Source organism: Heptranchias perlo, chromosome 14 (genome assembly GCF_035084215.1).
Source record: "Heptranchias perlo isolate sHepPer1 chromosome 14, sHepPer1.hap1, whole genome shotgun sequence".
Taxonomy (NCBI): domain Eukaryota; kingdom Metazoa; phylum Chordata; class Chondrichthyes; order Hexanchiformes; family Hexanchidae; genus Heptranchias; species Heptranchias perlo.
In genome coordinates, this window is record NC_090338.1 from 4,947,093 (window position 1) to 5,091,271 (window position 144,179).

Below are 144,179 nucleotides of genomic sequence, written 5' to 3' on the forward strand. Positions count from 1 at the left end.
TGTCAGTATTTACAGGGGGTCCCTGGGAGTGTGTCAGTATTTACAGGGGGTCCCCGGGAGTGTGTCAGTATTTACAGGGGGTCCCTGGGAGTGTGTCAGTATTTACAGGGGGTCCCCGGGAGTGTGTCAGTATTTACAGGGGTTCCCTGGGAGTGTGTCAGTATTTACAGGGGGTCTCGGGGAGTATGTCTGTATTCATAGGGGGTCCCTGGGAGTGTGTCAGTATTTACAGGGGGTCTCGTGGAGTGTGTCAGTATTTACAGGGGGTCCCCGGAAGTGTGTCAGTATTTACAGGGGGTCCCCGGGAGTGTGTCAGTATTTACAGGGGGTCCCTGGGAGTGTGTCAGTATTTCCAGGGGGTCCCTGGGAGTGTGACAGTATTTACAGGGGGTGCCCGGGAGTGTGTCAGTATTTACAGGGGGTCCCTGGGAGTGTGTCAGTATTAACAGGGGGTCCCTGGGAGTGTGTGTCAGTATTTACAGGGGGTCCCTAGGAGTGTATCAGTATTCACAGGGGGTCCTTGGGAATGCGTCAGTATTTACAGTGGGTCCCCAGCGGAGTGTGTCAGTATTTACAGGGGGTCCCTGGGAATGCGTCAGTATTTACAGTGGGTCCCCAGCGGAGTGTGTCAGTATTTACAGGGGGTACCTGGGAGTGTGTCAGTATTTACAGGGGGTCTCGGGGAGTGTGTCAGTATTCATAGGGGGTCCCTGGGAGTGTGTCAGTATTTACAGGGGGTCTCGGGGAGTGTGTCAGTATTTACAGGGGGTCCCCGGAAGTGTGTCAGTATTTACAGGGGGTCCCTGGGAGTGTGTCAGTATTTGCAGGGGGTCCCCGGGAGTGTGTCAGTATTTGCAGGGGGTCCCCGGGAGTGTGTCAGTATTTACAGGGGGTCCCCGGGAGTGTGTCAGTATTTACAGGGGGTCCCCTGGAGTGTGTCAGTATTTACAGGGGGTCCCTGGGAGTGTGTCAGTATTTACAGGGGGTCCCCGGGAGTGTGTCAGTATTTACAGGGGGTCCCCGGGAGTGTGTCAGTATTTACAGGGGGTCCCTGGGAGTGTGTCAGTATTTACAGGGGGTCCCCGGGAGTGTGTCAGTATTTACAGGGGTTCCCTGGGAGTGTGTCAGTATTTACAGGGGGTCCCCGGGAGTGTGTCAGTATTTACAGGGGGTCCCCGGGAGTGTGTCAGTATTTGCAGGGCGTCCCTGGGAGTGTGTCAGTATTCACAGGGGGTCCTTCGGAGTGTGTCATTATTTATAGGCGGTCCCCTGGAGAGTGTCAGTATTTACAGGGGGTCCCCGGGAGTGTGTGAGTATTTACAGGGGGTCCCTGGGAGTGTGTCAGTATTTACAGGGGGTCTCGGGGAGTATGTCTGTATTCATAGGGGGTCCTGGGAGTGTGTCAGTATTTACAGGGGGTCCCCGGGAGTGTGTCAGTATTTACAGGGGGTCCCTGGGAGTGTGTCAGTATTTACAGGGGGTCCCTGGGAGTGTGTCAGTATTTACAGGGGGTCCCCGGGAGTGTGTCAGTCTTTACAGGGGGTCCCCGGGAGTGTGTCAGTATTTACAGGGGGTCCCTGGGAGTGTGTCAGTATTTACAGGGGGTCCCCGGAAGTGTGTCAGTCTTTACAGGGGGTCCCCAGGAGTGTGTCAGTATTTACAGGGGGTCCCCGGGAGTGTGTCAGTATTTACAGGGGGTCCCTTGGAGTATGTCAGTATTTACAGGGGGTCCCTGGGAGTGTGTCAGTATTTACAGGGGGTCCCCGGGAGTGTGTCAGTATTTACAGGGGGTCCCTGGGAGTGTCAGTATTTACAGGGGGTCCCCGGGAGTGTGTCAGTATTTACAGGGGGTCCCTGGGAGTGTGTCAGTATTTACAGGGGGTCCCCGGGAGTGTGACAGTATTTACAAGGGGTTCCCGGGAGTGTGTCAGTATTTACAGGGGGTCCCTGGGAGTGTGTCAGTATTTACAGGGGGTCCCCGGGAGTGTGACAGTATTTACAGGGGGTCCCTGGGAGTGTGTCAGTATTTGCAGGGGGTCCCTGGGAGTGTGTCAGTATTTACAGGGGGTCCCCGGGAGTGTGACAGTATTTACAGGGGGTCCCTGGGAGTGTGTCAGTATTTACAGGGGGTCCCTGGGAGTGTGTCAGTATTTACAGTGGGTCCCCGGGAGTGTGTCAGTATTTACAGGGGGTCCCTGGGAGTGTGTCAGTATTTACAGTGGGTCCCCGGGAGTGTGTCAGTATTTACAGGGGGTCCCCGGCAGTGTGTCAGTATTTACAGGGGGTCCCCGGGAGTGTGTCAGTATTTACAGGGGGTTCCCGGGAGTGTGTCAGTATTTACAGGGGGTCCCTGGGAGTGTGTCAGTATTTACAGGGGGTCCCCGGGAGTGTGACAGTATTTACAGGGGGTCCCTGGGAGTGTGTCAGTATTTACAGGGGGTCCCTGGGAGTGTGTCAGTATTTACAGGGGGTCCCCGGGAGTGTGACAGTATTTACAGGGGGTCCCTGGGAGTGTGTCAGTATTTACAGGGGGTCCCTGGGAGTGTGTCAGTATTTACAGGGGGTCCCTGGGAGTGTGTCAGTATTTACAGGGGGTCCCCGGGAGTGTGTCAGTATTTACAGGGGGTCCCTGGGAGTGTGTCAGTATTTACAGGGGGTCCCCGGGAGTGTGTCAGTATTTACAGGGGTTCCCTGGGAGTGTGTCAGTATTTACAGGGGGTCTCGGGGAGTATGTCTGTATTCATAGGGGGTCCCTGGGAGTGTGTCAGTATTTACAGGGGGTCTCGTGGAGTGTGTCAGTATTTACAGGGGGTCCCCGGAAGTGTGTCAGTATTTACAGGGGGTCCCCGGGAGTGTGTCAGTATTTACAGGGGGTCCCTGGGAGTGTGTCAGTATTTCCAGGGGGTCCCTGGGAATGCGTCAGTATTTACAGGGGGTCTCGGGGAGTGTGTCAGTATTCATAGGGGGTCCCTGGGAGTGTGTCAGTATTTACAGGGGGTCTCGGGGAGTGTGTCAGTATTTACAGGGGGTCCCCGGAAGTGTGTCAGTATTTACAGGGGGTCCCTGGGAGTGTGTCAGTATTTGCAGGGGGTCCCCGGGAGTGTGTCAGTATTTGCAGGGGGTCCCCGGGAGTGTGTCAGTATTTACAGGGGGTCCCCGGGAGTGTGTCAGTATTTACAGGGGGTCCCCTGGAGTGTGTCAGTATTTACAGGGGGTCCCTGGGAGTGTGTCAGTATTTACAGGGGGTCCCCGGGAGTGTGTCAGTATTTACAGGGGGTCCCCGGGAGTGTGTCAGTATTTACAGGGGGTCCCTGGGAGTGTGTCAGTATTTACAGGGGGTCCCCGGGAGTGTGTCAGTATTTACAGGGGTTCCCTGGGAGTGTGTCAGTATTTACAGGGGGTCCCCGGGAGTGTGTCAGTATTTACAGGGGGTCCCCGGGAGTGTGTCAGTATTTACAGGGGGTCCCTGGGAGTGTGTCAGTATTTACAGGGGTTCCCTGGGAGTGTGTCAGTATTTGCAGGGCGTCCCTGGGAGTGTGTCAGTATTCACAGGGGGTCCTTCGGAGTGTGTCATTATTTATAGGCGGTCCCCTGGAAAGTGTCAGTATTTACAGGGGGTCCCCGGGAGTGTGTGAGTATTTACAGGGGGTCCCTGGGAGTGTGTCAGTATTTACAGGGGGTCTCGGGGAGTATGTCTGTATTCATAGGGGGTCCCTGGGAGTGTGTCAGTATTTACAGGGGGTCCCCGGGAGTGTGTCAGTATTTACAGGGGGTCCCTGGGAGTGTGTCAGTATTTACAGGGGGTCCCTGGGAGTGTGTCAGTATTTACAGGGGGTCCCCGGGAGTGTGTCAGTCTTTACAGGGGGTCCCCGGGAGTGTGTCAGTATTTACAGGGGGTCCCTGGGAGTGTGTCAGTATTTACATGGGGTCCCCGGAAGTGTGTCAGTCTTTACAGGGGGTCGCCGGGAGTGTGTCAGTATTAACAGGGGGTCCCCGGGAGTGTGTCAGTATTTACAGGGGGTCCCTTGGAGTGTGTCAGTATTTACAGGGGGTCCCTGGGAGTGTGTCAGTATTTACAGGGGGTCCCCGGGAGTGTGTGAGTATTTACAGGGGGTCCCTGGGAGTGTCAGTATTTACAGGGGGTCCCCGGGAGTGTGTCAATATTTACAGGGGGTCCCTGGGAGTGTGTCAGTATTTCCAGGGGGTCCCCGGGCGTGTGTCAGTATTTCCAGGGGGACCCGGGAGTGTGTCAGTATTTTGCAGGGCGTCCCCAGGGGAGTGTGTCAGTATTTGCAGGGGGTCCCTGGGAGTGTGTCAGTATTTACAGGGCGTCCCCAGGGGAGTGTGTCAGTATTTACAGGGCGTCCCCAGGGGAGTGTGTCAGTATTTGCAGGGGGTCCCTGTGAGTGTGTCAGTATTTGCAGGGGGTCCCCGGGAGTGTGTCAGTATTTGCAGGGGGTCCCTGGGAGTGTGTGTCAGTATTTACAGGGGGTCCCTGGGAGTGTCAGTATTTGCCGGGCGTCCCCGGGAGTGTGTCAGTATTTCCAGGGGGTCCTTGGGAGTGTGTCAGTATTTACAGGGGGTCCCTGGTAGTGTGTCAGTATTTACAGGGGGTCCCCGGGAGTGTGTCAGTATTTGCAGGGGGTCCCTGGGAGTGTGTCAGTATTTACAGGGGGTCCCTGGGAGTGTGTCAGTATTTACAGGGGGTCCTTGGGAGTGTGTCAGTATTTACAGGGGGTCCCCGGGAGTGTGTCAGTATTTACTGGGGGTCCCCGGGAGTGTGTCAGTATTTACAGGGGGTCCCTGGGAGTGTGTCAGTATTTCCAGGGGGTCCCTGGGAGTGTCAGTATTTACAGGGGGTCCCCGGGAGTGTGTCAGTATTTACAGGGGGTCCCTGGGAGTGTGTCAGTATTTACAGGGGGTCCCCGGGAGTGTGACAGTATTTACAGGGGGTTCCCGGGAGTGTGTCAGTATTTACAGGGGGTCCCTGGGAGTGTGTCAGTATTTACAGGGGGTCCCTGGGAGTGTGTCAGTATTTACAGGGGGTCCCCGGGAGTGTGACAGTATTTACAGGGGGCTCCCGGGAGTGTGTCAGTATTTACAGGGGGTCCCTGGGAGTGTGTCAGTATTTACAGGGGGTCCCCGGGAGTGTGACAGTATTTACAGGGGGTCCCTGGGAGTGTGTCAGTATTTACAGGGGGTCCCCGGGAGTGTGACAGTATTTACAGGGGGTCCCTGGGAGTGTGTCAGTATTTACAGGGGGTCCCTGGGAGTGTGTCAGTATTTACAGTGGGTCCCCGGGAGTGTGTCAGTATTTACAGGGGGTCCCTGGGAGTGTGTCAGTATTTACAGGGGGTCCCCGGGAGTGTGTCAGTATTTACAGGGGGTCCCCGGGAGTGTGTCAGTATTTACAGGGGGTTCCCGGGAGTGTGTCAGTATTTACAGGGGGTCCCTGGGAGTGTGTCAGTATTTACAGGGGGTCCCCGGGAGTGTGACAGTATTTACAGGGGGTCCCTGGGAGTGTGTCAGTATTTACAGGGGGTCCCTGGGAGTGTGTCAGTATTTACAGGGGGTCCCCGGGAGTGTGACAGTATTTACAGGGGGTCCCTGGGAGTGTGTCAGTATTTACAGGGGGTCCCTGGGAGTGTGTCAGTATTTACAGGGGGTCCCCGGGAGTGTGTCAGTATTTACAGGGGGTCCCTGGGAGTGTGTCAGTATTTACAGGGGGTCCCCGGGAGTGTGTCAGTATTTACAGGGGTTCCCTGGGAGTGTGTCAGTATTTACAGGGGGTCTCGGGGAGTATGTCTGTATTCATAGGGGGTCCCTGGGAGTGTGTCAGTATTTACAGGGGGTCTCGTGGAGTGTGTCAGTATTTACAGGGGGTCCCCGGAAGTGTGTCAGTATTTACAGGGGGTCCCCGGGAGTGTGTCAGTATTTACAGGGGGTCCCTGGGAGTGTGTCAGTATTTCCAGGGGGTCCCTGGGAGTGTGTCAGTATTTACAGGGGGTGCCCGGGAGTGTGTCAGTATTTACAGGGGGTCCCTGGGAGTGTGTCAGTATTAACAGGGGGTCCCTGGGAGTGTGTGTCAGTATTTACAGGGGGTCCCTAGGAGTGTATCAGTATTCACAGGGGGTCCTTGGGAATGCGTCAGTATTTACAGTGGGTCCCCAGCGGAGTGTGTCAGTATTTACAGGGGGTCCCTAGGAATGCGTCAGTATTTACAGTGGGTCCCCAGCGGAGTGTGTCAGTATTTACAGGGGATACCTGGGAGTGTGTCAGTATTTACAGGGGGTCTCGGGGAGTGTGTCAGTATTCATAGGGGGTCCCTGGAAGTGTGTCAGTATTTACAGGGGGTCTCGGGGAGTGTGTCAGTATTTACAGGGGGTCCCCGGAAGTGTGTCAGTATTTACAGGGGGTCCCTGGGAGTGTGTCAGTATTTGCAGGGGGTCCCCGGGAGTGTGTCAGTATTTGCAGGGGGTCCCCGGGAGTGTGTCAGTATTTACAGGGGGTACCCGGGAGTGTGTCAGTATTTACAGGGGGTCCCCTGGAGTGTGTCAGTATTTACAGGGGGTCCCTGGGAGTGTGTCAGTATTTACAGGGGGTCCCCGGGAGTGTGTCAGTATTTGCAGGGGGTCCCTGTGAGTGTGTCAGTATTTACAGGGGGTCCCTGGGAGTGTGTCAGTATTTACAGGGGGTCCCCGGGAGTGTGTCAGTATTTACAGGGGTTCCCTGGGAGTGTGTCAGTATTTACAGGGGGTCCCCGGGAGTGTGTCAGTATTTACAGGGGGTCCCCGGGAGTGTGTCAGTATTTGCAGGGCGTCCCTGGGAGTGTGTCAGTATTCACAGGGGGTCCTTCGGAGTGTGTCATTATTTATAGGCAGTCCCCTGGAGCGTGTCAGTATTTACAGGGGGTCCCCGGGAGTGTGTGAGTATTTACAGGGGGTCCCTGGGAGTGTGTCAGTATTTACAGGGGGTCTCGGGGAGTATGTCTGTATTCATAGGGGGTCCCTGGGAGTGTGTCAGTATTTACAGGGGGTCCCCGGGAGTCTGTCAGTATTTACAGGGGGTCCCTGGGAGTGTGTCAGTATTTACAGGGGGTCCCTGGGAGTGTGTCAGTATTTACAGGGGGTCCCCGGGAGTGTGTCAGTCTTTACAGGGGGTCCCCGGGAGTGTGTCAGTATTTACAGGGGGTCCCTGGGAGTGTGTCAGTATTTACAGGGGGTCCCCGGAAGTGTGTCAGTCTTTACAGGGGGTCCCCGGGAGTGTGTCAGTATTTACAGGGGGTCCCCGGGAGTGTGTCAGTATTTACAGGGGGTCCCTTGGAGTGTGTCAGTATTTACAGGGGGTCCCTGGGAGTGTGTCAGTATTTACAGGGGGTCCCCGGGAGTGTGTCAGTATTTACAGGGGGTCCCTGGGAGTGTCAGTATTTACAGGGGGTCCCCGGGAGTGTGTCAATATTTACAGGGGGTCCCTGGGAGTGTGTCAGTATTTCCAGGGGGTCCCCGGGCGTGTGTCAGTATTTCCAGGGGGACCCGGGAGTGTGTCAGTATTTTGCAGGGCGTCCCCAGGGGAGTGTGTCAGTATTTGCAGGGGGTCCCTGGGAGTGTGTCAGTATTTACAGGGCGTCCCCAGGGGAGTGTGTCAGTATTTACAGGGCGTCCCCAGGGGAGTGTGTCAGTATTTGCAGGGGGTCCCTGTGAGTGTGTCAGTATTTGCAGGGGGTCCCCGGGAGTGTGTCAGTATTTGCAGGGGGTCCCTGGGAGTGTGTGTCAGTATTTACAGGGGGTCCCTGGGAGTGTCAGTATTTGCCGGGCGTCCCCGGGAGTGTGTCAGTATTTCCAGGGGGTCCTTGGGAGTGTGTCAGTATTTACAGGGGGTCCCTGGTAGTGTGTCAGTATTTACAGGGGGTCCCCGGGAGTGTGTCAGTATTTGCAGGGGGTCCCTGGGAGTGTGTGTCAGTATTTACAGGGGGTCCCTGGGAGTGTGTCAGTATTTCCAGGGGGTCCTTGGGAGAGTGAAAGTATTTGCAGGGGGTTCCGGGAGTGTGTCAGTATTTCCAGCGGGTCCCCGGGAGTGTGTCAGTATTTACAGGGGGTCCCTGGGAGTGTGTCAGTATTTACAGGGGGTCCCCGGGGTGTGTCAATATTTACAGGGGGTCCCTGGGAGTGTGTCAGTATTTACAGGGGGTCCCCGGGAGTGTGTCAGTATTTACAGGGGGTCCCTGGGAGTGTGTCAGTATTTACAGGGGGACCCGTGTGTGTGTCAGTATTTACAGGGGGTCCCTGGGAGTGTGTCAGTATTTACAGGGGGTCCCCGGGGTGTGTCAATATTTACAGGGGGTCCCTGGGAGTGTGTCAGTATTTACAGGGGGTCCCCGGGAGTGTGTCACTATTTACAGGGGGTCCCTGGGAGTTTGTCAGTATTTACAGGGGGACCCGGGTGTGTGTCATTATTTACAGGGGGTCCCTTGGAGTGTGTCAGTATTTACAGGGGGTCCCCGGGAGTGTCCCCGGGAGTGTCAGTATTTGCAGGGCGTCCCCGGGAGTGTGTGTCAGTATTTACAGGGGGTCCCTGGGAGTGTCAGTATTTGCAGGGCGTCCCCGGGAGTGTGTGTCAGTATTTACAGGGGGTCCCTGGGATTGTCAGTATTTACAGGGGGTTCCCGGGAGTGTGTCAGTATTTCCAGGGGGTCCCCGGGCGTGTGTCAGTATTTCCAGGGGGACCCGGGAGTGTGTCAGTATTTTGCAGGGCGTCCCCAGGGGAGTGTGTCAGTATTTGCAGGGGGTCCCCGGGAGTGTGTCAGTATTTACAGGGCGTCCCCAGGGGAGTGTGTCAGTATTTACACGGGGTCCCCGGGAGTGTGTCAGTTTTTACAGGGGTTCCCTTGGAGTGTGTCAGTATTTACAGGGGGTCCCTGGGAGTGTGTCAGTATTTACAGGGGGTCCCTGGGAGTGTGTCAGTATTTACAGGGGGTCCCCGGGGTGTGTCAATATTTACAGGGGGTCCCTGGTAGTGTGTCAGTATTTACAGGGGGTCCCCGGGAGTGTGTCAGTATTTACAGGGGGTCCCTTGGAGTGTGTCAGTATTTACAGGGGGACCCGGGTGTGTGTCAGTATTTACAGGGGGTCCCTTGGAGTGTGTCAGTATTTACAGGGGGTCCCTGGGAGTGTGTCAGTATTTACAGGGGGTCCCCGGGGTGTGTCAATATTTACAGGGGGTCCCTGGGAGTGTGTCAGTATTTACAGGGGGTCCCCGGGAGTGTGTCAGTATTTACAGGGGGTCCCTGGGAGTGTGTCAGTATTTACAGGGGGACCCGGGTGTGTGTCAGTATTTACAGGGGGTCCCTTGGAGTGTGTCAGTATTTACAGGGGGTCCCCGGGAGTGTGTCAGTATTTCCAGGGGGTCCCCGGGAGTGTCAGTATTTGCAGGGCGTCCCCGGGAGTGTCAGTATTTGCTGGGCGTCCCCGGGAGTGTGTGTCAGTATTTACAGGGGGTCCCTGGGATTGTCAGTATTTACAGGGGGTTCCCGGGCGTGTGTCAGTATTTCCAGGGGGTCCCGGGAGTGTGTCAGTATTTACAGGGGGTTCCCGGGAGTGTGTCAGTATTTACAGGGGGTCCCTGGGAGTGTCAGTATTTGCAGGGCGTCCCCGGGAGTGTGTGTCAGTATTTACAGGGTTTCCCTGGGATTGTCAGTATTTACAGGGGGTTCCCGGGCGTGTGTCAGTATTTCCAGGGGGTCCCGGGAGTGTGTCAGTATTTACAGGGGGTTCCCGGGAGTGTGTCAGTATTTCCAGGGGGTCCCCGGGCGTGTGTCAGTATTTCCAGGGGGACCCGGGAGTGTGTCAGTATTTTGCAGGGCGTCCCCAGGGGAGTGTGTCAGTATTTGCAGGGGGTCCCCGGGAGTGTGTCAGTATTTACAGGGCGTCCCCAGGGGAGTGTGTCAGTATTTACAGGGCGTCCCCAGGGGAGTGTGTCAGTATTTACAGGGGGTCCCCGGGAGTGTGTCAGTATTTGCAGGGGGTCCCTGGGAGTGTGTCAGTATTTGCAGGGGGTCCCCGGGAGTGTGTCAGTATTTACAGGGCGTCCCCAGGGGAGTGTGTCAGTATTTACAGGGCGTCCCCAGGGGAGTGTGTCAGTATTTACAGGGGGTCCCCGGGAGTGTGTCAGTATTTGCAGGGGGTCCCTGGGAGTGTGTCAGTATTTACAGGGGGTCCCCGGGAGTGTGTCAGTATTTACAGGGCGTCCCCAGGGGAGTGTGTCAGTATTTACAGGGGGTCCCCGGGAGTGTGTCAGTATTTGCAGGGGGTCCCTGGGAGTGTGTCAGTATTTGCAGGGGGTCCCCGGGAGTGTGTCAGTATTTGCAGGGGGTCCCTGGGAGTGTCAGTATTTGCCGGGCATCCCCGGGAGTGTGTCAGTATTTCCAGGGGGTCCTTGGGAGTGTGTCAGTATTTACAGGGGGTCCTTGGGAGAGTGTGTCAGTATTTACAGGGGGTCCCCAGGAGTGTGTCAGTATTCACAGGGGGTCCCCGGGAGTGTGTCAGTATTCACAGGGGGTCCCCGGGAGTGTGTCAGTATTTACAGGGGGTCCTCGGGAGTGTGTCAGTATTTACAGGGGGTCCCCGGGAGTGTGTCAGTATTCACAGGGGGTCCCCAGGGGAGTGTGTCAGTATTTACATTGGGTCCCCGGGAGTGTGTCAGTATTTACAGGGGGTCCCCGGGACTGTGTCAGTGTATACAGGGGGTCCTTGGGAGTGTGTCAGTAATTACAGGGGGTCCTCGCGAGTGTGTCAGTAATTACAGGGGGTCCTCGGGAGTGTGTCAGTAATTACAGGGGGTCCTCGCGAGTGTGTCAGTAATTACAGGGGGTCCTCGCGAGTGTGTCAGTAATTACAGGGGTTCCTCGGGAGTGTGTCAGTATTTACAGGGGGTCCCTGGGAGTGTGTCAGTATTTACAGGGGGTCTCGGGGAGTATGTCTGTATTCATAGGGGGTCCCTGGGAGTGTGTCAGTATTTACAGGGGGTCTCGGGGAGTGTGTCAGTATTTACAGGGGGTCCCCGGAAGTGTGTCAGTCTTTACAGGGGGTCCCCGGGTGTGTGTCAGTATTTACAGGGGGTCCCCGGGAGTGTGTCAGTATTTACAGGGGGTCCCTGGGAGTGTGTCAGTATTTACAGGGGGTCCCTGGGAGTGTGTCAGTATTTACAGGGGGTCCCCGGGAGTGTGTCAGTCTTTACAGGGGGTCCCCGGGAGTGTGTCAGTATTTACAGGGGGTCCCTGGGAGTGTGTCATTATTTACAGGGGGTCCCCGGAAGTGTGTCAGTCTTTACAGGGGGTCCCCGGGAGTGTGTCAGTATTTACAGGGGGTCCCCGGGAGTGTGTCAGTATTTACAGGGGGTCCCTTGGAGTGTGTCAGTATTTACAGGGGGTCCCTGGGAGTGTGTCAGTATTTACAGGGGGTCCCCGGGAGTGTGTGAGTATTTACAGGGGGTCCTTGGGAGTGTGTCAGTATTTACAGGGGGTCTCGGGGAGTATGTTTGTATTCATAGGAGGTCCCTGGGAGTGTGTCAGTATTTACAGGGGGTCTCGGGGAGTGTGTCAGTATTTACAGGGGGTCCCCGGAAGTGTGTCAGTCTTTACAGGGGGTCCCCGGGAGTGTGTCAGTATTTACAGGGTGTCCCCGTGAGTGTGTCAGTATTTACAGGGGGTCCCTGGGAGTGTGTCAGTATTTCCAGTGGGTCCCTGGGAGTTTGTCAGTATTTACAGGGGGTCCCCGGGAGTGTGTCAGTATTTACAGGGGATCCCTTGGAGTGTGTCAGTATTTACAGGGGGTCCCTGGGAGTGTGTCAGTATTTACAGGGGGTCCCCGGGAGTGTGTCAGTATTTACAGGGGGTCCCTGGGAGTGTGTCAGTATTTACAGGGGGTCCCCGGGAGTGTGTCAGTATTTACAGAAGGTCCCCGGTAGTGTGTCAATATTTACAGGGGTCCCCGGGAGTGTGTCAGTATTTCCAGGGGGTCCTTGGGAGAGTGAAAGTATTTGCAGGGGGTTCCGGGAATGTGTCAGTATTTCCAGGGGGTCCCCGGGAGTGGGTCAGTATTGACAGGGGGTCCCTGGGGTGTGTCAATATTTACAGGGGGTCCCTGGAGTGTCAGTATTTACAGGGGGTTCCCGGGAGTGTGTCAGTATTTACAGGGGGTCCCCGGGAGTGTGTCAGTATTTTGCAGGGCGTCCCCAGGGGAGTGTGTCAGTATTTGCAGGGGGTCCCTGGGAGTGTGTCAGTATTTACAGGGCGTCCCCAGGGGAGTGTGTCAGTATTTACAGGGCGTCCCCAGGGGAGTGTGTCAGTATTTGCAGGGGGTCCCTGTGAGTGTGTCAGTGTTTGCAGGGGGTCCCCGGGAGTGTGTCAGTATTTGCAGGGGGTCCCTGGGAGTGTGTGTCAGTATTTCCAGGGGGTCCTTGGGAGTGTGTCAGTATTTACAGGGGGTCCTTGGGAGAGTGTGTCAGTATTTACAGGGAGTCCCCGGGAGTGTGTCAGTATTTGCAGGGGGTCCCTGGGAGTGTGTCAATATTTACAGGGGGTCCCCGGGAGTGTGTCAGTATTTGCAGGGGGTCCCTGGGAGTGTGTCAGTATTTACAGGGGGTCCCTGGGAGTGTGTCAGTATTTACAGGGGGTCCCTGGGAGTGTGTCAGTATTTACAGGGGGTCCCTGGGAGTGTGTCAGTATTTACAGGGGGTCCCTGGGAGTGTGTCAGTATTTACAGGGGGTCCCTGGGAGTGTGTCAGTATTTACAGGGGGTCCCTGGGAGTGTGTCAGTATTTACAGGGGGTCCCGGGGAGTGTGTCAGTATTTACAGGGGGTCCCCGGGAGTGTGTCAGTATTTACAGGGGGTCCCTGGGAGTGTGTCAGTATTTACAGGGGGTCCCCGGGAGTGTGTCAGTATTTACAGGGGGTCCCTGGGAGTGTGTCAGTATTTACAGGGGGTCCCCGGGGTGTGTCAATATTTACAGGGGGTCCCTGGGAGTGTGTCAGTATTTACAGGGGGTCCCCGGGAGTGTGTCAGTATTTACAGGGGGTCCCTGGGAGTGTGTCAGTATTTACAGGGGGACCCGGGTGTGTGTCAGTATTTACAGGGGGTCCCTTGGAGTGTGTCAGTATTTACAGGGGGTCCCCGGGAGTGTGTCAGTATTTCCAGGGGGTCCCCGGGAGTGTCAGTATTTGCAGGGCGTCCCCGGGAGTGTGTGTCAGTATTTACAGGGGGACCCGGGAGTGTGTCAGTATTTCCAGGGGGTCCCCGGGAGTGTCAGTATTTGCAGGGCGTCCCCGGGAGTGTGTCAGTATTTGCAGGGCGTCCCCGGGAGTGTGTGTCAGTATTTACAGGGGGTCCCTGGGATTGTCAGTATTTACAGGGGGTTCCCGGGAGTGTGTCAGTATTTCCAGGGGGTCCCCGGGCGTGTGTCAGTATTTCCAGGGGGACCCGGGAGTGTGTCAGTATTTTGCAGGGCGTCCCCAGGGGAGTGTGTCAGTATTTGCAGGGGGTCCCCGGGAGTGTGTCAGTATTTACAGGGCGTCCCCAGGGGAGTGTGTCAGTATTTGCAGGGGGTCCCTGGGAGTGTGTCAGTATTTGCAGGGGGTCCCCGGGAGTGTGTCAGTATTCACAGGGGGTCCCCGGGAGTGTGTCAGTATTCACAGGGGGTTCCCGGGAGTGTGTCAGTATTTACATGGGGTCCCCGGGAGTGTGTCAGTAATTACAGGGGGTCCTCGCGAGTGTGTCAGTAATTACAGGGCGTCCTCGGGAGTGTGTCAGTAATTACAGGGGGTCCTTGGGAGTGTGTCAGTATTTACAGGGGGTCCTTGGGAGTGTGTCATTATTTACAGGGGGTCCCCTGGACTGTGTCAGTATTTACAGGGGGTCCCCGGGGGAGTGTGTCGGTATTTACAGGGTTCCCTGGGAATTTGTCAGTATTTACAGGGGGTCTCCGGGGGAGTGTGTCGGTATTTACAGGGCGTCCCCGGGGGAGTGTGTCGGTATTTACAGGGGGTCCCTGGGAATTTGTCAGTATTTACAGGGGGTCCCCGGGGGAGTGTGTCGGTATTTACAGGGGGTCCCTGGGAATTTGTCAGTATTTACAGGAGGTCCCTGGGAGTGAGTCAGTATTTACAGGGGGTCCTTCGGAGTGTGTCAGTATTTACAGGGGGTCCCCAGGAGTGTTTTATTATTTACAGGGGGTCCCTGGGAGTGCGTTAATAGTTACAGGGATCTCTGGGTGTGTGTTAATATTTTCAGGGGGTCTCTGAGAGAATGTTAATATTCACAGGGGTCTCCGGGAGTGTGTTAATATTTACAGGGGGTCTCTGGGAATGTGTTAATAATTACAGGGCGGTCTCTGGGAATGTGTTAATAATTATAGGGGATTTCTGGGAGTATGTTAATATTGACAGGGCGTCTCCGGGAGTGTGTTAATATTGACAGGGGGTCTCCGGGAGTGTGTTAATATTTACAGGGGGTCTCCGGGAGTGTGTTAATATTTACAGGGGGTCTCCGGGAGTGTGTTAATATTTACAGGGGGTCTCTGGGAGTGTGTTAATATTTACAGGGTGTCTCTGGGAGTGTGTTAATATTTACAGGGGGTCTCTGTCGGTGTGTTAATAATTACAGGGGGTCTCTGGGAGTGTTTTAATATTTACAGGGGTCTCTGGGAGTGTGTTAATATTTATATCTGGTCTCTGGGAGTATGTTAATATTTTCAGGGGTCTCCGGGGGTGTGTTAATATTTACAGGGGTCTTCGGGAGTGTGTTAATATTTACAGGGGTCTCCGGGAGTATGTTAATATTAGCAGGGGGTCTCCGGGAGTATGTTAATAATGACAGGGGGTCTCCGGGAGTGTGTTAATATTTACAGGGGTCTCAGGGAGTGTGTTAATAATTACAGGGGTTCTCTGGGAATGTGTTCATATATACTGGGGGTCCCCGGGAGTACGTTAATAATTACAGAGGGTCTCTGGGAGTATGTTAATATTAGCAGGGGGTCTCTGGGAGTGTGTTAATATTGACAGGGGGTCTCTGAGAGTATGTTAATATTTACAGGGGTCTCCGGGAGTGTGTTAATAATTACAGGGCTCTCTGGGAATGTGTTAATAATTACAGGGGGTCTCTGGGAGTGTGTTAATATTTACAGGGGGTCTCCGGGAGTGTGTTAATATTTACAGTGGGTCTCCAGGAGTGTGTTAATAATTACAGGGGGTCTCCGGGAGTGTGTTAATATTTACAGGGGGTCTCCGGGAGTATGTTAATATTTACAGGGGGTCTCCGGGAGTGTGTTAATATTTACAGGGGTCTCCGGGAGTATGTTAATATTTACAGGGGGTCTCCGGGACTATGTTAATATTTACAGGGGGTCTCCGGGAGTGTGTTAATAATTACAGGGGGTCTCCGGGAGTGTGTTAATATTTACAGGGGGTCTCCGGGAGTGTGTTAATAATTACAGGGGGTCTCCGGGAGTATGTTAATAATTACAGGGGGTCTCCGGGAGTGTGTTAATAATTACAGGGGGCCTCCGGGAGTATGTTAATAATTACAGGGGGTCTCCGGGAGTGTGTTAATATTTACAGGGGGTCTCCGGGAGTGTGTTAATAATTACAGGGGGTCTCCGGGAGTGTGTTAATAATTACAGGGGGTCTCCGGGAGTATGTTAATAATTACAGGGGGTCTCCGGGAGTATGTTAATAATTACAGGGGGTCTCCGGGAGTGTGTTAATAACTACAGGGGGTCTCTGGGAGTGTGTTAATAATTACAGGGGGTCTCTGGGAGTATGTTAATAATTACAGGGGGTCTCTGGGAGTATGTTAATAATTACAGGGGGTCTCAGGGAGTGTGTTAATAATTACAGGGGGTCTCCGGGAGTATGTTAATAATTACAGGGGGTCTCCGGGAGTATGTTAATAATTACAGGGGGTCTCAGGGAGTGTGTTAATAATTACAGGGGGTCTCCGGGAGTATGTTAATATTTACAGGGGGTCTCCGGGAGTGTGTTAATAATTACAGGGGGTCTCAGGGAGTGTGTTAATAATTACAGGGGGTCTCCGGGAGTGTGTTAATAATTACAGGGGGTCTTTGGGAGTATGTTAATATTTACAGGGGGTCTCTGGGAGTATGTTAATATTTACAGGGGGTCTCCGGGAGTGTGTTAATAATTACAGGGGGTCTCCGGGAGTATGTTAATAATTACAGGGGGTCTCCGGGAGTATGTTAATAATTACAGGGGGTCTCAGGGAGTGTGTTAATAATTACAGGGGGTCTCCGGGAGTATGTTAATATTTACAGGGGGTCTCCGGGAGTGTGTTAATAATTACAGGGGGTCTCAGGGAGTGTGTTAATAATTACAGGGGGTCTCCGGGAGTGTGTTAATAATTACAGGGGGTCTTTGGGAGTATGTTAATATTTACAGGGGGTCTCTGGGAGTATGTTAATATTTACAGGGGGTCTCCGGGAGTGTGTTAATAATTACAAGGCCCCCCCACCACACACACACAGTCAGAAAAGTTTGAAAACACCCGATTGAGAATAACTGTTTGAAAAGTAACGTTTGACAGCTGATGTCCCGGTGCTCTGAGCAGAATCCCGATCGACTAACTGCACCTCCAGCTCCGTGTGGAGTTGATTAGAAATGAAATGGTCTCCTTTGAACGTGAACTGCTCAGTGTCGTATTGGCCCAGCCAATGTTCCCATGGACCCAGCACACTCAGAACTATTTATATTTGTTGACTGTCCCGACACTGGATGCTTTCCCACGGTATCTTGTTGTTCTCTCCTGTATTTCTACAGAGGACAACAGGGCCAACTTTGAGCGAGGCCTCTCTCCTCCCACCCTCGCGCGCCCCCTCGTGCCGTCCCTCTGCGCGCCCCCCCTTCCCCATTACCCTCCCCCCAGAGTTCAGTCTTGCCTCAACACTCACACAGAGACTGTTGCGAGTGTAGAATTATTCCAGAATTTCCATCCCTGATCCGTTTTATTCCCGTCCTTTTAAAAAGTACTTGGATAAGTTTGACAACTACAGCAATAACTTGCATTTATATAGCGCCTTCAACGTAGTAAAACGTCCCAAGGTGCTTCACGGGAGCGATTATCGGACAATAAATTTGACACCGAGCCACATAAGGAGATATTAGGACAATTAGGGCAAAAGCTTGGTCAAAGAGGCAGATTTTAAGGAGAGTCTTAAAGGAGGAGAGAGAGGCGGAGAGGTTGAGGGAGGGAATTCCAGAGCTTAGGACCCAGGCAGCTGAAGGCACGGCCGCCAATGGTGGAGCGATTAAAATCGGGGATGCGCAAGAGGCCAGAATTGGAGGAGCGCAGAGATCTCGGAGGGTTGTAGGGCTGGAGGAGGTTACAGAGATAGGGAGGGGGGGCGAGGCCATGGAGGGATTTGAAAACAAGGATGAGAATTTTTTAATTTGAGGCGTTCCCGGACCGAGGGCCAATGTAGGTCAGCGAGCACAGGGGGTGATGGGTGAACGGGACTCGGTGCGAGTTAGGATACGTTACAGGAGAAATATAAAGGAAGGCCATTTGGCCCATCTAGAAAGAATCGTCACCTGTCCCTCTCCCATCGGACCATGTTTTAGATGAATGAACAAGTGTAGAATTGTTGCTCTTTCTCCTCCGTTCTCATCCTCCTTCTCATTCTCAGCCCGGCCCGATCAGGATCCAGAACTTCCAGAGGCAAAAAAAAAATCATCGACTCGTAGAATTTTACAGCACAGAAAGAGGCCATTCAGCCCATCGTACTGGCGCCCTCTCTCTGAAAGCTTCTCACCTTAGTCCCACTCCCCTGCCCTTTCCCCATTCAGCCCATCGCCCTGTCTCTGAAAGAGCTCTCCTCTCAAGTCCCATTCCTCTTTTTATTATAGAATGATACAGCACAGAAGGTGGCCATTCGGCCCATTGTGCCTTTGCTGGCTCTTTGAAAGAGATTTCCAATGAGTCTCACTCTCCCCTGCTCTGGCCCTATGCTCCACATATTCATCCAATGTGGGTGGAAAAGTACATTTTAAGACAATTTAATATTTGCAACAACCTCAGTTGAGGATTGTCTGTGTATAAAAGGGCGCAGCGATACCTGGTGCCTCGTACATGGCTGTCTTTGTGAGCCAGTCGGGGAGAATTGTTTGCTGAACTTCCCCAGCTCTGAGCCAGGCCCTGAAAACTGTTTTACAGAACAAAATTTACTTGGAACTTTCAACAAAACCACATCATTTCCTTTGTGACCAGCAGTATTCTTAAAATAACCAAACATATGTGCCCTTACAGCACAAAGAGAGAGAAACACAATAAAAACAACCGAGATTTTGGCCATTTCATCTACAAATCCCTGAGCGTCAATTTTTAAAATTTGTTCTGGGGATGTGGGCGTCGCTGGCGAGGCCGGCATTTACCGCCCACCCCCCGAGTTGCCCTGAGAAGGTGGTGGTGAGCCGTCTCCTTCTTGAACCGCCGGTAGTGGGTTTGATACGACTGAGGGGCTGACCGGGCCACTTCAGAGTCAACCACATTGGTGTGGGATTCAGAGGTAAAAGGATGAGATGCCCGCAGTTTGTCTGAGGCAAAGGTTCTCGGGAGAGTTAATCGTACCCTTGCCTTGCCTTGTACCTTGTCACCCTCCAGGACACAGTGATCACTCAATCCCGTTCGTCCTGAAACTGAAGATTTTGACAGCGGGGGGAGCTGTTGCAATAGTTCGGCAGAAATCCGAGAGCCACCTCCTCGTTTCCCCCTCTCGATGCCATGAGGCATCGCTGGCAAGGCCGGCATTTATTGCCCATCCCCGAGAAGGTGGTGGTGGGCCTTCTTCTTGAACCACCGGTAGCGGGTTTGATACGACTGAGGGGCTCACCAGGCCACTTCAGAGGGCAGATAAGAGTCAACCACGTCGGTGTGGGGACTGGAGTCACCTATAGGCCCGGGCCGGGTAAGGACGGCAGGTTTCCTTCCCGAAAAGGGCATTAGTGAAACCAGTTGGGTTTTTACGACAATCTGACAGCTTCACGGTCACTTTTACTGAGACCAGATTTTTATTTCTAGATCTTCTCAAACAGAATTCAAATTCTCAAACTGCCCGCAGTGGGATTTGAACTCTCCGGATTATTAGTCCAATAATATAAACATGACACCACCGTACTCTCTCCAGAGCCGCACTGTCACACTGTTCAAGGTGACGTCTTGGTGACAGCTTTTCCTGCTTATCAGTCAGAACATTTCAGGTTCAATCCCCCCTCCAGGAATTGGACTTTCAGGAGCAGTTTATACAATTTAGCACTCAACACTGAGATTATACAAAAGCACAAGAAAAGGACATTGATCTCCCTCCTCCCACAGCCCGTGTACACTCTCCCCTATCATGGACTCTACCCACCCATTTAATCTCCTCCCAATGCCCATGTACACTCTCCCCTATCATGGACTCTCCCCACCCATTTAATCTCCTGATGGAATGTTCTGTAAAATCATTCCCTGATATTCAACGGTAATCAAACAAATCTTTGAAATATTCATCCATCCATCCTCACATCTTTCCTGTTCAACCCTGGCCCATTGCCCATCCCTCCCTCCCCCACAGAAAATGTTGAGGATTCATTGTTTCCTGTGGAGTATTTGATTATCCCAGGCTGTCCCTATAACCTTCAACCCCTATTCCCAAACAGATTTCTGTGTAGCTCCTTTTTGAAGGAGCTCAGTGGTCCAGCCTCAATTAGGGTTGCCAACCCTCCAGGATTGTCCTGGAGTCTCCAGGAGTTAAAGATTAATCTCCTGGACGCTGCTGTGAGCAAAAACCCGGGAGAAAAATTATTAAAATAACATTATGTGCTTTTCTCATTTTCTTTCAACAATTTGAAGCGGCACAGGCATGATGGGCCGAATGGCCTCCTTCTCTGCCGTAAGGTTTTATGAATTTTGTGTGTTGGTTCTAAAAAAAGGGGGAAAAGGCTGTTTGATTGACAGTCAAGAATTATCCAATTGGATAACGAAGAATCTGTTCACTTTCCGATTGGCCGCGGGAAGGCAGTGAGTGGGAGGATGGGTGTGTTGGGCGACCAATGGCGTGAGTGTGGGGCGGGGCGGGGGGGCGGGGCGGTTGGAGGCGGGTGGTCATGTGATGAAACCTCCAGGAATTCGGCCAACCAGAGCTGGCGACCCTATTTTCAATGGGTCGCCAGCTCTGGTTGGCCGAGAAGCAACGTCAACCAATTGAGAACTGGTTCTACCTGCTCTGGGGTTGCCAACTCTGGTTGGCCGAATTTCTGGAGGTTTCATCAGGTGACCTCCCTTCTCCCACTGCCCCTCAAACAGCCCTTCTCTCCCACCCCCATCTCCAATATTTTTACAACCAATAAACAAAAGTGTTCAAAGGAAATGACAAAAGAACCACTCTATGAATTTTTTCCCGGGTTTTTGTTGGCAGCAGCGTCCAGGAGATTAATCTTTAATTCCTGGAGACTCCAGGGCAATCCTGGAGAGTTGGCAACCCCTAATCTGCTCTTATATTAAAATTATTCTTGGTATTGATAGGAACCCAACAGTAAAAACACAACAGGACCAAGTGTTGTAAGGGATGTCCAATTCTTTTAAGCCCAATATTGCCCAATTAAGACAAGCCCATGGTTGTTCCATTTGGCTTGGATCTTTGTGTCAGAGGTCACCGGGATGAAGGTCATTCTGCCATATCTGCCTTAACTTTGTAACCAATTGTAAAGAGAGTGTTCTGAGTGATTTATTAATTCATTGCCTCTCGTCACATTAACGCTAAACTTACATTTGAGCCTTAATTGTCCCTCTCATCGAGTCATTTTATTAAAGTGGAATTTAACAAGTGAAGTGAACACAGGAAGTGATTTCGAGGCAGCCACCTTGCTTGGGGTTAAGGCCCAGATCAGGAATGGTCTCTACCTGCTCGACTCAGCTGAGGCTTTGCTCTTTCAGTTTGTTGTCAGGGTTGTAAGATTGGGGATGCAGGTAGAAAGAAAAAATGTGCATTGAAGCACAGAGGCAAACGCGCACAGCAAGATCCCAAACCCGCGACAGCACCCCCCAAACCCGCGACCTCTACCACCTAGAAGGACAAGGGCAGCAGGTACATGGGAACAACACCACCTGCACGTTCCCCTCCAAGTCACACACCATCCCGACTTGGAAATATATCGCCGTTCCTTCATTGTCGCTGGGTCAAAATCCTGGAACTCCCTTCCTAACAGCACTGTGGGAGAACCTTCACCACACGGACTGCAGCGGTTCAAGAAGGCGGCTCACCACCACCTTCTCAAGGGCACTTAGGGATGGGCAATAAATGCCGGCCTTGCCAGCGACGCCCACATCCCGTGAACGAATAAAAAAAAAAAATCCCACAAACAGCAAATGTGACGAGTAGCCAGATAATTCAGTTTTTGCTGGTGTTTCTTGAGGGGTGAATTTTGGCCGGGATACCAGGAAAATTGTCTCGCTTGAATGGTACTGTGGCACCCAAACAGGCCCTGGTTCATCGTCACACCTGCAATACGGCACCTCCAAAAAAAAAGAAGGGACTCCCATCTAAACAGCGCCTTTCGAGACCTCAGGACGTCCCAAAGCACGTCATAGCCAATGAAGTACTTTTGAAGTGTAGTCAGTGTTGTAATGTTGGGAAACGCGGCAGCCAGTTTGCGCACAGCAAGATCCCACAAACAGCAATGTGATAATGACCAGATCATCTGTTTTTTTAGTGATGCTGGTTGAGGGATAAATATTGGCCCCAGGACACCGAGGAGAACTCCCCCCTGCTCTTCTTCGAAATAGTGGCCGTGGAATCTTTTATGTTCACCTGAGACGGCAGACGGGGCCTCGGTTTAACGTCCAAAAGACTTTGCTGTAAAGTATCGAGATACAGAACAATTCAGGATCAAAATCCTGGGCTGCTGAACAGCTGCAATCATAGAATCTTACAGCACAGAAGGAGGCTGCTCAGAACACGTTAAGTGTGGATGCTGAGCGAGGACAGGATTGGTTGCAATGCACCCCATGGTGAAATAGCTTTCTGTCTAGGTTTGCACATGGAGCTCAGTCACTTGGGTAAATACCAGAGGGCAACACATTGTGCAATGGACCCAGCGAGAGGCAGCGGGAGGGTGGGGATGGGGGGAGCCTGTAATCAAACCTGACAATACAAGTGTGAGGTGGTGCATTTTGGTAGGAATAAGGGAACAGGAGGAGGCCATTCAGCCCCTCGTGCCTGCGCCGCCATTTGATAAGATCATGGCTGATCTGTGATCTAGCTCCATATACCTGCCTTTGGCCCATATCCCTTAATACGTTTGGTTGCCAAAAAGCTATCTATCTCAGATTTAAATTTAGCAATTGAGCTAGTATCAATTGCCGTTTGCGGAAGAGAGTTCCAAACTTCTACCACCCTTTGTGTGTAGAAATGTTTTCTAATCTCACTCCTGAAAGGTCTGGCTCTAATTTTTAGACTGTGCCCCCTACTCCTAAAATCCCCAACCAGCGGAAATAATTTCTCTCTATCCACCCTATCTGTTCCCCTTAATATCTTATAAACTTTGATCAGATCACCCCTTAACCTTCGAAACTCCAAAGAATACAACCCCAATTTGTGTAATCTCTCCTCGTAACTTAACCCTTGAAGTCCGGGTATCATTCTAGTAAACCTACGCTGCACTCCCTCCAAGGCCAATATGTCCTTCCGAAGGTGCGGTGCCCAGAACTGCTCACAGTACTCCAGGTGCGGTCTAACCAGGGTTTTGTATAGCTGCAGCATAACTTCTGCCCCCTTGTACTCTAGTCCTCTAGATATACAGGCCAGCATTCCATTAGCCTTCTTGATTATTTTCTGCACCTGTTCATGATACTTCAATGATCTATGTACCTGAACCCCTAAGTCCCTTTGGACATCCACAGTTTTAACTTTTTACCATTTAGAAAGTACCCTGTTCTATCCTTTGTTGATCCAAAGTGGATGACCTCACATTTGTCTACATTGAATTCCATTTGCCACAGTTTTGCCCATTCACCTAATCTATCAATATCCCTTTGTAATTCTATGTTTTCATCTACACTGCTTACAATGCCACCAATCTTTGTGTCATCGGCAAACTTAGTTATGAGACTTTCTACGCCTTCATCTAAGTCGTTAATAAATATTGTGAATAATTGAGGCCCCAAGACAGGAAGAATAAGGAGGCCACACACTGCTTGGATAATAAGAGTCTAAATGGGGTAGAGGAGCAAAGGGATCTGGGGGAACAGATACACAAATCACTAAAAGTAGCGACACAGGTTAATAAGGCCATAAAAAAAGCAAACAAAGCACTGGGGTCATTTCTAGAGGGATAGAATTGAAAAGCAGAGAAGTTATGCTAAACTTGCACAGAACCTTGGTTAGACCACACTTGGAGTATTGTGAACAGTTCTGGTCTCCATATTATAGAAAGGATATAGAGGCACTGGAGAAGGTGCAAAAAAGATTTACAAGGATGATACCAGAACAGAGAGGTTATACCTATCAGGAAAGATTGAACAGGCTTTAGAAAAGAGAAGGCTGAGGTGTGACCTGATAGAGGTGTTTAAGATAATGAAAGGGTTTGATTGGGTAAACATAGAGGGGGAGGTGCAGGGAGTCCAAAACTAGGGGCCATAAATATAAAATAGTCACTAATAAATCCAATAAGGAATTCAGGAGAAACTTCTTTACCCAGAGAGTGGTGAGAATGTGGAACTCACTCCCACAAGGAGTGGTTGAGGTGAATAGTGTAGATACATTTAAGGGGAAGCTGGATAAACACATGAGGGAGAAAGGAATAGAAGGATATGCTGATAGGGTGAGATGAAGTAGGGAGGGAGGAGGCTCGTGTGGAGCATAAACACTGGCATGGACCTGTTGGGCCGAATGGCCTGTTTCTGTGCTGTACATTCTATGCAACATTGAACACACTGTAGCATTTTCGTTTAAGGGGATGAGTAGTAGTTGTGGGGGAGGGGTGACGTCCAGCAGGCAGGGAGGCGGTCGTAGGCCCCATCGTCCATTTTCCCATCCCTTCAGCCCACTGTCCTGCTCCATTTTGGACGGGATAGCGAAGTAAAATTCAGCCCACTGTTTAACCTGGGAACAAATCACTGATTCGCTGCCTGTATCCATCCATATTATAATTAAAGCCTCTCGTACCTGCACACTTCCTGTACACATTACCCTTTACTTCATGTGGTGACAGTTTGGAGGAACAGCTTTATCTCAACTTTTATAATGGGAGGTTCCTATGTCAACATTTATCACTGCTCGCTCCCCACGCTACTAGTTCATTCTCCCCAACTTCCCAACACCCTCTATCCTTCCCCCCATTCCCAATACTCCCAGCCCTACTCCCCCACTCCCATCCCCCCCCCAATCCAGCCCTACTCTCCCACATCCGACACCTCTCCCCCACTCCCACTCCTCTCCCCCCTCTCATCCCATCTCCCCCACTCCCATCCCCTCTCCCCACTCCCATCCTCCCCATCCCCTCTCCCCACTCCCATCCCCCCTCCCCACTCCCATCCCTCTCCCCACTCCCATCCCCCCCATCCCTCTCCCCACTCCCATCCCTCTCCCCACTCCCATCCCCCCTCCCCACTCCCATCCCCCCTCCCCACTCCCATCCCTCTCCCCACTCCCATCCCCCCCATCCCTCTCCCCACTCCCATCCCCTCTCCCCACTCCCATCCTCCCCATCCCCTCTCCCCACTCCCATCCCCTCTCCCCACTCCCATCCTCCCCATCCCCTCTCCCCACTCCCATCCCTCTCCCCACACCCATCCCCCCCATCCCTCTCCCCACTCCCATCCCCTCTCCCCACTCCCATCCTCCCCATCCCCTCTCCCCACTCCCATCCCCTCTCCCCACTCCCATCCCCCCTCCCATCCCCTCTCTCCACTCCCATCCCCCACTCCAATCCCTTTTGCCCCAACCCCTGGCCCCTCTCCTCCACTCCTGGCCCCTCTCCCGGCCCCTCTTCCCCACCCCCGGCCCCTCTCCTCCACTCCTGGCCCCTCTCCCGGCCCCTCTTCCCCACCCCCGGCCCCTCTCCTCCACTCCTGGCCCCTCTCCCACGGCCCCTCTCCCAGCGGGAGGCTGTAATGACAATGTGACAAGTTGATATTATCACTTTCTATTATGAATGTGGACGTGATGTGAACTATAACGGAATTACAAAAATAAGGAGAGAATGTATGACTTTCTAATGAGGACTGAATTATGTGAGCACCTGGTCCAATTATTCCTGATCCCATCAAGTCCACTTCACCTAAAAACCCCCCGTGTGTAAAACCACGGACCATTTGGTCTTTTTAAGTCATCACACGGATAGTTGGATAATAACAGGGGCTGTGAATCTTTGGAATTCTCTTCCCCAGAGGGCTGTGGACGCTCAGTCGTTGAGTATATTCAAGACTGAGATCGATAGATTTTTGGACTCTAGGGGAATCAAGGGATATGGGGATCGGGCGGGAAAGTGGAGTTGAGGTCGAAGATCAGCCACGATCTGATTGAATGGCGGAGCAGTCTCGAGGGGCCGAATGGCCGACTCCTGCTCCTATTCCTCATGTTCTTATAATTGGGCAAAGTTAATGTGCGATTTTTCTGGATTGCCAATCAGGTCAATCATCAATAAATAATAATAATTGCCGGTCAGACTCACACAAGTAAAATATCAAACAAAGTTAATTAATTGAAAGAATTTCCTCCCTCCTCCCCCGAAGGTGCTGACTGATGCTGTGCAATAGTCTGTCGGTATTGGACAACCCTTCACCATGTCTAGTTGGTCTAGTGTGAGGCCACGCGGTGAGTGTCGGCACAAGTGGGCTATTCCACCATGTTGGAGCAACACAGCTCTGTCCAATCAGGTCTCCAGCACAAGTGCACTTCCCCTGGAGATCGACAAGAAGACGGATCCCAGGATAATTTTTCTCCCCCCCCCTGCAACTCTCCAGGAACAATCAACAACAACTTGCATTTATATAGCGCCTTAAACGTAGTGAAACGTCCCAAAGTGCTTCACAGGAGCGATTATCAAACAAAAATTGACACCGAGCAACATGAGGAGATATCAGGACAGGCGACCAAAAGCTTGGTCAAAGAGGCATGTTTTAAGGAGCGTCTTAAAGGAGGAGAGAGAGGTAGAGAAGGGGAGAGCTTTTTAGGGAGGGAATTTCAAAGCTAAGGGCCTAGGCAGCTGAAGGCACGGCCGCCAATGGTGGAGCGATCGGGGATGTCCAAGAGGCCAGAATTGGAGGATCTCAGAGATCTCGGAGGGTTGTAGGACTGGAGGAGGTTACAGAGATAGGGAGGGACCGAGGCTGTGGAGGGATTTGAAAACAAGGATGCCAATTTAAAAATGGAGGCGTTGCCAGACCGGGAGCCACTGTCGGTCAGCGAGCGCAGGGGGTGATGGGTGAACGGGACTTGGTGCGAGTTAGGATACGGAGCAGCAGAGTTTTGGATCTGCTCAAGTTTACGGAGGGTGGAAGATGGGAGGCCGGGCAGGAGAGCATTGGAAAAGACAAGAGTGGACGTAACAAAGGCAAGCAGTCGTAGCCAGAAGCCGGTTTTTGGTTGAGATCAGCTAATCCAACGCACAAGACGTGGGGTGAAAGGTGATACTGTGGGAGAAGTGAGTTAGGGGTTAGTTAACGCGTCAAGTTATTTTGTTAACCTCTCTCTGCCTGTTTTATTTTTGTTGCAACAAAAGTGTCGGTAACCAGAGGTCACAGATTTAAGGTGATCGGTAAAAGAGCCAGAGGGGGACATGGGGAAATGTTTTTTTTAAACTCAGCGAGTTGTTCTGATCTGGAATGCGCTGCCTGAAAGGGCGGTGGAAGCAGATTCAATAATAATTTTCAAAAGGGAATTGGATAAATACTTGAAGGGAAAAAGTTTGCAGGGCTATGGAGAAAGAGCAGGGGGAGTGGGACTAATTGGAGAGCTCTTTCAAAGAGCCGGCACAGGCACGATGGGCCGAATGGCCTCCTCCTGTGCTGTACCCACTATGATACGATCATACTTCAGCTGCTGACAAGCTGGGGCACAGAGAGAATTTCTCCCCTCCTTAACCTTTGTGACTCTGTTTGAAGTTCTCAGTCTCTAATCTCTCTGGGAGAGGGAGGGAAAAAAAAAAGACTTCTTTCAATGCAAATTTGTGAAGCTGTTAAAGAGAGAGAGAAAACGAGAGAGATATGACGTCAGGGTGTGTTTTCAGTAAGAGATGGTTAATGAGAAACCGTGTGTGTGTGTGTGTGTGTGTGTGTGTATCGGGGAGGAGCGTCAGGGGCTGCCTGAAACCAACAGAACTAAAACCCCCGCCCTCTGCAGACAAGTGGAGAGTCAGCATGCCCGAGACTCGGACTAGGGCAACATGTACGTTAGTTACCTGTTGGATACAGAAGCCAGCATGTATCCCAATCCCGTGCGGCACGCTGGCCTGAACCTAAACCCGCAGAACTTTGCGCCCCCGCCTCCTCAGTACCCCGACTACGCTGGCTACCACCACCATCACCACCACCACCATGTGCCCCCAATCAACTCTGACCTTCACCACGCCCAGCCTGCCAGCTCCTGGACCTCTGCCTACGCCCCGGGCCGGGAGGACTGGCACGGCTACGGACCGGGTACCGGGGCCGGAGCTCCCACCGGCACCGCCTCCCCGGGGCAGCTGCCCTTCGCCCCCTCCGACTTTGTGCAGCCCCAGGGCGCTGGCCTGCTGCTCCCTTCCATGAACAGCATGGTGCCCCAGCTCTCCCCCACCTCCCCCAGGCGGAACCCCTTTGACTGGATGAGGCGGAACCTTCAGGCAAACCCTCAAGGTAAGAAGGGGATTTCGGAGCAGGTTTGGGTGGGGGGTTGGTTGCGGAGGGGGTGTTGGGGGGGCGGGGGTGTGAGGGGGCGGAGGGGGAAAGGATCTCCCGTGTTTTGGGGGTTTTTTTTTTGTTTGTACGGTTTCTGTAGGACGGACCTTTTTTTTGCTTCAGGCAAACCAACACCTGGGACACTAAGGGTGTCCAACAGAGCATCCACCCAGATCTTTAATGCGACGTCTGCCCGAGCTACAAACTGATTGTCTAATTTATGTCTGATTTATGCTCCTGTGAAGAACCTTGGAACGTTTTTACTAACGCGAAAAGGCGCACTATGAATGCAAGTTTGATGTTGTTGTCGTTCTGTGCCCTGTGCTGATTGTGTTGTACAAGTTACAATGGCTGACAATAGGGTATCGAACACAGCAGGGGGAGTTGGGGGAGAGACCGAGGACACCGTCCACGAGGGGGTTTCAGGAGGGTTTCTGAGGGTGGGAGGTAGAGCTAACCAGGCAAAGCGTTTTAGCACAGGAACCACAGAGGGTGGGGGGTTTAATGGAAGGGAGGAGGAAGGAGGCTTTGTAGATCAGAGTCGGTCGAGTTGCGTGCGTGAGCTGGAGGAGGTTAGGATGGGATGAGGCCGTGAAGGGTTTTGAAAATGGTGATCTTAACATGGAGTGACTGGGGGAGGGGAAGGCAGTGTACGTTGAGGAGGACTGGTGTGAGAGACTTCGGACTGCTTTGAAAATGGACCACGGGGCTCTCTCTCTCCATTCCTTACCAGCAGCTCCAAATACCTCGTCTAACACAACCTTTCTCCCTGTGCAGAAATTGAGACTCCTCACACACTTTCCTACTCAAGCTCAGTCTCATCCCCACAAACCCAAAACTGTGCGACTCCTCACCTCCCTCAGTCGCCCCCTCCATTTCCAACAACCGAGAGGCCGCTAAAGCCCGAACTCCGTCTCACCTAACCCCTGCCTTTTGATTTATCTCACCCTCTCTCCTACTTTTCATAAACCTTGCTGTCCTTCACTGTGGACCTTGAACCTTCTCAAGGCAAAAAACAAAAAAAAAACAAAACCCTCAAAATGAAATAAAACCATAAAAGCTGTTCTCCAGGAGCTTTACTCATCCTGCGGGTAATTGGGTCTGTTTCGGGGATGGGCTGGAGAGTGGAGTCTAATGTCAGCTGAACGGTAGAAAGGGGACAGAGCGCGCTCTTTAATTAGCCACTTGCGTAAGGCCTTAAGATATTAGATCGGTTAACAGGACAGTGAGGGTAGAGGGCGACTGGGTGACGGTGTAAAACAGGCTACAGTGAACTGATAGCCCGTTCTACATCTCTCTCCGATAAAAACAGGGGAGAGATATAAGAACGGACTGCCAACCGAACAAAGTCAAAATCTACCCTCACTGAGTTTCAGGTAGAATGGGAATCAAAGGATTTATGGACTTTATAACTTTGCCAGAAGTGCAAGGGGAAAAACACCAGAAAGTCTGAGGGAATCCAGGCCCATTGATTGTGAATTTATTATAAATTGTCTTAAATTAATCTGCAGCCAGTGTTGTCATCAAACACAAACCAAAGTGCCCCCTCTTTAGAGGGAGCACAACTAATAAAGAGCCAAACCATAACAAAAACAAGGAAACTTATAAAATGGAACATTAATGTTACACCGCAGTGTGCTGTGCGCCTTGCCCCAGCCCCTGAGGTACCCATCAGTCGCGGAAGGCCTCCAGCGTACTGGCAGACACCGTGTGCTCCTTCTCCAGGGACACCCGGGTATGGACAAGGCCGTGGAAGAGAGGCGGGCAGCCATGACCTCCACCCACCCCCCCACCCCCCAGACCTCGGCCAAACCTGGACCTGTGGATGGAGGAATCCAGTGAGCGATTGGTATCCAGGGGTAGAATTACATAGAATTTTACAGCACAGAAACAGGCCATTTGGCCCAACTGGTCTGTGCCGGTGTTTATGCTCCACACGAGCCTCCTCCCTCCCTACTTCATCTCACCCTATCACCATATCCTTCTATTCCTTTCTCCCTCGTGTGTTTATCCAGCTTCCCCTTAAATGTATCTACACTATTCACCTCAACCACTCCTTGTGGCAGCGAGTTCCACATTCTCACCACTCTCTGGGTAAAGAAGTTTCTCCTGAATTCCCTATTGGGTTTATTAGTGACTATTTTATATTTATAGCCCCTAGTTTGGGAACTTAATATATTGTTGCCCTCCATTCCCTCGCTGCTCAAATCATTGGACCTGTTGCCGTGATTCTGCAGGGAAATGGGACTGGCGTAGGCAGCTTCAGTTGAAGAGCTAGTATCAACCTGGGCTCGATGGGCCGAATGGCCTCCTTCGGATCTGTACGTTTCTACATTCTGTGAAATCTATTTTAATGACGCGTTGCAAAATTAAAAAAAAAAAATCAAAAAAATACCAAAGAAGAGATTGTAGATCTGATTGATGGGTTTCAAAATTCTCATCCTCTGTTTTCAAATCCCTCCATGGCCTCGCCCCTCCCTATCTCTGTAACCTCCTCCAGCCCTACAACCCTCCGAGATCTCTGCACTCCTCCAATTCTGGCCTCTTGTGCGTCCCCCACTTCCTTCGCTGCACCGTTGGCGGCCGTGCCTTCAGCTCTCTGGGCCCTAAGCTCTGGAATTCCCTCCCTAAACCTCTCCGTCTCTCTCCCTCTCCTTGCTTTAAGACGTTCCTTAAAACCTACCCCTTTGACCAAGCTTTTGGTCACCTGTCCTAATATCTCCTTAAGTGGCTCGGTGTCAAATTTTGTCTGATAATCGCTCCTGTGAGGCGCCTTGGGCCGTTTTATTGAGTTAAAGGCGCTATATAAATGCAAGTTGTCGTTGTCTGGGTAGAAATGTATTGGTGCAATACAGGCGGTCCCAGGAGTCACACTAACTTCCTGGATTATAAAACACTCAGTATTATAATACGTGAACTCCACTGGGGTTTGAGTCGGTCACACTGCGGATGTCAGTTACTGCCCGCGACCCGGCGCAATTCACGGGAACTGACACTATCGGGGGGTGTAACTGACCTCCGACGACAGTGAGAAACGGCCACCAGCGAATCGGGTATTCACTAAATGGGGCGCGGCGTGAAACCGGCTGCTGATTCGCTCTCGCTGCTCCTCGCTCCTCTCGTCCAAGGCCGATTTCACCCCCATCCCATCCCCCCCCATCCCCCCCGATTTCACCCCCATCCCATCCCCCCCCATCCCCCCCGATTTCACCCCCATCCCATCCCCCCCATCCCCCCCGATTTCACCCCCATCCCATCCCCCCCATCCCCCCCGATTTCACCCCCATCCCATCCCCCCCCATCCCCCCCGATTTCACCCCCATCCCATCCCCCCCATCCCCCCCGATTTCACCCCCATCCCATCCCCCCCCCATCCCCTGATTTCACCCCCATCCCATCCCCCCCCATCCCCTGATTTCACCCCCATCCCATCCCCCCCATCCCCCCCGATTTCACCCCCATCCCATCCCCCCCCATCCCCCAAGAAATGCAACGAAAGCAGCGGGTACAAAGCAGGCCTTGGGGCGTTGGCTGGGCTGCCTGCTCGCAATGGAAATTAACGTGCAGGAGCGGGGTTTTTTTTCCCCCTGATTTGGGGGATATGTAAACGTCCCTGACTCCGAACCTGCTCGTTTATTTTTTTTTTTAAAAATCACCTGTGCGGACAGTGCACCACAAGTTAATCTTTTGTAAGGACTGGGACTTGGAAATTCAGACAGAGGTCAGACTGCGCCTGTGACAGGTGTGGCTCAGAGCTCGATTCCACACAGTTCGGTGCAGTTTAATATTTCCTCGGTAAATTAAAGAAAGGATTTCCTTGTGCTTCGATAAAAAAGTCCTAAATTAAAATTGCGCAAATCAGTAGCACAAACAGCAGCGAGTTCGAGGGGAGTCTGGTGATTGTGCTGCGTGCCTCGTCCTGAGTGCAATAAAATGGTCTGGTGATTGAAACTCCCACATAGAAATCAAGGTGGCCTCAGGACCGTCGTGCGTTTAGAAAGAAAAGCTCACACTGTCATCGTTACTTATCATGTTCTCTGATCTCAAAGTCTCAAAGCACCTCTCTCATAAAACAAACTGCCTGCAAATATAGTTCTCCCAAGGCCTGTACACAGGAAGATCCCACAAACAGCCATAAACAAACATTTTAAATTTGTTTTCGGTGGCTTTGGCCGAGAGGGGAATGTTTAGCCGGGGAACGGTAAAAAAAGAAGCAAAAGATAAATTCCAATTGAATGCCTGAGAGATGCCTGTTTATTTCATTCATGCGCTAGAATCCTGTACAGACCGATAACCAAGTATCAGGCTGTGGGAATCCGCTTTATGGTCTCTGCTGTTTCCGTATGTCTTTTGTACACAGATTGCCTCGTCTCAGCAACGATCTGTCACACTGTCAACATAATTTTCTTAGTGAGGCCCCTTCTCAAAGCCTCATAAAACACCACGGAAAATCCGCGAGGCTCCTTAATCTTATTTCTAGAATTTAAAGCACCCCACGCTCGCCCTGCGTTTTGGAACAGGCTCTGCAGATACCGTTCTTTTGACGAGCTCTTCGCCCAGTGAGGCCGCACACCTTTAACCTGCCAGCCCACGATTTATAATAGGCATCACCCCCTGCATTCTTAACCCACTGTTTTACAACTACTTGCATTTATATAAATGGTGAGAGACTAGTAAATGTTGGTGTCCAGAGAGATTTGGATGTCCTCGTACAAGAAACACAAAAAGTTAGTATGCAGGTACAGCAGGCAATTCGGAAGGCAAATGGTATGTTGGCCTTTATTGCAAGGGGGTTGGAGTACAAGAGTAAGGAAGTCTTACTACAGTTGTACAGGGCTCTGGTGAGACCTCATCCGGTGTACTGTATACAGTTTTGATCTCCTTATCTAAGGCAGAATATATTTGCTTTAGAGGCGGTGCAACGAAGGTTCACGAGATTAATTCCTGGGATGAGAGGGTTGTCCTATGAGGAGAGATTGAGTAGAATGGGCCTGTCCTCTCTGGAGTTTAGAAGAATGAGAGGTGATCTCATTGAAACAGATAAGATTCTGTGGGGGCTTGACAGGGTAGATGCTGAGAGGTTGTTTCCCCTGGCTGGAGAGTCTAGAACTAGGGGGCATAGTCTCAGGATAAGGGGTCGGCCTTTTAAGACTGAGATGAGAAGGAATTTCTTCACTCAGAGGGTTGTGAACCTTTGGAATTCTCTACCTCAGAGGGCTGTGGATGCTGAGTCATTGAGTATATTCAGTGCTGAGATAGATTTTTGGACTCTAGGGGAATCAAGGGATATGGGAATCAGGCGGGAAAGTGGAGTTGAGGTCGAAGATCAGCCATGATCTTATTGAATGGCGGAGCAGTCTCGAGGGGCCGAATGGCCTACTCCTGCTCCTATTTCTTATGTTTATTGCACCTTTAACATAGTAAAATGTCACAAGGCGCTTCACAGGAACGATTTTCAAATTTGTCACCGAGCCTCAGAGGAGATATTCGGACAGGTGACCAAAAGATTGGTCAAAGAGGTAGGTTTTAAGGAGCGTCTTAAAGGAGGAGAGAGAGACGAAGAGGTTTAGGGAGGGAATTCCAGAGTTTAGTGCCTGGGCAGCTGAAGGCACGGCCGCCAATGGTGGAGCGATTAAAATCGGGGATGTGCAAACGGGCAGAATTGGAGGAGCGCAGAGATCTCGGAGGGTTGTAGGGCTGGAGGAGGTTGCAGAGATAGGGAGGGGGGCGAGGTCATGGAGGGATTTGAAAACAAGGATAAGAATTTTAAATTCGAGGTGTGACCGGACCGGGAGTCAATGTAGGTCAACGAGCACAGGGGGCGATGAATTATGATACGGGGCAGCAGAGTTTTGGATGAGCTCAAATTTATAGAGGAGGCCGGCCAGGAGAGCATTGGAATAGTCGAGTCTCGAGGTTTTACTACTGTTGGGAGGGGAAAGAAATCTCGCCGTCAGATTAGGGAGCTAGTTTACATGAATCTGTCTGATGTTCAGTATTTGTTTAAGTTTACTCATGGTATGCAACTTATTATTATCACAATAATTGTAAATATAGACACTGGGATCTGGTTGCATTTTAATCGAAAGTCCTATTGCTAATCATATCTACCCAGGGTGGGTGTTTGAACTTTTCTGTGAATATAGTCCCTTGTACTCAGAGAGGGGACTGCATTCAAACACTAGAAACTGAATACAAAGTGTTAGGTTAAACCTAGTGCCCTCTAAAAAAAGTTTTAATTTAATTTTCTTTTTTAAAAGACAAAAAGATCAAATGTATTACATTCAGGACAATCATTATTCCTGCCGTGCAATCTGTTCCCGAAAACTTAACTCGTTTCTTGTGCTAAAATAATTTGAATTGTCGAATAGTCTGAATTAAGCAATGTAAATAAGACAACAGGGCAGGAATTTAATGGCTAAAAATAATTGTGGAATGATCTGATAATTTGAGTTTAGTGACTTTGTGATGTAAAATAAGTTGATTGTAGGTTCTCTCTGTGTCATCGCTTCACTGAATATAAAGAGCTGAGCTCCCTCTCTGTGTGGTATCAGTAACAATAACTTGCATTTATATAGCGCCTTTAACGTAGTAAAATGTCCCAAGGGGCTTCACAGGAGTGATTATCAGAAAAAAATTGACACTGAGTCACATAAGGAGATACTAGGACAGGTGATCAGATTTAAGGAGGAGAGAGAGGCGGAGAGGTTTAGGGAGGGAATTCCAGAGCTTAGGGCCTAGGCAGCTGAAGGCACGGCCGCCAATGGTGGAGCGATTAAAATCGGGGATGTGCAAACGGGCAGAATTGGAGGAGTGCAGAGATCTCGGAGGTTTGCGGAGCATTAACACTTTTGACTGAAATGTCACTGCCAAAGATGTTAACCCATTTATGTTTAAAGGGTTAACACATTTGTTAAAATAGGAGACAGGAATCTCAGACAACATATTAATTATTGCCATCAGACAGGGAGAAGACTTCTCGCACTGTCTCCCACTCTAACTCAATTGCTCTCAGGACCTCGAGACTCAGCTCTGCACCTCCCTCAGCCTTCCCTCCCTCCTACAATCTGCAACTGTCTAAAACCCAAGCTTGGTGTCGTCTACTCCTTGTCTTACTGCACTTTGATTTCCCTACGTTACAATGGCGGGGCTACACCTCAAAAGTACTTCATTGGCTGTAAAAGTGCTTTGGGACGTCCTGAGGTCGTGGAAAGGCACTGTAGAAATAATCAGACTTTCTTTATTTTCTTTCTACTCTTTTGAAGATTGGAGGTGTGGGTCCGAACCTTTCACTCGGGCTCCTCAGTAAAGAGTGGTGCCAGAGGCGGCAATCTTGACACTAAAGCAGAAGGTCGTGGGTTCTAGCCCCACTCCAGAGACTTGAGCCCATAACACAGGCCGACACTCCCAGTGCAGTAAACTCTATCCTGTTCTAGACTCTGTAATCCTGTATGAGCGATGGTGTATTGTGTGGGAATAATTTGCTTTAGAGATTATGGATCAGTGAGTGGCAACTGACACTCAATAACAAGACAATCGATCTTGTTATTTTACACTCAGTCCGGACAATGTTTTTATTCACAAATAATGATAGGCAATTAAAGATAGAAATTGAATTATTAGTTTATAGACTAGACTCAGTCAATAAAAAAAATCATAAAAGTGAATCAGATATAATTCTTGTATTTAACCCATTTCTTCATCGTATTTGGTTAAAGGGATAGAGGCAGAGCATTTATCTTAAATCCGTGTCCTTTGGTTACCGACCCTCCTGCCAGTGAAAACAGTGTCTCCTTATTTACTCAATCAAAACCCCTCGGAATTTTCAACATCTCTATCAAATCTCCCCTTAACCTTCTCCGCTCTGAGGAGAACAATCCCAGTCTCTCCAGTCTCTCCACATAACTGAAGTCCCACATCCCCGGTACCGTTCTGGTAAATCTCCTCTGCACGGTCTTCACATCCTTCCTAAAGTGTGGATCCCAGAATTGGACACAATACTCCAGCTGGGACCTAACCAGTGATTTATAAAGGTTCAGCATAACTTCCTTGCTTTTGTACCCTGTATGCCTCTATTTATAAAGCCCAGGGTCCAAACATTTTGAAGTAGACGCAGTGTATTTGAATCTTCAGTACTATAGCTGCAGATCACAACACAAGGGATGGATCGGGGAGGGGGAGGAGCCAACAGAACTATATTGTCAGTTAGGTCGAGCTGCTTACTCAGAATCCAAAGGTTGGATTTTCGGAGCAGATATCACATTGACCGAGCAATCTCACCATCTCGAAAAGGCAAACTGAGTTAGTCATGGGAGATTGTATCTGGATACAGAAGTGGCCTCTAGTTTAACACGTGGTTTGAACGTTGACCGTCCCTATCAGGTTTTGTCCTTTAAGTAACAACAAGTTGCATTTTATTGAGCATCTTCAACGTCGTAAAATGTCCCAAAGCACTTCACGGGAGTGCAATCAGACAAAAATTGACACCGAGATACATTAGGAGATATTAGGGCAGGTGACTGGTCAAAGAGGTAGGTTTTAAGGAACGTGTTAAAGAAGGAGAGAGAGAGAGAGAGAGACGGAGCAGTTTAGGGAGGGAATTCCAGAGCTTAGGATCTCGGCAGCTGAAGGCACGGCCTCCAATGGTGGAGCGATGAAAATAGGGGATGTGCAAGAGGCCAGAATAGAGGCGCGCAGAGATCTCGGAGGGCTGTAGGGGCTGGAGGAGGTTACAGAGATAGGGAGGGGGCGAGGCCATGGAGGGATTTGAACACAAGGATGAGAATTTTAAAATCGAATAGGCAAAGAGGGTGCAGTATTGTGACCTTAATGTGGAGGGAATTTGCTAACTGGTCCGTGTCGATGTGGGAGAGGCCCCTGGAGCTCTGGAGAGAGTTAAATTCTGGCTCCTTCAACAAGAAAGTCAATATAGTTGAAGAATGGAGGTGGAGATGTAAACTGGGCCTGTGACACTGAACAACTGAAGGGGCTGCAGGCTCCCATTGTCCTGCCCTGGATTCTGTATCTCTGGGGTTGAGATACATGCAGGGACTGCCCTTTGATTGGCCTCTTTTGCTTTCTGTTTCACTCAGTGTTTGCCAAACACTGACAACACACTCTTTTTAAATTTCTACCCCTCCTCGCAAATTCACATCAAACAAGTCTCCTTGTCAGAGAACGATCGGCACAATCACATCTTTCTGCTCACGTGCTCTTAGAATTGTTGTCTCTTTGGCAATGGAAGGTCAGAGGTCGTGGTTTGTCTTCTCAGCTTTGTCAGACCTGCTATGTCTGGAATAATTTGCCTGTGTTTGTGTCTCTACATCTGTGTGTGTGTAAAACACCTTATATAGAATCATAGAAAGTTACAGCACAGAAAGAGGCCATTCGGCCCATCAAGTCCGCACCGGCTCTATGCAAGAGCAATCCAGTTAGTCCCACTCCCCCGCCCTATCCCTGTAGCCCTGCAATTATTTTCCTTTCAAGTACTTATCCAGTTCCCTTTTGGAGGCCATGATTGAACCTGCCTCCACCACCCCCTCGGGCAGTGCATTCCGGATCATAAACACTCGCTGTGTAAAAATGTTTTTCCTCATGTCACCTTTGGTTCTTTTGCCAATCACCTTAAATCTATGCCCTCTGGTTCTTGACCCTTCCGCCAATGGGAACAGTTTCTCTCTATCTACTCTGTCCAGACCCGTCATGATTTTAAATATCTCTATCAAATTTCCTCACAACCTTCTCTGTTCCAACGAGAACAATCCCAGCTTCTCCAGTCTATCCACGTAACTGAAGTCCCTCATCCCTGGAATCATTCTAGTAAATCTCTTCTGCACCCTCTCTAAGGCCTTCACACCTTTCCTAAATATAACAAATATGTCACGGGTGTTTACATTTATCAAGCTTAAAATGCTTGCTACTTCAATGAATAGTCTACGGCGTGCATGTGTGTGTGTGTGTGTGTGTGTGTGTGTTTGAGCATATGTGTATGTATATGTGTTTGTGAGTATGTATATGTGAGTGTATATCTGTATGGATGTGTGTGTATATGTTTGAGTGTGTGTATATGTATGAGTGTGGAAGTGTGCATATGTGATTGAGTGTGTGTGTATGTGTATATCTGAGTGTACATGTGGATATGTGAGAGAGAGAGAGAGAGAGAGCAGTCACTCCAAAACACACCAGTTAATCCTCACATTAAATATTCTCACTTTGAAGACTTGTAGTTGGCTAAACACAGAGATAACGTCCTCAAAAACAAGATACAACTGGAGGTTGACATGAAGAGGGAGCTTAAAATACACATTGCTGGGACCCTGAGTTCTTAAACAGAATGCAGTGCAATTGTTTGAACTTATTGGATCTATATTTCAATTGAAGTGGGCACAGATTCTATTGCCTCTATTTTCAAAATACTCTGTCCTACACACCGATCTTCCTCACTGCATCCTGTGCCACAATCAAGGCTTGATTCACTCGTTCCCAGGGCCTCCCCTCCCTCCCTCCCTCCCTCGGTCGGGTAAGGACAGCAGTCCCTCAGTCTTGTTCCCCTGCCATTTACACCCTTCTGGTACGGTTCTATAGTGGTTATGTTCTGAGCTGAGATTCCGACCCCATATCCTCTCCATCAAGATCGCCTACTTCCACCTCCGTAACATCTCCCGTCTCCACCCCTGCCTCAGCCCATCTGCTGCTGAAACATAGAAAATAGGAGCAGGAGGAGGCCATTTGGCCCTTCGAGCCTGCTCCACCATTCAATATGATCATGGCTGATCCTCTATCTCAATACCATATTCCCGCCCTCTCCCCATACCCCTTGATGCCTTTTGTGTCTATAAATCTATCTAGCTCCTTCTTAAATATATTCAGTGACTTGGCCTCCACAGCCTTCTGTGGTAGAGAATTCCACAGGTTCACCACCCTCTGAGTGAAGAAATTTCTCCTCATCTCAGTCCTAAATGTCCTACCCCTTATCCTGAGACTCTGACCCCTCGTTCTGGACCCCCCCAGCCAGGGGAAACATCCTCCCTGCATCCAGTCTGTCTAGCCCTGTCAGAATTTTATACATTTCAATGAGATCCCCTCTCATTTCTTCTGAACTCGAGTGAATACAGGCCGAGTCGACCCAATCTCTCCTCATATGACAGTCCTGCCATCCCAGGGGTCAGTCTGGTGAACCTTCGCTGCACTCCCTCCATGGCAAGTATATCCTTTCTTAGATAAGGAGACCAAAACTCCTGGTGTGGTCTCACCAAGGCCCTGTATAACTGCAGTAAGACATCCTTGCTCCTGTACTCAAATCCTCTTGCAATGAAGGCCAACATACCATTTGTCTTCCTAACTGCTTGCTGCACCTGCATGTTTGCTTTCAGTGACTGGTGTACAAGGACACCCAGGTCCCTTTGTACATCAACATTCCCCAATCTATCTCCATTTAAATAATACTCTGCCTTTCGGTTTTTCCTTCCGAAGTGGATAACTTCACATTTATCCACATTATACTGCATCTTCCATGTATTTGCCCACTCACTCAACTTGTCTAAATCGCCTTGAAGCCTCTTTGCATCCTCCTCACAACTCACAATCCCACATAGTTTTATATTGTCAGCAAACTTGGAAATATTACATTTGGTTCCCTCATCCAAATCATCGATATATATTGTGAATAGCTGGGGCCCAAGCACTGATCCCTGCGGTACCCCACTAGTCACTGCCTGCCACCCCGAAAAAAGACCCATTTATTTCTACTCTCTGTTTCCTGTCTGTCAACCAATTCTCAATCCATGCCAGTACATTACCCCCAATCCCATGTGCTTTAATTTTACACACTAACCTCTTATGTGGGACTTTATCAAAGGCCTTCTGAAAATCCAAATAAACCACATCCACAGGTTCTCCCTTGTCTATTCTACCAGTTACATCCTCAAAAAACTCCAGTAGGTTTGTCAAACATGATTTCCCTTTCATAAATCCATGTTGACTTTGTCTAATCCCGTTGATATTTTCTAAGTGTCCTGTTATCACATCCTTTATAATAGACTCCAGCATTTTCCCCACTACTGATGTTAGGCTAACCGATCTGTAGTTCCCTGTTTTCTCTCTCCTAAAGGCATGGGTGAAACCCTCACCTATGCCTTTGTTACCTCCAGACTCGACTATTCCAATGCTCTTCTGGCCGGCCTCCCATCTTCCACCCTCCATAAACTTGAGCTCATCCAAAACTCTGCTGCCCCGTATCCTAACTCGCACCAAGTCCCGTTCTCCCAACACCCCCTGTGCTCGCTGACCTACATTGGCTCCCGGTCCGGCAGCGCCTCGATTTTAAAATTGTCATCCTCATGTTCAAATCCCTCCATGGCTTCGCCCCCTCTCTATCTCTGTAACCTCCTCCAGCCCTACAACCCTCCGAGATCTCTGCCCTCCTCCAATTCTGGCCTCTTGCACATCCCCGATTTTAATCGCTCCACCATTGGCGGCCGTGCCTTCAGCTGCCCGGGCCCTAAGCTCTGGAATTCCCTCCCAAAACCTCTCCCAATGTCCATTAGGGAAGGAAACCTGCCGTCCTTACCTGTTCCGGGCCTTTACGTTACTTCAGTCCCCACACCAACGTGGTTGACTCTTAACTGCCTAGCTTATTTTTTTATTGCGACCTTTCAGTGTACTTTATAAAGTTACACACGACTGTTTTAAATGTTGTGAAGTGGCCTGGGAAGCCATTCAGTGGGAGCATCGAACCACTCTCAATGCTTCAAGCAAGCCCACCATCACTACCTCAGGGCCACTAGGGATGGGCCTTGCCAGCGACACCCATATCCCCAGAATGAATTTTTCGAATGCCTTTCAATACCCAAGTCTGGGATTATCTCCAGACACTATTACTTAATTTATCCAGTCTTCTCTTTCACTCTTCCCAAACTTGGCGATGCCGTGCACTGTGATCCTTGACCCTTCACCTGGTGGACTCTGTCAGCCAGGAGACAGCTGGTTCTTATACTTGTGTGCAGAAAATCACGGACTGGAATCCTTTTAATGTTTACGGAATCCACTTTCTCAAAGAACGTAAAACAGTCTGTGTAACTTTGCAAAGTAAAAGAAAGAAGGACTTGCTTTTATATAGGACGACCTCGGGACGTCCCAAAGTGCTTTACAGACAATGAAGTAGCTTTTTGAAATGTAGTCACTGTTGTAACGTAGGAAATGCAGCAGCCAATTTGCGCACAGCAAGATCCAACTAACACAAGGTGATAATGTCCAGATAATCTGTTTTTTAGTGATGTTGGTTAAGGGATAAATATTGGCCCAGGATCTTTTACGTCTATCTGAGGGGGCAGACGGGGCCTCATTCAAAAGACGGCACCTCCGACAGTGCAGCACTCCCTCAGTACTGACACCGGGAGTATCAGCCTGGATTTTGTGCTCAAATCTCCGCACTGGGACTTGGGCCCATGACCTTCTGACTCAGAGGGGAGAGTGCGATACCCAATGAGCCACGACTGACACCGGAAGGTCTCAATCAAATCTAAACTAGGTTGCTGTATCTTGGAGAACGGTGTGAAATAGTGGGAGGATTCGCAGGCTGATTAACAGTCTGACAGGCCGCGATGTGAACAATTCTTCCATGGCCGTAACCACCTTTATACCGACCGATAGGGGGGTTAGTCCTGTACGGGGTGGGGGGATGGTTTTCTGGTCTCCCACAACCCATACGATGAGAAGGGGGGCCACCCACACCCACCGGACACGAGAATCCCGCTGGATGTCAACCCAGAATTCAGAGCTGGAACTCCGGCCCCCGCTCCCCGGGACCGCCCGGAGATCCGGCCCCCGCTCCCCGGGACCGCCCGGAGATCCGGCCCCCGCTCCCCGGGACCGCCCGGAGCTCCGGCCCCCGCTCCCCGGGACCGTCCAGAGCTCCGGCCCCCGCTCCCCGGGACCGCCCGGAGCTCCGGCCCCCGCTCCCCGGGACCGCCCGGAGATCCGGCCCCCGCTCCCCGGGACCGCCATTAGCTCCGGCCCCCGCTCCCCGGGACCGCCCGGAGCGGGGTTCGAACCCTGCACCTTCTGACTCCGAGGCGGGAACGCTAATCAGCGAAGTAAAGGGTTGCTCCAGGCTTTATGTGACCAATCCAGTTAAATCGGATTATTTTATAACTGCCTCAAATATTCAGGTGAGCCGGGCAGTAAAAAGTAAATGAATATTCCTGCCGTGGAATTACAAGAACCCCCCGGTATCCCTGGGCTGGGGAATGAAGTGTGGGCCAGAACCAGAACCATGTCAGGAGGCCCCGAGAGTGTTGATTACTGCAATGACCCAATAGCTAACTCTTGGAGCTTGTTGGGAGATAAGAGAGGTTTAACTATCTTTGTGTACAGTAACCTACAAAGAGAAAAAGCAAAGGGGAATTAGCATTTACTCAATGTTAATGCATTATCTATCGTTTGAAAGATGCCCTTATCTGCCTCGTTACAGAGAGGCAAAAGGTGGGAGGGGGGAGGTCGTGCTCTTAAAAGTTAATGTTGGTGTCTGTCAGGGTGCGTTCAACGTGCTTTCTCCCCCCTTCCTCCTCAGTAAAGAGAGAGTGCAGCCATAGAGCTCCTGCTTCGCAGGTGATGGTATAACTCAGGGTCCCGGAGCCGGGCCGGGTTTAAGGAGGGTCCCCACCCCCATCCCCACCCCCATCCCCACCCCTCCCCCCATCCCCACCCCCACCCCTCCACCCCCACCCCTCCACCCCCACCCCTCCACCCCCCTCCACCCCTCCCCCTCCGCCCATCCCCACCCCCACCCCTCCACCCCTCCCCCTCCCCCCATCCCCACCCCTCCACCCATCCCCACCTATCCCTACCCCTCCCCCCACCCCCATCCCCATCCCCATCCCCACCCCTCCCCCATCCCCATTCCCACCCCCACCCCTCCCCCCATCCCCACCCCCACCCCTCCACTCCCCTCCCCCCTCCCCCCATCCCCACCCCTCCCCCCATCCCCACCCCTCCACCATCCCCACCCCTCCCCCCACCCCACCCCTCCCCCCACCCCCACCCCTCCCCCTCCCCCCCATCCCCACCCCTCCCCCACCCCTCCACCCCTCCCCCCCTCCCCCCCATCCCTCCACATTTAAATGAATCTTGAAATATATCATGATATACTACGTTTAAAGGGCCAGGGCTGTTTACAAATATGAACGTACGACGTTGATGGGCAGGAAAAGACCAGTTGGTTCACACCATGATGTCCAGACCATTGTGGCCAAACACTTCATCCCACCCCCACCCCCGCAGCCCCTCCCCCGACCTTCCCCCCTTACACCTACCCCCGCAGCCCCTCCCCCTACCTTCCCCCCTCACACCTACCCCCGCAGCCCTTCCCCCGACCTTCCCCCTCACACCCCCCACAGACCCTCCCCCGACCTTCCCCCCTCACACCCTCCGCAGCCCCTCCCCTGACCTCCCCCCTCACACCCCCCCAACAGACCCTCCCCCAACCTTCCCCCTCACATCCACCTCCAGAGCCCCTCCTCTGACCTTGCCCGTCCCCCGACCTTCCCCCCTCACATCCACCCTGCAGCCCCTCCCCGACCCCCCCCACACCCAAAGCCCCTCCCCCGACCTAACCCCCCCACTCTCATCCACCCCCCCCACCACCCCGCATGCCATGTAATCTCCTGGGAGAGGCAGAAAGCAGAAACAACCCCGGGCCAATAGGGGAAAAAATACTCTGGAAAATTCCTCTCCGATCCCCTCAGGTGATCGAAACCAGTCCAGGAGATCACACGGACCGAGTGTTATCTACAAAGACACTAACCTTCTATATGATGTGATCTCTGCCCCGGTCCAGCTCCCTCTCGAAGGCAGAGAGTCAGAACCCACCTCACCAGCCGGCAATATATTCCAGAGGCTCACAATTCTCTGGGAATGGAAGGACCGCCCAACTCGTGTCCCCTGGTCCTTCCCAACCTGTTAAATTGGAATAATCTATCATTAGTTACGCTATCCAGCCCCTTTAATTATTTTACAGACCTCTATCAGGTCACCTCTGAGTCTATGCTGCTCTACAGTAAATAGACCAAAGTCCTTGAGCCAACTGAGTAGTTGAAGTTCTTTAAGCGAGGAATCAGTCTTGTAGCTCGTCCCTGGACCTTTCCCAGGGTTGCTGTATCATTCACCATGTGATCATAAAGGGCATCTCTTACCATCCCTTCTAGCATCTTCCCAATAATGGATGCCAGGCTGATAGGTCTGTAGTTCCCCGGCTCTGAATTGTCCCCTTTTTTGAAAATAGGAACTACATGAACTAGCTTCCAGTCTAAGGGAACTTTCTGAACTATTAAAGATACGGGAAAGGGGCTCACAGAGCACCCGTCCCATCCCTTTGATCACCCTTGGATGGATATTATCCGCACCTGGAGCCCTATCAATGTTGAGCTTTCCTAACCTATCCAAGAGGACATTACTATCTATTTTAATACTAATAATGCTATTCAATACTGAGCATCCCTCATCTGGAACATCAGCATCATCTACAGGAGTACAGACTGATACAAAATAGTCATTTAGCAACTCTGCCATAACCTGAGAATCAATTTGAATCTGCCGTGCAGTATCCTTCACTGGCCCTTAATGGGTTATACGGTTTTTTATGGTCATCTGACTATTGACAGAGCTAAAAAAAGGTTTTGCTATTACTGCCATAATTACACACCATCTTCTTATCCAGAGATTTCTTGGCTAATCTTATGGCTGTTTTTGTCTTCCTTAATTGCATGCGATACTTTTCCCTGTTCTCCTGCGAGTTAATGGCCGTAAGAATGTCGAATGCCTTCTGTTTCGTTCGAATTTGCCTCTGTACATTCCTCATCAACCATAATGGTTTTGTTTTACCTCATGCCCTTCTTTTAACCACTGGACATATATGGCTTCATTCTGTTTGAGGATGGTTTTAAATAGAACTCATTGGTCCTCTTGATTGCCTATCTAGTAGAGTTGCCCAGTCAACTTTTGCCAGTTCTTCAGCCATTTTTGTACAGTTAGTCCTCTTAAAATCTGGGCCCAGCATTAGATTGGCTGCGGCCTTGGATTGGTCAGTAAGATGAAACCTAATGATATTATGATCAGAGCTGTCCAGGTGTTCCCCCCATGGAGATTTGATACAGCACGAAGGTCACTGCTAAAAAACACATCTAGAATTTGTTTATCCCAAGTTGCCTCACCAACATGCTGTGTAAGGAAACAATCATTTATGGTGTTTACAAAGGTCTCAGCTACTCTCCCCGTGACACGAGATGGTTCATCATCAGACCATTTAAGACAAGGAAAGTTGAAGTTCCCCATAATGCAAATTGGGCCCAGGCTGGAAGCAGCAGCAATTTGGGAACAAAACTCCTCATCAGCTAGAGATGCCTGTCCTGGGGTCTAGAACAGGTGCCAATCATAAACCTGGGGCCATTGGCTTGAGTTAATTAAATCCAAACAGCTTCAGCTACTACTGATGGGCAAATACCTCTTCTCACAGCAGGCTGATTGTTCCAGTCAAATAAGGCGACACCACCTCCCTTGTGATCTATTCTATCTTTCCTAAAACAGTGACACCCGACGCTATGGTATTCGGCACCATCATTTAAATCTAGCCATTTCCCAGTAACACTTGTAACATCTGGGTTTTCTAATGCTGCGTAAGATTGTAGTTCCCGTAGTTTATTTCTAAGACATCTTGTATTAGCATAGAAGCTTTTCAATGGTCTATCAGTTAGCTGACTCTGAGTACCATTCCTTTTCTGTGCCTTGCCTTTAGAAAATCTGGGTAGTCTATTGGTGCTACATATCCCACTAAAACTACTGGCTGGTTTATCTATCCTAACCCTTGGCTCAACTTGTTCAAATGCTCCCCAAAGGCTACCTCAAGATTCTCGGCCAACATCTGTGCACCCAGAAAATTAAGATGGAGGCCATCCCTCCTAGAAAGCTTACCTTGCTGCTGAAAAATTCCCTAGTCGTCAATAAAAGTAAGTCTCTCCTTCTTACATAGGTGCTCGAGCCACAGGTTGAGTCCAATGACTCTGCTGTTCCTTTCTGCAGAACCCCGTTGCACTGGAAGAAGTCCAGAGAGGACCACATTTGCTCCCTTGTCCTTTAGTGCATGCACCAACCTCCTGTGGTTGTTCTGCAAGAGAGAGGACTTTTTATCCAACACATCATTTGTTCCCACGTGCAATGTCACGATGGTTCCACGTTTCTCACCTTTCACGAGGTCAACCACTCTTTCGTGAAGATCATTAAGTCTGGCTTCAGAAAACCGTCCCTGACAAAGCCTCACCTCTGCCCAGCGTGGTGTCGGTGAGCCTGACAATGGAGTCCACGATGACTAGACCCCTCTGTCCTGATTGTCTATCTTTCTTTGACGGTGCCTTTCCATTCTGCTTGGCTTTGTTTCATTGTCTTTTGGAGGCAACAGGGCTGTGCTGTCAGGCGTGGCTGTGATGCTACCGTTTTCTGTATCGGAATTGGTCCCTTCTTGTGCAAGAGCTGCAAGTCTGTTCTCAGAGGCAAAAGTACAATCCAGAGTACAGAAAGAAGTGGAGACAAGTGGAGAAATAGACTCACCCGTTGTCTGATTGGGGAAGTCATCAAAATCCACCAGGTATTTCAGGTCCTCGACAGATTGATTCAATTTGCAGATCTCTTGCTTAAAAGAATCAATATTTACACATTTAGAATGAAGCCTAATGCCAAATGATAATGCCCTCCCTTCTCAATCTTACCTTAAATATGAACTGGGTTGTTTATACAGGGACAGGGCTGTTCATACAGGGACAGGGCTGTTTATACAGGGACAGGGCCGTTTATACAGCGAAAGGACGTTTACACAGGGACAGTGCTGTTTATACATGGACAGGGCTGTTTATACAGGGACAGGGCTGTTTATACACGGACAGGGCTGTTTATACACGGACAGGGCTGTTTATACACGGACAGGGCTGTTTATACAGGGACAGGGCTGTTTATACACGGACAGGGCTGATTATACACGGACAGGGCTGTTTATACACGGACAGGGCTGTTTATACAGGGACAGGGCTGTTTATACACGGACAGGGCTGTTTATACAGGGACAGGGCTGTTTATACACGGACAGGGCAGATTATTCACGGACAGGGCTGTTTATACACGGACAGGGCTGTTTATACACGGACAGGGCTGTTTATACACGGACAGGGCTGTTCATACCGGGACAGGGCTGTTTATACACGGACAGGGCTGTTTGTACACGGACAGGGCTGTTTATACACGGACAGGTCTGTTTATACACGGACAGGGCTGTTTACACAGGGACAGGGCTGTTTATACATGGACAGGGCTGTTTATACAGGGACAGGGCTGTTTATACAGGGACAGGGCTGTTTATACACGGACAGGGCTGTTTATACAGGGACAGGGCTGTTTATACACGGACAGGGCTGTTTATACAGGGACAGGGCTGTTTATACAGCGAAAGGACGTTTATACAGGGACAGGGCTGTTTATACACGGACAGGGCTGTTTATACACGAACAGGGCTGTTTATACACGGACAGGGCTGTTTATACACGGACAGGGCTGTTTATACAGGGACAGGGCTGTTTATACAGCGAAAGGACGTTTATACAGGGACAGGGCTGTTTATACACGGACAGGGCTGTTTATACATGGACAGGGCTGTTTATACAGGGACAGGGCTGTTTATACAGGGACAGGGCTGTTTATACAGGGACAGGGCTGTTCATACAGGGACAGGGCTGTTTATACAGGGACAGGGCTGTTTATACAGGGACAGGGCTGTTCATACACGAACAGGGCTGTTTATACACGGACAGGGCTGTTTATACAGGGACAGGGCTGTTTATACAGGGACAGGGCTGTTGATACAGGGACAGGGCTGTTTATACACGGACAGGGCTGTTTGTACACGGACAGGGCTGTTTGTACACGGACAGGGCTGTTTGTACACGGACAGGGCTGTTTATACACGGACAGGGCTGTTTATACACGGACAGGGCTGTTCATACAGGGACAGGGCTGTTTATGCAGGGACAGGGCTGTTTATACAGGGACAGGGCTGTTTATACAGGGACAGATCTGTTTATAGAGGGACAGGGCTGTTTATACACGGACAGGGCTGTTTATACACGGACAGGGCTGTTCATACAGGGACAGGGCTGTTTATACAGGGACAGGGCTGTTTATACACGGACAGGGCTGTTCATACAGGGACAGGGCTGTTTATACAGGGACAGGGCTGTTTATACAGGGACAGGGCTGTTTATACAGGGACAGGGCTGTTTATACAGGGACAGGGATGTTTATACAGGGACAGGGGAGTTTATACAGGGACACGGCTGTTTATACAGGGACAGGGCTGTTTATGCAGGGACAGGGATGTTTATACAGGGACAGGGGTGTTTATACAGGGACAGGGCTGTTTATACAGGGACAGGGCTGTTTATACACGGACAGGGCTGTTTATACACGGACAGGGCTGTTTATACAGGGACAGGGCTGTTTATACAGGGACAGGGCTGTTTATACACGGACAGGGCTGTTTAGACACGGACAGGGCTGTTTATACAGGGACAGGGCTGTTTATACACGGACAGGGCTGTTTATACAGCGACAGGATGTTTATACAGGGTCAGGGCTGTTTATACACGGACAGGACTGTTTATACAGGGACAGGGCTGTTTATACACGGACAGGGCTGTTTATAGAGGGTCAGGGCTGTTTATACAGGGTCAGGGCTGTTTATACAGGGTCAGGGCTGTTTATACACGGACAGGGCTGGTTATACAGGGTCAGGGCTGTTTATACAGGGTCAGGGCTGTTTATACACGGACAGGGCTGTTTATACAGGGTCAGGGCTGTTTATACACGGACAGGGCTGTTTATACAGGGTCAGGGCTGTTTATACACGGACAGGACTGTTTATACAGGGACAGGGCTGTTTATACAGGGACAGGGCTGTTTATACACGGACAGGGCTGTTTATACAGGGACAGGGCTGTTTATACATGGACAGGGCTGTTTATACACGGACAGGACTGTTTATACAGGGACAGGGCTGTTTATACATGGACAGGGCTGTTTATACACGGACAGGGCTGTTTGTAAACGGACAGGGCTGTTTATACATGGACAGGGCTATTTATGCAGGGACAGGGCTGTTTATACACGGACAGGGCTGTTTATACATGGACAGGGCTGTTTATACACGGACAGGGCTGTTAAAACAGGGACAGGGCTGTTTATACATGGACAGGGCTGTTTATACATGGACAGGGCTGATAATACAGAGACAGGGCTGTTTATACAGGGACAGGGCTGTTTATACACGGACAGGGCTGTTTATACAGGGACAGGGCTGTTTATACATGGACAGGGCTGTTTATACATGGACAGGGCTGTTTATACAGGGTCAGGGCTGTTTATACACGGACAGGGCTGTTTATACAGGGACAGGGCTGTTTATACAGGGACAGGGCTGTTTATAAACGGACAGGGCTGTTTATACAGGGACAGGGCTGTTTATACAGGGACAGGGCTGTTTATAAACGGACAGGGCTGTTCATACAGGGACAGGGCTGTTTATACAGGGACAGGGCTGTTTATACAGGGACAGGGCTGTTTATAAACGGACAGGGCTGTTTATACAGGGACAGGGCTGTTTATACAGGGACAGGGCTGTATATAAACGGACAGGGCTGTTTATACAGGGACAGGGCTGTTTATACATGGACAGGGCTGTTTATACAGGGACAGGGCTGTTTATACACAGACAGGGCTGTTTATACACGGACAGGGCTGTTTGGGGGGGATGACTTATCAGGGGAAGGCAGCAGCAGCCAACTTCCTGGCACCACGGGTAGCTCTGCTGCACAGGCTGGGAGGAAAAAGAGTGGCAGAGCTATAGTGATAGGGGACTCAATTGTAAGGGGAATAGACAGGCGTTTCTGCGGCCGCAACCGAGACTCCAGGATGGTGTGTTGCCTCCCTGGTGCAAGGATCAAGGATGTCTCGGAGCGGCTACAGAACATTTTGGAGGGGGAGGGCGAACAGCCAGCTGTCGTGGTGCACATAGGCACCAACGATATAGGTAAAAAAGGGGATGAGGTCCTAAAAGCAGAATATAGGGAGTTAGGAGGTAAATTAAAAAATAGGACCTCAAAGGTAGTAATCTCAGGATTGCTGCCAGTGCCACGTGCTAGTCAGAGTAGAAATAGGAGGATATTTCAAATGAATACGTGGCTAGAGGAATGGTGCAAGGGGGAGGGATTCAAATTCCTGGGACACTGGAAACGGTTCTGGGGGAGGTGGGACCAGTACAAACCGGACGGTCTGCACCTGGGCAGGGCCGGGACCGCTGTCCTAGGAGGAGTGTTTGCTAGTGCTGTTGGGGAGGGTTTAAACTAAAGTGGCAGGGGGTTGGGAACCTGAGCAGGGAGAGAGAGGAAAGCGTAACAGGAAGGGACAGAAGGTATGGAGTAATAGGTAAAGTGTTAAAAAAGGAAAAAGCAGGAACTAAGCGTCACAAAACAGATTTGAAAGTTCTTTATCTGAATGCACGTAGCATTCGTAATAAAATGGACGAGTTAACGGCACAAATAACTACGTATGGGTATGATCTTGTGGCCATTACAGAAACATGGCTGCAGGGTGACAACGACTGGGAATTAAATATGCCAGGGTATTTAACAATCAGGAAGGACAGGCAGGAAGGAAGGGGAGGTGGGGTGGCTATGTTAATAAAGGAAGGAATCACTGTAATACAGAGAAATGATATTGGGACAAAGCATCAAGATAATGAAACAGTTTGGGTGGAGATAAGGAATAATAAGGGAAAAAAAACATTAGTGGGCGTAGTATATAGGCCTCCTAATAGTTGCAACTCTGCTGGAAGAAGTATTAATCAGGAGATAGTCGGGGCATGTAATAAGGGAACAGCCATAATTATGGGGGATTTTAATTATCATATTAACTGGACAAATCAAATTGGGCAGAGCAGCCTTGAGGACGAGTTCATTGAGTGCATCAGGGATGGATTTCTTGAGCAGTATGTAACTGATCCTACAAGGGGGCAGGCAACCTTGGACCTGGTCCTGTGTAATGAGTCAGGATTAATTAATAATGTCCTAGTTAAGGATCCCCTTGGAACGAGCGACCACAACATGGTTGAATTCCATATCCAATTAGAGGGTGAGAAGGTTGATTCTCAAACAAGCGTACTGAGCTTGAATAAAGGAGACTATGATGGTATGAGAGCGGAATTGATTAAAGTGGACTGGGAAAATAGATTAAAGGGTAAGACGGTACATGAGCAGTGGTGTTCATTTAGGGAGTTATTTTACAACTTTCAAAATAAATATATTCCACTGAGGAAAAAAGGGTGTAAAAGAAATGACAGCCACCCGTGGCTAAGTAAAGAAATCAAGGATAGTATCCGACTAAAAACAAGGACATATAAGGTAGCCAAACTTAGTGGGAGGATAGAAGATTGGGAATTCTTCAAAAGACAGCAAAAAGTAACTAAAGGATTGATTAAGAAAGGGAAGTTAGATTATGAAAAGAAATTAGCAAAAAATATAAAAACAGATAGCAAGAGTTTCTATAGTTATATAAAAAGAAAAAGGGTGGCTAAGGCAAACATAGGTCCCTTAGAGGATGAGACCGGGAAATTAATGGTGGGAAACATGGAGATGGCAAAAATGCTGAACAAATATTTTGTTTCAGTCTTTACAGTAGAGGACACTAAGAATATCCCAACACTGGACAAACAGGGGACTCTCGGGGGGGAGGAGCTAAATACGATTAAAATCACTCAGGAGATGGTACTCAGTAAAATAATGGGACTCAAGGCGGATAAATCCCCTGGACCTGATGGCTTCCATCCTAGGGTCTTGAGGGAAGTGGCAGTAGGGATTGTGGATGCTTTGGTGATAGTTTTCCAAAATTCCCTGGACTCAGGAGAGGTCCCGGCAGATTGGAAAACTGCTAATGTAACACCGTTATTTAAAAAGGGTAGTAGGCAGAAGGCTGGAAATTATAGGCCAGTTAGCTTAACATCTGTGGTGGGTAAAATTTTGGAGTCTATTATTAAGGAGACAGTAACGGAACATTTAGATAAGCATAATTTAATAGGACAAAGTCAGCATGGCTTCATGAAGGGGAAGTCATGTCTGACAAATTTGCTTGAGTTCTTCGAGGATATAACGTATAGGGTGGATAAAGGGGAACCAGTGGACATAGTGTATTTAGACTTCCAGAAGGCATTCGACAAGGTGCCACATGAAAGATTATTACTTAAGATAAAAAATCACGGGATTGGGGGTAATATTCTGGCATGGGTGGAGGATTGGTTATCAAACAGGAAGCAGAGAGTTGGGATAAATGGTTCATTTTCGGACTGGCAACCAGTAACCAGTGGTGTTCCACAGGGGTCGGTGCTGGGTCCCCAACTCTTTACAATCTATATTAACGATTTGGAGGAGGGGACCGAGTGCAACATATCAAAATTTGCAGATGATACAAAGATGGGAGGGAAAGTAGAGAGTGAGGAGGACATAAAAAACCTGCAAGGGGATATAGACAGGCTGGGTGAGTGGGCGGAGATTTGGCAGATGCAATATAATATTGGAAAATGTGAGGTTATGCACTTTGGCAGGAAAAATCAGAGAGCAAGTTATTTTCTTAATGGCGAGAGACTGGAAAGTACTGCAGTACAAAGGGATCTGGGGGTCCTAGTGCAAGAAAATCAAAAAGTTGGTATGCAGGTGCAGCAGGTGATCAAGAAAGCCAACGGAATGTTGGCTTTTATTGCTAGGGGGATAGAATATAAAAACAGGGAGGTATTGCTGCAGTTATATAAGGTATTGGTGAGACCGCACCTGGAATACTGCATACAGTTTTGGTCTCCATACTTAAGAAAAGACATACTTGCTCTCGAGGCAGTACAAAGAAGGTTCACTCGGTTAATCCCGGGGATGAGGGGGCGCACATATGAGGAGAGGTTGAGTAGATTGGGACTCTACTCATTGGAGTTCAGAAGAATGAGAGGCGATCTTATTGAAACATATAAGATTGTGAGGGGTCTTGATCGGGTGGATGCAGTAAGGATGTTCCCAAAGATGGGTGAAACTAGAACTAGGGGGCATAATCTTAGAATAAGGGGCTGCTCTTTCAAAACTGAGATGAGGAGAAACTTCTTCACTCAGAGGGTGGTAGGTCTGTGGAATATGCTGCCCCAGGAAGCTGTGGAAGCTACATCATTAGATAAATTTAAAACAGAAATAGACAGTTTCCTCGAAGTAAAGGGAATTAGGGGTTATGGGGAGCGGGCAGGAAATTGGACATGAAGCTGAGTTCGGATCGGTCAATGCCCTGTGGGTGGCGGAGAGGGCCCAGGGGCTATGTGGCCGGGTCCTGCTCCGACTTCTTGTGTTCTTTAGATTTGTGGTTGGGATCAGATCAGCCATGATCTTATTAAATGGCGGAGCAGGCTCGAGGGGCCGATTGGCCTACTCCTGCTCCAATTTCTTATGTTCTTATGTTCTTATGTTTATAAACGGACAGGGCTGTTTATACAGGGACAGGGCTGTTTATACAGGGAAAGGGCTGTTTATACACAGACAGGGCTGTTTATACACGGACAGGGCTGTTAATACAGGGACAGGACTGTTTATACAGGGACAGGGCTGTTCATACAGGGACAGGGCTGTTCATACAGGGACAGGGCTGTTTATACAGGGACAGGGCTGTTTATACACGGACAGGGCTGTTTATACAGGGACAGGGCTGTTTTACAGGGACAGGGCTGTTTATACAGGGACAGGGCTGTTTATACAGGGACAGGACTGTTTATACACGGACAGGGCTGTTTATAGAGGGTCAGGGCTGTTTATACAGGGTCAGGGCTGTTTATACAGGGTCAGGGCTGTTTATACAGGGTCAGGGCTGTTTATACACGGACAGGGCTGTTTATACAGGGTCAGGGCTGTTTATACACGGACAGGGCTGTTTATACAGGGTCAGGGCTGTTTATACACGGACAGGACTGTTTATACAGGGACAGGGCTGTTTATACAGGGACAGGGCTGTTTAGACACGGACAGGGCTGTTTATACAGGGACAGGGCTGTTTATACATGGACAGGGCTGTTTATACACGGACAGGACTGTTTATACAGGGACAGGGCTGTTTATACAGGGACAGGGCTGTTTATACACGGACAGGGCTGTTTATAAACGGACAGGGCTATTTATACATGGACAGGGCTGTTTATGCAGGGACAGGGCTGTTTATACACGGACAGGGCTGTTTATACATGGACAGGGCTGTTTATACACGGACAGGGCTGTTAAAACAGGGACAGGGCTGTTTATACATGGACAGGGCTGTTTATACATGGACAGGGCTGATAATACAGAGACAGGGCTGTTTATACAGGGACAGGGCTGTTTATACACGGACAGGGCTGTTTATACAGGGACAGGGCTGTTTATACATGGACAGGGCTGTTTATACATGGACAGGGCTGTTTATACAGGGTCAGGGCTGTTTATACACGGACAGGGCTGTTTATACAGGGACAGGGCTGTTTATACAGGGACAGGGCTGTTTATAAACGGACAGGGCTGTTTATACAGGGACAGGGCTGTTTATACAGGGACAGGGCTGTTTATAAACGGACAGGGCTGTTCATACAGGGACAGGGCTGTTTATACAGGGACAGGGCTGTTTATACAGGGACAGGGCTGTTTATAAACGGACAGGGCTGTTTATACAGGGACAGGGCTGTTTATACAGGGACATGGCTGTTTATACAGGGACAGGGCTGTTTATACAGGGACAGGGCTGTATATAAACGGACAGGGCTGTTTATACAGGGACAGGGCTGTTTATACAGGGACAGGGCTGTTTATACATGGACAGGGCTGTTTATACAGAGACAGGGCTGTTTATACAGGGACAGGGCTGTTTATACACAGACAGGGCTGTTTATACACGGACAGGGCTGTTTATACAGGGACAGGGCTGTTTATACAGGGAAAGGGCTGTTTATACAGGGACAGGGCTGTTTATACAGGGACAGGACTGTTTATAAAGGGACAGGGCTGTTTATACAGGGACAGGGCTGTTTATACATGGACAGGGCTGTTTATACAGGGACAGGGCTGTTTATACAGGGACAGGGCTGTTTATACAGGGACAGGGCTGTTTATACAGGGACAGGGCTGTTTATAAACGGACAGGGCTGTTTATACAGGGACAGGGCTGTTTATAAACGGACAGGGCTGTTTATACACGGACAGGGCTGTTTATACAGGGACAGGGCTGTTTATACACGGACAGGGCTGTTTATACACGTACAGGGCTGTTTATACAGCGACAGGATGTTTATACACGGACAGGCTGTTTATACAGGGACAGGGCTGTTTATACACGGACAGGGCTGTTTATACACGGACAGGGCTATTTATACAGCGACAGGACGTTTATACAGGGACAGGGCTGTTTATAGAGGGACAGCGCTGTTTATACAGGGACAGGGCTGTTTATACACGGACAGGGCTGTTTATACACGGACAGGTCTGTTTATACAGGGACAGGGCTGTTTATACAGGGACAGGGATGTTTATACAGGGACAGGGCTGTTTATACAGGGACAGGGATGTTTATACAGGGACAGGGCTGTTTATAAAGGGACAGGGCTGTTTATACAGGGACAGGGATGTTTATACAGGGACAGGGCGTTTATACAGGGACAGGGCTGTTTATACAGGGACAGTGCTGTTTATACAGGGACAGGGCTGTTTATACAGGGACAGGGCGTTTATACAGGGACAGGGCTGTTTATACAGGGACAGGGCTGTTTATACAGGGACAGGGCGTTTATACAGGGACAGGGCGTTTATACAGGGACAGGGCGTTTATACATGGACAGGGCTGTTTATACACGCACAGGGCTGTTTGTACCGGGACAGGGCGTTTATACAGGGACAGGGCTGTTTATACAGGGATAGTGCTGTTTATAAAGGGACAGGGCTGTTTATACATGGACAGGGCGTTTATACAGGGACAGGGCTGTTTATACAGTGACAGGGCTGTTTATACACGGACAGGGCTGTTTATACAGGGACAGGGCTGTTTATACACGGACAGGGCTGTTTATACAGGGACAGGGATGTTTATACAGGGACAGGGCGTTTATACAGGGACAGGGCTGTTTATACAGGGACAGTGCTGTTTATACAGGGACAGGGCTGTTTATACAGGGACAGGGCGTTTATACAGGGACAGGGCGTTTATACAGGGACAGGGCTGTTTTTCAGGGACAGGGCTGTTTATACAGGGACAGGGCGTTTATACAGGGACAGGGCGTTTATACATGGACAGGGCGTTTATACATGGACAGGGCTGTTTATACACGCACAGGGCTGTTTGTACCGGGACAGGGCGTTTATACAGGGACAGGGCTGTTTATACACGGATAGGGCTGTTTATAAAGGGACAGGGCTGTTTATACAGGGACAGTGCGTTTATACAGGGACAGGGCTGTTTATACAGTGACAGGGCTGTTTATACACGGACAGGGCTGTTTATACAGGGACAGGGCTGTTTATACACGGACAGGGCTGTTTATACAGGGACAGGGCTGTTTATACACGGACAGGGCTGTTTATACACGGATAGGGCTGTTTTACAGGGACAGGGCTGTTTATACAGGGACAGGGCTGTTTATACAGGGACAGGGCGTTCATACAGGGACAGGGCTGTTTATACACGGACAGGGCTGTTTATACAGGGACAGGGCTGTTTGTACACGGACAGGGCTGTTTATACAGGGACAGGGCTGTTTATACACGGACAGGGCTGTTTATACACGGTTAAGGCTGTTTATACAGGGACAGGGCTGTTTATACACAGACAGGGCTGTTTATACACGGACAGGGCTGTTTATACAGGGACAGGGCTGTTTATACACGGACAGGGCTGTTTATACACGGACAGGGCTGTTTATACAGCGACAGGACGTTTATACAGGGACAGGGCTGTTTATACAGGGACAGGGCTGTTTATACAGGGACAGCGCTGTTTATACAGGGACAGGGCTGTTTATACAGGGACAGGGCTGTTTATACAGGGACAGGGCTGTTTATACACGGACAGGGCTGTTTATACAGGGACAGGGCTGATTATACAGGGACAGGGCTGTTTATACAGGGACAGGGCTGTTTATACACGGACAGGCTGTTTATACAGGGACAGGGCTGTTTATACAGGGACAGGGCTGTTTATACACGGACAGGTCTGTTTATACAGGGACAGGGCTGTTTATAAAGGGACAGGGCTGTTTATACAGGGACAGGGATGTTTATACAGGGACAGGGCGTTTATACAGGGACAGGGCTGTTTATACAGGGACAGGGCTGTTTATACAGGGACAGGGCGTTCATACAGGGACAGGGCGTTTATACAGGGACAGGGCTGTTTATACAGGGACAGGGCTGTTTATACAGGGACAGGGCTGTTTATACAGGGACAGGGCTGTTTATACAGGGACAGGGCGTTTATATAGGACAGGGCGTTTATACAGGGACAGGGCTGTTTATACACGGACAGGGCTGTTTATACACGGACAGGGCTGTTTTACAGGGACAGGGCTGTTTATACAGGTACAGGGCTGTTTATACAGTGACTGGGCGTTCATACAGGGACAGGACGTTTAAACTCGGACAGGGCTGTTTATACTTGGACAGGGCTGTTTATACAGGGACAGGGCTGTTTATACAGGGACAGGACTGTTTATACACGGACAGGGCTGTTTATACACGGACAGGGCTGTTTATACAGCGAAAGGACGTTTATACAGGGAAAGGGCTGTTTATACAGGGACAGGGCTGTTTATACAGGGACAGGGCGTTCATACAGGGACAGGGCGTTCATACAGGGACAGGGCTGTTTATACAGGGACAGGACTGTTTATACACGGACAGGGCTGTTTATACACGGACAGGGCTGTTTATACAGCGAAAGGACGTTTATACAGGGAAAGGGCTGTTTATACAGGGACAGGGCTGTTTATACAGGGACAGGGCTGTTTATACAGGGACAGGGCGTTTATACAGGGACAGGGCTGTTTATACAGGGACACGGCTGTTTATGCACGAACAGGGCTGTTTATACAGGGACAGGGCTGTTCATACAGGGACAGGGCTGTTTATACAGGGACAGGGCTGTTTATACACGGACAGGGCTGTTTGTACAGCGAAAGGACGTTTATACAGGGACAGGCTGTTTATACACGGACACGGCTGTTTATACACGAACAGAGCTGTTTATACACGGACAGCTCTGTTTATACAGCGACAGGACGTTTGTACACGGACAGGGCTGTTTATACAGGGACAGGGCTGATTATACACAGACAGGGCTGTTTATACACGGACAGGGCTGTTAATACAGGGACAGGGCTGTTTATACACGGAAAGGTCTGTTTATACACGGACAGGTCTGTTTATACACGGACAGGGCTGTTTATGCACAGACAGGGCTGTTTATGCACAGACAGGGCTGTTTATACAGGGACAGGGCTGTTTATACACAGACAGGGCTGTTTATACAGGGACAGGTCTGTTTATACACGGATAGGGCTGTTTATACAGGGACAGGGCCGTTTATACATGGACAGGGCTGTTTATACAGGGACAGGGCTGTTTATACAGGAACAGGGCTGTTTATACACGGGCAGGGCTGTTTATACACGGACAGGGCTGTTCATACAGGGACAGGGCTGTTTATACAGGGACAGGTCTGTTTATACAGCGACAGGATGTTTCTACACGGACAGGCTGTTTATACAGGGACAGGGCTGTTTATACACGGACAGGATGTTTATACACGGACAGGGCTGTTTACACAGGGACAGGGCTGTTTATACAGGGACAGGACGTTTATACACGGACAGGGCTGTTTATACAGGGACAGGGCTGTTTATACAGGGACAGGGCTGTTTATACAGGGACAGGGCTGTTTATACACGGACAGGGCTGTTTATACATGGACAGGGCTGTTTATACACGGACAGGATGTTTATACACAGACAGGGCTGTTTATACAGGGACAGGGCTGTTTATACAGGGACAGGGCTGTTTATACAGGGACAGGGCTGTTTATACACGGACAGGATGTTTATACACGGACAGGGCTGTTTATACAGGGACAGGGCTGTTTATACAGGGACAGGGCTGTTTATACAGCGACAGGATGTTTATACAGGGACAGGGCTGTTTATACAGGGACAGGGCTGTTTATACAGGGACAGGGCTGTTTATACAGGGACAGGATGTTTATACACGGACAGGGCTGTTTATACAGGGACAGGGCTGTTTATACACGGACAGGGCTGTTTATACAGGGACAGGGCTGATTATACACGGACAGGGCTGTTTATACAGGGACAGGGCTGTTTATACAGGGACAGGGCTGTTTATACAGCGACAGGATGTTTAGACACGGACAGGGCTGTTTATACAGGGACAGGGCTGTTTACACAGGGACAGGGCTGTTGATACAGGAACAGGGCTGTTTATACACGGACAGGGGTGTTTATACAGCGAAAGGACGTTTATACAGGGACAGGGCTGTTTATACACGGACACGGCTGTTTATACACGAACAGGGCTGTTTATACACGGACAGGGCTGTTTATACAGGGACAGGGCTGATTATACACAGACAGGGCTGTTTATACACGGACAGGGCTGTTAATACAGGGACAGGGCTGTTTATACACAGACAAGGCTGTTTATACACGGACAGGGCTGTTTGTACACGGACAGGGCTGTTTATACACGGACAGGTGTGTTTATACACGGACAGGTCTGTTTATACACGGACAGGGCTGTTTATGCACAGACAGGGCTGTTTATGCACAGACAGGGCTGTTTATACAGGGACAGGGCTGTTTATAAAGGGACAGGGCTGTTTGTACACGGACACGGCTGTTTATACACGAACAGGGCTGTTTCTACACGGACAGGTCTGTTTGTACAGCGACAGGTCGTTTGTACACGGACAGGGCTGTTTATACAGGTACAGGGCTGATTATACACAGACAGGGCTGTTTATACACGGACAGGGCTGTTTGTACAAGGACAGGGCTGTTTATACACGGACAGGGCTGTTTATACAGGGACAGGGCTCTTTATACAGCGACAGGACGTTTATACACGGATAGGGCTGTTTATACACGTACAGGGCTGTTTATACAGCGACAGGATGTTTATATACGGACAGGCTGTTTATACACGGACAGGGCTGTTTATACAGGGACAGGGCTGTTTATACACAGACAGGGCTGTTTATACACGGACAGGGCTGTTTATACAGGGACAGGGCTGTTTATACAGGGACAGGGCTGTTTATACATGGACAGGGCTGTTAATACATGGACAGGGCTGTTTATACACAGACAGGGCTGTTTATACAGGGACAGGGCTGTTTATACACGGACAGGGCTGTTTATACACAGACAGGACTGTTTGTACACGGACAGGGCTGTTTATACAGGGACAGGGCTTTTTATACACGGACAGGGCTGTTTATACAGGGTCAGGGCTGTTTATACACAGACAGGGCTGTTTATGCACGGACAGGGCTGTTTATACAGGGACAGGGCTGTTTATACAGGGAAAGGGCTGTTTATACAGGGACAGGGCTGTTTATACAGGGACAGGACTGTTTATAAAGGGACAGGGCTGTTTATACAGGGACAGGGCTGTTTATACATGGACAGGGCTGTTTATACAGGGACAGGGCTGTTTATACACGGACAGGCTGTTTATACAGCGACATGATGTTTATACATGGACGGGGCTGTTTCTACACGGACAGGTCTGTTTATACACGGACAGGGCTGTTTATACATGGACAGGGCTGTTTATACAGGGACAGGGCTGTTTATACAGGGACAGGGCTGTTTATACACGGACAGGACAGTTTATACAGGGACAGGGCTGTTTATACATCTCGGTTCTAAATGGCATACCCCGTATCCTGAGACTGTGACCCCTGGTTCTGGACTCCCCAGCCATCGGGAACATCCTCTCTGCATCTTGTCTGTCTTGTCCTGTTAGAATTTTATATGTTTCGATGAGATCACCTCTCATTCTTCTAAACTCTAGTGAATATAGGCCTAGTCGACCCAATCTCTCCTCATCCGTCAGTCCTCCCATCCCAGGAATCAGTCTGGTAAACCTTCGTTGCACTCCCTCCATGGCAAGGATATCCTTCCTCAGATAAGGAGACCAAAACTGCACACAATACTCCAGATGTGGTCTCACCAAGGCCCTGTCTAACTGCAGTAAGACATCCCTGCTCCTGTACTCAAATCCTCTTGCAATGAAGGCCAACATACCATTCGCCTTCCTAACTGCTTGCTGCACCCGAATGCTCACTTTCAGCGACTGGTGTACAAGGACACCCAGGTCTCGTTGCATCTCCCCTTTTCCCAATCTATCACCATTCAGATAATAATCTGTCCTTCTGTTTTTACAACCAAAGTGGATAACCTCACATTTATCCACGTTATACTGCATCTGCCATGTTCTTGCCCACTCACCCAACTTGTCTAAATCACATTGGAGCCTCTTTGCATCCTCCTCACAACTCACATTCCACCCCAGCTTTGTGTCGTCTGCAAACTTGGAAATGTTACATTTAGTTCCCTCATCCAAATCATTGATATAAATTGTGAATAGCTGGGGCCCAAGCACTGATCCCTGCGGTACCCCACTCGTCACTGCCTGCCACCTGGAAAAAGACCCGTTCATTCCTACTCTCTGTTTCCTGTCTGTCAACCAATTCTCAATCCATGCCAGTATATTCCCCCCAATCCCATGTGCTTTAATTTTGCACACTAACCTCTTGTGTGGGACCTTATCAAAAGCCTTCTGAAAATCCAAATACACCACATCCACTGGTTCTCCCCTATCTATTCTACTAGTTACATCCTCAAAAAACTCCAGTAGATTTGTTAAGCATGATTTCCCTTTCATAAATCCATGCTGACTTTGTCTAATCCTGTTAATGCCCTTCAAGTGTTCTGTTATCACATCTTTTATAAAAGACTCTTGCATTTTCCCTACTACTGATGTTAGGCTAACTGGTCTGTAATTCCCTTTTTTTTCTCTCTCCTTTTTTAAATAGTGGGGTTACATTTGCCACCCTCCAATCTGTAGGAACTGTTCCAGAGTCTATAGAATTTTGAAAGATGATCACCAATGCATCCACTATTTCCAGGGCCACTTCCTTTTGTACTCTGGGATGTGGATTATCAGGCCCTGGGGATTTGTCAGCTTTTCGCCCCATTAATTTCCCTAGCACTATTTTTTTACTAATACTGGTTTCCTTCAGTTCCTCCCTCTCACTAGACCCTTGGTTCCCTAACATTTCTGGGAGGTTATTTGTGTCCTCCTTTGTGAAGACAAAACCAAAGTATGTGTTTAATTGTCCTGCCATTTCTTTGTAATTGTAATTTCCCCCATTTCTGACTGTAAGGGACCTACATTTGTCTTCACTAATCTTTTTCTCTTGACATATTTATAGAAGCTTTTACAGTCAGTTTTTATATTCTCTGCTAGTTTACTCTGATGGTACAGGGTATCACACTGTTTGGGATTTAATGGTACAAATTATCAAAATGTCTAGGATTTGATGGTACAGAGTTGCACACTGTCTGGGGATTGGATGATACAGAATATCACAATGTCTGGGATTGGATAGTACAGAGCATCATACTTTCTGGGATTTGATTGTACATGGTATCACAATGTCTGGGATGTGATGGTACACAATATCACACTGTCTGATATTTGATGGTACAGAGTAGCACACTCTCTTGGATTGTATGGTAAGGAGTTTCACACTGTCTGGGTTTGGATGGTACAGAGTATCGCACTGTCTGGCATTTGGTAGTATTGCGTATCGCACTCTCTAAGGTTTGATGGTACAGCGTATCACTCTGCCTGGGATTTGATAGTACAGATTATCACTCTGATTAGCATTGGATGGTACAGGGTATTACACTGTTTGGGATTTGATGGTACAGAGTACCACACTGTCGGGGATTGGATGAGGATATCCAGGCCTGGCGATTTATCGACTTTCAAGGATGCTAATCCACTTAATATTTCCTCTCTCACTATGTTTATCCCATCCAATGTTTTGCGCTCCTCCTCCTTAACTACAATCTCTGCATCGTCCCCCTCTTTTGTGAAGACAGACTGAAAGTATTCATTAAGAACCATACCCACATCTTCCACCTCCACACACAGGTTACCTTTTTGGCCTTCAATAGGCCCCACTCTTTCCTTAGTTATCCTCTTCCTCTTTATGTATTTATAAAACATTTTTGGGTTTTCCTCGATTTTACTTGCCAGTATTTTTTCATGCCCTCTCTTTGCTTTCCTAATTTCCTTCTTAATTTCACCCCTGCACTTTCTATACTCCTCTAGGCTTTCTGCAGCATTGAGCTCCCGGTATTTGGCAAGTCTTTTTTGGCCTTATCTTACCCTGTGTACACCTTGACATCCAGGGGGCTCTAGATTTGGGAGTCCCACCCTTTTTCTTTGTGGGAACATATTTGCTCTGAACCCTCACTATCTCCCCCTTGAATGCCTCCCACTGCTCTGACACTGATTTACCTTCAAGTAGCTGTTTCCAGTCCACTTTTGCTAAATCATTCTCAACTGAGTAAAATTGGCCTTTCCCCAATTGAGAACTTTTATTCCTGTTCTATCTTTGTCCTTTTCCATAACTATGCTAAATCTAACTGAATTATGATCACTCCCACCAGAATGCTCTCCCATTGATACTCCTTCCACCCGCCCAGTTTCATTCCCTAAAACTAAGTCCACAACTGCCTGCTCTCTTGTTGGGCTTCCTAATTACTGGTTAAAAAAGTTCTCCTGAATGCATTTGAAGAATTCTATACCTTTCACACTGATTGTATCCCAGTTAATATTGGGGTAGTTGAAATCCCCGACTATTACTGCCCTATTGTTTTTGCACTTCTCAGAAATGTTCCTACATATTTGCTCTTCTATCTCCCTCTGACTGTTTGGGGGTCTATAGTACACTCCCAGCAGTGTGACTGCCCCTTTTTTGTTCTTTAGCTCAACCCATATGGCTTAATTTGATGATCCTTCCAACATATCATCCCCCCTCACAGCTGTAATTGTTTCTTTAACCAATATTGCCATCCTCCCCCTCCTTCTTTTTTATCCCCCTCTCTATCTCGTCTGAAAACTCTGTAACCAGAAACATTGAGCTGCCATTCCTGCCCCTCTTTAAGCCATGTTTCAGTAATAGCGATGATATGGTACTTCTGTGTCTATCTGTGCCCTCAGCTCATCTGCCTTATTCACAAGACTCCTTGCATTGAGGTATATGCCATTAAGCACTGCCAAACTCCTTTGTTGCCTATTTTCTAATCTTTGTTTCTTCTGCCTTCCAAACTCACTTAATAATTTTCTACCTTCCATTTCCAGCTCTGCTTTTTCCTTTCTGAATCTATGCTCAGGTTCCCATTCCCCTTCCAAGCTAACTTAAACCCTGCCCAACAGCACAAGCAAATCTCCCCATGACAATATTGGTCCCGGCCCTGTTGAGGTGCAACCCATCTGGCTTGTACAGGTCCCACCTCCCCCAGAACGAGTCCCAGTGTCCCAGGAATCTAAATCCCTCCCTCCTGCACTATCTCTCCAGCCACGCATTCATCTGCTCTATCCTCCTATTTCTGTACTCACTAGTGCATGGCACTAGGTCCTGCATTGAGGTCCTGCTTATTAATCTCTTTCCCAGCTCCCTAAAATTTGTCTGCAGGACCTCATCCCTCTTTCTACCTATGTCATTGGTACCGATAGGGACCACGACCTCTGGCTGTTCACCCTCCCCCTCAGAATGTTCTGCAGCCACTCAGTGACATCCTTGACCCTGGCACCAGGGAGGCAACATACCATCCTGGAATCATGTTTGCAGCCGCAGAAACGCCTGTCTGTTCCCCTAACTATTGAATCCCCTATCACTATTGCTCTCCTGACCTTTCTCCTCCCCCCCATGTATAGCTGAACCACCCACGGTGCTGTGGATTTGGCTCTGGCTGTACTCCCCAGAGGAACCCCCTCCCTAACTAGTATTCAGAATTGAAGAGTGTGAGATGCACTCAGGGGACTCCTGCACTACCTGCCTGGTCCTCCTCGTCTGTCTGGCGGTCACCCAGTCGCTCTCTGCCCGCACTCTCTTAAGCTGCGGGGTGACCACCTCATGAAACATGCGATCCACGTTACTCTCAGTCTCGTGGATGCACTGCAGTGACGCCAGCTGTTGCTCAAGCTCTGAAACCCAGAGTTCGAGCTCCTCCAGCTGACGACAGTTTCTGCACCTGTGGTTGACCAGGATATGAGAAGCATCCTGGAGTTCCCACGTGGCACAACATGTGTGTTCCACGGGACTGAGGCCCCCTGCCATGCCTCTATTTATTAGCCATGATGTGGAGATGCTGGTGATAGACTGGGGTGGACAAATGTAAGGAATCTTACAACACCAGGTTATAGTCCAACAAATTTATTTTAAAATCACAAGCTTTCGGAGATTATCCCCTTCGTCAGGTGAGTGAGTGAAAGGTTCTCAAATCGCATATCTTATATTAGGCTGGGACACCATCACACCAATCAAAAGGTGTCGTTGGTGTTCAGACAGATTAGCCACGGAGAACAGTACATCCCAGTACACTGAATATACATTGTGTCAAATTAAACAGACAGAGAGAAAGAGACCCAAATGGCAGAGAGAGAGAGAGAGAGAGAAAGAATATTAAAAACAGATAACTTTTTTTTCCCCTTGCTGGTGGGGTTACGTGTAGCATGACATGAACCCAAGATCCCGGTTGAGGCCGTCCTCATGGGTGCGGAACTTGGCTATCAATTTCTGCTCGACGATTTTGCGTTGTCGTGTGTCTCAAAGGCCGCCTTGGAGAACGCTGACCCGAAGATCGGTGGCTGAATGTCCTTGACTGCTAAAGTGTTCCCCGACTGGGAGGGAACCCTCCTGTTTGGCAATTATTGCGCGGTGTCCATTCATCCGTTGTCGCAGTGTCTGCATGGTCTCGCCAATGTACCATGCTCCGGGGCATCCTTTCCTGCAACGTATGAGGTAGACAACGTTGGCCGAGTCACAGGAGTATGAACCATGCACCTGGTGGGTGGTGTCCTCTCGTGTGATGGTGGTATCCATGTCGATGATCTGGCATGTCTTGCAGAGGTTACCGTGGCAGGGTTGTGTGGTGTCGTGGACGCTGTTCTCCTGAAGGCTGGGTAATTTGCTGCAAACGATGGTCTGTTTGAGGTTGGGTGGCTGTTTGAAGGCGAGTAGTGGAGGTGTGGGGATGGCCTTAGCGAGGTGTTCGTCGTCATTGATGACATGTTGAAGGCTGCGGAGAACATGGCGTAGTTTCTCCACTCCGGGGAAGTACTGGACGACGAAGGGTACTCTGTTGGTTGCGTCCCGTGTTTGTCTTCTGAGGAGGTCTATGCGATTCTTCGCTGTGGCCCGTCGGAACTGCCGATCGACAAGTCAAGCGTCATATCCCGTTCTTACGAGGGCGTCTTTCAACGTCTGTAGGTGTCCATCGCGTTCCTCCTCGTCTGAGCAGACCCTGTGTATTCGCAGGGCCTGTCCATAGGGGATGGCCTCTTTGACGTGGTTAGGGTGGAAGCTGGAAAAGTGGAGCATCGTGAGGTTGTCTGTGGGCTTGCGGTAGAGTGAGGTGCTGAGGTGCTCGTCTTTGATGGAGATTTGTGTGTCCAAGAAAGAAACTGATTCTGAGGAGTAGTCCATGGTGAGCTTGATGGTGGGATGGAACTTGTTGATGTTATCGTGTAGTCTCTTCAGTGATTCTTCGCCGTGGGTCCATAGAAAGAAAATGTCGTCGATGTATCTGGTGTATAGTGTTGGTTGGAGGTCCTGTGCAGTGAAGAAGTCCTGCCCGAACTTGTGCATGAAAATGTTGGCGTATTGGGGTGCGATTCGCCAACATTTTCATGCATTTTCTTCCTTGTGCCGACATCTCTTTAGATGTTTTTTTTACCTGTCTCCCTGACGCTCCCTGCTCGCTCTCGGGCCTCCGCTCCTTTTATGCTACGCTCCCAGGCCTCTCATACACGGACAGGGCTGTTGATACATGGACAGGGCTGTTTATACACGGACAGGTCTGTTTATACACGGACAGGGCTGTTTATACACGGACAGGGCTGTTTATACACGGACAGGGCTGTTTATACAGGGACAGGGCTGTTCATACAGGGACAGGGCTGTTTATACTGGGACAGGGCTATTTATACAGGGACAGGGCTGTTCATACAGGGACAGGGCTGTTCATACAGGGACAGGGCTGTTTATACAGGGACAGGGCTGTTTATACTGGGACAGGGCTATTTATACAGGGACAGGGCTGTTCATACAGGGACAGGGCTGTTTATACAGGGACAGGTCTGTTTATACAGGGACAGGGCTGTTTATACAGGGACAGGGCTGTTTATACACGGACAGGGCTATTTATACAGGGACAGGGCTGTTTATACACGGACAGGGCTATTTATACAGGGACAGGGCTGTTTATACACGGACAGGGCTATTTATACAGGGACAGGGCTGTTCATACAGGGACAGGGCTGTTTATACAGGGACAGGTCTGTTTATACAGGGACAGGGCTGTTTATACAGGGACAGGGCTGTTTATACTGGGACAGGGCTGTTTATACACGGACAGGGCTGTTTATACTGGGACAGGGCTGTTTATACAGGGACAGGTCTGTTTATACAGGGACAGGGCTGTTTATACAGGGACAGGGCTGTTTATACAGGGACAGGGCTGTTTATACACGGACAGGACTGTTTATACATGGATAGGGCTGTTTATACACGGACAGGGCTCTTTATACAGGGACAGGGCTGTTAATACAGGGACAGGGCTGTTTATACAGGGACAGGGCTGTTTATACACGGACAGGACTGTTTATACAGGGACAGGGCTGTTTATACATGGATAGGGCTGTTTATACAGGGACAGGACTGTTTATACAGGGACAGGGCTGTTTATACACGGACAGGACTGTTTATACACGGACAGGACTGTTTATACAGGGACAGGGCTGTTTATACAGGGACAGGGCTGTTTATACACGGACAGGACTGTTTATACACGGACAGGACTGTTTATACAGGGACAGGGCTGTTTATACAGGGACAGGGCTGTTTATACACGGACAGGACTGTTTATACAGGGACAGGGCTGTTTATACAGGGACAGGGCTGTTTATACACGGACAGGGCTGTTTATACACGGACAGGACTGTTTATACAGGGACAGGGCTTTTTATACATGGACAGGGCTGTTTATACAGGGACAGGACTGTTTATACAGGGACAGGGCTCTTTATACACGGACAGGACTGTTTATAAACGGACAGGACTGTTTATACAGGGACAGGGCTGTTTATACAGGGACAGGACTGTTTATACAGGGACAGGGCTGTTTATACACGGACAGGACTGTTTATACACGGACAGGACTGTTTATACAGGGACAGGGCTGTTTATACAGGGACAGGGCTGTTTATACACGGACAGGACTGTTTATACAAGGACAGGGCTGTTTATACAGGGACAGGACTGTTTATACAGGGACAGGGCTGTTTATGCAGGGACAGGGCTGTTTATACACGGACAGGACTGTTTATACAGGGACAGGTCTGTTTATACACGGACAGGACTGTTTATACAGGGACAGGACTGTTTATACAGGGACAGGGCTGTTTATGCAGGGACAGGGCTGTTTATACACGGACAGGACTGTTTATACAGGGACAGGTCTGTTTATACACAGACAGGACTGTTTATACAGGGACAGGACTGTTTATACACGGACAGGACTGTTTATACAGGGACAGGGCTGTTTATACATGGACAGGGCTGTTTATACAGGGACAGGGCTGTTTATACAGGGACAGGACAGTTTATACACGGACAGGACTGTTTATACAGGGACAGGGCTGTTTATACAGGGACAGGGCTGTTTATACACGGACAGGTCTGTTTATACAGGGACAGGTCTGTTTATACAGGGACAGGGCTGTTTATACAGGGACAGGGCTGTTTATACACGGACAGGACTGTTTATACAGGGACAGGACTGTTTATACAGGGACAGGGCTGTTTATACAGGGACAGGGCTGTTTATACACGGACAGGGCTGTTTATACACGGACAGGACTGTTTATACAGTGACAGGGCTGTTTATACATGGACAGGGCTGTTTATACAGGGACAGGACTGTTTATACAGGGACAGGGCAGTTTATACAGGGACAGGACAGTTTATACAGGAACAGTGCTGCTTAAAGCTGGACAGGGCTGTTTGTACAGGGACAGGGCTGTTTATACAGGGATGGATCTGTTTATACACGGACAGGGCTGTTTATACAGGGACAGGTCTGTTTATACATTGACTGGTCTGTATAGAAATGAACAGGACTGTCTCGTCATGGACAGGACTATTAGTGGAGGGTACAGGAATATCTTAGTGGCTAAAGATAAATTGTACAGTTTGAAAGCATAAAACTATGATGTCACTTAAAAGGAATTGGATAAGTAAAGAAGAAAAACTTTCATTTTTATAGCCGCTTATCACGTCCTAGGATTTGCCAAAGTACTTTACAAGCAATAGGTTACTTTTGAAGTTTTATCACTGTTGGTAGGTCGACAAACAGAATAACCAATCTTTGTACAGCAAGCTCCCACAATTAGGAACTGATTGAATCACCGCAGATTGGTGGTAAATTTGACTTTGTGCGACAGCGTAAAACGGGCTCTATCAGATCCGCCGCTCATTATACATCTCTCCCCATTTTCATTTCCTTTAAAGTCATCGATGTGATCCACCATCGACCTGATTACACTATCACCCAACGGCAAAACTGCCCCCAATCTGCTGGGGGTATTGGTGAAAGGTAGAAATGATGGCCTGGGATCTGGGCGACCTCCCAGCACCTTCTACAGATATTGTCACTGGATCTCTAGGAGGTGAAATCGGTCTTTAGCCAATTTCCATTGGAACAGAAAATGAGGCGGGATGTAAAACAGGCTGTCGATTCGCTAGCGCCCTTTCCACCACTACTGGGAAGACCAATTTCACCCCCTTAATGTCTACCCGAGGGTACAGTACCTCAATTCAATGAATCATTTCAGAGGTGGCACTTTAGACAGTGTAGCACTCCCTCAGCACTGCACCGGAATGTCAGTCTACATTAGACATTCAAGCCCTTAGTGGGGCTTGAACCCACGACCTTCTGACTCAAGAGTGTGAGTGCTTCCAACCGAGCCAAGCTGACACAAATAAAGAAAGAACTTGTGTTTATATCGCGCCATTCAGGACCTCAGGTGGACGCAAAACACTTTACAGCCAATGAAGTACTTTTGAAGTGCAGTGGATGTAGGAAAAGTGGCAGCCAATTTGCACACAGCAAGATCCCACAAACAGCAATGTGATCAGAACATAAGAACATAAGAAATAAGAGCAGGAGTAGGCCATTCGGCTCCTCGAGCCTGCTCCGCCATTCAATAAGATCATGGCTGATCTGATCCTAACCTCAAATCTAAATTCATGTCCAATTTCCTGCCCGCTCCCCGTAACCCCTAATTCCCTTTACTTCTAGGAAACTGTCTATTTCTGTTTTAAATTTACTTAATGATGTAGCTTCCACAGCTTCCTGGGGCAGCAAATTCCACAGACCTACTACCCTCTGAGTGAAGAAGTTTCTCCTCATCTCAGTTTTGAAAGAGCAGCCCCTTATTCTAAGATTATGCCCCCTAGTTCTAGTTTCACCCATCCTTGGGAACATCCTTACCGCATCCACCCGATCAAGCCCCTTCACAATCTTATATGTTTCAATAAGATCGCCTTTCAATCTTCTGAACTCCAATGAGTAGAGTCCCAATCTACTCAACCTCTCCTCATATGTCCGCCCCCTCATCCCCGGGATTAACCGAGTGAACCTTCCTTGTACTGCCTCGAGAGCAAGTATATCTTTTCTTAAGTATGGACACCAAAACTGTATGCAGTATTCCAGGTGCGGTCTCACCAATACCTTATATAACTGCAGCAATACCTCCCTGTTTTTATATTCTATCCCCCCAGCAATAAAAGCCAACATTCCGTTGGCCTTCTTGATCACCTGCTGCACCTGCATTCTAACCTTTTGATCTTCTTGCACTAGGACCCCCAGATCCCTTTGTACTGCAGTACTTTCCAGTTTCTTGCCATTAAGATAATAACTTGCTCTCTGATTTTTCCTGCCAAAGTGCATAACCTCACATTTTCCAATATTGTATTGCATCTGCCAAATCTCCGCCCACTCACCCAGCCTGTCTATATCCCCTTGTAGGTTTTTTATGTCCTCCTCACTCTCTACTTTCCCTCCCATCTTTGTATCATCTGCAAACTTTGATATGTTGCACTCGGTCCCCTCCTCCAAATCGTTAATATAGATTGTAAAGAGTTGGGGACCCAGCACCGACCCCTGCGGAACACCACTGGCTACTGGCTACAATAAATATTGGCCCAGGGCACCGGGGAGAACTCCGCTGCTCTTCTTTGAAATAGTGCCGTGGGATTTTTACATCCACCTGAGGGGGTTAATGTCTCATCCGAAAGAGGGCACCTCTGACAGTGCGGCACTCCCTCAGTACTGCACCGGGAGCGTCAGCCTGGATTCTGCCCTGAAGTGGAACTTGAACCCACAATCTTCTGACTCATCGGCGAGATGTGCTGCCACTCAGCCGCGGTTAAATATTTTTTAAAAAAGGAAGAATTTCAAAGGATACAGGGAAAGGGCAGGGATTACAGTAGACAGCTCCATTTGAAGAGCTCGCACAGGGCAATGGGCTGAGTAGCCTCTTTCCATGCTGTAGTTTCGACGATTCTGAGACTTGTCGCCACACTCGACCATGTGCTACATAAACATAAGTTGTCACTGCTATTGTGGAAATGACGCTGTGGGATATCTTTGGGAGAAAGTCCTGTCCATGCTCTCCAAGTCATGCCAGACTTTAGAGGAGGTGGCAATAGGAGACAGACAAGGAACAGTTATTGTGCTAACCACACGGGGCAACCGTTTACTGAGTTTGGTTGGGGATTATTATCGATTCGTTTAGTCACAGAGCTGTGACCAATGACTGACAACTGTTGGGCACGGGTTATTTTGTAAGAAAACACGGCAAATTAGAAAAAAAGGGTTTCTAAATATAATGGCCGGCCAGCTGAGACCCATTGCCTGCTATTCTTTATATGTAGAGGACTGGAGTACAAGGGGGCAGGAGTTATGCTGCAGACATACAAAACCCTGGTTAGACCGCACCTGGAGCACTGTGAGCAGTTCTGGGCACCGCACCTTCGGAAGGACATATTGGCCTTGGAGGGAGTGCAGCGTGGGTTTACTAGAATGATACCCGGACTTCAAGGGTTAAGTTACGAGGAGAGATTACACAAATTGGGGTTGTATTCTCTGGAGTTTCGAAGGTTAAGGGGTGATCTGATCGAAGTTTATAAGATATTAAGGGGAACAGATAGGGTGGATAGAGAGAAACTATTTCCGCTGGTTGGGGATTCTAGGAGTAGGGGGCACAGTCTAAAAATTAGAGCCAGACCTTTCAGGAGCGAGATTAGAAAACATTTCTACACACAAAGGGTGGTAGAAGTTTGGAACTCTCTTCCGCAAACGGCAATTGATACTAGCTCAATTGCTAAATTTAAATGTGAGATGGATAGCTTTTTGGCAACCAAAGGTATTAAGGGATATGGGCCAAAGGCAGGTATATGGAGTTAGATCACAGATCAGCCATGATCTTATCAAATGGCGGAGCAGGCACGAGGGGCTGAATGGCCTACTCCTGTTCCTATGTTCCTATGTTCCTATTCCTGCGCCATGTGGGAAGTTCAGGATGCTTCATGTGTCCTGGAGGGCCACATGTGCAGGAAATGCCTCCAGTAGTTTGAGCTCAAGCTGAGGGTTTCTGAGCTTGAGGGGCGACCGGAATCACTGCAGGGCAAAAGGGAGGCTGAAGCTTTCCTGGATCGTACGTTTCAGGAGGTGGTCACCCCGCAGCCACGGAGAGTTCAGGATAGCAAGTGGGCGGCCATCTGAAAGGGCAGGAAGAGGCAGGCAGTGCAGGAATCTTCCAGGTGTGTGGCACTTAAACCGGTATCAGCATTGAATATCAGTGAGGGTGACGACACCTCGAAGGAGTGCAGTCCTGAGCATGGGGCAAAGGACTGCACAGGAGGCACAGTGAAGTGTGGATATGCGGTATTCATAGGGGATTCGATAGTCGGGGGGCAGACAGGTGTTTCTGTTACCGTCGACGTGAGTCCCGCATGTTGTGTTATTCTTTACCCTGGCACCAAGGAGACATCACGGAGAAGGTGCAGAACATTCTGGGGGGGAGGGCAACAAGCAAAATTATGGTCCGTGTGGGTACCAATGACATAGGAAAGGGATGAGGTCCTACAGTCAGTTTCAGGAGCTAGGGAGGAAGTTGAAAACCAGGACCTCAAAAGGTAGTAATCTCTGGATTACTCCCAGTGTCACGCACTAGTGAGTATAGGAATAGGAAGATAAGGCAGGTTAACGCGTGGCTAGAGACATGGTGCAAGAGGGAGGGCTTCAGATTCTTGGGGCATTGGGACCAGTTCTGGGGCAGGAGGGACCTGTTCAAGACGGACGGGTTGCACCTCAACAGAGCCAGGATCAATCTCTTCACGGGGGGGTTCGCTTGTGCTGTGGGGGGAGGGTTTAAACTAATGTGGCAGGGGGATGGGCACCAGGATGTAGCATTGGAAAGGAGAAACAAGGTGCAGAAAGATTGGGAGAGACAGATAGCACTAGAATAAAAAACAGTACGGTATTAGGTGGATCAGACTGGGAGAGAATATGAGAAGATCTAAGATAGGTTTACAGTGCGTGTGTGTAAACGCACGAAGCGTGGTAAACAAGGTCGGAGAGCTGCAGGCGCAAATAGCCACATGGGAATATGATGTAATGGCGATAACGGAGACCTGGCTCAAAAAAAGGGCAGGATTGGGTACTAAATATTCCTGGATACAAGGTGTTCAGGAAAGATAGGGAAGGAAAGAAAGGAGGGGGAGGTGGGGTTGGCAGTATTGATTAAGGAGAATATTGCAGTGCTGGAGAGAGGATGTGCTGGAGGGGTCAAGGACAGAATCTATTTGGTTAGAGTTAAGAAACAATAGAGGCGCCATTACACTACTGGGTGTATTCTATAGGCCATCAATTAGTGGGAAAGATATAGAGGAGCAAATTTGCAGGGAAATTACAGGAAAGTAGGGAAACCAAAGCCAGAGCTCCCTGGATGACGAAAGAGATGAGAGTAAGATGAAGCAGAGAAAGGGGGCGTATGACAGATGTCAGGTTGATAATACAAGTGAGAACCAGGCTGAATATAGAAAGTACAGAGGGGAAGTGAAAAAGGAAATAAGAGGGGCAAAGAGAGAGTATGAGAATAGACTGGCGGCCAACATAAAAGGGAATCTAAAAGTCTTCTACAGGCATGTAAACAGTAAACGGGTAGTAAGAGGAGGGGTGGGGCCGATCAGGGACCAAAAACGCATGGAGGCAGAGGGCATGGCTGAGGTACTAAATGAGTACTTTGCATCTGTCTTTACCAAGGAAGAAGATGCTGCCAAAGTCACAGTAAAAGGGGAGGTAGTTGAGATACTGGATGGGCTAAAAATTGATAAAATGGAGGTACTAAAAAGGCTGGCCGTACCTACATTAACGACTTGGATATGAATGTAAAAGGTATGATCAGTAAGTTCGCTGATGATACAAAATTTGGTAGGGTGGTAAATAGCGAGGAGGATAGCCTCAGTCTGCAGGACGATATAGATGGGTTGGTCAGATGGGCGGAACAGTGGCAAATGGAATTTAACCCGGAAAAGTGCGAGGTGATGCACTTTGGAGGGACTAACAAGGCAAGGGAATACACAATGAATGGGAAGACCCTAGGCAAGACAGAGGGTCAGAGGGATCTTGGTGTGCAAGTTCACAGATCCCTGAAGGCGGCGGAACAGGTAGATAAGGTGGTAAAGAAGGCATATGGGATACTTGCCTTTATTAGCTGAGGCATAGAAAATAAGAGCAAGGAGGTTATGATGGAGCTGTATAAAACACTGGTTAGGCCACAGCTGGAGTACTGTGTGCAGTTCTGGTCGCCACACTACAGGAAGGATGTGATCGCTTTGGAGAGGGTGCAGAGGAGATTCACCAGGATGTTACCAGGGCTGGAGCGCTTCAGCTATGAAGAGAGACTGGGAAGATTGGGTTTGTTTTCCTTGGAGCAGAGGAGGCTGAGGGGGGACATGATTGAGGTGTACAAAATTATGAGGGGCATAGATAGGATGGATACTAAGGAGCTTTTTCCCTTTGTTGAGGGTTCTATAACAAGGGGGCATAGATTCAAGGTAAAAGGCGGGAGGTTTAGAGGGGATTTGAGAAAGAACTTTTTCACGCAGAGGGTGGTTGGAGTCTGGAACTCACTGCCTGAAAGGGTTGTGGAGGCAGGAACCCTCACAACATTCAAGAAGCATTTGGATGAGCACTTGAAATGCCATAGCATACAAGGCTACGGACCAAATGCTGGAATATGGGATTAGATTAGACTGGGCTTGATGGCCGGCGCGGACACGATGGGCCGAAGGGCCTCTATCCGTGCTGTATAACTCTATGACTCTATGACTCTATAAAGTAGATAAGTCACCCGGTCCGGATGGGATGCATCCTAGGGGAAGTAAGGGTAGAAATTGCAGAGGTACTGGACATAATCTTCCAAACATTCTTAGATATGGGGGTGGTGACAGAGGACTGGAGAATTGTAAATGTTTCACCCTTGTTCAAAACAGGGGGTAAGGATAAACCCAGCAACTACAGGCCAGTCAGTTTAACCTCAGTGGTGGGGAAACTTTTAGAAACGATAATCCAGGACAGAATTAATAGTCACTTGGACAAGTATAGATTAATTAAGGAAAGCCAGCACGGATTTGTTAAAGGCAAATCATGTTTAACTAACTTGATTGAGTTTTTTTGATGAGGTAACAGAGAGGGTAGATGAGGGCAATGCGGTTGACGTTGTGTATATGGACTTTCAAAAGGTGTTTGATAAAGTGCCGCATAATAGGCTTGTTAGCAAAATTGAAGCCCATGGAATAAAAGGGGCAGTGGCAGCATGGATACGAAATTGGCTAAGTGACAGGAAACAGAGAGTGGTGGTGAACGGTTGTTTTTCAGACAGGAGGAAGGTCTACAGTGGTGTTCCCCAGGGGTCAGTACTAGGACCACTGCTTTTTTTGATATATATTAATGACTTGGACTTGGGTGTACAGGGCACAATTTCAAAATTTGCAAATGACACAAAACTTGGGAGTGTAGTGAACAGTGAGGAGGATAGTGATAGACTTCAAGAGGACACAGACAGGCTGGTGGAATGGGCGGACACGTGGCAGATGAAATTTAATGCAGAGAAGTGTGAAGTGATACATTTTGGCAGGAAGAACGAGGAGAGGCAATATAAACTAAATGGTACAATTCTAAAGGGGGTACAGGAACAGAGAGACCTGGGGGTATATGTGCACAAATCTTTGAAGGTGGCAGGACAAGTTGAGAAAGTGCTTAAAAAAACATACAGGATCCTGGGCTTTATAAATAGAGGCATAGAGTACAAAAGCAAGGAGGTTATGATGAACCTTTATAAAACACTGGTTTGGCCACAACTGGAGTATTGTGTCCAGTTCCAGACACCGCACTTTAGGAAAGATGTGAAGGCTTTAGAGAGGGTGCAGAGGAGATTTACTAGAATGATTCCAGGGATGAGGGACTTCAGTTACGTGGATAAACTGGAGAAGCTGGGGTTGTTCTCCATAGAGCAGAGAAGGTCGAGAGGAGATTTGATAGAGGTGTTCAAAATCATGAAGGGCTTAGATAAAGTAAATAAAGAGAAACTGTTCCCATTGGCGGAAGGGTCGAGAACCAGAGGACACAGATTTAAGGTGATCGGCAAAAGAACCAAAGGCGACATGAGGAAAAACATTTTTTACGCAGCGAGTGGTTATGATCTGGAATGCGCTGCCTGAAATGGTGGTGGAAGCAGATTCAATCGTGGCTTTCAAAATGGAATTGGATAAATATTTGAAGGGAAAAAATTTACAGGGCTACGGGGAAAGAGCGGGGGAATGGGACTAACTGGATTGCTCTTACAAAGAGCCGGCACAGGCTCGATGGGCCAAATGGCCTCCTTCTGCGTTGTAACGAGTCTATAATTTTAAGACATATCGCGTTAGCTGATGAGAGCTTTGCTTTTTAAAGATGGCCACTGTAAGGACTGACACCTTGAGACTGAAAGTAACTTTAACCCAGAAAATTGACGTGTATTTACAGCAGATTTATTTTTGGCTGTCCTGTGTTTTTGGTGCAAGATAAGGTTTATCACGTTCTCAGTGTCTCTCAAGGGTTCAGGAGTCCAGGCTGTGGTGTGTACTGGGGAGGGGAGGAGTCACATGGCAATGTCACTGTATTATTCTATGGTTGACCTTGAGACAATCATTGTCACAGAGTTTTTTCCCATCTAATTACCTCTCCCCTGCTCACCACCTGTTGGAGTACAGTACATCAGCTGCCAACGGCCCTCTCATACCTCACCCACCTGCCACGTGTCAATCTGGCCATTGTGTTTTGGAGTCTTGGCTCAGCGGGTAGCACTCTCACTTCTGAGTCAGAAGGTCGTGGGTTCAAACCCCACTCCAGAGACTTGAGCACGTAATCCAGGCTGACACTCCCGGTGCCAGTACTGAGGGAGTGCTGCACTGTCTAGAGGTGCCGTCTTTCAGATGAAACGTTAAACCGAGGCCACAGGTGAATATAAAAGATCCCAGGGTACTATCTCGCAGGGGGAGTTCTCCCCGGTGTCTTGGGCCAATATTTATCCCTCAGTCAACATTGCTAAAAACAAATCTGGTCATTTATCTCATTGCTGTTTTTGGGACTTTACTGTATGCAAATTAGCTGCTGCGTTTCCTGTACGATGTTCTGTACGATGACTTAGAATTTACATCCTGAAGTTACTGTCGACAAAAGCAGCTGCCATTTTGCGCATAGTAAGATCCCACACCAACACCAAAGAGGCGAATTATCTTTTTTGTTGTTGTTGGTCAAGGTAGAAATGTTGGTTTGCACATCAGAAGAACTTCCATCTCCTCACCCAAGGCATCTTGAACAGGGCAGATGGGTCCTCAGTTGAACATCTCATCCAAAGCACAACACCTCCAACCATGCAGCATTCTGCCCCGCTACTGCACTGGAGGATTAGATAGATGAAGTCCTGGAGTGGGTGCTTGAATTCACAGCAATCAGGATGCAGAGGCAAGATGGCTACCAACTGAGCCAAGGCTGATGCACAATTTGAGATCTTCATGGTTTGTATGGCTCGATGGATATTGGGCAGAACACTTGCTAACTGAGCCATTGGAGAATTTGGCTGCACAATTTTATAACCATTTACATCTGTGGTGTAGTAACACTAAAGATGAACTGCTTGCCGTGTTATGAGCTGTAATTCAGAAGTCAACGAACCACTAAAGGCGCGTAAACTACGTGACCAAGATCATAAATCCCTCACTGTTCAAGAATCAACTTCTTTTAAAGAAAAGAAAGAATTCGCATTTATACAACATCTTTTACAATCTCAGGACGACCCAAAGCGCTTTACAACCAATGAAGTACTTATGAAGTGTAGTCACTGTTGTAATGTTGGAAACACGGCAGCAATCTGCGCACAGCAAGATCCCACAAACAGCAATACGATGCTGACCAAATAATCTGTTTTTAATGATGTTGATTGAAAGATAAATATTGACCAGGACACCGGGGAGAACTCCCCTGCTCTTCTTCGAAATTGTGTCATGGGATCTTTTACGTCCACCTGAGAGGGCAGACAGGGCCTCGGTTTAACGTTTCATCTGAAGGACGGCACCTCTGACAGTGCAGCACTCCCTCAGTACTGCACTGAGAGTGTCAGCCTGGATTACGTGCTTAAATTCCTGGAGTGGGCCTTGGACCAACAACCTTCTGACTCAGAAACGAGAGTGCTGCCCACATGGTTAACACTGAGGACATAGTTGTGTTTGAAGCACAGACCTGAGACTCACTTGCTGAGAACAATGTGGAGAGGCAGACCCAAGTTATACTGCCAGCTCCACCCTCAGTCCAGAGAAAACAAAGTGCATCGACAGTCCACTCATGGATATCCAATTTTCATTTTCATTTTGATAAAGAGTGGGTGGAACAGTCTGCTAACTTAAAACTGCACCGAATTTGGTACAAATTAACACCAACTAGGCAATGTAGCTCAAAGCGACTTGAGTGGCAACTGATAAAATGACAACTAATGCATTAGGAGGCACTCTGAAGTTGGGAGAGAGACCCACAGTTTGACAGTGTAGAGGGAGCTTTACTCTGTATCTAACCCGTGCAGTACCTGCCCTGGGAGTGTTTGATGGGACAGTGGAGAGGGAGCTTTTCTCTGTATCTAACCCGTGCTGTACCTCCCCTGGGAGTGTTTGATGGGACAGTGGAGAGGGAGCTTTTCTCTGTATCTAACCCGTGCTGTACCAGCCTGGGGAGCGTTAAGTGTTTATATTTGGTGATAACCAATGCCAACATCTCTCACCTTGTGAGGTGCTCCTCCGATTAGCTGATCACAGAAAGGCACAGGATAAACTCCATGATCTAAAAATCCCGACCTTGCCAATGAGGAAGGAAGTGCAGCAGGAAGTGGCATTGGGGAATCTGAAAGGGGGAAAAGTGGGTCAATGTCCTGCTGCCATCACAGCTGCTTGGAGTGACCATAGACTTTGGTGGGACGGTTATGTTGGCTCACCTGATTGAGATCGAGGCTGATTGTCACAAGTGAATGGTTGAATCGTCCATCACTCTCTATAATACAGCGGAGTTTACACACTGTCCCAGAGAGTGACTGTCGATAGATTCTCTCTGGTTCTTTCAACTTTGGCCAGGGGAGTGAAACGGACGATGTGGGATTGGCCGGCCTGTTTTACACCCCGCCCCGATTCTCCTTTCCATCGAAATCGATCGTGTGGGGCGAGCAGCGGGTTTCCGATCTGATATCGTCCCTTTTACACCCCCCTTCATCGGAGTTCTCCCCTCCGTTGTCACTGGGCTGAGAAGAACCAGCGATACAATTCCAACTTTTGTTCTTGTTTTTTTTATTCGTTCATGGGATGTGGGCATCACTGGCGAGGCCGGCATTTATTGCCCATGCCTAATTGCCCCTGAGAAGGTGGCGGTGAGCTGCCTTTTTGTGAGCTGGTGTTGTATGTGGCGAGCAATAAAATTCTGGGTTTTGGGCAATGGAAGTCTGAAATAGAATCACAGCACAGAGGAGGCCGTTCAGCCCATCATGCCTGTGCCAGCTCTTTGTTAGAGCGATCCAATTAGTCAAACTGCCCCCGCTCTTCCCCCGAACACCTGCAAACTTTTCCCCTTCAAGTATTTATCCAATTCCCTTTTGAAAGTTATTATTGAATCTGCTTCCACCGCCCTTTCAGGCAGCGCATTCCAGATCAAGATAAAGAATCACTGGATTGGGGGTAATATTCTGGCATGGGTGGAGGATTGGTTATCTAACAGGAAGCAGAGAGTTGGGATAAATGGTTCATTCTCGGACTGGCAACCAGTAGCCAGTGGTGTTCTGCAGGGGTCGGTGCTGGGTCCCCAACTCTTTACAATCTATATTAACGATTTGGAGGAGGGGACCGAGTGTAACATATCAAAGTTTGCAGATGATACAAAGATGGGAGGGAAAGTAGAGAGTGAGGAGGACATAAAAAACCTACAAGGGGATATAGACAGGCTGGGTGAGTGGGCGGAGATTTGGCAGATGCAATACAATATTGGAAAATGTGAGGTTATGCACTTTGGCAGGAAAAATCAGAGAACAAGTTATTATCTTAACTGGAAAGTACTGCAGTACAAAGGGATCTGGGGGTCCTAGTGCAAGAAAATCAAAAAGTTAGAATGCAGGTGCAGCAGGTGATCAAGAAGGCCAACGGAATGTTGGCTTTTATTGCTAGGGGGATAGAATATAAAAACAGTGAGGTATTGCTGCAGTTATATAAGGTATTGGTGAGACCGCACCTGGAATACTGCATACAGTTTTGGTGTCCATACTTAAGAAAAGACATACTTGCTCTCGAGGCAGTACAAAGAAGGTTCACCCGGTTAATCCCGGGGATGAGGGGGCGGACATATGAGGAGAGGTTGAGTAGATTGGGACTCTACTCATTGGAGTTCAGAAGAATGAGAGCGGGCAGCACTCTTGCCTCTGATGGCAGAAGGTTGTGGGTTCAAGTCCCCACTCCAGAGACTTGAGCACAAAAATTTAAGCTGACACTTCAGTGAAGTGCTGCACTGTCCCCGTCCTACAGCAGAGTCTGGTCTCCAATTCCCCGCCATTGGGCCAAGACTTCGCTCCGCTGGGACCGTGTGGTGATTGGTGTGCAACAACCCCCCACGTTAAAAGAATCCAGGCACAGGCATCTTCCACAAACTCGTCCTCGACCCTGAGGGACTGCCAGAGAGAGAGAGAGAGAGAGCCGTTTGTGAGACAAATTGGCAATATACGACAGACCACTCTTCAAAATACGCCTCGGTTTAACGTCTCACCCGAAAGACGGCACCTCTGACAGTGCAGCACTCCCTCAGGACTGGCACTGGGAGCGTCAGCCCGGATTATAGCCTCTGGAGTGGGTCTTGAACCCATGACCTTCTGCCTCTGGGGTCATGAGTGCCACCCGCGGAGACACAGCCGAGCCCTGCTCAAATGCTTCTGATTTGTTGCCTTTCCCATATCATTGTGCAACCCATAAACCGTCCGCTTCAATACAACAGTCGCCGACTCAAAAAAAAATTTTTTTTATTAAAAAAGGAGAGGTTACCCGCGGACGCGGATGGCAGGCGAGAGTTATCTGGTTGCGAAACGATTTGCTACCTGGAAGAGGCTTGCCTCGTTTTCTGGAAAGTGGCGTGGGCTCCGAGTCCCTTGGCGATTTGCCTCGCTCTTTGTGCCCCATTAGTTGTGCAGCCGACAAGCGCCCCCAGATTGGGCGCCAGTGCAGGCCGGAGCCGGAGGAAGGGGCGGTTTACACAGGCCTGCCAGAAGGTATTGGGAGCTCCGCCAGCGAGGAGGGGGGAGGGGCTTGCGATCAGCGTCTCCGATCGTTTCGGCCGCTTTGATGGACTTGGCCCTCGGCCTTAGAATTTAACGTTACTCTTTGATTGTTAGTTCTTTGAGCCGATGGGATGGTCGGCACTGATTTTAAAAGGGGGGGGCGGGGGGGTCACTCAGTGGTCGTCAGGTCCCGCTTTCCCATCTCTCGCAGGTGGGACAGTAAAGGGTTAAACTCAGTAATCCTGCCCCCCTAGCAGAAAGTCTCCCCTTATCGCGCTAGCACTGATTCTCCGCTCCGCACTCCCGTTGAGCAGGGCTCCTGACTGGGAGTGCCAGATCAACAACAACAACTTGCATTTATATAGCGCCTTTAACGTAGTAAAACCTCTCAAGGCGCTTCACAGGAGCGATTATCCGACAAAATTTGACACCGAGCCACATGAGGAGATATTAGGACAGGTGACCAAAAGCTTGGTCAAAGAGGTGGGTTTTAAGGAGCGTCTTAAAGGAGGCGGAGAGGTTTAGGGAGGGAATTCCAGAGCTTAGGGCCCGGGCAGCTGAAGGCACGGCCGCCAGTGGTGGAGCGAAGAAAATCGGGGATCCACGAGAGGCCAGAGTTAGAGGAACACAGAGATCTCGGAGGGTTGTAGGGTTGGAGGTGTTTGCGGAGATAGGGAGGGGCGAGGCCATGGAGGGATTTGAAAACAAGGATGAGAATTTACCATCTTAACCCTGCAATGTCCATCTGCATCGCGTCCCCAAGCCGTGCTGGCGGGTCTGGTGGGCGAGTGAAGTATATATAACTGAATGATCGGGTTATCATGGATACAGTGTAATTAGCAACAGGAAACAAATGGGTTCAAATCAGCATGCAAACCTTCACCGTGAGTCAGTCATCTTTGTAAATGATTCACAGGAGACGAAGCTAGAGGAATCGGAGGTTCTAACTCGTGGAAACAGCAGACAGCAGAGTGCAATACTTACAGGGCGTTGGTCACAATGGTCAAATCGTCCTCAGTCAGTAAGTCTGTCAGGTACTTGATTGCCAGGTCGTCAGCCACGTCTCAGTGAGTAGCGCTCTCGCCTCTGAGTCAGAAGGTCCGCTCCACAGACTTGAGCACGTAATCCAAGCTGACACCCCTACCGCCAGCACTGAGGGAGTGCTGCACTGTCGGAGGTACCGCCTTTCGGATGAGACGTTAAACTGAGGCCCCGTCTGCCGTCTCTGGTGGAAATAAAAGATCCCACGGCCACTATTTTGAAGAAGAGCAGGGGGAGTTCTCCCCGGTGTCCTGGTCAATATTTATCCCTCAACCAACATCACTAAAAAAAACAGATTATTCGGCCATTGCTGTTTGTGGGATCTTGCTGTGTACAAATTGGCTGCCGCGTTTCGCATATTACAATAGTGACTACACTTCAAAAAGTGTTTCACCGGCTGTAAAGTGCCTTGGGATATCCTGAGGTTGTGAATGGCGCTCCATAAATGCAAGTTCTCTCTCTCTCTCCGTCTACCTCTTCAGATGGATGTGAAAGGGCCCATGGACCAGTCGAAGAAGCACAGGGACTTCTCTGGTTGAGAAGAGGAGGCACTTCAACCCATCCCTGCCAAGGTAAACGATCAGCTGGAGGGGAGGACAACAACCTGCATTTACATGGTGCCTTTAATGTCGAATAAAGGGTAGCGGATATCTGGAACTCTCTACCCCCGAAAAGCTGTCGAGGCTGGGGGTCAATTGAAAATTTCAAGACTTGAGGTTGATAGACTTTTGTTGGGTGAGGCTATCAAGGGATATGGAGCCAAGGCGAGTAAATGGGGCTGAGGTACGTATCAGCCATGATGTAATTGAATGGTGGAGTAGGCTCGATGGGCTGAATGGCCTCATCCTGTTCTATGTTCCCTACATTAACACAGTGACTACAATTTAAAAGTACTAAATTGGCAGTGAAGAGCTTTGGGGCGTCCCGAGGTCGTGAAAGATGCTATAGAAATGCAAGTTCTTTCTTTCTTTCCATAATGTCCCAAGGCGTTTCACAGGAGGGTAGTCAGACAAAAAATGACACTGAGCTAAAGGAAGAGCCATTAGGAGGGGCAACTGAAAGCTCGGTGGAAGAGGTCAGCTTTAAGGAACGTCCTAATCGGGAGTTCCTGCTCCTGAGGCTGGGTCAGGACCCGGCATTGTCGTGTTGACTGTGAGGTATACCGGCTTATACAAGGGCGAATGTGGGTCCCACCCCTGAGGTCCAGGCCTGAACCCCCAGATCGCTCCCCCCCCCCCCCCCCCCCACCAACAGGACAATGGCTGAGGTCAGGGGTGGGATCCTGGATAACCTCTTCCCCCGCGGGTAGGCGAGTACAGGAGTTTCCGACAGGCACAGGATGCTGGCGGGCAGCGTTGGGTGCAATCCTGAAATGACCACCGCAGGAAATTTTTGGGTCATAGAGTCATAGAGTCATAGAGTCATACAGCACGGATAGAGGCCCTTCGGCCCATCGTGTCCGCGCCGGCCATCAGCCCTGTCTACTCTAATCCCATATTCCAGCATTTGGTCCGTAGCCTTGTATGCTATGGCATTTCAAGTGCTCATCCAAATGCTTCTTGAATGTTGTGAGGGTTCCTGCCTCCACAACCCTTTCAGGCAGTGAGTTCCAGACTCCAACCACCCTCTGGGTGAAAAAGTTCTTTCTCAAATCCCCTCTAAACCTCCCGCCTTTTACCTTGAATCTATGTCCCCTTGTTATAGAACCCTCAACGAAGGGAAAAAGCTCCTTAGTATCCATCCTATCTGTGCCCCTCATAATTTTGTACACCTCAATCATGTCCCCCCTCAGCCTCCTCTGCTCCAAGGAAAACAAACCCAATCTTCCCAGTCTCTCTTCATAGCTGAAGCGCTCCAGCCCTGGTAACATCCTGGTGAATCTCCTCTGCACCCTCTCCAAAGCGATCACATCCTTCCTGTAGTGTGGCGACCAGAACTGCACACAGTACTCCAGCTGTGGCCTAACCAGTGTTTTATACAGCTCCATCATAACCTCCTTGCTCTTATATTCTATGCCTCGGCTAATAAAGGCAAGTATCCCATATGCCTTCTTTACCACCTTATCTACCTGTTCCGCCGCCTTCAGGGATCTGTGAACTTGCACACCAAGATCCCTCTGACCCTCTGTCTTGCCTAGGGTCCTCCCATTCATTGTGTATTCCCTTGCCTTGTTAGTCCCTCCAAAGTGCATCACCTCGCACTTTTCTGGGTTAAATTCCATTTGCAACTGTTCCGCCCATCTGACCAACCCATCTATATCGTCCTGCAGACTGAGGCTATCCTCCTCGCTATTTACCACCCTACCAATCTTTGTATCATCAGCGAACTTACTGATCATACCTTTTACATTCATATCCAAGTCATTAATGTAGACCACGAACAGCAAGGGACCCAGCACCGATCCCTGTGGTACCCCACTGGCCACAGGCTTCCAGTCACAAAAACAACCTTCGACCATCACCCTCTGCCTTCTGCCACTAAGCCAGTTTTGTATCCAAAGTGCCAAGGCACCCTGGATTCCATGGGCTCGTACCTTCTTGACCAGTCTCCTGTGGGGGACTTTATCGAAGGCCTTACTGAAATCCATGTATACCACATCCACTGCGTTACCCTCATCCACACGCCTAGTCACCCCCTCAAAAAATTCAATCAAATTAGTCAGACATGATCTTCCCTTGACAAAGCCATGTTGACTATCCCTGATTAATCCTTGCTTCTCCAAGTGGAGACTAATTTTGTCCTTCAGAATTTTTTCCAATAATTTTCCTACCACTGATGTTAGGCTCACTGGCCTGTAGTTCCCTGGTTTTTCCCTACTCCCCTTCTTGAATAATGGTATTACATTAGCGGTTCTCCAGTCCTCTGGCACATCCCCTGTGGCCAGAGAGGTTCTGAATATATGTGTCAGAGCCCCCGCAATCTCCTCCTTTGCCTCACACAGTAGCCTGGGATACATTTCGTCCGGGCCTGGGGATTTATCCATTTTTAGGCCTGCTAAAACCGCCAATACCTCCTCCCGCTCGATGTTAATATGTTCGAGTATATCACAGTCCCCCTGCCGTATTTCTATGTCTACATCGTCCTTCTCCATAGTGAAAACAGATGCAAAAAATTCATTTAGAACCCCTCCTACATCTGCCGGCTCCACACACAGATTGCCATTTTTGTCCCTAATAGGTCCTATTTTTTCCCTCGTCATCCTCTTACCCTTAATATACTTATAAAACATCTTAGGATTTTCCTTTATTTTGCTCGCCAGTGTTATTTCATGGCCCCTCCTTGATCTCCTAATTTCTTTTTTAAGTATCCCCCTGCACTTTTTGTACTCCTCTAGGGCTTCCTCCGTCTTTAGCCTTTTGTATCTGCCAAAAGCCCTCCTTTTTTTCCTAATCCATTCTCGTATATCCCCTGACATCCAAGGTTCCCTGGAGTTCTTGGAACCACCCTTGACCTTTACGGGAACATGTTGCCATTGTATGGTCTCAATCTCCCTTCTGAAAGACTCCCATTGCTCCGATGCGGATTTTCCTACAAGCAGCTGATCCCAGTCCATTTTGGCCAGATCCTGCCTTATCCTATTAAAATCGGCCTTCCCCCAATTTAGAACCTTTATTTCCGGCCCCTCCCTGTCCTTTTCCATGACCACCTTAAATCTCACCGAATTATGGTCACTGTCACCAAAGTGCTCACCTACTAGCACTTCTTCCACTTGGCCGGCCACATTCCCTAGAATTAGGTCCAGTACCGCCCCCTCTCTTGTAGGACTTTCTACATGCTGGCTCAAAAAGCTCTCCTGGATGCACGTTAAGAATTTTGTACCCTCTAAGCCTTTTACACTCTGAGTATCCCAGTTAATATTGGGGAAGTTGAAATCCCCCACTATTATTACCCTATTATTTGCACAATTTTCTGAGATTTGCCTACATATCTGTTCCTCGATCTCCCCCTGACTGTTTGGGGGCCTATAGTACACTCCCATCAAAGTGCTTGCCCCCTTTTTGTTTTTAAGCTCCACCCATATGGCCTCATTAGAGGAACCTGCTAATATATCATCCCTCCTTATGGCAGTAATTGATTCTTTAATTAATATTGCGACCCCCCCTCCTCTTATACCTCCCCCTCTGTCTCGCCTGAAGATTCTGTACCCCGGAATATTGAGCTGCCAGTCTTGCCCCTCCCTCAACCATGTCTCTGTGACAGCAACAATATCATACTCCCATGTGTTTATCAACACCTTCAGTTCATCCACCTTATTCGCAAGACTCCTTGCATTAAAATACATGCCATCCAGCCTTGCCCTCACATATTTGCCCTGTCTTCCAAGCTGACTTGTTTTTTTCTCTATATTTGGCTGCACATTACCCCCTATTGTAGCTCCACTCTGTATCCCATCCCCCTGCCAAGTTAGTTTAAACCCCCCCCAACAGTGCCAGCAAACCTCCCCGCAAGGATATTTGTCCCGCTCTGGTTCAGGTGCAACCCGTCCGACTTGTACAAGTCCCACCTTCCCCAGAAGCAGGCCCAGTGATCGAGGAAACTGAAACCCTCCCTCCTGCACCAACTCTTTAGCCACGCATTCATCTGTTCTATCCTCCTATTTCTATACTCACTAGCCCGTGGGACTGGGAGTAATCCAGAGATTACAACCTTTGAGGTCCTGCTCTTTAATCTGCTACCTAGCTCCCTAAATTCTTGATGCAGGACCTCATCTCCCTTCCTACCTAAGTCGTTGGTCCCAATGTGGACCACGACCTCTGCCTGCTCACCCTCCTCATTGTATTACCACTCAAGGCAACTGGATGCCAGGGTTGAGCAACGTACGGGGCAGGCAGGCCAGGAGAAAGGAACCATTGAGCAATTGCTAAGTGAACCATGTATCCATACAGCCTACCTAGACATGTCCCAAACACTGGAAACTTTTTAAATTGAGAAACCAAGGTTGAGTAGGCTAGGTTTGTATCCCTTGAGTCCACCAAGATCGCCTACTATCACCTTCCATAACATCGCCCGTCTCCACCCCTGGCCGGCCTCCCATCTTCCACCCTCCATAAACTTCAGCTCAGCCAAAGCTATGCTGATCGTATCCTAACTCGTACCACGCCCTGTTCACCCCCTGTGCTCGCTGACCTACGTTGTCTCCCGATCCGGGAACGCCTCGATTTTAAAATTCTCATCCTTGTTTTCAAATCCCTCCATGGCCTCGCCCCCCCTCACTATCTCTGTGACCTCCTCCAGCCTTAAAGCCCTCCGAGATCTCTGCGCTCCTCCAATTCCGGCTTCTTGCGCATCCCCGATTTCCATCGCTCCATCGTTGCTGGCCGTGCCTTCAGCTGCCTAGGCCCTAAGCTCTGGAATTCCCTCCCTAAAAAGCTCTGCCTCTCTACCTCTCTCTCCTCCTTTAAGACGCTCCTTAAAACCTACCTCTTTGACCAAGCTTTTGGTCACCTGTCCCAAAATCTCCCTATGTGGCTCGACTTCAAATTTTGTTTGATAATCGCTCCTGTGAAGCACCTTGGGACGTTTATTCGACATTAAAGGCGCTATATAAATGCAAGTTGTTGCTGTTGTTGAGTATCGAAGATTAAGGGGTGATCTAATTGAAGTGTTTAAGATGATTAAGGGAGTTGATGGGGTAGGTAGAGAGAAACTATTTCCTCTGGTGGGGGGAGTCCAGAACAAGGGGGCATAACCTTAAAATTAGAGCCAGGCCGTTCAGGGGTGATGTCAGGAAGCACTTCTTCACACAAAGGGGAGTGGAAATCTGGAACTCTCTTGCCCCAAAAAGCTGTTGAGGTTGGGGGTCAATTGAAAATTTCAGAACTGAGATTGGTATATTTTTGTTGGGTAAGGGGATTAAGGGATACGGAACCAAGACGGGTAATTGAAGCAAAGATACAGATCAGCAATGATCTCATTGAACGGTGGAATAGGCTCGAGGGATTGAATGGCCTCCTCCTGTTCCCAGAAGGGCCAAGAGGGCAACGTGATAGGTAACAAGAGTATGAGAGAAGATGAGGTCAATCAACGAGTCTTGGTTGGATGGCACCAAGTTTGGGTTTTAAATCCAGTAGGGGACGGGTAAAAGTGAGGGAATTGAGGAATTCCAAAGTTTTGAGGTCCGGGAAAGAATGAGTTTGAGTAGAAGACTGTGTGATGAGTCTTGATCTCCACACGGTGAGGAAGCAGGTAGGAAGAGTGTGTGGAGGATGGGATATTTGGAATTGAGGAAGGACAAGAGAGGAAAGTTGAGGAGAAACGTCGACGGGATTATCGATAAAATAGAGAGAGATGGAAAAATTGTGATGGAAAAGAGAGAGGTTGAAGTCTGGAGATTAGAGAAGAATCATTTACCGGGCAGTCGATAGGTTTCAGTGGTTTGCACTCTCGCCTCAGAGTCAGAAGGGTTTAAACCCCACTCCAGAGACTTGAGCACATAATCCAGGCTGACACTCCCAGTGCAGTACTGAGGGAGTGCTGCACTGTCAGAGATGCCGTCTTTCGTTAAACCGAGGCCCCCATCTGTCCTCTCAGGTGGACATGAAAGATCCCCCGGCACTTTTCCGAAGAGGAGCAGGGGGAGCTCCCCCCCCAGCAGGTGCCCTCGACCAACATCACACAAAAAAAGCCCAGAACATCTGGCCTTTATCACGTCGCTGTTTGTGGGATCTTGCTGTGCGCAAATTGGCTGCTACCTTTCCTACATCACAACAGTGACTACACTTCAAAAGAAGTATTTCATCGGCTGTGAAGTGCTTTGGGACGTCCTGAGGTCGTGAGAGACGCCATGGAAAAGCAAGCCCTTCCTTTCTTTCTCTCTCTCACTGCGTCAGTCTGCGTTGGCTGGTCGCTTTAATATTATGATTGAACGGTTATCAGGAATGGCAGTAGGTAGATGTGTCTCCCACTGGCAGTGACCTGCCAGCACTGAGGGAACCCGAGACCTTGTTGTTGAATTCCGTGAGGAGATTTGCAATAAACCTCACATTACCCATTAACTGAGATAAGCTCCTTATCAAGGACTGAAGTCTGGTCCTCTCAAGAAGTGCAATCAGGGGTAGCAATTTTTCATCATAAACTTTCAGTCAGTGGAGACATTGTGCAATTGGCCTTCAATTATGTTGACAGTAAAGATGGATAAATTGGAATAGAACTGGAATTCACCAGGTAATAAAAATTGATTGGAACACACTGTCAAAACATGGCTCAAAAGCTGAGCGTAGAGCGGGATACTAAGGCCATTTCAAATCCTGGAACCGATTCCCGGACTTTGATTAACTTGTCTACCCAATTATTCATTTATCAAATAGGAACTCACGTCTTTCACTCAAAGAATCATAGAGTTACTTAGAAAGTAAGAAGAAGACTTACTTGGCGCCTTATCACACCGCTTAGAAAGAGTTTCACAATCAACGAGTGACCTTGAGATGCAGTAAGTGTTGTTGAGCGGGCAGACGCGGCAGCCATTATGCGCACAGCAAGATCCCACAAACAGCAAAGGGATGAATCACCAGCTAATCATTTTTCTTTTGGGTTGAGGGAAGATAGTTCAGTGCATGAGAGAATTCCCTGCTGTTATATAACCTTTTGGGGTACAGTATATGAGGAATTTGAGTGACGACATGTGGTGAGTGTAACAGGCTCGGGAGGAACGGGTGACTTTGGACCTATGGTTCCCAAAGCTCTCCCCCACTGGGGGTTTTCCTCGCCTCATGTCTGGGTCTGTTGTAGACTAATTGATGGAGATTGATTACTATGATTAGTCAACAACTCTATTATCGTCATATCATGCGACTCCCAGGGTGGGAGAAGGTGAACTAGATGGACCTTGGTCTTTTATCGTCTAGCAATTCCTGTGTTCTTCAAATAGTACCGAGTGGTCTTTCACATCCACCTGAACAGGCAGAGAGAGCCTCAGCCTGAGCCCGCACCTCCGACAGTTCCCCTCTCCCTCAGATCTGCACTGAAGTGTCAACTGAGGTAACAAGCTCAAGTTGTGTGGTGGGACCATCTCTATAATGTACAGCGCATTCTTAAATCGAGTTTACAGCACAGAAACAGGCCATTCAGCCCAACTGGGCTATGCCGGTGTTTATGCTCCACACGAGCCTCCTCCCTCCCTACTTCATTTAACCCTATCAGGAAACCCTTCTATTCCTTTCTCCCTCGTGTGTTTATCTAGTTTCCCCTTAAATGCATCTGTGCTATTTGTCTCAACTACTCCTTGTGGTAACACATTCCACATTCTCACCACTCTCTGGGTAAAGAAGTTTCTCCTGAGTTCCCTATTGGATTTATTAGTGACGATCTTACATTTGGACACCCCACAAGTGGAAACATTTTCCTACATCTTCCCTATCAAACCCTTTCATAATCTTAAAGACCTCTATCAGGTCACCCCTCAGTCTTCTCCTTTCTAGAGAAAAGAGCCCCAGCCTGTTCAGTTTTTCCTGATAGTTATAACCTCTCAGTTCTGGTATCATTGTTGTAAACCTTTTTTGCACCTTCTCCAGTGCCTCTATATCCTTTTTATAATATGGAGACCAGAACTGTTCACATTACTCCAAGTGTGGTCTAACCAAGGTTCTATATAAGTTTAACATAACTTCTGTTTTTTAATTCTATCCCTCTAGAAATGACCCCAGTGCTTGATTTGCTTTTTTTATGGCCTTATTAACCTGTGTCGCTACTTTTAGTGATTTGTGTATCTGTTCCCCCAGATCCCTCTGCTCCTCTACCCCATTTAGACCCTTATTATCCAAGCAGTGTGTGGCCTCCTTATTCTTCCTACCAAAATGTACCACCTCACAATTATCTATATTGAAATTCATTTGCCAATTACACGCCCATTCTGCAAGTTTATTAATGTCCTCTTGTATTTTGACCTCATCCTCCAAGTTCATGTCATCCGATTCCCGAATCCAGATCGTTGATGTAAATTGTGAACAACAGTGGTCCCAGCACCGATCCCTGTGGAACACCACTTCCCACCTTTTGCCAGTCTGAGTATCCACCTTTAACCCCTACTCTCTGTTTTCCGTTTTGTAGCCAGCTTGCTATCCATTCTGCTACCTGTCCCCTGACTCCACACGCTCTGACCTTAGTCATGAGTCTACAATGCGATACCTTATCAAAGGCCTTTTGGAAATCCAAATATATTACATCTACTACGTTGCCCTTGTCTACCCTTTCTGTTACTTCTTCAAAGAATTCAATAAGGTCGGTCAATCATGAGTTTCCCTTCTGAAATCCGTGCTGACTATTCTTTATTATATTTTCATTTTCTAGATGTTTTTCTATTACATCTTAGAGTAAAGATTCCATTATCTTTCCAACCACCGACGTTAAGCGAGCTGGTCTATAGTTCCCTGGACGTATTCTTTCTCCCTTTTTAAATATAAAGGAATTACATTAGCTGTCTGCCAGCCCTCTGGCACTATTCCCTTTTGTAATGAATTTTTATATATATGTAATAGTGCCTCTGCTATCTCTTCCCTAACTTCTTTTAATGTGCACGGATGCAATCCATCCAGACCAGGGGTTTTATACTCTCTAAGTTTGATTAGTTTATCAATTATCTCCCCCCTTTCTATCTTAACTGCCTTTATTCTTGTGCTAAAAACTATGGGGGTGACTTTCCAGTTGGGGTTTATCCACTGTTACTTCATCATAGGCGTTTCTAACCCTCCACGATTGTCCTGGAGATTCATGGAATTATAGATTAATTTCTAGGACAACTGCTTCGAGCAATCAGGAGAAAAATTAATCAGGGCATTAAAAGAAAATGGTGTTTATTTTTCATTTTCTTTGAACACTTTTCTTTATTAGTTATCAAAAATATTGGAGATGGGCAAAGAAAGGTTGACTGACAGTCAAGAATTGTCCAATTTGTAAGGAAGAGCCAGTTCGCTTTCCAATTGGGCGTGAGGAGGCAAGGGTCGACATGTTGGGCGACCATTGGCGGGAGAGCATGGTGGGGGGCAGGGCGGTTAGAGGTGGGAGGTCATGTGATGAACCCTCCAAGAATATGTCCAACCAGAGTTGGCAACTCCCTATCATACGCCGTATCCCGCCAAGGTTACAGCGGACATGCAGGAGAACCCCAGCGGAGGTTCACGCATCTAGAAGGTAGTAACTGTTGTTGTGTGTTGTGATGCAAATTGAAAGCTGCCTGGGGATGGACCTGTCTGAGAACATAGACATTACTGCCTGTGACTCCACTCTGAGTCTGCCCAAAGTGCTAATTGTCACTCGTGCTGTTTCTCACACTGGCCCTTTGCAATAGTGCCTGACCGTTTCTTTAGACTATAGAAGGCCCCGACAGCTTGCCAGCTTGCCAGCAAAGATTTAATTATTTGTAGCCAGGTCGATGCAGTCAAACTGGGTCGACCCTTCCTGACTGCAATCCTATCTCTGTAACGTCCTCCAGCCCTTCAACCCTCCGAGATCTCCAATTCTGGCCTCTTGCATAAGAGCATAAGAAATAGGAGCAGGAGTTGGCCATTCGGCCCCTCGAGTCTGCTCCGATTTCCATCCGCATCCCCGATTTTCATCACCCTACCATTGGCGACCATGTTTTCAGCTGCCTATGCCCTAAGCCCTGGAATTCCCTCCATAAACCTCTCCCCCTCTCTACCTCTCTCTCTCACTTTAAGGTGTCCTAATATCTCCTTATATGACTCGGTGTCAAATTTTAGGAACATAGGAACATAGGAACATCTGTGATCTAGCTCCATATACCTGCCTTTGGCCCATATCCCTTAATACCTTTGGTTGCCAAAAAGCTATCAATCTCAGATTTAAATTTAGCAATTGAGCTAGTATCAATTGCCGTTTGCAGAAGAGAGTTCCAAACTTCTACCACCCTTTGTGTGTAGAAATGTTTTCTAATCTCACTCCTGAAAGGTCTGGCTCTAATTTTTAGACTGTGCCCCCTACTCCTAAAATCCCCAACCAGCGGAAATAGTTTCTCTCTATCCACCCTATCTGTTCCCCTGAATATCTTATAAACTTCGATCAGATCACCCCTTAACCTTCTAATTTTGACTGATAATCGCTCCTGTGAAGCACCTTGGGCCGTTTTACTACGTTAAAGGCGCTATATAAATGCACGTTGTTGTTGTTGTTGTTGTTGCACTCAGCACAGGCCAGGGATTAAACCTGGGCTGTCCCCTGACTGTAGGGCTCAGTACCACAAGGGGGCCGTGCCTTCACCCACATCAGGAGAACTCAACACATTGCACTTTTAATCATCTGTAAACAGAACCATAGAGGTTTACAGCACAGAAGGCAGCCATTCGGCCCATCATGTCTGTGCCAGCTCTATGCTGGAGCAATCCGAAAATAATCCCACTGCCCCTTGCTCTCCCCATAGCCCCGTATCTTCCTCGGCTTCAAATGTTTATTTGCTTTCCTTTTAAAGATGCAGTGGTCTCTGTCTCAACCGTTCCTTGTGGCAAAACGTTGCATGTTCCAACAACCCTCTGTGTAAAACTATTTCTCCGGATCTCTCTCCTCCCTCTCTTCATGACAACAAAGGTGACTCCCCAAACACAGGACATCGTCTTTCCCTATCAAAGCCCTTCAAGATTTAAAATTCTCAATTAAATCTCCTCTTACCCTTCTCTGCTCCAGTGTAAAGAGTCCCAGTAGACCACACTTGGAGTATTGTGAACAGTTCTGGTCTCCATATAATAAAAAAGGATATAGAGGCACTGGAGAAGGTGCAAAAAAGATTCACAAGGATGACACCCAGAACTGAGAGGTTATACCTATCAGGAAAGATTGAACAGGCTGGGGGCTCTTTCCTCTTGAAAAGAGAAGGCTGAGGTGAGACCTGATAGAGGTCTTTAAGATTATGAAAGGGTTTGATAGGATAAATGTAGAGAAGATGTTCCCTATGCTGATAGGGTGAGATGGAGTAGGGAGGGAGGAGGCTCGTGTGGAGCATAAACACCAGCTTGGACCTGTTGGGCCGAATGGCCTGTTTCTGTGCTGTGCATTCTGTGTAATTGTGGGGGAGACCAGAACTAGAGGCCATAAATATAAAATAGTCACTAAATCCAATAAAGAATTCAGGAGAAACTTCTTTACCCAGAGTGATTAAAATGTGGAACTCGCTACAATTTGGAGTAGTTGAGGTGAATAGCATAGATGCATTAAGGGGAAGCTGGATAAACACATGAGGGAGAAAGGAATAGAAGGATATGCTGATCGGGTGAGATGAAGTAGGGAGGGAGGAGGCTTATGTGGAGCATAAACACCAGCATGGACCTGTTGGGCCGAATGGCCTGTTTCTGTGCTGTGCATTCTATGTAATTCTATGCAAAATCTCTCCTTGTTACTATAGTTTCCCATCCCTGGCCTCATCCTGGTGAATCTATGCTGTACGCTCTCCGTGGCTTTAATATCCTTTCTGTAAAATGGCATCCAAAACAGTTCTCGAACTGTAGCTTAATCTGATACAAGTGTATCATGACCTCTTTGCTCTTGTGCTCTATGAATCAATTCCAAAATGCTATTGGCTTTTTATGACTTTATTTGCCTCTGCTCTCACTTTTAAGGCATTATGTATTTGCAATCTTAAATCTGTCTGTTTTGCCACACATTTCCATCGAGTTTATCCTCCCATTTAACATAATTCCTTACATTGTTCAGCATTAAATTGCATCTTCCACTTGTGTCCCCATTCAAATCCCCTGTCCATTACCTTCCAACCCATTGGGACTTACAATATGTGGTCAGGTTAATGTTTATCTAGATACTAGGAATTAAACCCCACCCATTTAATCTCCTCCCACAGCCCATATACACTCTCCCCTATCATGGACTCTCCCCACCCATTTAATCTCCTCCCACAGCCCATGTACACTCTCCCCTATCACGGACTCTCCCCACCCATTTAATCTCCTCCCACAGCCCATGTACACTCTCCCCTATTATGGACTCTCCCCACCCATTTAATCTCCTTCCACATCTGTTTTCCATAATCTGTTTTAGTGATGTCACTTGAGGAATAAATGTTGGCCAGGACACGAGGGAGAACTCTCCTGCTCTTCTTCGAAACGGTGGCCTTGGGATCTTTGACACCCATCTGAGAGGGCAGACGGGGCCTCGGATTAACACCTGACTGCACTGGGAGTAGCAGCCTAGATTATGTGCCCAAGTGTCTGGAGTGGGATTATGAACCCTTAACCTTCCATCCTAAGAGGTGAGAGTGCTGCCCACTGAGCCAGAGCTGTCACCAGTAGATTAGTGTATACGTTGGACATGCTTTCGCTGAGGAAATTCTGACTAAATTCCCTAATCATTTTCTTTTTTTTGTGTGGCGTCTAGGCCAAGCAGTTCTGGGTTGGTGCCAACAACATTTAAAATATTATCAAATACGACAATTAATTTAAAATACAACAAGTGATGTCTCCCCGTCAGAAAACATAGAGGTGACTTTTATTTCATAAAACCAGACCTTTCGTGACTGGTTCCAGAAAGCTCACTCATAGGGTTGCCAACTATGGTAGGACATTTTCCTGGAGGTTTAATCACAAGACCTCCCGTCTCCAACCGCCCCACACAGCCAAATAGCCTTCCCCCTCCCCCAGTATTTTAAATAAAACAATTTTGTTTCGTGCCCCTATGATGTTACTCCCGGGTTTTTGCTGGCAGCAGTGCCCAGGGGATTAATCTTTAATTCCTGGAGGCTCCAGGACAATCCTGGAGGGTTGGTAACCCCCACCCACTCGGAATGTCCGTCTCTAAACCGGGCACTGTGCTGAAGGTTTGAGTGACACGCCAGACTGAGGATGGCACGTTGCCTTTCTTGCTTTGCCCAGATAAGCACAGAGACCCACAAACGAATGGGCATGCTGTTTTAGGTGTTATGCCAAGGGATCTGTGCCAATCCAGTGCTGGGGCTGCCTTAACTCAGAGTTAACCCAAGTTAACGCACATAAACACTGCGCTCCTTCGCCAGGCAGTGATTCATTGCTCAAGCCTGTGGTTTGGCCCTCGCTGGGCAGACATAGTTTCCAGTGGTCGCACAGCTGGATCGATGTGGTTCACCTCCTCCTCCTCCATTACCACAGGCTCTCCAGCATCAAACCTGTTTATTTTTGCATTTCTTCTTTTAATAAAAAGAAAATATTGCTCCTCGACCCATCCTGGGGTGGGTGAAGGAAACGGGGTCATAAAAACCGGGAGGGATGTATCACCGATTCACTATCACAGGCGCACAAAGTCAAGACCTCGGCCATAATCTAGTGCGGGTACCGAGGGAGTGCGGTACCGGGGGAGTGCGGTACCGAGGGAGTGCTGTACCGGGGGAGTGCTGCACCGAGGGAGTGCGGTACCGAGGGAGTGCTGCACCGAGGGAGTGCTGCACCGAGGGAGTGCTGTACCGGGGGAGTGCGGTACCGGGGGAGTGCGGTACCGAGGGAGTGCGGTACCGGGGGAGTGCGGTACCGAGGGAGTGCGGTACCGGGGGAGTGCTGTACCGAGGGAGTGCAGTACCGAGGGAGCGCTGTACCGAGGGAGTGCAGTACCGAGGGAGTGCAGTACCGGGGGAGTGCTGTACCGGGGGAGTGCTGTACCGAGGGAGTGCGGTACCGAGGGAGTGCGGTACCGGGGGAGTGCAGTACCGAGGGAGTGCGGTACCGGGGGAGTGCTGTACCGAGGGAGTGCGGTACCGAGGGAGTGCAGTACCGGGGGAGTGCTGCACCGGGGGAGTGCGGTACCGAGGGAGTGCGGTACCGAGGGAGTGCGGTACCGAGGGAGTGCTGCACCGAGGGAGTGCAGTACCGAGGGAGTGCTGCACCGAGGGAGTGCTGCACCGAGGGAGTGCGGTACCGAGGGAGTGCGGTACCGAGGGAGTGCGGTACCGAGGGAGTGCGGTACCGAGGGAGTGCGGTACCGAGGGAGTGCTGTACCGAGGGAGTGCGGTACCGAGGGAGTGCGGTACCGAGGGAGTGCGGTACCGAGGGAGTGCTGCACCGAGGGAGTGCAGTACCGAGGGAGTGCTGCACCGAGGGAGTGCTGCACCGAGGGAGTGCAGTACCGAGGGAGTGCAGTACCGAGGGAGTGCTGTACCGAGGGAGTGCTGCACCGAGGGAGTGCGGTACCGAGGGAGTGCGGTACCGAGGGAGTGCTGCACCGAGGGAGTGCGGTACCGAGGGAGTGCTGCACCGAGGGAGTGCTGTACTGGGGGAGTGCTGTACCGGGGGAGTGCTGTACCGGGGGAGTGCGGTACCGGGGGAGTGCGGTACTGAGGGAGTGCGGTACCGAGGGAGTGCCCTCTCAGGCGGACGTAAAAGATCCCATGGCACTATTTTGAAGAAGAGTAGGGGAGTTCTCCCCTGTGTCCTGGGCCAATAATTATCCCTCAACCAACATCACTAAAAACAGATTATTCAGTCTCATTGCTGTTTGTGGGATCTTGCTCTGCGAAAATTAGCTGCCGCGTTTCCTGCATTGCAACAGTGACTGCACTTTGAAAGTACTTCATTGGCTGTAAAGCGCTTTGGGACGTCCTGAGGTCATTAAAGGGGTGAGATAAATGCAAGTCTTTCTTTCTTAGGTCCGAAAGGTGTTGTCCAGTGGAAATTGTTGACGACCAATGCTCTCATTTTAGTCGGACACGCCTCACACAATTTGGGTAAATGTACTTCACACGTTTACATCACTGAACAAACATCTCCCACCATTCAGTAACCAACAAAGTAAAGCAGCCGCAATGATCATAAAACACTCGTGTACTCTGCTTTCTCTCTCACCATTTTACCAACCAACGCACAGAAAGGTTAAAGTTCACATGCGTATACCGAGCGAATATGACCATTGAGACCACATGACCAACGAGGGTGTCTATTACTCATTAATATTAATTATTATTATACCCTTGCCCAACAAATTTCTGATTAGTGAATAAATAATATTAATTATTATTTATTTACTAATCAGAAATTTGTTGGGCGAGGGTATTAAGGGTTACAGAACCAAGGCAGGTAGATGGAGTTAAGATACAGATCAGCCATGATCTAATTGAATGGCGGAAGAGGCTCGAGGGGCTGAATGGCCTCCTCCTGTTCCTACGTCTCTATGTTCCTAAATGCAATTAGCCACATCTGGATTTCCAATTATCCACATCTGGCCAGTGGTTGATGTATTGGACAGCACTGGCTCAGGATATATTCCACTGGTTGCAAGTTGGAGATTCTCGTGTGTTCAAGGCCATTCTTGGCTCGTTTGATGAATCCAATTTATCCTTGCTATTTATCACCAGGCAAAACCAGAACGAAAGACAAGTATCGAGTTGTCTACACAGACCACCAAAGGCTGGAGTTGGAGAAAGAATTCCACTACAGCAAGTACATTACTATTCGCAGGAAATCAGAGTTGGCACTTTCATTAGGACTGTCTGAACGGCAGGTGAGTGTGTTTCGTTTATGCGTAGACGGATTTAAATTGAAGCAAACTATTGCCAGTGACGTGCTGAGACACACAGGCCAGGCAGGTCACAAGTGTGCGTGAGTATGCGTGTTCATGTGTGGATGTGTGTGTACGTATGTGTGTGCATATGTATGTGCACATCTGTGTGAGTTTGTGTGTGTCCGTGCGTGTGCGCGTATACGCTTTTGTGTGTGTGTCCGGTGTGTGTGTGTATGTGTGCATTTGCGTGTGCATCTGTCTGTGCGCATGTGGCATACGCGTTTGTGTGTGTGTCTGCATCTGTGTGTATTTATGCATGTGGTTGTGTGTGTGCATGTGTGTACATGTGTATTAGTGCGTGTATTTGTGTGTGTCCTTGTGTGTGTTAGTGCATGTGTGGACATTGGCTGATGTCAGGCTGAGGTTTAGCTATGATGCCCTCCAGGGTCAAATAGCTTGCTGCCGATCACTGTCTTGGTTCTGATTTGAAAGTCTGGCCAGTTGGGTGAGGTACTGGAGGGTGTCTGGAAACTATGGAACTGTAACCGCCCTCCCCCACCCCAGAACTCCTGACTCAGAGGCAACATTCAATGAGTGAAGGATAGTATACAAACAACATATGGTTGTCAGGTATTTTGACGGAGATGTTAATCAATTCCAAATTAAACAGGTTAACTGCCTCTGTTAATTCTTTGAACAATCAATATCAGCACAGAGTAATTTCAAGACCGAAATGAACATTCTCACTCAGAGAGACTGCAGGATTTAATTGGGGGAAATGGAAGAACTTCATACTGGGGCAGTAGGTGGCGCTCTTCTTGGAGGACTGACAGACGTTATTGGACAGTGTAGAGGGAGCTTTACTCTGTATCTAACCCGTGCTGTACCTGCCCTGGGAGTGTTTGATGGGACAGTGTAGAGGGAGCTTTACTCTGTATCTAACCCGTGCTGTACCTGCCCTGGGAGTGTTTGATGGGACAGTGTAGAGGGAGCTTTACTCTGTATCTAACCCGTGCTGTACCTGCCCTGGGAGTGTTTGATGGGACAGTGTAGAGGGAGCTTTACTCTGTATCTAACCCGTGCTGTACCTGCCCTGGGAGTGTTTGATGGGACAGTGTAGAGGGAGCTTTACTCTGTATCTAACCCTGTACCTGCCCTGGGAGTGTTTGATGGGACAGTGTAGAGGGAGCTTTACTCTGTATCTAACCTGTGCTGTACCTGCGCTGGGAGTGTTTGATGGGACAGTGTAGAGGGAGCTTCACTCTGTATCTAACCCGTGCTGTACCTGCCCTGGGAGTGTTTGATGGGACAGTGTAGAGGGAGCTTTACTCTGTATCTAACCCGTGCTGTACCTGCCCTGGGAGTGTTTGATGGGACAGTGTAGAGGGAGCTTTACTCTGTATCTAATCCGTGCTGTACCTGCCCTGGGAGTGTTTGATGGGACAGTGTAGAGGGAGCTTTACTCTGTATCTAACCCGTGCTGTACCTGCCCTGGGAGTGTTTGATGGGACAGTGTAGAGGGAGCTTTACTCTGTATCTAATCCGTGCTGTACCTGTCCTGGGAGTGTTTGATGGGACAGTGTAGAGGGAGCTTTACTCTGTATCTAACCCGTGCTGTACCTGCCCTGGGAGTGTTTGATGGGACAGTGTAGAGGGAGCTTTACTCTGTATCTAATCCGTGCTGTACCTGTCCTGGGAGTGTTTGATGGGACAGTGTAGAGGGAGCTTTACTCTGTATCTAACCCGTGCTGTACCTGCCCTGGGAGTGTTTGATGGGACAGTGTAGAGGGAGCTTTACTCTGTATCTTTAATAAACTGGATAGCCCGGGGGTGAAGGATAGAATACTAGAGCCTGGTCTTCAGTTGCTTCCAAGACTTTATTCAATATTACACACACCACACCCTAGATAAGCTTTCATATGAATGGAAATCAGGTATAGTAGCATAGTGGTTATGTTACTGGACTAGTAATCCAGAGGCCTGAAGTAATAATTCAGAGTCATGAGTTCAAATCCTGATATGGCAGCTGGGGAATTTAAATTCAATTAATTAAATAAAAAATCTAGAATTAAAAAAAACTAGTATCGGTAATGGCGGCTATTGTCGTAAAAACCCATCTGGTTCACCAATGTCCTTTAGGGAAGGAAACCTGCCGTCCTTACCCGGTCTGGCCGAGATGTCACTCCTGACCCACAGCAATGTGATTGATTCTCAATCACCCTCTGAAATGGCCTAAAAAGCCACTCAGTTGTACAATCTCGCTACAGAAAGTCACAATAAGAATAAAACCGGACGGACCACGAAGCACCGGACACATCTGGGGACTTGTGCCAAAATCGGGAGAGCCGTCCCACAGACTAGTCAAGCAACAGCCTAACATAGCCATACTCACAGAATCATACCTTTCAGCCAACGTCCCAGACTCTTCCATCACCATCCCTGGGTATGTCCGGCCAGAGGTGGCGGTACAGTGATATACAGTCAGGAGGGAGTGGCCCTGGGAGTCCTCAACATTGACTCCAGACCCCATGAAATCTCATGGCATCAGGTCAAACATGGGCAAGGAAAACTCCTCCTGATTACCACCTACCGTCCTCCCTCAGCTGATGAATCAGTCCTCCTCCATGTTGAGCACCATTTGGAGGAAGCACTGAGGGTAGCAAGGGCACAGAATGTACTCTGGGTGGGGGACTATAATGTCCATCACCAAGAGTGGCTCGGTAGCACCACTACTGACCGAGCTGGCCGAGTCCTGAAGGACATAGCTGCCAGACTGGGCTTGTGGCAGGTGGTGAGCGAATCAACACGAGGGAAAAACCTACTTGACTTCATCCTCACCAATCTACCTGTCACAGATGCACCTGTCCATGACAGTATTGGTAAGAGTGACCACTGCACAGTCTTCGTGGAGATGAAGTCCCGTCTTCGCACTGAGGACACCATCCAACGTGTTGTGTGGCACTACCACCGTGCTAAATGGGATAGATTCAGAACAGATCTAACAGCTCAAAACTGGGCATCCACAAGGCGCTGTGGGCCATCAGCAGCAGCAGAATTGTATTCCAGCACAATCTGTAACCTCATGGCCCGGCATATTCCTCACTCTACCATTACCAACAAGCTAGGGGATCAACCCTGGTTCAATGAGGAGTGCAGAAGAGCATGCCAGGAGCAGCACCAGGCGTACCTAAAAATGAGGTGCCAACCTGGTGAAGCTACAACTCAGGACTACATGCCTGCTAAACAGCGGAAGCAACATGCTATAGACAGAGCTAAGCGATTCCACAACCAACGGATCAGATCAAAGCTCTGCAGTCCTGCCACATCCAGTCGTGAATGGTGGTGGACAATTAAATAACTAATGGGAGGAGGAGGCTCTGCAAACATCCCCATTCTCAATGATGGCGGAGTCCAGCACGTGAGTGCAAAAGACAAGGCTGAAGCGTTTGCAACCATCTTCAGCCAGTAGTGCCGAGTGGATGATCCATCTCAGCCTCCTCCCGATATCCCCACCATCACAAAAGCCCAGCTTCAACCAATTCGATTCACTCCACATGATATCAAGAAACGGCTGAGTGCACTGGATACAGCAAAGGCTATGGGCCCCGACAACATCCCGGCTATACTGTTGAAGACTTGTGCTCCAGAACTAGCTGCGCCTCTAGCCAAGCTGTTCCAGTACAGCTACAACACTGGCATCTACCCGACAATGTGGAAAATTGCCCAGGTATGTCCTGTCCACAAAAAGCACGACAAATCCAATCCGGCCAATCACCGCCCCATCAGTCTACTCTCAATCATCAGCAAAGTGATGGAAGGTGTCATCGACAGTGCTATCAAGCGGCACTTACTCACCAATAACCTGCTCACCCGTGCTCAGTTTGGGTTCCGCCAGGACCACTCGGCTACAGACCTCATTACAGCCTTGGTCCAATCATGGACAAAAGAGCTAAATTCCAGAGGTGAGGTGAGAGTGACTGCCCTTGACATCAAGGCAGCATTTGACCGAGTGTGGCACCAAGGAGCCCCAGTAAAATTGAAGTCAATGGGAATCAAGGGGAAAACTCTCCAGTGGCTGGAGTCATACCTAGCACAAAGAAAGATGGTAGTGGTTGTTGGAGGCCAATCATCTCAATCCCAGGACATTGCTGCAGGAGTTCCTCAGTGCAGTGTCCTAGGCCCAACCATCTTCAGCTGCTTCATCAATGACCTTCCCTCCATCATAAGGTCAGAAATGGAGATGTTTGCTGATGATTGCACAGTGTTCAGTTCCATTCGCAACCCCTCAGATAATGAAGCAGTCCGTGCCTGCATGCAGCAAGACCTGGACAACATCCAGGCTTGGGCTGATAAGTGGCAAGTAATATTCGCACCAGACAAGTGCCAGGCAATGACCATCTCCAACAAGATAGAGTCTAACCACCTCCCCATGACATTTAACGGCATTACCATCGCCGAATCCCCCACCATCAACATCCTGGGGGTCACATTGACCAGAAACTTAACTGGACCAATCATATAAATACTGTGGCTACAAGAGCAGGTCAGAGGCTGGGTATTCTGTGGCGAGTGACTCACCTCCTGACTCCCCAAAGCCTTTCCACCATCTACAAGGCACAAGTCAGGAGTGTGATGGAATACTCTCCACTTGCCTGGATAAGTGCAGCTCCAACAACACTCAAGAAGCTCGACACCATCCATGACAAAGCAGCCCGCTTGATTGGCACCCCATCCACCACCCTAAACATTCACTCCCTTCACCACCGGCGTACAGTGGCTGCAGTGTGTACCATCCACAGGATGCACTGCAGCAACTCGCCAAGGCTTCTTCGACAGCACCTCCCAAATCCGCGCCCTCCAGCACTGAGAAGGACAAGAGCAGCAGGCGCATGGGAACAACACCACCTGCACGTTCCCCTCCAAGTCACACACCATCCCGACTTGGAAATATATCGCCGTTCCTTCATCGTCGCTGGGTCAAAATCCTGGAACTCCCTTCCTGACAGCACTGTGGGAGAACCGTCACCACACGGACTGCAGCGGTTCAAGAAGGCGGCTCACCACCACCTTCTCAAGGGGCAATTAGGGATGGGCAATAAATGTTGGCCTTGCCAGCGACGCCCACATCCCATGAACGAATAAAAAAAGTACAAGAGCGTCCCCAATTGATACTCACCACCTGAATACAATTAACACTAATTGATATAAGCCATATGGATACAATTAACAATGTCGAGGGCGTTTACTCTGTATCTAACCCGTGCTGTACCTGTCCTGGGAGAACATAAGAAACATAGAAACATAGAAAATAGGAGGAAGAGTAGGCCATTCGGCCCTTCGGGCCTGCTCCGCCATTCAAAATGATCATGGCTGATCGTCTAACTCAGTACCCTGCTCCCGCTTTTTCCCCATATCCCTTGATCCCTTTAGCATTAAGAAATATATCTATCTCCTTCTTGAATACATCTCATGACTTGGCCTCCACTGCCTTCTGTGGTAGAGAATTCCACAGGTTCACCACCCTCTGAGTGAAGAAATTTCTCCTCATCTCGGTTCTAAATGGCATACCCCTGACTGTGACCCCTGGTTCTGGACTCCCCAGACATCAGGAACATCCTCCCTGCATCTAGTCTGTCTAGTCCTGTTAGAATTTTATATGTTTCGATGAGATCACCTCTCATTCTTCTAAACTCGAGTGAATATAGGCCTAGTCGACCCAATCTCTCCTCATATGTCAGTCCTGCCATCCCAGGAATCAGTCTGGTAAACCTTCGTTGCACTTCCTCCATGGCAAGGACATCCCTCCTCAGATAAGGAGACCAAAACTGCACACAATACTCCAGATGTGGTCTCACCAAGGCCCTGTATAACTGCATGAAGACATCCCTGCTCCTGTACTCAAATCCTCTTGCAATGAAGGCCAACATACCATTCGCCTTCCTAACTGCTTGCTGCACCTGAATGCTCGCTTTCAGTGACTGGTGTACAAGGACACCCAGGTCTCGTTGCACCTCCCCTTTTCCCAATCTATCACCATTCAGATAATAATCTGTCCTTCTGTTTTTACAACCAAAGTGGATAACCTCACATTTATCCACGTGATACTGCATCTGCCATGTTCTTGCCCACTCACCCAACTTGTCTAAATCACATTGGAGCCTCTTTGCATCCTCCTCACAGCTCACATTCCACCCCAGCTTTGTGTCATCTGCAAACTTGGAAATGTTACATTTAGTTCCCTCATCCAAATCATTGATATATATTGTGAATAGCTGGGGCCCAAGCACTGATCCCTGCGGTACCCCACTAGTCACTGCCTGCCACCCCGAAAAAGACCCGTTTATTCCTACTCTCTGTTTCCTGTCTGTCAACCAATTCTCAATCCATGCCAGTATATTCCCCCCAATCCCATGTGCTTTAATTTTGCACACTAACCTCTTGTGTGGGACCTTATCAAAAGCCTTTTGAAAACCCAAATACACCACATCCACTGGTTCTCCCCTATCTATTCTACTAGTTACATCCTCAAAAAACTCCACTAGATTTGTTAAGCATGATTTCCCTTTCATAAATCCATGCTGACTTTGTCCAATCCCGTTAATGCCCTTCAAGTGTTCTGTTATCACATCTTTTATAATGGACTCTAGCATTTTCCCCACTACTGATGTTAGGCTAACTGGTCTGTAATTCCCTGTTTTTTCTCTCCCTCCATTTTTAAATAGTGGGGTTACATTTGCCACCCTCCAATCTGTAGGAACTGTTCCAGAGTCTATAGAATTTTGGAAGATGATCACCAATACATCCACTATTTCCAGGGCCACTTCCTTTAGTACTCTGGGATGTAGATTATCAGGTCCTGGGGATTTGTCAGCTTTTCGCCCCATTAATTTCCCTAGCTCTATTTTTTTACTAATACTGGTTTCCTTCAGTTCCTCCCTCTCACTAGACCCTTGGTTCCCTAACATTTCTGGGAGGTTATTTGTGTCCTCCTTTGTGAAGACAGAACCAAAGTATGTGTTTAATTGTTCTGCAATTTCTTTGTTCCGCATTATAATTTCCCCCATTTCTGACTGTAAGGGACCTACGTTTGTCTTCACTAATCTTTTTCTCTTGACATATTTATTGAAGCTTTAGAAATAGGAGCAGGAGTCGGCCATTCGGCCCCTTGAGCTGCTCCGCCATTTAATCAGATCACCGCTGACCTTCGACCTCAACTCCACTATCCTGCCCGATCCCCATATCCCTTGATTCCCTTAGAGTCCAAAAATCTATCTATCTCAGCCTTGAATATATTCAACGACTCAGCATCCACAGTCCTCTGGAGTAGAGAATTCCAAAGGTTCACCACCCTCTGAGTGAAGAGGAATAGTGTGGAGGGAGCTTTACTCTGTATGTAATCCGTACCTGCTGTACCTGCCCAGGGAGTGTTTGATGCTGAAATGGGAGGGCCTTTTATTCCTAGCATCACTCACCTTGAGCACAAAGTTCCTCAAAGAAAAGTAACAAGAAATCCTGGGTGGATATTTTGAGTTTGGAGTGGCGGAGAATGTTTTTTTTGATGAGCCTTGTACAAACTTTTCTCTCCCTCTCTCCCAGGTGAAGATCTGGTTCCAGAACAGACGGGCAAAAGAGAGAAAAATCAACAAGAAGAAGATGCAACAGCAGCCGCAGCAAGCGAGCACGACCACACTGACCCCACCAGCCCCGGGGGCCTCCATCGCTATCGGACTGGTCAGTAGCAGCAGCAGTAACCTGGTCCCCCAGTCCATTCCACTGACTATCAAAGAGGAGTACATGTCCTAACCCAACCTCGCTCCCTGTATCTCCTGGGCAACGGGCCTACTCCGTCCAGGAACTGCTGTGCAGCGGCTTCGCGAAGAACGTCCTCTTGTTTGACACGAGGAGCAGCCATTTTGTTTTTTGGGAATGTGACGTCATTGAAAGCTTGGGAATTGCCACCTTTTGGCCACTCCCCAAGGAGAGGGCAGACGGGGTGGGAGGGGTGGGCGGGGGGTGGGGAGTGTTTAGGATCGAGGCTCGAACTCTGACCTTTGCTGCGGATGACAATTCATTGAAGAAAACAGAATAATATAACTAAATTGGAGAAACGGCGACGTTGTCAGTTAAAACAGATGTTTGGCATGCAGGTTAACATCTGGAGATATCACTCAGAAACATGGCTGACTGGACCCAAACTGACTGGGTGAATTCCTCATGAAACATCTCGTTGCTGTCATGAATGCTTTTGAGTATGTTTTTGGATAGGCTGTAATATATTTCGTGTGGTTCAAGGGGCTTGTTTATTTTTTAAGAAGGAATATATTATTCAAACAGGTGTATTACACAATAACATTACACCATTTTCACATTGGACTTCCATGAACAGTTCTCTGACAAGACACAATCCTCAACCCTCCGACTTTTCGTACCCCAATATTTTTTTTGTTCCAAGTCGTGTCTCTATAGAATCGGATTGGAAGCCATTTTGAAGTGGTACAACAACAACTTGCATTTATACGGCGCCTTTAACATAGTGAAACGCTCCAAGGCGCTTCACGGGAGCGTTAATCAGACAAAAATTTACACCGAGCCAAAGAAGGAGATAGCAGGGTCAGAGAGGTAGGTTTTAAGGAGCGTCTTAAAGGAGGAGAGAGAGGGGCGGAGAGGTTTAGGGAGGGAATTCCAGAGCTTAGGGCCCGGGCAGCTGAAGGCACGGCCGCCAATGGTGGAGCGAAGGGAGCGGGGGAATGCTCAAGAGGCCAGAATTGGAGGAGCGCAGAGATCTCGGCGGGGCTGTAGGGCTGGAGGAAGTTACAGAGATAGGGAGGGGGCGAGGCCACGGAGGGATTTGAAATGGAGAATGAGAATTTTAAATTCGAGGAAATCCAGGACCGGGAGCCTGTGTCGGTCAGCGAGCACAGGGGGTGATGGGTGAACGGGACTCGGTGCGAGTTAGGATACGGGCAGCAGAGTTTTGGATGAGCTGAAGTTTACGGAGGGTGGAAGGTGGGAGGCCGGCCAGGAGAGCATTGGAATAGTCGAGTCTGGAGGTAAGAAAAGCACGGATGAGGGTTTCAGCAGCAGATGGCATGGACAGGAAGAGAGTAACTATTTCACTTTTTCTGGTACCTCCAGCTCCCAGATTCAGCTCAGGCAGGTCACACTGTGGGGTCCCTGCAGTCGATGTCCACAATGATGCAATCTCCATATTCAGCTTGTCTCCCCTCTTGTGCTGCAGATGTTGACTCTTGCATCAGTAAGCCTCCCATAATCCCACTACGTGATCATTCTCCATGCGATCGTCCCTTTTTTTTATTCATAGAATCATAGAATGATGCAGCACAGAAGGAGGCCGTTCGGCCCATCGTGCCTGTGCCGGCTCTTTGAAAGAGCTATCCAATTAGTCCCAATCCCCCCCCACTCTTTCCCCAGAGTCCTGCAAGTTTTCTCCCCTTCAAGTATTTATCCAATTCCCTTTTGAAAGTTATTATTGAATCTGCTTCCATCGCCCTTTCAGGCAGCGCATTCCAGATCAGAACAACTCGCTGCGTAAAAAAAATGTCTCCTCATCTCACCCTTGGTTCTTTTGCCGATCACCTTAAATCTGTGTCCTCTGGTTACCGACCCTCCTGCCACTGGAAACAGTTTCTCTTTATTTACTCTATCAAAACCCTTCATGATTTTGAACACCTCTATCAAATCTCCCCTTAACCTTCTCTGCTCTAAGGAGAACAACCCCAGCTTCTCCAGTCTCTCCATGTAACTGAAGTCCCTCATCCCTGGGACCATTCTGGTAAATCTCCTCTGCACCCTCTCCAAGGCCTTGGCATCCTTTCTAAAGTTTGATGCCCACAATTGAATGCAATACTCCAGCTGGGGTCTAACCAGTGATTTATGAAGGATTACCATAACTTCCTTGCTTTTGTACTCTCTGCCTCTCGGGATCTGGGCGTCGCTCACAAGGCCGGCATTTATTGCCCCATCCTTAGTTGCCATGAACTGAGTGACTTGCTGGGCCATTTCAGAGAGCAGTTAAGAGTCAACCACGTCGGTGTGGGACTGGAGTCACATATAGGCCCAGACCGGGTAAGGACGGTGCTGGTTTCCTTCCCTAAAAGGACATTAATGAACAAGTTGGGTTTTTACGACAATCCGACAGCTTCATGGTCACTTTTACCGATTATTATTATTTCCAGATGGGATTCGCATTCTCTGGATTATTAGTCCGGTAACATAAACACTACACTACCAGTGTGTGTGTGTCGATGCACTGAGCGTTGGCAGGGACTTGACCGTGGTGGTGATGGAATTGGGAAAAGGGGAAGCAGCACAGCCGAGCCCAATCCGTTCACATACGGCGTCCAAACATTGCCCAGTTTCCAGCAGGGGGGTCAATGCATATCGACAGCACCTCCCAAACCCGCGACCTCCACCACCTACAAGGACAAGGGCAGCAGGTACATGGGAACAACACCACCTGCACGTTCCCCTCCAAGTCACACACCGTCCCGACTTGGAAATATATCGGCCGTTCCTTCATCGTCGCTGGGTCAAAATCCTGGAACTCCCTTCCTAACAGCACTGTGGGAGAACCTTCACCACACGGACTGCAGCGGTTCAAGAAGGCGGCTCACCACCACCTTCTCAAGGGGCAACTAGGGGATGGGCAATAAATGCCGGCCTCGCCAGCGGCGCCCACCCCCCGAGAATGAGGAAAGAAAATGAGGGGCAGACGGTAGCTCAGGTTGCTGAGTCAGATTGCAAGGGTTCAGATGTAGTTCTAGTCTTGCCTCCTAATAACATTTCCTGCAGCAACAGGAAAGGATTGTCTTGCTGGCTCGTAGCTCCAGGTGTCAGTCTTGGTTCAGTGACATTTCCCTACATTACAACAGTGACTTCACTTCAAAAGTACCTCATTGGCTGTAAAGCAGTTTGGGAGGTCGTGAAAGGCGCTATATAAATGCAAGTTCTTTCTTTTTTCCTTCAGTGGGCAGCACTCTTACCTCCGAGCCAGAAGGTCGTGGGTTCAAGCCCTGCTCCAGAGACTTGAGCACATAATGCAGGGTGACACTTTCAGTGCAGTACTGAGGGAGCGCTGCTCTGTCGGAGGTGCCGTCTTTCGGATGAGACGTTAAACCGAGGCCCCGTCTGCCCCTCTCAGGTGCACGTAAAAGATCCCATGGCCACTATTTCAAAGAAGAGCAGGGGAGTTCTCCCCAGTGTCTCTCAACCAACATCACTGAAAAAAAAACAGATTATCCGGTCATGGTCACATTGCTGTTTGTGGGATCTTGCTGTGCGCAAATTGGCTGCCGCGTTTCCTACATTACAGCAACGACTACACTTCGAAAAGTACTTCATTGGCTGTGGGACGTCCTAAGAAACAGGAGCAGGAGCAGGCCACACGGCCCCTCGAACCTGCTCCGCCATTCAATAAGATCACGGCCGATCTTAAGGTTCTGAGGCACAGTCGCAGTCCTTAGGGCTTTAGGTGAAGAGAGACGAGGCCTCAGGTGGTCACCGGGCTGCATCACGAGCGTCACTGATGCGGAAACCTGTACAAATGGCGTCTCCCCCACCCCCCCCAGTAACAACACCGTGTTGCTACGGCAGTGACGGTGGGTCAGTCTGTCAAGAGAAACTCAGATAAGATTGTTCCACCACTCCCGAAAGGTTTAACAGAAGTGTGTTTCTCCATCAGGCTGATAGTACTTATCTGTCTGGCAAAATGAACCTTACCTGTTCTGATCAGTGATTACAGAGGTCGTGTGCTTTGGCTACAGTTTCTTATTAAAAAATAAGGCGGTGGGGGGGAGGGGTTAAGTTAATTTTTTTTTTGTGTGTTTTGTATATTTAAACGAGCACAGTTCAAGCACTCCATTCTCAGGGCTGTTGTGGGAAAAAAAATCACCACTCGGAGTCAGACTTAAAGATTCAACAAATCCACGCTAACAGGGCACTGTGCAAATGTTGTATGTATGAACGGGACTGGAGTGTGTATCGGACACCGTGCTGTAACTCGGGCGTGTGGATCGTCACCGCCCAGATCCACACAGAAACTAGCATCTTCACACCTTCCCGGACCTGAAACGCGAGCGTTATAGTACCCGGGTGATCGATGGGATTCATGGGTGAGATGTTACGGTCTAATGGACTCTGCCCTCTCAGGTGGACGTAAACGATCCCGCGGCCGCTATTTCGGAGAAGAGCAAGGGGGAGTTCTCCCCCACGGGTGTCCTGGGCCAATATATATCCCTCAACCAGCAACTTAAACAGGTGATTTGGTCATTTATCACATTGTGGGATCTTGCTGTGCGCAAATTGGCTGCCACGTTTCCTACATTGCAACAGTGACTACACTTCAAAAAAAGTACTTCATTGGTTGTAAAGTGTTTTGGGACGTCCTGAGGTCGTGAAAGGTTCTATATAAATGCAAGTTCTTTCTTTCCTTTTAATGACCCTAACAGCAATTAGAAACAGAGCTCAGATGGATTATATTTCAAAATTAGCGCAATTCTCCAGCCTCTCAAGGCTGTAAGGTCGGTTAGATCCTCTTGTATAAAAAAAAATGTTTTTCCTCATTAGAGTTTTATTTTTTAGCTTTTTTTTTTAACGGGTGTATTTCAGTGAGTCTTTCCTAATTTTAATCTTTTTATCCCCTTTCCCTTGGCCTAAGATTTGGGAACATAGGGACAGGAGGAGGCCATTCAGCCCCTCCAGCCTATTCCGCCATTTAATTGGATCATGGCTGATCTGTATCTTAACTCCATCCGCCCACCTTGGCTCCGTAAACCTTGATACAAAAATCTATCGCCCTCAGTTTTGAAATTTTCAATTGACCCCCGGCCTCAACAGCTTTTTGGGGGGAGAGAGTTCCAGATTCCCACTCCCCTTTGTGTGAAGAAGTGCTTCCTGACATCACCCCTGAACGGCCTGGCTCTAATTTTAAGGTTCTGCCCCCTTGTTCTGGACTCCCCCCCACCAGAGGAAATAGTTTCTCTCCACCGACCCTCTCAAATCCTTCAATCATCTTGAACACCTCGATTAGATCACCCCTCAATCTCCTCTCCCTGTGGCTCATTCCTGCCGATACATCCCATCGCTGGTCACCAAGAGGAACTGTAAACAATTTTACAACGCCAAGTTATAGTCCGGCAATTTTATTTTAAATTCACAAGCTTTCGGAGGCTTCCCCCTTCCTCAGGTGAACGATGTGAAAATTGGTGTTGTAAAATTGTTTACAATTGTCAACCCCAGCCCATCACCAAGAGGAAGGCAGGGGTGGGGGGGGGCGAAGCTGATCGCTCCCCTCTGACCTTTCCCCTCACCCTTACACCACCCCCCCACCCCTACCCCGGGAGACTCTGTTCTTGCGGGCTCCTCACCACTCGATCTGGGACCTGACCCCAAACAGGATGGCCGTTTTTTTCTTTTCTTGAAATGTCGTTACACGCCCAAACGGTGCCGCACAGCAAAACCCCACCGTCACGTGGTTCAGGAGCGGCCGAGAGCCGTGAGAACGAAACGAGAGGTCACCGCGCGTGCGGTCGGAACGGGGGGGGGCGAAAGGCGACCCGGTCTCGCTGCTGCCCTGACGACGCTGTCGCTCCTGGTTTGAGCAGCGGAGCGTTGGGGGCAGCAATGAGTCTGCTTCAGGCTCCTCGGCCCCTCTCCCCTCAGCCGCAGTAGAAGCCCTCGGCCTGAGGGGCTGCGGGAAAGAGGTCGCCAACCCTCCAGGATTGTCCTGGAGTCTCCAGGAATTGAAGATTAATCTCCCAAACGCTGCTGCGAGCAAAAATCCCATAGGGGCCATTAAATAATATGTGTATTTTCTTTCAAAACCTTTGCTAATTAAATATAAAAATGTTGGAGGAGGTGAGGGAAGAAAAGGCTGTTTGACTGAGCCAAGAAGCATCCAATTGGGTAACAACGAGTCTGTTGGCTTTCCAATTGGCTGGAAGGCGGGGCGTCACAATGATGGACATGTCGGGTGACCAATGGCCAGAGAGAGTGGGGGGGGCGGGCGGCGCAGTTAGAGGGAGGAAGTCATGTGATGAAACCTCCAGGAATACATCCAGAGTTGGCAACCCCTGGTTAAAAGTGATGAGGCGAGTTCTCCTCACCATTGGTCAAAAGGCAGTGAAATGTTCCCATGTTGGATGGGACTGTCAGTTAGAAATTTTAAGGGCCTTATTACAGTCTCCCTGCTTCTTAAATGTTTAATGAATTTGCTTTGCACCGTTTTTGTAGTTGTGCCGTAGCTGGAGTGAAGCTGCAATAATGTGCGACCATCGCTTTAAGGATTTGAGGCTCTCCTTCTCCTCTCTTGAAGGCAACGACTTATCCTGGGGTTCAGTTCCACAAGCAACAATAATGAACTCATTTCATTCATGTATCTAGGATGAGAAAAGGCCTTTATTACGCTTGTCCCCATCCTTTGGCTGATTTCATTCCCATATACCAACCCTCCTTTCCTCCCCCCGCCCAACCAACCCCCTCCCACCAGCACCCCCCCCATCCCCCCATCTCCCCACCCCACCGTCCCAATCTCCTGAGAGAGGCAAGTAAAACAGAGACTTATAGCCAATTCAGGAGTCCTCTGTTAAAAAACATCCTCTTCGACCCCTCATGGGCAATCAGGCCAGCCCTAGAGGTCCCTCTAGGCCAAACATTGAGTCTGTCCATTATGTTCTGACCCATGGGAAGGTCCCAACTCAAGTCTGAGGATCCTGAACCACTTACTAGGGAAGAGTAGCTGAGGTGGTTTCCTGTTGTTTTTCTTTTCAGAGTACCAGCTCCTAGGTGGCCTGTCGCCAAGGCTAATGAGCCCAGCCTACATGAGTGGGTTGGGGCACCCACAACCATTGGACATAAGTCCCCCCCATTGGACCTCAACCCAGTATTCCAAGCCGACAGTCCGATCTCCACTCGCCGAGACTGTCGGGAGTGGTCTTCAAAACCCTTCACTTTGTGACTCAAGACGCGGGAGTACTACCCCTGAGCCAGTGGTCACTCTGTCCAGACACGAGTCTCCCGCTGGACGACACCCCGGTATTCAGAGACCAGATTCTAGTCTCCGCCCACCGGGACTGTCCGGGGTGAGACTCGAACCCTTTCGCCTCCCGACTCAAGAGGTGAGAAATGCTATCCCCCTGAGACGCTGGCTGTTCTCTCTTTTCCCATCCCTTTCCTTGTTCACGGGCACCTGAGTCCAATTCCAACACTCCCACCGCCCTCCCCCATCAGCTGACTCAACACTGGCCAGCGGATCGCACCTTTAAGAGATTAGCCGCAAAAGTTTAAACGGCAAGGAATCGAAACGCTTTGGATTCCTTGGCGAGAAATCTCCTTCAGCTTTTCTAAGATGAATATGTGTTTGATGTTTGTACGTTTTTAGAATGTGGTGTAAATTCTGCAGTGCTTGAAGTAAAATTTGTACTACACCTCACTGTTGGCCGGTTGTTCTTGTGTTTGTTTAGACGTAGTTTTCACACAGTTTGATGAAGCTGGAAACCTGGGATCTTTTGCGTGCAGAATTTCCTCAGGGGCCACTCCCGATCCACCAGTGTAACTTTGGCAGAAAGTCCGAGGAAACTACTGCCATTTCTATCACATGACTGCTTCAAGAACATGTAAAACCACTGAAATGACGCCATACACATATAGAATTTTAAAAATTATTCCTTCTCGGGAGGTGGGCATCGGTGGCGAGGCTGGCATTTATTTCCCATCACCAGTTGCCCCTTGAGAAGGTGGTGGTGAGCCGCCTTCTTGAACCGCTGCAGTCCGTGTGGTGAAGGTTCTCCCACAGTGCTGTTAGGAAGGGAGTTCCAGGATTTTGACCCAGCGACGATGAAGGAACGGCGATTTATTTCCAAGTCGGGATGGTGTGTGACTTGGAGGGGAACGTGCAGGTGGTGTTGTTCCCATGTGCCTGCTGCCCTTGTCCTTCTAGGTGGTGGAGGTCGGGGGTTTTTGGAGGTGCTGTCGACGAAGCCTTGGCGAGTTGCTGCAGTGCTTGAATGTGTCGATTTGTTCATCTGACGCTCACTTGCTGGCCCTTTTAGCGGAAGCATTGGTCTGGATTGTCCTCTGAGCGGCACTGACCCATCCCCGTTTCTTGTTTTTTTTCACGGCTGTTTCCTCTCACGGTGCGCTGAATCCAGCGCGGACCCCTCTACAGGGCATCTGGGGCCTGTGTGAACGGGGCAAGCAACTGTCTATCCCCTTAACCAACCAGATTAAAGCGTCTGATGAGCAACGAAAGTTCAGAACCAGGAAGTGTAAGTTAGAATAGTGAATTCAGTGTTAGATCAGGATCAGAAACAAAATAAAGAAAGGGTCAGAAATATTGAATTAGGAGACAGAGATAAAAGTTAAACATTTAAAAAAAAATCTCCAGCAACAATTAAAATCTGAAGGAGTGAGACTCCACTCTTGATAAAGTGAATTTTCAGAGCCAGAGAGGTTGTTTGGCCGTCATTAAGATTTACCACGCTGTTTAAAGTTTGCTTAGTCTTAAATAACTTGACGTAACTTTTTCTGGCGCGATTAGTCCGTGTCCATCAGGTCAGTGCAGGAACTGCGGGCCGTTCCATCCAGTCGATCGGAGAGCCGGCCGGTGAGATGTCGTTCCCACCGAGCTTCCGGAGGAGCAGGGCAGCTGGTCGAGAAACTTCCGGATTTCCGCTGTTTGACTGCGTGTGTGGGGTCACTGGAAGTTGCTGCACCAGAAATAACGCTGCAAAATCCGGCCCGCATTAAGTCAAAAAACTCAGCACAGACTAAGCACGAAACCCAGGATAGTCTCGTTCCATGGGGCTCAGAACCGCAGTGGGTGGTGAGGATATCCTCCAAGCCACCGTGGGAGCTGGAGATCAAGGCCAACGGCAGGGCAAGACTCTACTTGGTGCAATTGGCGCCCAATCAGAAGTAAACCCTGGCCTGTGACTTTAAATTTAATACACAACGGAGTCAGGGATGAGAGACTTCAGTTACGTGGAGAGACTGGAGAAGCTGGGGTTGTTCTCCTTAGAGCAGAGAAGGTTAAGGGGAGATTTAATAGAGGGGTTCAAAATCATGAAGAGTTTTGATAGAGTAAATAAGGAGAAACTGTTTCCAGTGGCAGGAGGGTCGGTAACCAGAGGACACAGATTTAATTGGCAAAAGAGCCAGAGGGGGAGATGAGAATTTTTTTTTTAACACAGCAAGTTTTTACGGTCTGGATTGCACTGAAAGGGTGGTGGAGGAAGATTCAATAGTAACATTCAAAAGGGAATTGGATAAATACTTGAAAAGGAAAAGATTGCAGGGTGATGGGGAAAATGCAGGGGAGTGGGACTAAATGTGCCAACTGGGAAATCAGCTGAAGGTGTTCAATCATATTTCACTTAGGATGCTCACAACCTTGACAGAGGGGGAGACTGTAATTCCTTCATTCCATCCCTTGAGTATTAGGGGTGATCTAATCGAGGTGTTTAAGATGATAAAAGGATTCGATAGGGTAGATTCAGAGAAACTATTTCCTCTGGTGGGAGAATCAAGAACAAGGGGAAATAACCTTAAAATTAGAGCGAGGCCGTTCAGGAGTGAAATCAGGAAGCACTTCTTCACACAAAGGGGAGTGGAAATCTGGAACTCTCTTCCCCCAAAAGGCTGTGGATGCTGGGGGTCAATTGGAGCTTTCAAGACTGAGATCGATAGATTTTTGTTAGGAAAGGGCATCGAGGGATACGGAGCAAAGGCAGGTAAATGGAGTTGAGGTACAGATTAGCCATGATCTAAATGAATGGCGGAACAGGCCCGGGGGGCCGAATGGCCTCCTCCTGTTCCCAGTGTTCCTATAGAGTCTGGACACTGGGTAAGTGCACATACACTTAAGAGTACTATCGCTGTTGTGTCCGGAGGTGTCGCCAAGAATTATCTCCGGTTCTGGTCTCCATATTATAAAAAGGATATAGAGGCACTGGAGAAGGTGCAGAAATAATTTACAAGGATCATACCAGAACTGAGAGGTTATACCCATCAGAAAAGATTGAACAGGCTGAGGGGTGACCTGATAGAGGTCTTTAAGATAATGAAAGGGTTTGATAGGGTAAACGTGGAGAAGATGATTCCACTTGTGGGGGAGTCAAAAACTAGGGGTCATAAATATAAGATATTCACTAATAAACCCAATAGGGAATTCGGGAGAAACTTCTTTACCCAGAGAGTGGTGAGAATGTGGAACTCGCTCCCACAAGGAGTAGTTGAGGTGAATAGTGTAGATACATTTAAGGGGAAGCTGGATAAACACATGAGGGAGAAAGGAATAGAAGGATATGCTGATAGGGTGAGATGAAGTAGGGAGGGAGGAGGCTCCTTTGGAGCATAAATACCTGCATGGACTTGTTGGGCCGAATGGCCTGTTTCTGTGCTGTAGATTCGATGAACGATTTGAGAGTTTGAGGAAATGGGTATAAAGTGGAGCGGCCCAGGGACTGGATAGGTGACATGTGGGTGTGATTTTCGATGGTTGTAAATTCCAACCTCTTCATGTCAATGTGCAGTTGGTTTCCATCCAATCTCGGGGCGTGGGGTCCAAAGGACAAAATCAGCAGCTCACAAACAAACTTTTATTTGTGACCTATCTGTGGTTCGGACCATCTAAAGTCCTGTTTGCTCGAGATACCGGATTCGACTGAAACTTGTATAATCTGAGAGGGCCAGAGGACGGTGCCTTTGTTTGGAGACAGAGGAACAATACTCGTGATCCGTACCGATAGATACGATAAGGCCTCGTTGAATGGTGAAGTGAACCCCTTATCAGACCCTGCTCACGTGTACTCGTTCCACAAGCACTGACCATGCAACAGACATTCGAAGGGAATGATTCACACAAGGACAACAACTTGCATTTATATAGCGCCATTAACGTAGTAAAATGTCCCAAGGCGCTTCACAGAAGCGATTATCAGACAAAATTTGACACCGAGCCACATAAGGAGACACCATAGAATCATAGAATGGTTAGAGCACAGAAGGAGGCTATTCATCCCATCGAGCCTGTGCCGGCTCTTTGTAAGAGCAATTCAGTTAGTCCCATTCCCTCGCTCCTTGCCCGTAGCCCGACAAATTTTTTCCCTTCAAGTATTTATCCAATTCCCTTTTGAAAGCCATGACTGAATCTGCTTCCACCGCCCTTTCAGGCAGCGCATTCCAGATCATAACCACTCACTGCGAAAAAAATGTTTTTCCTCAAGTCGCCTGTGGTTCTTTTGCCAATGACCTTAAATCTGTGACCTCTGGTTCTCAACCCTTCCGCCAATGGGGACAGTTTCTCTTTATTTACTTTATCTAAGCCCTTCATGATTTTGAACACTTCTTTCAAATCTCCTCTTAATCGTCTCTGCTCGAAGCAGAACAACCCCAGCTTCTCCAGTCTATCCACGTAATTGAAGTCCCTCATCCCTGGAACCATTCTAATCTTTTCTGCACCCTCTCTAAAGCCTTCACATCCTTCCTAAAGTGCGGTGCCCAGAATTGGACACAATGCTTAAGTTGTGGTCGAACCAGTGTTTTATAAAGGTTCAAGATAACTTCCTAGCTTTTGTACTCTATGCCTCTATTTATAAAGCCCAGGATCCAGTATGCTTTTTTAACCACTTTCGCAACCTGCCCTGCCACCTTCAAAGATTTGTGCACATATACCCCCAGATCACTCTGTTCCTGCACCCCCTTTAGAATTGTACCATTTAGTTTATTTTGCCTCTCCTCATTCTTCCTGCCAAAATGCATCACTTCGCAGGAAATTTAGAAATCTAATGAGAAAAGTCAAGGCAACAGAGCAGTGTAGTGATTTGGGTAAAGATAAGCAGAGTGTGGCAGGAAAGGACAGAGAGTTTACCAATAATAGTGCATCAGCAAATAAAGTCAAAGCAGGAAAAAATGGTAAAAAGTCAAAATTAAAGGCCCTTTATCTGAATGCACGGAGTATTCATAACAGGATAGATGAATTAGTTGCACAAATAGAGATAAATGGGTTTGATCTAAAAGCCATTACAGAGACATGGTTGCAAAGCGACCAAGATTGGTAACAGGCAGAATGGAAAGGGAGTGGGTGTAGCCCTGATAATAAAGGATGAGATGAGGACAGTGGTGAGAAAGGATCTTGGCTCGGAGGATCAGGAAGTGGGATCAGTCTGGGTGGAAATAAGAAATAACAAGGGGCAGAAAACACTGGTGGGAGTAGTTTATAGGCTTCCTAATGGTGGCTATACTGTTGGACAGAGTATTAATCATGAAATAATAGGAGCTTGTAACAAAGCTACAGTATTTATGTGGCTGGTCCAGTTAAGTTTCTGGTCAATGGTGACCCCCAGGATGTTGATGGTGGGGGATTCGGCGATGGTAATGCCGTTGAATGTCAAGGGGAGGTGGTTAGACTCTCTCTTGTTGGAGATGGTCATTGCCTGGCACTCGTCTGGCGCGAATGTTACTTAATGACGTACTCAAATCCGAAACTAGAGCCTTAAACTTAAATAAAGCTAATTAAATAGTTTTGAGGGGTGTGTTGGCTAAGGTAGATTGGGAAATTAAATTAAAGTGATCCATCCGTGGCTAACTAAAGAAGTTAAGGATAGTATAAGATTAAAAGAAGAGGCTTATAATGTTGCCAGGAAGAGTAGTATGTCTGAGGATTGGGAGAGTTTTAGAAACCAGCAAAGGATGACCAAAAAATTGATAAAAATAGAATATGAAAGTAAATGATCAAGAAATATAAAAAGATTGTAAGAGCTTCTACAAGTATGTAAAAAGGAAGAGATTAGCAAAAGTAAACGTTGGTCCCTTAGAGGCTGAGACAGGAGAAATTATAATGGGGAATCAGGAAATGGCAGATGCGTTAAACAAATATTTTGTATCTGTCTTAACAGTAGAAGACACAAAAAGCATTCCAGAAATAGTGGGGAACCAAGGGGTTAATGAGAGTGAGGAACTTAAAGTAATTAATATCAGTAGAGAAAAAGTACTTGAGAAACTAATGGGACTAAAAGCCGATAAATCCCCTGGACCTGATGGCCTACATCTGAAGGTTCTAAAAGAGGTGGCTGCAGAGATAGTGGATGCATTGGTTGTGATCTTCCAAAATTCCCTAGATTCTAGAACGGTCCCAGCGGATTGGAAGGTAGCAAATGTAACCCCGCTATTCAAGAAAGGAGGGAGAGAGAAAACAAGGAATTACGGGCCAGTTAGGCTGACATCAGGCGTCAGGAAAATGCTGGAATCCATTATTAAGGACGTGGTAACAGGGCACTAAGAAAATCATAATATGATTAGGCAGAGTCAACATGGTTTTATGAAAGGGAAATCGTGTTTGACAAATTTATTAGAGGTTTTTGAGGATGTAACTAGCAGCGTAGATAAAGGGGAACCAGTGGGTGTCGTATATTTGGATTTTCAAAAGGCATTTGATAAGGTGCCACATAAAAGGTTGTTACACAAGATAAGGGCTCATGGGGTTGGGGGTAACATATTAGCGTGGATCGAGGATTGGTTAACAAACAAAAAGAGTAGGGATAAATGGGTCATTTTCAGGTTGACAGGCTGTAACCAGTGGGGTGCCGCAAGGATCGGTGCTTGGGCCTCAGCTATTTACAATTTATATTAATGACTTAGATAAAGGGACTGAGTGTAATGTATCCAAGTTTGCTGACGATACAAAGCTAGGTGGGAAAGTAAGCTGTGAGGAGGACACAAAGAGTCTGCAAAGGGATGTAGACAGGTTAAGTGAGTGGGCGAGAAGGTGGCAGATGGAGTATAATGTGGGGAAATGTGAGGTTATTCACTTTGGTAGGAAGAATAGAAAAACAGAAATTTTTTTTTAACGGTGAGAAACTATTAAATGTTGGTGTTCAGAGAGACTTGGATGTCTTGGTACAAGAAACACAAAAAGTTAGCACACGGGTACAGCAAGCAATTAGGAAAGCAAATGGAATGTTGGCCTTTATTGCAAGGGGGTTAGAGTACAAGAGTAAGGAAGTCTTACTACAATTGTACAGGGCTTTGGTGAGACCTCACCTGGTGTACTGTGTACAGTTTTGGTCTCATTATCTAGGGAAGGATATACTTGCCTTAGAGGCGGTGCAACGGAGGTTCACTAGATTAATTCCTGGGATGAGAGGGTTGTCCTATGAGGAGAGATTGAGTAAAATGGGCCGATAGTCTCTGGAATTTAAAAGGATGAGAGGTGATCTCATTGAAACATATAAGATTCTGAGGGGGCTTGACAGGGTAGATGCTGAGAGGTTGTTTCCCCTGGCTGGAGAGTCTAGAACTAGGAGGCATAGTCTCAGGATAAGGGGTCAGCCATTTAAGACTGAGATGAGGAGGAATTTCTTCACTTAGAGAGTTGTGAATCTTTGGAATTCTCTACCCCAGAGGGCTGTGGATGCTGAGTCGTTGAGTATATTCAAGGCTGAGATAGATAGATTTTTGGACTATAGGGGAATCCAGGGATATGGGGATAGGGCAAGAAAATGGAGTTGAGGTCGAAGATCAGCCATGGTCTTGAATGGCGGAGCCGGCTCGAGGGGCCGTATGGCCTACTCCTGCTCCTATTTCTTATGTTCTTATGTTTGCACTTCTCTGCGTTAATAGGACAGGTGACCAAAAGCTTGGTTAAAGAGGTAGGTTTCAAGGTATCAAGGAGTGACTTAAAGGAGGAGAGAGAGGTAGAGAGGCGGAGAGGTTTAGGGAGGGAATTCCAGAGCTTAGGGCCAAGAGAGCTGAAGGCATGGCCGCCAACGGTGGAGTGATTAAAATCAGGAATGGGCAGGAGTCCAGAATTGGAGGAACGCAGAGATCTCAGGTTGGAGGAGGTTACAGAGACAGGGAGGGGGGTCGAGGTCATGGAGGGATTTGAAAACAAGGATGAGAATTTTAAAATCGAGTGGTTGCCGGACCGGGAGCCGATGTAGGTCAGCGAGCGCAGGGGGTGATGGGTGAACGGGACTGGGTGCGAGTTAGGATTCGGGCCACAGAGTTTCGGATGAGCTGAAGTTTACAGAGGATGGAAGATGGGAGGACGGCCAGGAGAGCATTGGAATAGACGAGTGTGGAGGTAACAAAGGCAGGGATGAGGGTTTCAGCAGCAGATGGGCTGAGGCGGGGCGGAGACGGGCGATGTTACTGAGGTGGAAGCAGGCGGTCTTGGTGATGGAGCGGATATGTGGTTGGAAGCTCATCCGAGGGTCAGATAGGACGCGAAGGTTGCAAATGGCCTGGTTCAGCCTCAGACAGTGGCCAGGGAGAGGGATGGAGTCGGTAGCTGGAGGAACGGAGTTTGTGGTGGGGACCGAAGACAATGGCTTCCTGTGAAAACAGAAACAACGGACCTGTGAATCATCCATTTTTTCCCCAATGTTCTCCCTGTTTCCCTTGACCATGCCCACTCTATGGCCAAGTGCAATTCTACTGTCATCATCCACCCTCTAATACCCCAGGGTGTGACTATTCTTCTCAAAGAGTTTTACTACATTAAAGGCACTATATAAATGTGAGGTGGTGTTGTTGTCGTTGTTTGTGGTGTCCTGGGCTGACGTTTATCCCTCAACCAACATCGCTAAAAACAGATTATCTGGTCATTTATTTTATTGCTGTTTTTGGGATCTTGCTGTGCGCAAATTGGCTGCCGCATTTCCTACATTACAACAGGGAGTACTCTTCAAAAATACTTTGTTGGCTGTAAAGCACTTTGGGACATCCTGAGGTCATGAAAGGCACCTGGAGCTGCACCTAAAGTGCTGTAAGCTGCAGGGCTACGGACCGGGTGCTGGAAGGCGGGACTAGAATGGGCTCCTTCTTCGAGCCGGCGCGCACACGATGGGCCGAATGGCCCCCTTCTGTGCTGTATCTTTTCTATGGTTCTATGGTTCTATAACTGCAACAAACTAATTTCCTTATTCCTTTTTCCCTTTCCTTTCCCTTCCTCCCTCCCTCCCTCCGTCCTGTCTTCATCAAGGGTTGAACTTCTGACTGGCCAGTTTCATGTCCAGATGTTTTCATGTATTGGTCCTATGCTGCCATCTGCACTGTTTCGAAGGTGAGCAGGGGAGTTCTCCCCGGTGTCCTGGGACAATATTTATATCACGACCAACATCATTAAAACAGAATATCTGGTCACTATCAAATTGCCATTTGTGCAACCTGTTGGCCAGGTGCTGCAGAAAACCACTGAGTTTATTTCGAATTGCGAACAAAGACACTGACTATTGAACTGAAGTGACCTGGAGTTCAGTCACTGGTCTGAGCTGGCCGGAACCGGTTTGAATTCGTTCCGCTTCTAAGGGACGCAGGAGCTCTGATGAGACACCAGTCCTTATTTAGAAAAGGAGCAATGAGGTGATGCTACCTAACCCCTTGGAACAGAGCCAATCAGGGGATGACACCGACCACTTGAGGAACTTTAAGCCAACTGGAGAAAGACAGCATCATTCGAAAAGACAGGCTTGGAAATAAGGCTGAAGAATTGCAGGCTTGGTGCCAGTTTATAGGCGAGACTCCGGAGACTAACCATCGCGGAAGCAGAGACCCTACGTCAGGGACGTAGAGATGACGTCAAGAGAGAGAGAAAGGAACGCCTGGCCAGCGTCAGCTCTCCTTTCCAGGTGACATAATATCCTTTCTATTCTGTGACCACTCAGGGAGTATTAGTCAGAGAAACCTAGTGGGTGTGCGTTTAAATCCTAGTTTGAGTATAAAACTGTATAACCTGCTGTAAACTGCATGCCTATATCTAACCAGATGTATAAGCTGTATGTACATGATCTAACAACATTAATAAAGCGAATTGAGAATTAAGAGAGAATTGACTCTTCTGCTCTGTGTACTAAGCCAGTAACCGTAACCGGTGACCTCCGGTCAACAAACTACATTTGGAAAGCACTTCATTTGCTGTAAAGTGCTTTGGGATGTCCTGAGGTTGTGAAAGGCACTGTAGAAATTCAAGTTCATTTTTCTTTCCTATTTTCCCCCCTTTTCTGACACGGGGAAACTGAAACGATGTGTAGAAATTCAGCACATCTACCAGAGGCCCAGCTCAGCACAGGCCAGGGATTGAACCTGGGACTATCCTAGTTTAACTGGCTCAGTACTACTCACTCAGCCATTGGAGAGGTGGTGAGGGAGGGGACTGAAATAGGCAGCTCCATGTCGTGAACTTTTGGATGATTTTTTTTGTCATTCTCCCTCTTAGTTTTCCTTATCCTGCTCTTAACCTCTAATCTCCTCTTATCCTCCTTCAGTATTTTTCATTTATTACTATTCTTATAATCCACATAGATCCACTTCTTGGATTTTAATTGGTTTCTAACCTCTTTGTTCCTGCATAGCATCCCAAAACTACTCATAATTTCTTTCCTTTATAATGGAATATACTTGTTCTGAACCTTTGCAATTTCTTTTGTTTAAAAACATCCCACTGTTGCTTATATTGTTTTCCCCGTTGTAATCATGTGGCTTCATTTATTTGTATATTACTTGTATAGATTTAATAGGCCTTGTTATCTCCCCATTACTGCCCAGTTTAGTAAATTGCATGCAATTAGTGTATTAAGAGAGACAATGCAGATGAAGCCCTGTATCTGGCCTTTATAACCTCTTAAAGCACTAACACCTTTATTGGTTTACTGCCTTAAGTTGCAGGTAGTAAGTGTTAGCTTTGTGCAGGCCTCTCATCTCTAGTCATCTCTTAGGTAGGAGGTTGTGGGTTCTAGTCCACACTATCTAGTACTTCAATGCAATGCTGAGGGAATGCTACATTGTCAGAGGGGTTGTTTTTCAGATGAGGTCCCATGGTATTATTCTAAGGGGACTTCTCCTGGTATCCTGGCCACTGTTGACCCCTCAATTGACACACTACTGAAAAATGGACTAACTGGTGAGTTATCTTACTGCTTTCAGTGAGATCTTGCTGTGCGCAAATTGGCTTTAACTACAAGGCGAGAGTAACTGTACCTCAAAACTAATTCATTGGCTGTGAAGCGTTTTGGGACATCCCAAGGACCTGAAAGATGTGACATGGATGCAAGCTCTCACTATTAAGGATTAAGGATCAAGGATGGTAGCAGTGTGTGGGTTAGTGAGGGGTGTAACTAGTGGTGATGGTATCCTAGTGACAGTGGGGTCGCCATGAGGTGGTGCTACTGCCTCCAGAGACAGTTCTTGACGACACCGCCAGACACAACAAAAACTTACATTTATACAGCGCCTTTAACGTAGTAAAACGTCCCCTGGTGCTTCACAGGAGCGATTATCAGACAAAAAATTGACACTGAGCCGAAGAAGGAGACATTAGGGCAGATGAGCAAAAGCTTAGTCAAAGAGGTAGGTTTTAAGGAGCGTCTTAAAGGAGGAGAGAGAGAGACGGAGAGGTTTCAGGAGGGAATTCCTGAGCGTAGGGACGGGACGGCTGAAGGCACGGCCGCCAATGGTGGAGCGATGAAAATGCAAAAGAGGCCAGATTTGGAGGAGCGCAGAGATCTCGGAGGATTGTAGAGCTGGAGGAGGTTACAGAGATAAGGAGGGGCAAGGCCATGGAGGGATTTGAACACAAGGATGAGAATTTTAAAATCTAGGCGTTCCCGGACCAGGGGCCAATGTAGGTCAATAAGCACAGGGGTGATGGGTGAACAGGACTTGGTACGAGTTAGGATACGGGCAGTGGAGTTTTGGACGAGTTTACGGATGGTGGAAGATGGGAGGCCGGCCAGGAGAGCATTGGAATAGTCCTGTCTAGAGTTTCAGCAGCAGATGAGCAGAGGCAGGGGTGGAGACGGGCGATGTTACAGAGGTGGAAGTAGGCGGTCTTGGTGATGGAGAGGACATGGGGTCAGCTCTGACTCCAATAGGATGCCGAGGTTGCGAACAGTCCCACTTATTCAGTGTATTGTAGTTTACTAATTCCAGAACTGAATTGTGGTTAGAAAATTAAAAGAATAAAAATGCCTCTTCAGTGTGTTTATTTCCCACTTCCTGCCTCGTTTTAGTAAGAGAGTTTCAAATACTCCAGGGTTTGACCAATGTCACGGTGTTGGAGTCAATCTGCATCAGTACCCATCTGTCTTATCATTCCATTTATCACGCACTTATACTTTCAAATTGTTACTGGGAGTCAGGTCAGGTCTGGGTGATACAATCAGACCCTGTCTCACACTGCATAGCTCGTTTGGAGTATAGTGTGGGAAAATGTGAAGTCATCCACTTTGGGAGAAAAAATAAGAAAGCAAAATATTATTTGAATGGAGAAATACTACAAAATGCTGCGGTACAGAGGGATCTGGGTGTCCTGGTACATGAAACACAAAAGGTCAACATACAGGTGCAGCAGGTAATCCGGAAGGCAAATGGGATATTGGCCTAAATTTCCAGAGGGATGGAGTATAAAAGCAGGGAAGTCATGCTACAACTGTACAGGGTGCTGGTGAGACCACACCTGGAGTACTGCGTACAGTTCTGGTGCCCTTATTTAAGGAAGGACATACTTGCATTGGAGGCAGTTCAGAGAAGGTTCACGAGGTTGATTCCGGGTATGGAAGGGTTGTCTTATAAGGAAAGATTGAACAGGTTGGGTCTACACTCATTGGAGTTTAGAAGAACGAGAGGATATCTTATTGAAACATACAAGATTCTGAGGGGACTCGATAGGGTAGATGCTGAGAGGATGTTGCCCCTCATGGGGGAATCTAAAACTAGGGGGCATAGTCTCAGACTAGTCAAGCAACAGCCTGACATAGCCATACTCACAGAATCACACCTTTCAGCCAATGTCCCAGACTCTTCCATCACCATCCCTGGGTATATCCTGTCCCACCGACAGGACAGACCCACCAGAGGTGGTGGTACAGTGATATACAGTCAGGAGGGAGTGGCACTGGGAGTCCTCAACATTGACTCTGGACCCCATGAAACCTCATGTCATCAGGTCAAACATGGGCAAGGAAATCTTCTGCAGATTACCACCTACCGTCCTCCCTCAGCTGATGAATCAGTCCTCCTCCATGTTGAACACCACTTGGAGGAAGCACTGAGGGTAGCAAGGGCACAGAATGTACTCTGGGTGGGGGACTTCAATGTTCATCACCAAGAGTGGCTTGGTAGCACCACTACTGACCAAGCTGGCCGAGTCCTGAAGGACATAGCTGCCAGACTGGGCCTGCGGCAGGTGGTGAGCAAACCAACACGAGGGAAAAACCTACTTGACCTCGTTCTCACCAATCTACCTGTCGAAAATGCATCTGTCCATGACAGTATTGGTAGGAGTGACCACCGCACAGTCCTCGTGGAGACGAAGTTCCGTCTTCACACTGAGAACACCATCCAATGTGTTGTGTGGCACTACCACCATGCTAAATGGGATAGATTCAAAACAGATCGAGCAGCTCAAAACTGGGCATCCATGAGGCGCTGTGGGCCATCAGCAGCAGCAGAATTGTATTCCAGCACAATCTGTAGCCTCATGGCCCAGCATATTCCTCACTCTACCATTACCAACAAGCCAGGGGATCAACCCTGGTTCAATGAGGAGTGTAGAAGAGCATGCCAGGAGCAGCACCAGGCGTACCTAAAAATGAGGTGCCAACCTGGTGAAGCTACAACTCAGGACAACATGCATGCTAAACAGCGGAAGCAACATGCTACAGACAGAGCTAAGCGATTCCACAATCAACGGATCAGATCAAAGCTCTGCAGTCTTGCCACATCCAGTCATGAATGGTGGTGGACAATTAAACAACTAATGGGAGGAGGAGGCTCTGCAAACATCCCCATCCTCAATGATGGCGGAGTCCAGCACGTGAGTGCAAAAGACAAGGCTGAAGCGTTTGCAACCATCTTCAGCCAGATGTGCCGAGTGGATGATCCATCTCAGCCTCCTCCTGATATCCCCACCATCGCAGAAGCCAGTCTTCAGCCAATTCGATTCACTCCATGTGATATCAAGAAATGGCTGAGTGCACTGGATACAGTAAAAGCTATGGGCCCCGACAACATCCCGGCTGTAGTGCTGAAGACTTGTGCTCCAGAACTAGCTGCGCCTCTAGCCAAGCTGTTCCAGTACAGCCACAACACTGGCATCTACCCGACACTGTGGAAAATTGCCCAGGTATGTCCTGTCCATAAAAAGCAGGACAAATCCAATCCGGCCAATTACCGCCCCATCAGTCTACTCTCAATCATCAGCAAAGTGATGGAAGGTGTCGTCGACAGTGCTATCAAGCGGCACTTACTCACCAATAACCTGCTCACCGATGCTCAGTTTGGGTTCCGCCAGGACCACTCGGCTCCAGACCTCATTACAGCCTTGGTCCAAACATGGACAAAAGAGCTGAATTCCAGAGGTGAGGTGAGAATGACTGCCCTTGACATCAAGGCAGCATTTGACCGAGTGTGGCACCAAGGAGCCCGAGTAAAATTGAAGTTAATGGGAATCAGGGGAAAACTCTCCAGTGGGTGGAGTCATACCTAGCACAAAGGAAGATGGTAGTGGTTGTTGGTCATCTCAGCCCCAGGACATTGCTGCAGGAGTTCCTCAGGGCAGTGTCCTAGGCCCAACCATTTTCAGCTGCTTCATCAATGACCTTCCCTCCATCATAAGGTCAGAAATGGGGATGTTCGCTGATGATTGCACAGTGTTCAGTCCCATTTGCAACCCCTCAAATAATGAAGCAGTCCGTGCCCGCATGCAGCAAGACCTGGACAACATCCAGGCTTGGGATGATAAGTGGCAAGTAACATTCGTGCCAGATAAGTGCCAGGCAATGACCATCTCCAACAAGAGAGAGTCTAACCACCTCCACTTGACATTCAACGGCATTACCATTGCCGAATCCCCCACCATCAACATCCTGGGGGTCACCATTGACCAGAAACTTAACTGGACCAGCCACATAAATACTGAGGCTACGAGAGCAGGTCAGAGGCTGGGTATTCTGTGGCGAGTGACTCACCTCCTGACTCCCCAAAGCCTTTCTACCACCTACAAGGCACAAGTCAGGAGTGTGATGGAATACTCTCCACTTGCTTGGATGAGTGCAGCTCCAACAACACTCAAGAAGCTCGGCACCATCCAAGATAAAGCAGCCCGCTTGATTGACACCCCATCCACCACCCTAAACATTCACTCCCTTCACAATTGGCGCACAGTGGCTGCAGTGTGTACCATCCACAGGATGCACTGCAGCAACTCGCCAAGGTTTCTTCGACAGCACCTCCCAAACCTGCGACCTCCACCACCTAGAAGGACAAGAGCAGCAGGCACATGGGAACAACACCACCTGCTTGTTCCCCTCCAAGTCACACACCATCCCGACTTGGAAATATATCGGCCGTTCCTTCATCGTCGCTGGGTCGAAATCCTGGAACTCCCTTCCTAACAGCACTGTGGGAGAACCTTCACCACACGGACTGCAGCGGTTCAAGAAGGCGGCTCACCACCACCTTCTCGAGGGCAATTAGATATGGGCAATAAATGCCGGCCTCACCAGTGACGCCCACATCCCATGAACGAATAAAAAACAAGTCTCAGAATAAGGGGTTGCCCGTTTAAGACGGACATGAGGAGGAATTTCTTCTCCCAGAGGGTCGTGAATCTTTGGAATTCTTTACCGCAAAAAGCTGTGGAGGCTGAGTCATTGAATACATTCAAGGCTGAGTTGGACAAATTTTTGCTCAGCAAGGGAGTCAAAGGATATGGGGAAAGGGCGGGAAAGTGGAGTTGAGGTAAAAATCAGATCAGCCATGATCTCATTAAATGGCGGAGCAGGCTCGAGGGGCCGAATGGCCTACTCCTGCTCCTATCTCTTATGGTTATGGTCTTATGGTTTGTTAACCTGAGCCTTCTATTGTTCCATGTATTGAACCTGCCCTTACAGGAAGCAATGCTATCTTCCAACCATCGTCCAGTCTCCTGCAGCCATCATGGAAAAGCTAACGTGGAGATAATAAAGATGCATAGTTGGGTATCAGCCGTGACACTGTGGGGCACACTCCCCTCTCTGAATCATGAAGGTTATAGGTTCAAGCCCCACTCCAGAGACCTGAGCATTTAATCCTTGCTTGATGCTTCCTCAGCACCAGGGTTGCCAACTCTGGTTGGATATATTCCTGGAGGTTTCATCACATGGTGTTCTTTCTCCAATTGCCCTCCCTCCAACGTGCCCATTCTCACAACACCAGGCCTTCCCACACCAGTTCTTATGTGTTGAAAGAAAACGATTTGTTTTTTTTAATTGTCCTGGAGATTAATCTTCAATTCCTGGAGGCTCCTGGAGGGTTGGCAGCCCCTAATCAGCACTGTTTTGAAGCGTCAGCCTAGATTATGTGCTCAAGTCTTTGGAGTGGGACTTGAACCCGTGACCTTCTGACTCAAGAGGTGAGAGTGCGTTACCCACTGAGCCAACTGGGCAGCTTAACCCAATGAACTCTTGGTGTTCCCAAAGACCTGAGGGTAATCGAATCAACCTTGTAGCCACTCAGACCCCTGCCGATGATGCTTCCAACATCCGAACACTCCTGCTCTGCTGGAATGACGAGGACGCTCCTAACAGAAGACCTCAATCAGAAATTACTATGCCCTTGCCTGCTTTTGAGGAGGTCTTCAAAAAAACATCCTGTTGACAATTATTTAAGTGGCTCAGTGGCTCAGTGGCAGCTCTCAGAAGGTTGTGGGTTCAAGTCCCACTACAAAGGCTCAAAGCGCATAATCCAGGCCGACCCTCCCAGTGCTAGTACTGAGGGAGTGCTGCACTGTTGGAGGTGCTGCCTTTCAGGTGAGATGTTAAACTGAGGCCCTGTCCGACCTCTTAGGTGGATGTAAAAGATCCCACGGTGTTATTTTGAAGAAAAGCAGGGGAGGTGTCCTGGGCCAATATTTATCCCTCAACCAGCGTCTAAAAACAGATTATCTGGTCATTTATCTCATTGCTGTTTGTGGGATCTTGCTGTGCGCAAATTGGCCGCTGCGTTTCCCCATGTTACAACGGTGACCGCACTTCAAAAGGTACTTCATTGGCTGTAAAGCGCTTTGGGACGTCCTGAGGTTGTGAAAGGCGAGTTTCTTTTCTTTCTCTCAGACGGCAGCTTACAAAGAGCTGTGAGCTGCAGACTCCTCACTCCCTGGGCTGGCAATGTCAACAGGGTACAGGTTGGGTTTCACAGCACTGCGAGTTCCAGGCTACGACCGAGCCAGTTTGACCTGAAGCAGCTCAGTGACGTGAAGGGGGGCATAATGTTAAATGATGTGGAATGCTGCAACTTAATGAGGTTGTATCCTTGATTAATATAGAACCATTTACTTCAGGTTAAAACCGTAAACAATTATGACCCATTACAGCTGGATCAAGGATGACTTTATGAAGCAGTTTAACACAAACTGGTATAATTAGAACATACTCGCTCCTCGCTAATCTACACAACACTGCCATAATTTAATTCTTGAATACACAAAGAGGCAGTATACCAATAACAGTGTAAATGATGTTAGTGCTTTGAGAGCTTATAAAGTCTCCCAGCTCCGCCATCCCTTAATACCCTGATTGTACAATGTTCGGTCATCTAGGCAGCATTTTCTAGGTGTAGACTACGGGAACGGGAGTAACAACTTATCCCACTCACGGTCTTGTTTACTCAACGACAACAACTTGCATTTACGTAGCCCCCTTTTAACGTGCTGCAATGTCCCAAGGTGCCAACCGTGGTTCTGTGGTTCCCACCCTCGCCTCTGAGTCAGAAGACTGTAGGTTCACCGTCCCACTCCAGAGACTTGAGCGCATAATCCAAAACTGACACTTCCCAGTGCAGTACTGAGGGAGTGCTGCACTGTCGGAGGTGCCCTCTTGACGATGAAATGTTAAACTGAGGCCCTGCCTGCCCTCTCAGGTCGACGTATAAGATTCCAGGGCACTATTTCGAAGAAGAGCAGGGGAGTTCTCCCCAGTGTCCGGGGCCCAGTATTTATCATTCATCACTAAAAACAGATTATCTGACTACACTTCAAAAGTACTTCATTGGCTGTAAAGCGCTTTGGGACGTTCTGAGGTCATGAAAGTCGCTATATAAATGCAAGTTCTTTCTTCTTTCCTTCAAGGCGCTTCACAGAAGTGTTATCACAAAAAAATTGACACCGAGCCACATTAGGAGATATCAGGACAGGTGACCAAAAACTTGTCAAAGAGGTAGGTTTTAAGGAGTGTCTTAAAGGAGGAGAGAGGCGGAGAGGTTTAGGGAGGGAATTCCAGAGCTTAGGACCCAGGCAGCTGAAGGCACGGCCGCCAATGGTGGAGCGATTAAAATCGGGGATGCGCAAGGGGCCAGAACTGGAGGAGCGCAGAGATCTCGGAGGTTTGTAGGGCTGGAGGAGGTTGCAGAGATAGGGAGGGGGCGAGGGCGATGGAGGGATTTGAAAACAAGGATGACAATTTTAAATTCGAACTGGGTGACCAATGTATGTCAGCGAGCTCAGGGGGTGATGGGTGAACGGGACGCGCCACTCAGTTCATTTATTTCTCCACTCCCTTCTTTCGCTGGCGGTCCGGTGAGTGCCCTAACCTTGACCCTAACCCTAACCCTAAATCAGGACTTTCCAGAGAACCAGGAAAGAAAACCACAACGGATGGATGGATGGTCTCGAATGAATGAAACTGGAGAATCACAGCTAGGTGGCAGTGTGAGATATGGTTCCAATACTTGTGCCTCTGTAAAGCGACCATACACTGATATTTATATTCGAATGCCAATGTATAAAAACCATTCGCAAATGACTCTCACTTGGTTGCAGCTAAATAAAATAAACTTTGAGTAAATTAGGCTGTGAGTTAATTAACCTAAACTTTGTAATGAAGCTTCGGAGTTAATTAATGGGCTGACTGATCACACGATGTGCCAATGTATCTGAAATAGTGGGGCACATTGCCCCACACTGCGAGATTCAGAACCTCATCGCTATGACACAAGGCTCCAAGACTTAGGGTTGTTTAGTTTTGAAGAAACAGATGCTTACAATAGAGCTTTGTAAAACGATGAAGGGTTTGGACACAGTCTGGTTAGATAGGTCATTTGAAATGTGTAGAGGTGATGGAAATATAAGGCATGTCTGTAAAAGAGTATAGGAGGATAGAGCAGATGAATGCGTGGCTGGAGAGGTGGTGCAGGATGGTGATGGTAAAGGCTTTAGATTCCTGGGGCATTGGGACCAGTTCTGGGGGAGGTGGGACCTGGACAAGCCGGACGGGTTGCACCTCAACAGGGCCGGGACCAATATCCTCGTGGAGATTTGCTAGTGCTGTCGGGGAGGGTTTAAATTAGCTTGGCAGGGGGATGGGAACCTGAGCGTAGATGCAGAAGGGAGAGAAGCAGAACAGGAAATGGAAGGCAGAAAATTAGTAAGTAAGTTTGGAAGGCAGAGGAAACAAAGGTTAGAAATTAGACAACAAAGGAGTTTGGCAGTGCTTAAAGGTATATACATCAGTGCAAGGAATGTAGTGAATAAGGCAGATGAGCTGAGGGCACAGATAGACATGTGGCAGTACGATATCTTAGCTATTACTGAAACATGGCTTAAACAGGGGCAGGAATGGCAGCTCAACGTTCCTGGTTACAGAGTTTTCAGACGAGATAGAGAGGGGGATAAAAAAGGAGGGGGAATGGCAATATTGGTTAAAGAAACAATTACGGCTGTGAGGAGGGATGATATGTTGGAAGGATCATCAAATGATGTCATATGGGTTGAGCTAAAGAACATAAAAGGGGCAGTCACACTGCTGGGAGTGTACTATAGACCCTCAAACAGTCAGAGGGAGATAGAAGAGCAAATATGTAGGCACATTTCTGAGAAGTGCAAAAACAATAGGGCAGTAATAGTCGGGGATTTCAACTCCCCTAATATTAACTGGGATACAATCAGTGTAAAAGGTATAGAGGGCACAGAATTCTTAAATTGCATTCAAGAGAACTTTTTAGCCAGTACGTAACAAGCCCAAGAAGAGGGGAGGCAGTTCTGGATTTAGTTTTAGGGAATGAAGCTGGGCAGGTGGAAGGAGTATCAGTGGGAGAGCACTTTGGTGGGAGTGATCATAATTCACTTAGTTTTAGCATAGTTATGGAAAAGGACAAAGATAGAACAGGAGTAAAAGTTCTCAATTGGGGAAAGGCCAATTTTACTAAGCCAAGAAGTGATTTAGCAAAAGTGGACTGGAAACAGCTACTTGAAGGTAAATCAGTGTCAGAGCAGTGGGAGAGATTCAAGGGGGAGATTCAAGGGGTGCAGAGTAAACATGTTCCCACAAAGAAAAAGGGTGGGGCTGCCAAATCTCGAGCCCCCTGGATGATAAGGAGCATTCAGGGTAAGATAAGGCAAAAAAGGGAAGCTTATGTCAGACACCGAGAGCTCAATACTACAGAAAGCCTGGAGGAGTATAGAAAGTGCAGGGGTGGAATTAAAAAGGAAATCAGGAAAGCAAAGAGAGGGCATGAAAAAATACTGACAAGTAAAATCAAGGAAAACCCAAAAATGTTTTATAAACACATAAAGAGCAAGAGAATAACGAAGGAAAGAGTAGAGTCTATTGGAGACCAAAAAGGTAACCTATGAATGGAGGCGGAAGATGTGGGTAAGGTTCTTAATGAATACTTTGTGTCTGTCTTCACAAAAGAGAGGGACGATGCAGTGATTGTAGTTAAGGAGGAGGAGTGTGAAATATTGGATGGGATAAACATAGTGAGAGAGGAAATATTAAAGTGTTTAGCATCTTTGAAGGTAGATAAATCGCAAGGCCCGGATGAAATGTATCCCAGGCTGTTAAGAGAAGCAAGGGAGGAAATAGCGGAGGCTCTGACCATCATTTTCCAATCCTCACTGGATACAAGCGTGGTGCTAGAGGATTGGAGGACTGCTAACGTTGTACCATTGTTTAAAAAGGGAGCGAGGGATAGACCGAGTAATTATTGGCCAGTCAATCTAACAATGGTGGTGGGCAAATTATTGGAATCAGTTCTGAGGGACAGGATAAACCGTCATTTAGAAAGGCACGGAGTAATCAAGGACAGTCAGTATGGATTTATTAAGGGAAGGTCGTGTCTGACTAACTTGATTGAATTTTTTGAGCAGGTAACAAGGAGGGTCGATGAGGGTAACACGTTTGATGTAATCTACATGGATTTTAGCAAGGTTTTTGACAAGGTCCCACATGGCAGGCTGGTCAGAAAAATAAAAGCCCACGGGACCCCAGGGAAAGTGGCAAGTTGGATCCAAAATTGGCTCAGTGGCTGGAAGCAAAGGGTAATGGTTGACTGGTATTTTTGCGACTGTAAGGCTGTTTCCATTGGGGTCCCGCAGGGCTCAGTACTGGGTCCCTTGCTTTTTGTGATTTATATTAATGATTTGGACTTGAATATGGGGGGCTTGATCAAGAAGTTTGCAGATGATACAAAAATTGGCCGTGTGGTTGATAGTGAGGAGGAAAGCTGTAGACTGCAGGAAGATATCAATGGACTGGTCAGGTGGGCAGAAAAGTGGCAAATGGAATTCAATCCAGAGAAGTGTGAGATAATGCATTTGGGGAGAGCAAACAAGGCAAGGGAATACACAATAAATGGGAGGATACTGAGAGGTGTAGAGGAAGTGAGGGACCTTGGAGAGCATGTCCACAGATCCCTGAAGGTAGCAGGACAGGTAGATAAGGTAGTTAAAAAGGCATAAGGGATCCTTTCCTTTATTAGCCGAGGCATAGCATATAAAAGCAGGGAGATTATGCTGGAACTGTATAAAACATTGGTTAGGCCACAGCTTGAGTACTGCGTACAGTTCTGGTCACCACATTACAGGAAAGATGTGATTGCACTAGAGAGGGTACAGAGGAGATTTACGAGGATGTTGCCAGGGCTGGAGAATTTTAGCTATGGGGAAAGATTGGATAGGCTGGGGTTGTTTTCTTTGGAACAAAGGAGGCTGAGGGGAGATTTAATTGAGGTGTATAAAATGATGATGGGACTAGATAGAGTGGATAGGAAGGACTTAGTTCCCTTAGCAGAGGGGTCAGTAACCACAGGGCATAGATTTAAAGTGATTGGTAGAAGGATTAGAGGGGAGCTGAGGAGAATATTTTTCACCCAGAGGGTGATGGGGGTCTGGAACTCACTGCCTGAAAGGGTGGTAGAGGCAGAAACCCTCAACTCATTTAAAAAGTACCTGGATGTGCACTTGAAGTGCTGTAACCTACAGGGCTACGGACCAAGTGCTGGAAAGTGGGATTACGCTGGATAGCTCTTTTTCGACCAACATGGACACGATGGGCCGAATGGTCTCCTTCTGTGCCGTAAATTTCTATAATTCTATGAAATTTAAAGAGTTAGGTTAGATGGTCATCTGTGTTGGGACCTAAGGCAGTTCTCTCTTCTCTAAACCATTCTATCTTGAATGCTCAACACAATCTCTTATTCTGCAGAAGCATCAATCTTTTCCTTTCTCTCTTAGTCTTTTATCCTTCTGTCACTTCTTTCAACATCCTGGATTTTGTGCTCAAAGTCTCTGGAGTGGGAACGTGAACCCACATCCTTCAATATTCAAAGGTGAGAGAGAGCAACCCACTGAGCCAAGCCTAACGCTGTAAAATGAGAGCCTTTATATCGGAGCTGGCTCTGTCCCTCAGCAATCCCGAGCTAACCCCCAAGCCCTGCTTTCTTCCCTTAGTCCTGTATCTTTCTCTGCTTCAAGTATTTATCTACTGTTTTCTTAAAACGTGCACTGTGACAAAGTATTCCATGTTCTAACAACCCTCTACATAATATAACTTCTCCTGATCTTTCTCCTCCCTCTCTTAATGGCAATTTAAAATTGATGACCCCTCGTCACTGACTCCCCAACCAGAGGTCATGGACCTTCCCGATTCACTCTATCGAAACTCTTCATAGATAAAAAAGTCTTGAATGAATTTCCTCTTATCCTTCTTTAGTCCACAAGTCCTCGGAGTCGAAATTCCAATGGACGTAAGTCTGACGGAGCGGAACACTTGGCCATTCAAAGTGAAGGGTGTCGAACCCATCCCAAATCGCAGGAATCGTGGTCATTACGAGACTCAGGCCCGGAATATGGGGGCACAGAATCCATCTGCTGCACTGCAGCAACTCGCCAAGGCTTCTTCGACAGCACCTCCCAAACCCGCGACCTCCACCACCTAGAAGGACAAGGGCAGCAGGCACATGGGAACAACACCACCTGCACGTTCCCCTCCAAGTCACACACCATCCCGACTTGGAAATATATCGGCCGTTCCTTCATCGTCGCTGGGTCAAAATCCTGGAACTCCCTTCCTAACAGCACTGTGGGAGAACCTTCACCACACGGACTGCAGCGGTTCAAGAAGGCGGCTCACCACCACCTTCTCGAGGGCAATTGGGGATGGGCAATAAATGCCGGCCTCGCCAGCGACGCCCACATCCCGTGAACGAATAAAAAAAAAAGGCTCCAATGCAGCCGATGCACAGCCCGGGAAGGTGCATCACAGAATCAGAATGGCCACTTCTCTGTAGCTCCCAAAGGAGCTATCGGACCCTCAGTACGAGGTATTCGATTCCCTCCTGGGTCGATCACCAGCTCTCTTCGGCTTCCTGGGGCCTGTTAACGCACCAAGTCCCGTTCATCCGTCCGCCCCCTGTGCTCGATGACTTACATTGGATCCTGGTTCACTAACGCCTCGATTTCAAAATTCTCATTCTGGTGTTCAAATCCCTCCATGAACTCGCCCCCCACCCCCTCCCTATCGCTGTAAACATAGAAACATAGAAAATAGGAGCAAGAGTACGCCATTCGGCCCATCGGGCCTGCTCCGCCATTCAAAATGATCATGGCTGATCGTCTAACTCAGTACCCTGTTCCCGCTTTTTCCCCATATCCCTTGAGCCCTTTCGCATTAAGAAATATATCTATCTCCTTCTTGAATACATCTAATGACTTGGCCTCCATTGCCTTCTGTGGTAGAGAATTCCACAGGTTCACCACCCTCTGAGTGAAGAAATTTCTCCTCATCTCGGTTCTAAATGGCATACCCCGTATCCTGAGACTGTGACCCCTGGTTCTGGACTCCCCAGCCATGGGGAACATCCTCTCTGCATCTAGTCTGTCTAGTCCTGTTAGAATTTTATATGTTTCGATGAGATCACCTCTCATTCTTCTAAACTCTAGTGAATATAGGCCTAGTCAACCCAATCTCTCTTCATACGTCAGTCCTGCCATCCCAGGAATCAGTCTGGTAAACCTTCGTTGCACTCCCTCCATGGCAAGGACATCCCTCCTCAGATAAGGAGAACAAAACTGCACACAATACTCCAGATGTGGTCTCACCAAGGCCCTGTACAACTGCAGTAAGACATCCCTGCTCCTGTACTCAAATCCTCTTGCAATGAAGGCCAACATACCATTCGCCTTCCTAACTGCTTGCTGCACCCGAATGCTCGCTTTCAGCGACTGGTGTACAAGGACACCCAGGTCTCGTTGCACCTCCCCTTTTCCCAATCTATCACCATTCAGATAATAATCTGCCTTTCTGTTTTTACAACCAAAGTGGATAACCTCACATTTATCCACGTTACTGCATCTGCCATGTTCTTGCCCACTCACCCAACTTGTCTAAATCACATTGGAGCCTCTTTGCATCCTCCTCACAGCTCACATTCCACCCCAGCTTTGTGTCGTCTGCAAACTTGGAAATGTTAAATTTAGTTCTCTCATTCAAATCTTTGATATATATTGTGAATAGCTGGGGCCCAAGCACTGATCCCTGCGGTACCCCACTAGTCACTGCCTGCCACCCGGAAAAAGACCCGTTTATTCCTACTGTCTGGTCCCTGTCTGTCAACCAATTCTCAATCCGTGCCAGTATATTCCCCCCAATCCCATGTGCTTTAATTTTGCACACTAACCTCTTGTGTGGGACCTTATCACAAGCCTTCTGAAAATCCAAATACACCACATCCACTGGTTCTCCCCTATCTATTCTACTAGTTACCTCCTCAAAAAACTCCAGTAGATTTGTTAAGCATGATTTCCCTTTCATAAACCCATGCTGAACGGGAATTGCTGACTGTAACCTCGTCCGGCCGCACAATTCTCCGAGATCTCTGCGCTCCTTCAATTTTTGCCTCTTGTCCGTCCCTGATTCCCTTCGCCCCACCATTGGCGGCCGTGCCTTCAGCTGCCTCGGCCCAAAGCTTTGGAATTCCCTCCCTGAACCTCTCCGCCTCTCTCGCCTCCTTTAAGACGCACCTTAAAACCTCCCTCTTTGACCGAGCTTTTGGTCACCTGTCCTAATATCTCCTTATGCGGCTCGGTATCAAATTTTTTGTCTGATTACGCTCCTGCAAAGCACCTTGGGACGTTCAAGGTGCTGCATAAATGCAAGTTGCTGTTGTTGTTGCTCCCGGCGAGGTTCCTGTAGTGGAGCGGGAGAGAGTTCTGAGCCTCGATAACGTCTAAGGGAACCTCCCAGTCACTGATAATCTCACTCGTCTTTCATCGTTCCTCTGACTAACTGGTCCACGTGACTCTTCACTGCTGCTATTTGTCTCTATAACTAGCTGCGCAGAGTTTTAGAATTTAGCAGCTTGTGAACCCATTACCAGGTAGATTCCACCATGCTCAGCTGCACCCTCATCTCCCCCTGATAACGTGCTCTGAGATTCTCCGCACATGTAGAGCTGACTGACGGTCGTTCATCCTGATAACCATCCCGTCATACCGTCAATAATTCGTGCACGTAAATCAAATATAGAGCGAGATCATTAAACTGTCTCCATTTCAGTCACGTTCTTCTCGAGTTCTCTCGTTTTTTCTCCCTCTCTTTGCATTAACATCGAATTTCGATGGAGGAAATTCCCTGTCATTCCTTTTGCTAAAATGAGCAGCCCGGTGTAGGCTTGAACTCGACAGACCTGTAGGTCCAAATACGGGATAGTTCTTTCAAAGTGCCGGAACATGCACGATGGGCCGAATGGCTTCCTTCTGTACTGCAGGATTCTATGATACATTGTCCCATCAAACACTCCCAGGGCAGGTACAGGGTTCGATACAGAGTAAAGCTCCCTCTACACTGTCCCATCAAACACTCCCAGGGCAGGTATAGCACAGGTTAGATACAGAGTGAAGCTCCCTCTACACTGTCCCTTCAAACACTCCCAGGGCAGGTACAGCACGGGTTAGATACAGAGTAAAGCTCCCTCTACACTGTCCCATCAAACACTCCCAGGGCAGGTACAGCACGGGTTAGATACAGAGTAAAGCTCCCTCTACACTGTCCCTTCAAACACTCCCAGGGCAGGTACAGAGTTAGATACAGAGTAAAGCTCCCTCTACACTGTCCCATCAAACACTCCCAGGGCAGGTACAACACGGGGTAGATACAGAAGAATGTTCCCTCAACAATGTGCCTCAGTCCCAACCTCAGAAGTATTGCCAGTGCTGCCCCAGAGACACCTTTCCCTTCCCTGCATCAATCTTGCTGTGAGCTCAGTGTAGTTCTGCTCTCTGGCTGAGACAACCTGACCTCATTTCCTTTAGGAAGCTTGCAGTCAACAGATGCAGGGACCTCAGCTCATCCACTGAGGAGAAAGAGTGAAATCTGGACACATTACCTTGCAGACTGGAAATAAATGGAACACAGGAATACCTCGGAATTGAGCAGGGTTTGAAACTGGTTTGTCCGACATGGCTCACTGGTGAGCTGAGTCAGAAGGTTGTGGGTTCAAGTCCCCACTCCAGAGACTTGAGCACAAAATCCAGGCTGACGCTGAAAATGCGGTGCTGAGGGAGTGCTGCACTGTCGGAGGTGCCGTTTTTCGGATGGGGCGTTAAATCGAGGCCCCGTCTGCCCTCTCTGGTGGACGTAAAAGATCCCATGGCACTAGTTCGAAGAAGAGTATTGTCCTGGCCAATATTTATGCCTCAACCAACATAAGAAAAAAAAAACCACATTATCGCGTCGATATCTGATTCCTGTTTGTGGGATCTTGCTGTGCGAAAGTTGGCTGCCGCGCTCTCTGTGTTACAACAGTGATGACACTTCAAAAGTATTTATTGGCTGTAAAGCGCTTTGGGACGTCCTGTGGTCGTGAAAGGTGATCTGATACATGTGAGTTTTTTCTTTCTTTCTTGAGGTGGGGAGAGGCTGTCGGACATTAATGGTGCTTCAGAAGAGTTGTTAAATCAAGGCCCTGTTCAGGTAAGTGTTAAAGACCCCATGGCACTGTTTGAAGAAGAGCAGGGAATGGCCCTGGTGTCCTGGTCAACATTTTTCTCTTAAGCAACATCAGCGGGAAAAGAAACTCCAGTCATTCATCTCATTGCTGTTCGTGGGAATTTGCTGTTTGCAAAATGTCTGCTACATCAGCCTACATAACAACAGTCACTGACCCTCAAAGTAATTCAGTGTATCGAAGCTCTTGGAGACATATAAGCGTGACCACATCCGTATCCTAACTCGCACCAAGTCCTGTTCTCCCATCACCCCCTGTGCTCGATGACCTACATTGGCTCCCGGTCCGGGAACGCCTCGATTTTAAAATTTTCATCGTTGTCTCCAAAACCCTCCATGGCCTCACCCCCTCCCTATCTCTGTAACCTCCTCCAGCCCTACAACCCTCCAAGATCTCTGCGCTCCTCTAATTCTGGCCTCTTGCGCATTCCCCGATTTCCTTTGCTCAGCCATTGGCGGCCGTGCCTTCAGCTGCCTGGGCCCTAAGCTCTGGAATTCCCTCCCTAAACCTCTCCGCCTCTCTCTCCTCCTTTAAGACGCTCCTTAAAACCTACCTCTTTGACCAAGCTTTTGATCACCTGTCCTAATATCTCCTTATATGGCTCAAACTCTGTTTGATAGTCGCTCCTGTGAAGCGCCTTGGATCATTTTACTAAGTTAAAGGCATGATATAAATGGCACGTGGTTGATGTTTTGTTAAGTCCACAGTTTGAATAATGTTGGGTTAGACAGGATATTCTGGAGTTGACTACCTTTGGGTTGCCCCTTTTCTTCACTCTGTACTTTCTCCGCTCTGGACCATGGGGAGTGGTCCACTCCATGCTCTCATCACAAGCATCTGATGAGGGAAATGTATCTGGCAGGTTCCCTTCAGATCCTTCTAATGGCCACTCACAAGCTACTTTGCGCCAATGTTGTGTCCCATGAGTGCCACACACTTTGCGGTTGCAATTTTGTTGGCATCACCCAACTGGGAAGGTTCCTTTCCATTTTCAATCTTCAGCCAGTGGAGAGCTGGTGCCCGTCTTCACTCAGGTGAAGGACCAAGGCCCATGGTGCAGTACCTCACCGAGGTTAGAAAGAGTAGGAGAGAAGATGAGGTAAGTCAAGAAATCATGGTTAACCGAGGACACGCAGGGGTTTTACGAACTTGTAAATTACAGGTGAAAGAGAAAACTGAGGGAGGTGAGGAGTTCCACAATTTGGAGGGAGGCAGAGGGAGGGGAGGAGTTCAACAATTTGGAGGGGAGACTGAGGGAGGTGAAGAATCCCACAGTTTAAAGTGAGACTGAGGGACATGAGGAGTTCCCCAGTTTGGAGGGGAGACTGAGAGAGGTGAGGAGTTCCACAGTTTGGAGGGGAGACTGAGGGAGGGGAGGCGTCCCACAGTTTGGAGGGGAGACTGAGGGAGGGGAGGTGTCCCACAGTTTGGAGGGGAGACTGAGGGAGGGGAGGTATCCCACAGTTTGGAGGGGAGACTGAGGGAGGGGAGGTATCCCACAGTTTGGAGGGGAGACTGAGGGAGGGGAGGTGTCCCACAGTTTGGAGATCCTGGAACAGAATGAGTGAGAGTGGGAGATGCTGCGATGAGTTATGAATGAGGGTGCAGCCTGTTTGATTAGTGCCTCTGCCACTGGTCTCAATGATACCCCCATGATGGTGGGCGGGAGGAATTCCAGGATATTGATCCAGCAGCGATGAAGCAAACGGCGACACACGTACACGTCAGGATGGTGTGTGGCTTGGATCTGACGGTCTTCCAGTCAGCATTTTGACAGCGTTGCTGTTCTCTTGTCCTTCTTTGTAGTACAGATTCTGGGACTGGAAGGCGCGGTTGAAGTAACTTTGGTGAGTTGCTGCAGTACGTCCTGTAGATCATACACACTGCGGCTACAGAGCACCGTTATGGGAGCACCATCACTACAAAGGCTTCAATGCTTCAAGAAGAAGGCCCACCATCACCACCTTCTCCGGGCAACTAGGGGTGGGCTCACATCCCAAGAGCAAGAGGTTGAAGAATGTATAGGACAGGGTATTTGGAGGAACAAGAGGTGAGTTTGGAAGAGCAATGAACACGTAATATCCTGGGAAAGAGTGAGGATTTTTTGTAAATTAATTCTCGGGATGTGGGCGTCGCTGGTATG

The 144,179-nt window shown here is 48.6% G+C and overlaps 1 protein-coding gene across 1 annotated transcript; it reads left to right on the top strand.

The window, feature by feature from the left end:
- The first annotated feature begins 27,424 nt into the window (after positions 1-27,424).
- On the top strand, positions 27,425-107,566 carry cdx1b (caudal type homeobox 1 b). The gene is made up of 3 exons (XM_067995763.1): positions 27,425-27,872; positions 99,618-99,763; positions 107,360-107,566. Exons 1-3 carry the CDS (start codon positions 27,425-27,427, stop codon positions 107,564-107,566), a joined length of 801 nt encoding a protein of 266 aa, XP_067851864.1.
- Positions 107,567-144,179: the final 36,613 nt, after the last annotated feature.

What these genes read in the sequence shown, in the direction of transcription:
- cdx1b (XM_067995763.1), top strand. Translation starts at nt 27,425, where the DNA reads ATGTACGTTAGTTACCTGTTGGATACAGAAGCCAGCATGTATCCCAAT. An exon ending in CCTTCAGGCAAACCCTCAAG is followed by an intron (nt 27,873 to 99,617) that starts GTAAGAAGGGGA and finishes ATTTATCACCAG; the next exon opens with GCAAAACCAGAACGAAAGAC. An exon ending in TAGGACTGTCTGAACGGCAG is followed by an intron (nt 99,764 to 107,359) that starts GTGAGTGTGTTT and finishes CCTCTCTCCCAG; the next exon opens with GTGAAGATCTGGTTCCAGAA.